Here is a 114,877-nt window from a genome sequence, read left to right on the forward strand (position 1 = left end):
TCATGAGCTTTATACTTACTTCTCTGCAAGTACTTTTGCAACCACAATTGGCCACCAGAATAAACACTCGCAAACATCCACCAATATTTATCTCACTCTTCTGCTGTTATGAGCAGGTGACATATCTCCAAATCTAGGCCCCAACCACCCGTCCCACTCACACTCAGCTGTCTCAAAACAACATAGAAATCCATCTAACCTCATAAATATCACGTGTCTCCCACCCCCCTCCAAGTTACTAAAATTTGCCTTATTGAATGCACGATCTGTTTGTAACAAATTAACATCCATCCATGACCTCTTCATATCGCACAACTTTAATCTGCTGGCTATTACAGAAACATTGCTCACACAATCAGACACTGCCTCCCCTGCAGCACTGTCACACAGTGGTTTCCACTTCACACACATCTAGGCCTAATAATAGTAAAGGTGGTGGGGTTGGAATCTTACTGTCACAATTTTTCACATATACTGTTCTACCTCAGGTTCCATCACTTGCATTCACATCATTTGAAGTTCACTCTATCAGGATTTTCACCCCCTTCTCTCTGCATGTTGCAGCTATCTATCGCCCTCCTGGGTAACCCAAACACCAATTTCTAGAAGATTTTTCTGCCTGGCTCCCACACTTCTTATCCTCTGACATCTCCACCATCATTATGGGTGATTTCAATATAGCTCATGACAGTCCACAATCTGTTCATGCCTCCAAACTCCTCTCTCTAACCTCCTCTCTTGGCCTCACCCAATGGTCCGACTCCTCTACTCACCAGGCGGGCCACTGCCTTGATCTTGTGTTCACCAGGCTATGCTCAGTTTCCGAATTCATTAACACTCCTTTCCCACTCTCTGATCACAACCTGATCACCTTCACAATCTCTTCTATTACTTTAAGTTCTATGACACTAAAACCAGGAAAGCCTCCTCTAACCCGCAGAAATACTAACAATATAAATTTTCAACAACTTTCCACTTCTCTGCAACAACTTCTCTCACCAATCTCTACATTTACCACACCTGACACTGCTGCACCTGCACCAGACCCTAGAGAGTGCCCTTGATGAAGTGGCTCCAGCTACCCATCACTCTTCTCGTAGGCTTAGATGCCAACCATGGCACTCTAAATCAACAAGACACCTACAAAAACTGTCACGTAAAGTAGAACGTCAGTGGCGGAAATCTCAGAATCCAAGTGACTTTCTCACATATAAGACTACCTACCACTCCTATCGTCAGGCCCTGGACACTGCCAAACAAACATATTTCCATTCTCTCATCTCTTATCATGCCACCACCCCAAGCGACTTTTTAATACATTTAAATCACTTCTTTACCCTCCCTCACCTCCCCCACTAGCGACTATCAGTGCACAAGAACTTGCTTCCTACTTCAAGGATAAGATTGATAAAATCCAAGGTGAAATGGTATGCTCTAACTCAGCCATTGACCTGCTCAATTCCCTACCTGAACCCTCTGGCACTTTCTGTTCATTTGTTCCAACAAGTGAAGATGAAGAATCAGCACTCTTTTCATCCTCCTACTCCACTACCTCTCCTCTTGATCCTATACCCTCACAGGTCAGTAAAACTTTGTCTCCTGTGCTTATCCTAACCTTAACTAAAATTTGTAATCTCTCTCTCTCTACTGGTATCTTTCGCTCTCTGTTTAAACATGCAGTGATTACTCCCATTCTAAAAAAACACAACTCTGACCCAAACACACTCTCTAACTACCATCCCATTTCTCAGCTACCAGGTCCCTCCAAGCTACTTGAGAGACTTGCCTACACTTGCCTTGCACACTTTCTTAACTCCCACAACTTATTGGACCCACTTCAGTCAGGCTTTTGTGCCCAACACTCCACAGAGATGGCACTGACCAAAGTATTGAATGATCTGGTCACTGCTAGATCAAAAGGCCATTACACACTACTTATTCTTCTAGATTTCTCTGCTGCTTTTGACACTGTTGACCACTCTCTTCTCATGCAAACACTACAATCCCTAGGTCTTCAGGACACATCCTTTACTTTGTTCTCATCCTACCTATCTAATCGCTCTTTCAGTGTTCACTTCTCTGATTCTACCTCCTCTTCTCTACCTACATCAGTTGGAGTACCGCAAGGCTCAGTCTTAAGTCCTCTGCTGTTCTCAATCTATACCTCCTCTCTTGGTAAACTAATCAGCTCCTTCAGATTTCAGTATCATTTGTACGCTGATAATACTAAAATCTAACTATCCTCCCCAGATTTATCACCATCTGTATTGGCTCGTGTCACTGGATGCCTGTCTGCCATTTCATCTTGGTTGTCCTCTCGCCACCTCAAACTAAACATTTCCAAAACAGAATTAATTATTTTCCCACCAGCCAAGAGTAGTTACCAACCTGATATCTCCATAACTGTTGACAATGCAACTATCCACCCTACCTCACAAGCTCGCTGCCTAGGTGTCACCCTTGATTCTGAATTGTCCTTTGTTCCACACATTCAATCTGTCTCTAAATCATGTTACATGCACCTTAAAAACATATCCAAAATGCGCCCTTATCTTACACAAAACACGCAAAAACTCTAATCCATGCACTCATCATCTCCCGCATTGATTATTGTATTAGTCTCCTTACTGGTCTACATAGGCTTTCACCACTACAATCCATTTTGAATGCAGCTGCGAGGCTAATCTTCCTCGCCAGACATTCTTCGTCTGCTGATCCGCTCTGTCAGTCCCTCCATTGGTTACCGGTATTCTACCGTGTTAAATATAAAATACTTTTACTTACATACAAGGCTATTAACCAAACAGCACCATCATACATCTCCTCACTCATCTCAAAATATCTCCCTACCAGACCGTTCCGCTCTGCACATGATCTGCGTCTCTCATCCACATGTATTACCTGTTCCCACTCAAAATTACAGAACTTTACCCGGGCTTCACCCACTCTGTGGAATGCCCTCCCACGCACAATAAGACTCTCCTCTAGTCTCCAAACTTTTAAACGTTCCCTGAAAACTAATCTCTTCAGACAAGCCTACCAACTTCCAGACCCACCCACATAACCTTAAACGCTTCCCTATCTAGTTAAATTCTCTCTGTACAGTCCACATAACCTCACATTTTGTCTTCCAACATTGCTGGGTGATCATATCATACGACCCATTAAGAACCTAGCAATCTGGGGGACCATTATGTAACAACAGGTAGCATCAATCCTTGTGTATCAATGCCTATTTCCCTATATATTGTAAGCTTGCAAGCAGGGCTCTCCTATCTCTATGTCTGTCTGTCTTTGCCCAGTTTTGTTCTATAACTGTTCTAATTGTAAAGCGCAACGGAATATGCTGCACTATATAAGAAACTGCTAATAAATAAATAATAATTGACACCTGCTGTCCGGATTTGTGGAGAAATAATTCCACATTCAAGAGGTGGTTTTTTGGTATTTTGCCCAGGCATCACAATGGGCTTATTCATCCCACGGACAACAGGTGTCTCCCCCGGCGCCTGATTTAAATAAACCACGTCACCATCAAAATCCTCATCGTCAACTTCCTCCTCAGCGCCAGCAACACCCATATCCTCATCCTGGTGTACTTCAACAGTGACATCTTCAATTTGACTATCAGGAACTGGACTACGGGTGCTCCTTCCAGCACTTGCAGGGGGCGTGCAAATGGTGGAAGGCGCCACCTCTTCCCGTCCAGTGTTGGGAAGGTCAGGCATCGCAACCGACACAATTGGACTCTCCCTGGGGATTTGTGATTTAGAAGAACGCACAGCAGAACGCACAGTTCTTTGCTGTGCTTTTGCAAGCTTAAGTCTTTTCATTTTTCTAGTGGGAGGATGAGTGCTTCCATCCTCATGTGAAGCTGACCCACTAGTTATGAGGAATATAGGAGAGGGCCTCAGTCGTTCCTTGCCACTCCGTGTCACAAATGGCATATTGGCAAGTTTACGCTTCTCCTCAGACGCTTTTAATTTAGATTTTTGGGTCATTTTACTGAACTTTTGTTTTTTTGATTTTACAAGCTCTCTACTATGACATTGGGCATCGGCCTTGGCAAACGATGTTGATGGCATTTCATCGTCTCGGCCATGACTAGTGGCAGCAGCTTCAGCACGAGGTGGAAGTGGATCTTGATCTTTCCCTATTTTACCCTCCACATTTTTGTTCTCCATTTTTTAATGTGTGGAATTATATGCCAGTAATATATCAATAGCAATGGCCTACTGTACCGTACTGCTATATATATCCTCCTACTACTGCGCACAACAACTAAAATGCACCACAGGTATAGATGGATAGTATACTTGACGACACAGAGGTAGGTAGAGCAGTGGACTACTGTACCGTACTGCTATATATTATATACTGGTGGTCAGCAAAATTATGCACTGTCCTCCTACTACTGCGCACAACAACTAAAATGCACCACAGGTATGGATGGATAGTATACTTGATGACACAGAGGTTGGTAGAGCAGTGGACTACTGTACCGTACTGCTATATATTATATACTGGTGGTCAGCAAAATTCTGCACTGTCCTCTTACTACTGCGCACAACAACTAAAATGCACCACAGGTATGGATGGATAGTATACTTGACGACACAGAGGTAGGTAGAGCAGTGGACTACTGTACCATACTGCTATATATTACATACTGGTGGTCAGCAAAATTATGCACTGTCCTCCTACTACTGCGCACAACTAAAATGCACCACAGGTATGGATGGATAGTATACTTGACGACACAGAGGTAGGTAGAGCAGTGGACTACTGTACCGTACTGCTATATATTATATACTGGTGGTCAGCAAAATTATGCACTGTCCTCCTACTACTGCGCACAACAACTAAAATGCACCACAGGTATGGATGGATAGTATACTTGACGACACAGAGGTAGGTAGAGCAGTGGACTACTGTACCGTACTGCTATATATTATATACTGGTGGCCAGCAAAATTATGCACTGTCCTCCTACTACTGTGCACAACAACTAAAATGCACCACAGGTATGGATGGATAGTATACTTGACGACACAAAGGTAGGTAGAGCAGTGGACTACTGTACCGTACTGCTATATATTATATACTGGTGGTCAACAAAATTCTGCACTGTCCTCCTACTACTGCGCACAACAACTAAAATGCACCACAGGTATGGATGGATAGTATACTTGACGACACAGAGGTAGGTAGAGCAGTGGACTACTGTACCGTACTGCTATATATTATATACTGGTGGTCAGCAAAATTATGCACTGTCCTCCTACTACTACGCACAACAACTAAAATGCACCACAGGTATGGATGGTATACTTGACGACACAGAGGTAGGTAGAGCAGTGGACTACTGTACCATACTGCTATATATTATATACTGGTGGTCAGCAAAATTATGCACTGTCCTCCTACTACTGCGCACAACAACTAAAATGCACCACAGGTATGGATGGTATACTTGACGACACAGAGGTAGGTAGAGCAGTGGACTACTGTACCATACTGCTATATATTATATACTGGTGGTCAGCAAAATTATGCACTGTCCTCCTACTACTGCGCACAACAACTAAAATGCACCACAGGTATGAATGAATAGTATACTCGACGACACAGAGGTAGGTAGAGCAGTGGACTACTGTACCGTACTGCTATATATTATATACTGGTGGTCAGCAAAATTATGCACTGTCCTCCTACTACTACGCACAACAACTAAAATGCACCACAGGTATGGATGGATAGTATACTTGACGACACAGAGGTAGGCAGAGCAGTGGACTACTGTACCATACTGCTATATATTATATACTGGTGGTCAGCAAAATTATGCACTGTCCTCCTACTACTGCGCACAACAACTAAAATGCACCACAGGTATGGATGGATAGTTTACTTGACGACACAGAGGTAGGTAGAGCAGTGGACTACTGTACCGTACTGCTATATATTATATACTGGTGGTCAGCAAAATTATGCACTGTCCTCCTACTACTGCGCACAACAACTAAAATGCACCACAGGTATGGATGGATAGTATACTTGATGACACAGAGGAAGGTAGAGCAGTGGACTACTGTACCGTACTGCTATATATTATATACTGGTGGTCAGCAAAATTATGCACTGTCCTCCTACTACTGCGCACAACAACTAAAATGCACCACAGGTATGGATGGATAGTATACTTGATGACACAGAGGTTGGTAGAGCAGTGGACTACTGTACCGTACTGCTATATATTATATACTGGTGGTCAGAAAAATTCTGCACTGTCCTCTTACTACTGCGCACAGCAACTAAAATGCACCACATGTATGGATGGATAGTATACTTGATGACACAGAGGTAGGTAGAGCAGTGGACAACTGTACCGTACTGCTATATATTATATACTGGTGGTCAGCAAAATTATGCACTGTCCTCCTACTACTGTGCACAACAACTAAAATGCACCACATGTATGGATAGATAGTATACTTGACGACACAGAGGTAGGTAGAGCAGTGGACTACTGTACCGTACTGCTATATATTATATACTGGTGGTCAAAATTATGCACTGTCCTCCTACTACTGCGCACAACAACTAAAATGTACCACAGGTATGGATGGATAGTATACTTGACGACACAGAGGTAGGTAGAGCAGTGGACTACTGTACCGTACTGCTATATATTATATACATCTAGTCAGCAAAATTATGCACTGTCCTCCTACTACTGCGCACAACTAAAATGCACCACAGGTATGGATGGATAGTATACTTGACGACACAGAGGTAGGTAGAGCAGTGGACTACTGTACTGTACTGCTATATATTATATACTGGTGCTCAGCAAAATTATGCACTGTCCTCCTACTACTACGCACAACAACTAAAATGCACCACAGGTATGGATGGATAGTATACTTGACGACACAGAGGTAGGTAGAGCAGTGGACTACTGTACCGTACTGCTATATATTATATACTGGTGGTCAGCAAAATTATGCACTGTCCTCCTACTACTGCGCACAACAACTAAAATGCACCACAGGTATGAATGAATAGTATACTCGACGACACAGAGGTAGGTAGAGCAGTGGACTACTGTACCGTACTGCTATATATTATATACTGGTGGTCAGCAAAATTATGCACTGTCCTCCTACTACTACGCACAACAACTAAAATGCACCACAGGTATGGATGGATAGTATACTTGACGACACAGAGGTAGGCAGAGCAGTGGACTACTGTACCATACTGCTATATATTATATACTGGTGGTCAGCAAAATTATGCACTGTCCTCCTACTACTGCGCACAACAACTAAAATGCACCACAGGTATGGATGGATAGTTTACTTGACGACACAGAGGTAGGTAGAGCAGTGGACTACTGTACCGTACTGCTATATATTATATACTGGTGGTCAGCAAAATTATGCACTGTCCTCCTACTACTGCGCACAACAACTAAAATGCACCACAGGTATGGATGGATAGTATACTTGATGACACAGAGGAAGGTAGAGCAGTGGACTACTGTACCGTACTGCTATATATTATATACTGGTGGTCAGCAAAATTATGCACTGTCCTCCTACTACTGCGCACAACAACTAAAATGCACCACAGGTATGGATGGATAGTATACTTGATGACACAGAGGTTGGTAGAGCAGTGGACTACTGTACCGTACTGCTATATATTATATACTGGTGGTCAGAAAAATTCTGCACTGTCCTCTTACTACTGCGCACAGCAACTAAAATGCACCACATGTATGGATGGATAGTATACTTGATGACACAGAGGTAGGTAGAGCAGTGGACAACTGTACCGTACTGCTATATATTATATACTGGTGGTCAGCAAAATTATGCACTGTCCTCCTACTACTGTGCACAACAACTAAAATGCACCACATGTATGGATAGATAGTATACTTGACGACACAGAGGTAGGTAGAGCAGTGGACTACTGTACCGTACTGCTATATATTATATACTGGTGGTCAAAATTATGCACTGTCCTCCTACTACTGCGCACAACAACTAAAATGTACCACAGGTATGGATGGATAGTATACTTGACGACACAGAGGTAGGTAGAGCAGTGGACTACTGTACCGTACTGCTATATATTATATACATCTAGTCAGCAAAATTATGCACTGTCCTCCTACTACTGCGCACAACTAAAATGCACCACAGGTATGGATGGATAGTATACTTGACGACACAGAGGTAGGTAGAGCAGTGGACTACTGTACTGTACTGCTATATATTATATACTGGTGCTCAGCAAAATTATGCACTGTCCTCCTACTACTACGCACAACAACTAAAATGCACCACAGGTATGGATGGATAGTATACTTGACGACACAGAGGTAGGTAGAGCAGTGGACTACTGTACCGTACTGCTATATATTATATACTGGTGGTCAGCAAAATTATGCACTGTCCTCCTACTACTGCGCACAACAACTAAAATGCACCACATGTATGGATGGATAGTATACTTGATGACACAGAGGTAGGTAGAGCAGTGGACAACTGTACCGTACTGCTATATATTATATACTGGTGGTCAGCAAAATTATGCACTGTCCTCCTACTACTGTGCACAACAACTAAAATGCACCACATGTATGGATGGATAGTATACTTGACGACACAGAGGTAGGTAGAGCAGTGGACTACTGTACCGTACTGCTATATATTATATACTGGTGGTCAAAATTATGCACTGTCCTCCTACTACTGCGCACAACAACTGAAATGTACCACAGGTATGGATGGATAGTATACTTGACGACACAGAGGTAGGTAGAGCAGTGGACTACTGTACCGTACTGCTATATATTATATACTTCTAGTCGGCAAAATTATGCACTGTCCTCCTACTACTGCGCACAACAACTAAAATGCACCACAGGTATGGATGGATAGTATACTTGACGACACAGAGGTAGGTAGAGCAGTGGACTACTGTACCGTACTGCTATATATTATATACTGGTGGTCAGCAAAATTATGCACTGTCCTCCTACTACTACGCACAACAACTAAAATGCACCACAGGTATGGATGGATAGTATACTTGACGACACAGAGGTAGGTAGAGCAGTGGACTACTGTACCGTACTGCTATATATTATATACTGGTAGTCAGCAAAATTATGCACTGTCCTCCTACTACTGCGCACAACAACTAAAATGCACCACAGGTATGGATGGATAGTATACTTGACGACACAGAGGTAGGTAGAGCAGTGGACTACTGTACCGTACTGCTATATATTATATACTGGTGGTCAGCAAAATTATGCACTGTCCTCCTACTACTGCGCACAACAACTAAAATGCACCACAGGTACGGATGGATAGTATACTTGATGACACAGAGGTAGGTAGAGCAGTGGACTACTGTACCGTACTGCTATATATTATATACTGGTGGTCAGCAAAATTATGCACTGTCCTCTACTACTGCGCACAACAACTAAAATGCACCACAGGTATGGATGGATAGTATACTTGACGACACAGAGGTAGGTAGAGCAGTGGACTACTGTACCGTACTGCTATATATTATATACTGGTGGTCAGCAAAATTATGCACTGTCCTCCTACTACTGCGCACAACAACTAAAATGCACCACAGGTATGGATGGATAGTATACTTGATGACACAGAGGTTGGTAGAGCAGTGGACTACTGTACCGTACTGCTATATATTATATACTGGTGGTCAGCAAAATTCTGCACTGTCCTCTTACTACTGCGCACAACAACTAAAATGCACCACAGGTATGGATGGATAGTATACTTGATGACACAGAGGTAGGTAGAGCAGTGGACTACTGTACCGTACTGCTATATATTATATACTGGTTGTCAGCAAAATTATGCACTGTCCTCCTACTACTGTGCACAACAACTAAAATGCACCACAGGTATGGATGGATAGTATACTTGACGACACATAGGTTGGTAGAGCAGTGGACTACTGTACCGTACTGCTATATATTATATACTGGTGGTCAGCAAAATTATGCACTGTCCTCCTACTACTGCGCACAACAACTAAAATGTACCACAGGTATGGATGGATAGTATACTTGATGACACAGAGGTAGGTAGAGCAGTGGACTGCTGTACCGTACTGCTATATATTATATACTTCTGGTCAGCAAAATTATGCACTGTCCTCCAACTACTGCGCACAACAACTTAAATGCACCACAGGTATGGATGGATAGTATACTTGATGACACAGAGGTAGGTAGAGCAGTGGACTACTGTACCGTACTGCTATATATTATATACTGGTGGTCAGCAAAATTCTGCTCTGTCCTCCTACTACTGCGCACAACAACTAAAATGCACCACAGGTATGGATGGATAGTATACTTGACGACACAGAGGTAGGTAGAGCAGTGGACTACTGTACCGTACTGCTATATATTATACACTGGTGGTCAGCAAAATTATGCACTGTCCTCCTACTACTGCGCACAACAACTAAAATGCACCACAGGTATGGATGGATAGTATACTTGACGACACAGAGGTAGGTAGAGCAGTGGACTACTGTACCGTACTGCTATATATTATATACTGGTGGTCAGCAAAATTATGCACTGTCCTCCAACTACTGCGCACAACAACTAAAATGAACCACAGGCATGGATGGATAGTATACTTGATGACACAGAGGTTGGTAGAGCAGTGGACTACTGTACCGTACTGCTATATATTATATACTGGTGGTCAGCAAAATTATGCACTGTCCTCCTACTACTGCGCACAACAACTAAAATGCACCACAGGTATGGATGGATAGTATACTTGACGACACAGAGGTAGGTAGAGCAGTGGACTACTGTACCGTACTGCTATATATTATATACTGGTGGTCAGCAAAATTATGCACTGTCCTCCTACTACTGCGCACAACAACTAAAATGCACCACAGGTAAGGATGGATAGTATACTTGACGACACAGAGGTAGGTAGAGCAGTGGACTACTGTACCGTACTGCTATATATTATATACTGGTGGTCAGCAAAATTATGCACTGTCCTCCTACTACTGCGCACAACAACTAAAATGAACCACAGGCATGGATGGATAGTATACTTGATGACACAGAGGAAGGTAGAGCAGTGGACTACTGTACCGTACTGCTATATATTATATACTGGTGGTCAGCAAAATTATGCACTGTCCTCCTACTACTGCGCACAACAACTAAAATGCACCACAGGTATGGATGGATAGTATACTTGATGACACAGAGGTTGGTAGAGCAGTGGACTACTGTACCGTACTGCTATATATTATATACTGGTGGTCAGCAAAATTCTGCACTGTCCTCTTACTACTGCGCACAACAACTAAAATGCACCACAGGTATGGATGGATAGTATACTTGATGACACAGAGGTAGGTAGAGCAGTGGACAACTGTACCGTACTGCTATATATTATATACTGGTGGTCAGCAAAATTATGCACTGTCCTCCTACTACTGTGCACAACAACTAAAATGCACCACAGGTATGGATGGATAGTATACTTGACGACACAGAGGTAGGTAGAGCAGTGGACAACTGTACCGTACTGCTATATATTATATACTGGTGGTCAGCAAAATTATGCACTGTCCTCCTACTGCTGCGCAATACAACTAAAATGCACCACAGGTATGGATGGATAGTATACTTGATGACACAGAGGTTGGTAGAGCAGTGGACTACTGTACCGTACTGCTATATATTATATACTTCTGGTCAGCAAAAATATGCACTGTCCTCCTACTACTGCGCACAACAACTTAAATGCACCACAGGTATGGATGGATAGTATACTTGATGACACAGAGGTAGGTAGAGCAGTGGACTACTGTACCGTACTGCTATATATTATATACTGGTGGTCAGCAAAATTCTGCTCTGTCCTCCTACTACTGCGCACAACAACTAAAATGCACCATAGGTATGGATGGATAGTATACTTGACGACACAGAGGTAGGTAGAGCAGTGGACTACTGTACCGTACTGCTATATATTATACACTGGTGGTCAGCAAAATTATGCACTGTCCTCCTACTACTGCGCACAACAACTAAAATGCACCACAGGTATGGATGGATAGTATACTTGACGACACAGAGGTAGGTAGAGCAGTGGACCACTGTACCGTACTGCTATATATTATATACTGGTGGTCAGCAAAATTATGCACTGTCCTCCTACTACTGCGCACAACAACTAAAATGAACCACAGGTATGGATGGATAGTATACTTGATGACACAGAGGTTGGTAGAGCAGTGGACTACTGTACCGTACTGCTATATATTATATACTGGTGGTCAGCAAAATTATGCACTGTCCTCCTACTACTGCGCACAACTACTAAAATGCACCACAGGTATGGATGGATAGTATACTTGACGACACAGAGGTAGGTAGAGCAGTGGACTACTGTACCGTACTGCTATATATTATATACTGGTGGTCAGCAAAATTATGCACTGTCCTCCTACTACTGCGCACAACAACTAAAATGCACCACAGGTATGGATGGATAGTATACCTGACGACACAGAGGTAGGTAGAGCAGTGGACTACTGTACCGTACTGCTATATATTATATACTTCTAGTCAGCAAAATTATGCACTGTCCTCCTACTACTGCGCACAACAACTAAAATGCACCACAGGTATGGATGGATAGTATACTTGATGACACAGAGGAAGGTAGAGCAGTGGACTACTGTACCGTACTGCTATATATTATATACTGGTGGTCAGCAAAATTATGCACTGTCCTCCTACTACTACGCACAACAACTAAAATGCACCACAGGTATGGATGGATAGTATACTTGATGACACAGAGGTTGGTAGAGCAGTGGACTACTGTACCGTACTGCTATATATTATATACTGGTGGTCAGCAAAATTCTGCACTGTCCTCTTACTACTGCGCACAACAACTTAAATGCACCACAGGTATGGATGGATAGTATACTTGATGACACAGAGGTAGGTAGAGCAGTGGACTACTGTACCGTACTGCTATATATTATATACTGGTGGTCAGCAAAATTCTGCTCTGTCCTCCTACTACTGCGCACAACAACTAAAATGCACCATAGGTATGGATGGATAGTATACTTGACGACACAGAGGTAGGTAGAGCAGTGGACTACTGTACCGTACTGCTATATATTATACACTGGTGGTCAGCAAAATTATGCACTGTCCTCCTACTACTGCGCACAACAACTAAAATGCACCACAGGTATGGATGGATAGTATACTTGACGACACAGAGGTAGGTAGAGCAGTGGACCACTGTACCGTACTGCTATATATTATATACTGGTGGTCAGCAAAATTATGCACTGTCCTCCTACTACTGCGCACAACAACTAAAATGAACCACAGGTATGGATGGATAGTATACTTGATGACACAGAGGTTGGTAGAGCAGTGGACTACTGTACCGTACTGCTATATATTATATACTGGTGGTCAGCAAAATTATGCACTGTCCTCCTACTACTGCGCACAACTACTAAAATGCACCACAGGTATGGATGGATAGTATACTTGACGACACAGAGGTAGGTAGAGCAGTGGACTACTGTACCGTACTGCTATATATTATATACTGGTGGTCAGCAAAATTATGCACTGTCCTCCTACTACTGCGCACAACAACTAAAATGCACCACAGGTATGGATGGATAGTATACCTGACGACACAGAGGTAGGTAGAGCAGTGGACTACTGTACCGTACTGCTATATATTATATACTTCTAGTCAGCAAAATTATGCACTGTCCTCCTACTACTGCGCACAACAACTAAAATGCACCACAGGTATGGATGGATAGTATACTTGATGACACAGAGGAAGGTAGAGCAGTGGACTACTGTACCGTACTGCTATATATTATATACTGGTGGTCAGCAAAATTATGCACTGTCCTCCTACTACTACGCACAACAACTAAAATGCACCACAGGTATGGATGGATAGTATACTTGATGACACAGAGGTTGGTAGAGCAGTGGACTACTGTACCGTACTGCTATATATTATATACTGGTGGTCAGCAAAATTCTGCACTGTCCTCTTACTACTGCGCACAACAACTAAAATGCACCACAGGTATGGATGGATAGTATACTTGATGACACAGAGGTAGGTAGAGCAATGGACAACTGTACCGTACTGCTATATATTATATACTGGTGGTCAGCAAAATTATGCACTGTCCTCCTACTACTGTGCACAACAACTAAAATGCACCACAGGTATGGATGGATAGTATACTTGACGACACAGAGGTAGGTAGAGCAGTGGACTACTGTACCGTACTGCTATATATTATATACTGGTGGTCAGCAAAATTATGCACTGTCCTCCTACTACTGCGCACAACAACTAAAATGTACCACAGGTATGGATGGATAGTATACTTGACGACACAGAGGTAGGTAGAGCAGTGGACTACTGTACCGTACTGCTATATATTATATACTTCTAGTCAGCAAAATTATGCACTGTCCTCCTACTACTGCGCACAACAACTAAAATGCACCACAGGTATGGATGGATAGTATACTTGACGACACAGAGGTAGGCAGAGCAGTGGACTACTGTACCGTACTGCTATATATTATATACTGGTGGTCAGCAAAATTATGCACTGTCCTCCTACTACTACGCACGACAACTAAAATGCACCACAGGTATGGATGGATAGTATACTCGACGACACAGAGGTAGGTAGAGCAGTGGACTACTGTACCGTACTGCTATATATTATATACTGGTGGTCAGAAAAATTATGCACTGTCCTCCTACTAATGCGCACAACAACTAAAATGCACCACAGGTATGGATGGATAGTATACTTGACGACACAGAGGTAGGTAGAGCAGTGGACTACTGTACCGTACTGCTATATATTATATACTGGTGGTCAGCAAAATTATGCACTGTCCTCCTACTACTGCGCACAACAACTAAAATGCACCACAGGTATGGATGGATAGTATACTTGATGACACAGAGGTAGGTAGAGCAGTGGACTACTGTACCGTACTGCTATATATTATATACTGGTGGTCAGAAAAATTATGCACTGTCCTCTACTACTGCGCACAACAACTAAAATGCACCACAGGTATGGATGGATAGTATACTTGACGACACAGAGGTAGGTAGAGCAGTGGACTACTGTACCGTACTGCTATATATTATATACTGGTGGTCAGCAAAATTATGCACTGTCCTCCTACTACTGCGCACAACAACTAAAATGCACCACAGGTATGGATGGATAGTATACTTGATGACACAGAGGTAGGTAGAGCAGTGGACAACTGTACCGTACTGCTATATATTATATACTGGTGGTCAGCAAAATTATGCACTGTCCTACTACTGTGCACAACAACTAAAATGCACCACAGGTATAGATGGATAGTATACTTGACGACACAGAGGTAGGTAGAGCAGTGGACAACTGTACCGTACTGCTATATATTATATACTGGTGGTCAGCAAAATTATGCACTGTCCTCCTACTGCTGCGCACAACAACTAAAATGCACCACAGGTATGGATGGATAGTATACTTGATGACACAGAGGTTGGTAGAGCAGTGGACTACTGTACCGTACTGCTATATATTATATACTTCTGGTCAGCAAAAATATGCACTGTCCTCCTACTACTGCGCACAACAACTTAAATGCACCACAGGTATGGATGGATAGTATACTTGATGACACAGAGGTAGGTAGAGCAGTGGACTACTGTACCGTACTGCTATATATTATATACTGGTGGTCAGCAAAATTCTGCTCTGTCCTCCTACTACTGCGCACAACAACTAAAATGCACCATAGGTATGGATGGATAGTATACTTGACGACACAGAGGTAGGTAGAGCAGTGGACTACTGTACCGTACTGCTATATATTATACACTGGTGGTCAGCAAAATTATGCACTGTCCTCCTACTACTGCGCACAACAACTAAAATGCACCACAGGTATGGATGGATAGTATACTTGACGACACAGAGGTAGGTAGAGCAGTGGACCACTGTACCGTACTGCTATATGTTATATACTGGTGGTCAGCAAAATTATGCACTGTCCTCCTACTACTGCGCACAACAACTAAAATGAACCACAGGTATGGATGAATAGTATACTTGATGACACAGAGGTTGGTAGAGCAGTGGACTACTGTACCGTACTGCTATATATTATATACTGGTCAGCAAAATTATGCACTGTCCTCCTACTACTGCGCACAACAACTAAAATGCACCACAGGTATGGATGGATAGTATACTTGATGACACAGAGGAAGGTAGAGCAGTGGACTACTGTACCGTACTGCTATATATTATATACTGGTGGTCAGCAAAATTATGCACTGTCCTCCTACTACTACGCACAACAACTAAAATGCACCACAGGTATGGATGGATAGTATACTTGATGACACAGAGGTTGGTAGAGCAGTGGACTACTGTACCGTACTGCTATATATTATATACTGGTGGTCAGCAAAATTCTGCACTGTCCTCTTACTACTGCGCACAACAACTAAAATGCACCACAGGTATGGATGGATAGTATACTTGATGACACAGAGGTAGGTAGAGCAGTGGACTACTGTACCGTACTGCTATATATTATATACTGGTGGTCAGCAAAATTATGCACTGTCCTCCAACTACTGTGCACAACAACTAAAATGCACCACAGGTATGGATGGATAGTATACTTGACGACACAAAGGTAGGTAGAGCAGTGGACTACTGTACCGTACTGCTATATATTATATACTGGTGGTCAGCAAAATTATGCACTGTCCTCCTACTACTGCGCACAACAACTAAAATGTACCACAGGTATGGATGGATAGTATACTTGACGACACAGAGGTAGGTAGAGCAGTGGACTACTGTACCGTACTGCTATATATTATATACTTCTAGTCAGCAAAATTATGCACTGTCCTCCTACTACTGCGCACAACAACTAAAATGCACCACAGGTATGGATGGATAGTATACTTGACGACACAGAGGTAGGCAGAGCAGTGTACTACTGTACCGTACTGCTATATATTATATACTGGTGGTCAGCAAAATTATGCACTGTCCTCCTACTACTACGCACGACAACTAAAATGCACCACAGGTATGGATGGATAGTATACTCGACGACACAGAGGTAGGTAGAGCAGTGGACTACTGTACCGTACTGCTATATATTATATACTGGTGGTCAGCAAAATTATGCATTGTCCTCCTACTACTGCGCACAACAACTAAAATGCACCACAGGTATGGATGGATAGTATACTTGACGACACAGAGGTAGGTAGAGCAGTGGACTACTGTACCGTACTGCTATATATTATATACTGGTGGTCAGCAAAATTATGCACTGTCCTCCTACTACTGCGCACAACAACTAAAATGCACCACAGGTATGGATGGATAGTGTACTTGATGACACAGAGGTAGGTAGAGCAGTGGACTACTGTACCGTACTGCTATATATTATATACTGGTGGTCAGCAAAATTATGCACTGTCCTCCTACTACTGTGCACAACAACTAAAATGCACCACAGGTATGGATGGATAGTATACTTGACGACACAAAGGTAGGTAGAGCAGTGGACTACTGTACCGTACTGCTATATATTATATACTGGTGGTCTGCAAAATTATGCACTGTCCTCCTACTACTGCGCACAACAACTAAAATGTACCACAGGTATGGATGGATAGTATACTTGATGACACAGAGGTAGGTAAAGCAGTGGACTACTGTACCGTACTGCTATATATTATATACTGGTGGTCAGCAAAATTCTGCTCTGTCCTCCTACTACTGCGCACAACTAATAAAATGCACCACAGGTATGGATGGATAGTATACTTGACGACACAGAGGTAGGTAGAGCAGTGGACTACTGTACCGTACTGCTATATATTATACACTGGTGGTCAGCAAAATTATGCACTGTCCTCCTACTACTGCGCACAACAACTAAAATGCACCACAGGTATGGATGGATAGTATACTTGACGACACACAGGTAGGTAGAGCAGTGGACCACTGTACTGTACTGCTATATATTATATACTGGTGGTCAGCAAAATTATGCACTGTCCTCCTACTACTGTGCACAACAACTAAAATGAACCACAGGTATGGATGGATAGTATACTTGATGACACAGAGGTTGGTAGAGCAGTGGACTACTGTACCGTACTGCTATATATTATATACTGGTGGTCAGCAAAATTATGCACTGTCCTCCTACTACTGCGCACAACTACTAAAATGCACCACAGGTATGGATAGTATACTTGACGACACAGAGGTAGGTAGAGCAGTGGACTACTGTACCGTACTGCTATATATTATATACTTGTGGTCAGCAAAATTATGCACTGTCCTCCTACTACTGCGCATAACTAAAATGCACCACAGGTATGGATGGATAGTATACTTGACGACACAGAGGTAGGTAGAGCAGTGGACTACTGTACCGTACTGCTATATATTATATACTGGTGGTCAGCAACATTATGCACTGTCCTCCTACTACTGCGCACAACAACTAAAATGCACCACAGGTATGGATGGATAGTATACTTGACGACACAGAGGTAGGTAGAGCAGTGGACTACTGTACCGTACTGCTATATATTACATACTGGTGGCCAGCAAAAGTATGCACTGTCCTCCTACTACTGTGCACAACAACTAAAATGCACCACAGGTATGGATGGATAGTATACTTGATGACACAGAGGTTGGTAGAGCAGTGGACTACTGTACCGTACTGCTATATATTATATACTGGTGGTCAGCAAAATTATGCACTGTCCTCCTACTACTGCGCACAACTACTAAAATGCACCACAGGTATGGATGGATAGTATACTTGACGACACAGAGGTAGGTAGAGCAGTGGACTACTGTACCGTACTGCTATATATTATATACTGGTGGTCTGCAAAATTATGCACTGTCCTCCTACTACTGCGCACAACAACTAAAATGCACCACAGGTATGGATGGATAGTATACTTGATGACACAGAGGTAGGTAGAGCAGTGGACTACTGTACTGTACTGCTATATATTACATACTGGTGGCCAGCAAAAGTATGCACTGTCCTCCTACTACTGTGCACAACAACTAAAATGCACCACAGGTATGGATGGATAGTATACTTGATGACACAGAGGTTGGTAGAGCAGTGGACTACTGTACCGTACTGCTATATATTATATACTGGTGGTCAGCAACATTATGCACTGTCCTCCTACTACTGCGCACAACAACTAAAATGCACCACAGGTATGGATGGATAGTGTACTTGATGACACAGAGGTAGGTAGAGCAGTGGACTACTGTACCGTACTGCTATATATTATATACTGGTGGTCAGCAAAATTATGCACTGTCCTCCTACTACTGCGCACAACAACTAAAATGCACCACAGGTATGGATGGATAGTATACTTGACGACACAGAGGTAGGTAGAGCAGTGGACCACTGTACCGTACTGCTATATGTTATATACTGGTGGTCAGCAAAATTATGCACTGTCCTCCTACTACTGCGCACAACAACTAAAATGAACCACAGGTATGGATGAATAGTATACTTGATGACACAGAGGTTGGTAGAGCAGTGGACTACTGTACCGTACTGCTATATATTATATACTGGTCAGCAAAATTATGCACTGTCCTCCTACTACTGCGCACAACAACTAAAATGCACCACAGGTATGGATGGATAGTATACTTGATGACACAGAGGAAGGTAGAGCAGTGGACTACTGTACCGTACTGCTATATATTATATACTGGTGGTCAGCAAAATTATGCACTGTCCTCCTACTACTACGCACAACAACTAAAATGCACCACAGGTATGGATGGATAGTATACTTGATGACACAGAGGTTGGTAGAGCAGTGGACTACTGTACCGTACTGCTATATATTATATACTGGTGGTCAGCAAAATTCTGCACTGTCCTCTTACTACTGCGTACAACAACTAAAATGCACCACAGGTATGGATGGATAGTATACTTGATGACACAGAGGTAGGTAGAGCAGTGGACTACTGTACCGTACTGCTATATATTATATACTGGTGGTCAGCAAAATTATGCACTGTCCTCCAACTACTGTGCACAACAACTAAAATGCACCACAGGTATGGATGGATAGTATACTTGACGACACAAAGGTAGGTAGAGCAGTGGACTACTGTACCGTACTGCTATATATTATATACTGGTGGTCAGCAAAATTATGCACTGTCCTCCTACTACTGCGCACAACAACTAAAATGTACCACAGGTATGGATGGATAGTATACTTGACGACACAGAGGTAGGTAGAGCAGTGGACTACTGTACCGTACTGCTATATATTATATACTTCTAGTCAGCAAAATTATGCACTGTCCTCCTACTACTGCGCACAACAACTAAAATGCACCACAGGTATGGATGGATAGTATACTTGACGACACAGAGGTAGGCAGAGCAGTGTACTACTGTACCGTACTGCTATATATTATATACTGGTGGTCAGCAAAATTATGCACTGTCCTCCTACTACTACGCACGACAACTAAAATGCACCACAGGTATGGATGGATAGTATACTCGACGACACAGAGGTAGGTAGAGCAGTGGACTACTGTACCGTACTGCTATATATTATATACTGGTGGTCAGCAAAATTATGCATTGTCCTCCTACTACTGCGCACAACAACTAAAATGCACCACAGGTATGGATGGATAGTATACTTGACGACACAGAGGTAGGTAGAGCAGTGGACTACTGTACCGTACTGCTATATATTATATACTGGTGGTCAGCAAAATTATGCACTGTCCTCCTACTACTGCGCACAACAACTAAAATGCACCACAGGTATGGATGGATAGTGTACTTGATGACACAGAGGTAGGTAGAGCAGTGGACTACTGTACCGTACTGCTATATATTATATACTGGTGGTCAGCAAAATTATGCACTGTCCTCCTACTACTGTGCACAACAACTAAAATGCACCACAGGTATGGATGGATAGTATACTTGACGACACAAAGGTAGGTAGAGCAGTGGACTACTGTACCGTACTGCTATATATTATATACTGGTGGTCTGCAAAATTATGCACTGTCCTCCTACTACTGCGCACAACAACTAAAATGTACCACAGGTATGGATGGATAGTATACTTGATGACACAGAGGTAGGTAGAGCAGTGGACTACTGTACCGTACTGCTATATATTATATACTGGTGGTCAGCAAAATTCTGCTCTGTCCTCCTACTACTGCGCACAACTAATAAAATGCACCACAGGTATGGATGGATAGTATACTTGACGACACAGAGGTAGGTAGAGCAGTGGACTACTGTACCGTACTGCTATATATTATACACTGGTGGTCAGCAAAATTATGCACTGTCCTCCTACTACTGCGCACAACAACTAAAATGCACCACAGGTATGGATGGATAGTATACTTGACGACACACAGGTAGGTAGAGCAGTGGACCACTGTACTGTACTGCTATATATTATATACTGGTGGTCAGCAAAATTATGCACTGTCCTCCTACTACTGTGCACAACAACTAAAATGAACCACAGGTATGGATGGATAGTATACTTGATGACACAGAGGTTGGTAGAGCAGTGGACTACTGTACCGTACTGCTATATATTATATACTGGTGGTCAGCAAAATTATGCACTGTCCTCCTACTACTGCGCACAACTACTAAAATGCACCACAGGTATGGATAGTATACTTGACGACACAGAGGTAGGTAGAGCAGTGGACTACTGTACCGTACTGCTATATATTATATACTTGTGGTCAGCAAAATTATGCACTGTCCTCCTACTACTGCGCATAACTAAAATGCACCACAGGTATGGATGGATAGTATACTTGACGACACAGAGGTAGGTAGAGCAGTGGACTACTGTACCGTACTGCTATATATTATATACTGGTGGTCAGCAACATTATGCACTGTCCTCCTACTACTGCGCACAACAACTAAAATGCACCACAGGTATGGATGGATAGTATACTTGACGACACAGAGGTAGGTAGAGCAGTGGACTACTGTACCGTACTGCTATATATTACATACTGGTGGCCAGCAAAAGTATGCACTGTCCTCCTACTACTGTGCACAACAACTAAAATGCACCACAGGTATGGATGGATAGTATACTTGATGACACAGAGGTTGGTAGAGCAGTGGACTACTGTACCGTACTGCTATATATTATATACTGGTGGTCAGCAAAATTATGCACTGTCCTCCTACTACTGCGCACAACTACTAAAATGCACCACAGGTATGGATGGATAGTATACTTGACGACACAGAGGTAGGTAGAGCAGTGGACTACTGTACCGTACTGCTATATATTATATACTGGTGGTCTGCAAAATTATGCACTGTCCTCCTACTACTGCGCACAACAACTAAAATGCACCACAGGTATGGATGGATAGTATACTTGATGACACAGAGGTAGGTAGAGCAGTGGACTACTGTACCGTACTGCTATATATTACATACTGGTGGCCAGCAAAAGTATGCACTGTCCTCCTACTACTGTGCACAACAACTAAAATGCACCACAGGTATGGATGGATAGTATACTTGATGACACAGAGGTTGGTAGAGCAGTGGACTACTGTACCGTACTGCTATATATTATATACTGGTGGTCAGCAACATTATGCACTGTCCTCCTACTACTGCGCACAACAACTAAAATGCACCACAGGTATGGATGGATAGTGTACTTGATGACACAGAGGTAGGTAGAGCAGTGGACTACTGTACCGTACTGCTATATATTATATACTGGTGGTCAGCAAAATTATGCACTGTCCTCCTACTACTGTGCACAACAACTAAAATGCACCACAGGTATGGATGGATAGTATACTTGACGACACAAAGGTAGGTAGAGCAGTGGACTACTGTACCGTACTGCTATATATTATATACTGGTGGTCTGCAAAATTATGCACTGTCCTCATACTACTGCGCACAACAACTAAAATGTACCACAGGTATGGATGGATAGTATACTTGATGACACAGAGGTAGGTAGAGCAGTGGACTACTGTACCGTACTGCTATATATTATATACTGGTGGTCAGCAAAATTCTGCTCTGTCCTCCTACTACTGCGCACAACAACTAAAATGCACCACAGGTATGGATGGATAGTATACTTGACGACACAGAGGTAGGTAGAGCAGTGGACTACTGTACCGTACTGCTATATATTATACACTGGTGGTCAGCAAAATTATGCACTGTCCTCCTACTACTGCGCACAACAACTAAAATGCACCACAGGTATGGATGGATAGTATACTTGACGACACACAGGTAGGTAGAGCAGTGGACCACTGTACCGTACTGCTATATATTATATACTGGTGGTCAGCAAAATTATGCACTGTCCTCCTACTACTGTGCACAACAACTAAAATGAACCACAGGTATGGATGGATAGTATACTTGATGACACAGAGGTTGGTAGAGCAGTGGACTACTGTACCGTACTGCTATATATTATATACTGGTGGTCAGCAAAATTATGCACTGTCCTCCTACTACTGCGCACAACTACTAAAATGCACCACAGGTATGGATGGATAGTATACTTGACGACACAGAGGTAGGTAGAGCAGTGGACTACTGTACCGTACTGCTATATATTATATACTGGTGGTCAGCAAAATTATGCACTGTCCTCCTACTACTGCGCACAACAACTAAAATGCACCACAGGTATGGATGGATAGTATACTTGATGACACAGAGGTAGGTAGAGCAGTGGACAACTGTACCGTACTGCTATATATTATATACTGGTGGTCAGCAAAATTATGCACTGTCCTACTACTGTGCACAACAACTAAAATGCACCACAGGTATGGATGGATAGTATACTTGACGACACAGAGGTAGGTAGAGCAGTGGACAACTGTACCGTACTGCTATATATTATATACTGGTGGTCAGCAAAATTATGCACTGTCCTCCTACTGCTGCGCACAACAACTAAAATGCACCACAGGTATGGATGGATAGTATACTTGATGACACAGAGGTTGGTAGAGCAGTGGACTACTGTACCGTACTGCTATATATTATATACTTCTGGTCAGCAAAAATATGCACTGTCCTCCTACTACTGCGCACAACAACTTAAATGCACCACAGGTATGGATGGATAGTATACTTGATGACACAGAGGTAGGTAGAGCAGTGGACTACTGTACCGTACTGCTATATATTATATACTGGTGGTCAGCAAAATTCTGCTCTGTCCTCCTACTACTGCGCACAACAACTAAAATGCACCATAGGTATGGATGGATAGTATACTTGACGACACAGAGGTAGGTAGAGCAGTGGACTACTGTACCGTACTGCTATATATTATACACTGGTGGTCAGCAAAATTATGCACTGTCCTCCTACTACTGCGCACAACAACTAAAATGCACCACAGGTATGGATGGATAGTATACTTGACGACACAGAGGTAGGTAGAGCAGTGGACCACTGTACCGTACTGCTATATATTATATACTGGTGGTCAGCAAAATTATGCACTGTCCTCCTACTACTGCGCACAACAACTAAAATGAACCACAGGTATGGATGAATAGTATACTTGATGACACAGAGGTTGGTAGAGCAGTGGACTACTGTACCGTACTGCTATATATTATATACTGGTGGTCAGCAAAATTATGCACTGTCCTCCTACTACTGCGCACAACAACTAAAATGCACCACAGGTATGGATGGATAGTATACTTGATGACACAGAGGAAGGTAGAGCAGTGGACTACTGTACCGTACTGCTATATATTATATACTGGTGGTCAGCAAAATTATGCACTGTCCTCCTACTACTACGCACAACAACTAAAATGCACCACAGGTATGGATGGATAGTATACTTGATGACACAGAGGTTGGTAGAGCAGTGGACTACTGTACCGTACTGCTATATATTATATACTGGTGGTCAGCAAAATTCTGCACTGTCCTCTTACTACTGCGCACAACAACTAAAATGCACCACAGGTATGGATGGATAGTATACTTGATGACACAGAGGTAGGTAGAGCAGTGGACTACTGTACCGTACTGCTATATATTATATACTGGTGGTCAGCAAAATTATGCACTGTCCTCCAACTACTGTGCACAACAACTAAAATGCACCACAGGTATGGATGGATAGTATACTTGACGACACAAAGGTAGGTAGAGCAGTGGACTACTGTACCGTACTGCTATATATTATATACTGGTGGTCAGCAAAATTATGCACTGTCCTCCTACTACTGCGCACAACAACTAAAATGTACCACAGGTATGGATGGATAGTATACTTGACGACACAGAGGTAGGTAGAGCAGTGGACTACTGTACCGTACTGCTATATATTATATACTTCTAGTCAGCAAAATTATGCACTGTCCTCCTACTACTGCGCACAACAACTAAAATGCACCACAGGTATGGATGGATAGTATACTTGACGACACAGAGGTAGGCAGAGCAGTGGACTACTGTACCGTACTGCTATATATTATATACTGGTGGTCAGCAAAATTATGCACTGTCCTCCTACTGCTACGCACGACAACTAAAATGCACCACAGGTATGGATGGATAGTATACTCGACGACACAGAGGTAGGTAGAGCAGTGGACTACTGTACCGTACTGCTATATATTATATACTGGTGGTCAGCAAAATTATGCATTGTCCTCCTACTACTGCGCACAACAACTAAAATGCACCACAGGTATGGATGGATAGTATACTTGACGACACAGAGGTAGGTAGAGCAGTGGACTACTGTACCGTACTGCTATATATTATATACTGGTGGTCAGCAAAATTATGCACTGTCCTCCTACTACTGCGCACAACAACTAAAATGCACCACAGGTATGGATGGATAGTGTACTTGATGACACAGAGGTAGGTAGAGCAGTGGACTACTGTACCGTACTGCTATATATTATATACTGGTGGTCAGCAAAATTATGCACTGTCCTCCTACTACTGTGCACAACAACTAAAATGCACCACAGGTATGGATGGATAGTATACTTGACGACACAAAGGTAGGTAGAGCAGTGGACTACTGTACCGTACTGCTATATATTATATACTGGTGGTCTGCAAAATTATGCACTGTCCTCCTACTACTGCGCACAACAACTAAAATGTACCACAGGTATGGATGGATAGTATACTTGATGACACAGAGGTAGGTAGAGCAGTGGACTACTGTACCGTACTGCTATATATTATATACTGGTGGTCAGCAAAATTCTGCTCTGTCCTCCTACTACTGCGCACAACTAATAAAATGCACCACAGGTATGGATGGATAGTATACTTGACGACACAGAGGTAGGTAGAGCAGTGGACTACTGTACCGTACTGCTATATATTATACACTGGTGGTCAGCAAAATTATGCACTGTCCTCCTACTACTGCGCACAACAACTAAAATGCACCACAGGTATGGATGGATAGTATACTTGACGACACACAGGTAGGTAGAGCAGTGGACCACTGTACTGTACTGCTATATATTATATACTGGTGGTCAGCAAAATTATGCACTGTCCTCCTACTACTGTGCACAACAACTTAAATGAACCACAGGTATGGATGGATAGTATACTTGATGACACAGAGGTTGGTAGAGCAGTGGACTACTGTACCGTACTGCTATATATTATATACTGGTGGTCAGCAAAATTATGCACTGTCCTCCTACTACTGCGCACAACTACTAAAATGCACCACAGGTATGGATAGTATACTTGACGACACAGAGGTAGGTAGAGCAGTGGACTACTGTACCGTACTGCTATATATTGTATACTGGTGGTCAGCAAAATTATGCACTGTCCTCCTACTACTGCGCACAACTAAAATGCACCACAGGTATGGATGGATAGTATACTTGACGACACAGAGGTAGGTAGAGCAGTGGACTACTGTACCGTACTGCTATATATTATATACTGGTGGTCAGCAACATTATGCACTGTCCTCCTACTACTGCGCACAACAACTAAAATGCACCACAGGTATGGATGGATAGTATACTTGACGACACAGAGGTAGGTAGAGCAGTGGACTACTGTACCGTACTGCTATATATTACATACTGGTGGCCAGCAAAAGTATGCACTGTCCTCCTACTACTGTGCACAACAACTAAAATGCACCACAGATATGGATGGATAGTATACTTGACGACACAAAGGTAGGTAGAGCAGTGGACTACTGTACCGTACTGCTATATATTATATACTGGTGGTCAGCAAAATTATGCACTGTCCTCCTACTACTGCGCACAACAACTAAAATGCACCACAGGTATGGATGGATAGTATACTTGACGACACAGAGGTAGGTAGAGCAGTGGACTACTGTACCGTACTGCTATATATTATATACTGGTGGTCAGCAAAATTATGCACTGTCCTCCTACTACTGCGCACAACAACTAAAATGCACCACAGGTATGGATGGATAGTGTACTTGATGACACAGAGGTAGGTAGAGCAGTGGACTACTGTACCGTACTGCTATATATTATATACTGGTGGTCAGCAAAATTATGCACTGTCCTCCTACTACTGCGCACAACTACTAAAATGCACCACAGGTATGGATAGTATACTTGACGACACAAAGGTAGGTAGAGCAGTGGACTACTGTACCGTACTGCTATATATTATATACTGGTGGTCAGCAAAATTATGCACTGTCCTCCTACTACTGCGCACAACAACTAAAATGTACCACAGGTATGGATGGATAGTATACTTGACGACACAGAGGTAGGTAGAGCAGTGGACTACTGTACCGTACTGCTATATATTATATACTGGTGGTCAGCAAAATTATGCACTGTCCTCCTACTACTGCGCACAACAACTAAAATGCACCACAGGTATGGATGGATAGTATACTTGATGACACAGAGGTTGGTAGAGCAGTGGACTACTGTACCGTACTGCTATATATTATATACTTCTTGTCAGCAAAATTATGCACTGTCCTCCTACTACTGCGCACAACAACTAAAATGCACCACAGGTATGGATGGATAGTATACTTGATGACACAGAGGTTGGTAGAGCAGTGGACTACTGTACCGTACTGCTATATATTATATACTGGTGGTCAGCAAAATTATGCACTGTCCTCCTACTACTGCGCACAACAACTAAAATGCACCACAGGTATGGATGGATAGTATACTTGATGACACAGAGGTTGGTAGAGCAGTGGACTACTGTACCGTACTGCTATATATTATATACTGGTGGTCAGCAAAATTCTGCACTGTCCTCTTACTACTGCGCACAACAACTAAAATGCACCACAGGTATGGATGGATAGTATACTTGATGACACAGAGGTAGGTAGAGCAGTGGACTACTGTACCGTACTGCTATATATTATATACTGGTGGTCAGCAAAATTATGCACTGTCCTCCAACTACTGTGCACAACAACTAAAATGCACCACAGGTATGGATGGATAGTATACTTGACGACACAAAGGTAGGTAGAGCAGTGGACTACTGTACCGTACTGCTATATATTATATACTGGTGGTCAGCAAAATTATGCACTGTCCTCCTACTACTGCGCACAACAACTAAAATGTACCACAGGTATGGATGGATAGTATACTTGATGACACAGAGGTAGGTAGAGCAGTGGACTACTGTACCGTACTGCTATATATTATATACTTCTGGTCAGCAAAATTATGCACTGTCCTCCTACTACTGCGCACAACAACTAAAATGCACCACAGGTATGGATGGAAAGTATACTTGATGACACAGAGGTAGGTAGAGCAGTGGACTACTGTACCATACTGCTATATATTATATACTGGTGGTCAGCAAAATTCTGCTCTGTCCTCCTACTACTGCGCACAACAACTAAAATGCACCACAGGTATGGATGGATAGTATACTTGACGACACAGAGGTAGGTAGAGCAGTGGACTACTGTACCGTACTGCTATATATTATACACTGGTGGTCAGCAAAATTATGCACTGTCCTCCTACTACTGCGCACAACAACTAAAATGCACCACAGGTATGGATGGATAGTATACTTGACGACACAGAGGTAGGTAGAGCAGTGGACCACTGTACCGTACTGCTATATATTATATACTGGTGGTCAGCAAAATTATGCACTGTCCTCCTACTACTGCGCACGACAACTAAAATGCACCACAGGTATGGATGAATAGTATACTTGACGACACAGAGGTAGTTAGAGCAGTGGACTACTGTACCGTACTGCTATATATTATATACTGGTGGTCAGCAACATTATGCACTGTCCTCCTACTACTGCGCACAACAACTAAAATGCACCACAGGTATGGATGGATAGTATACTTGACGACACAGAGGTAGGTAGAGCAGTGGACTACTGTACCGTACTGCTATATATTATATACTGGTGGTCAGCAAAATTATGCACTGTCCTCCTACTACTGCGCACAACAACTAAAATGCCCCACAGGTATGGATGGATAGTATACTTGACGACACAGAGGTAGGTAGAGCAGTGGACTACTGTACCGTACTGCTATATATTACATACTGGTGGCCAGCAAAAGTATGCACTGTCCTCCTACTACTGTGCACAACAACTAAAATGCACCACAAATATAGATGGATAGTATACTTGACGACACAAAGGTAGGTAGAGCAGTGGACTACTGTACCGTACTGCTATATATTATATACTGGTGGTCAGCAAAATTATGCACTGTCCTCCTACTACTGCCCACAACAACTAAAATGCACCACAGGTATGGATGGATAGTATACTTGACGACACAGAGGTAGGTAGAGCAGTGGACTACTGTACCGTAATGCTATATATTATATACTGGTGGTCAGCAAAATTATGCACTGTCCTCCTACTACTGCGCACGACAACTAAAATGCACCACAGGTATGGATGGATAGTATACTTGACGACACAGAGGTAGTTAGAGCAGTGGACTACTGTACCGTACTGCTATATATTATATACTGGTGGTCAGCAAAATTATGCACTGTCCTCCTACTACTGCGCACAACAACTAAAATGCGCCACAGGTATGGATGGATAGTATACTTGACGACACAGAGGTAGGTAGAGCAGTGGACTACTGTACCGTACTGCTATATATTATATACTGGTGGTCAGCAAAATTATGCACTGTCCTACTACTGCGCACAACAAATAAAATGCACCACAGGTATGGATGGATAGTATACTTGACGACACAGAGGTAGGTAGAGCAGTGGACTACTGTACCATACTTCTATATATTATATACTGGTGGTCAGCAAAATTCTGCACTGTCCTCTTACTACTGCGCACAACAACTAAAATGCACCACAGGTATGGATGGATAGTATACTTGATGACACAGAGGTAGGTAGAGCAGTGGACTACTGTACCGTACTGCTATATATTATATACTGGCGGTCAGCAAAATTCTGCTCTGTCCTCCTACTACTGCGCACAACAACTAAAATGCACCACAGGTATGGATGGATAGTATACTTGACGACACAGAGGTAGGTAGAGCAGTGGACTACTGTACCGTACTGCTATATATTATATACTGGTGGTCAGCAAAATTATGCACTGTCCTCCTACTGCTGCGCACAACAACTAAAATGCACCACAGGTATGGATGGATAGTATACTTGATGACACAGAGGTTGGTAGAGCAGTGGACTACTGTACCGTACTGCTATATATTATATACTGGTGGTCAGCAAAATTATGCATTGTCCTCCTACTACTGCGCACAACAACTAAAATGTACCACAGGTATGGATGGATAGTATACTTGACGACACAGAGGTAGGTAGAGCAGTGGACTACTGTACCGTACTGCTATATATTATATACTGGTGGTCAGCAAAATTATGCACTGTCCTCCTACTACTGCGCACAGCTAAAATGCACCACAGGTATGGATGGATAGTATACTTGACGACACAGAGTTAGGTAGAGCAGTGGACTACTGTACCGTACTGCTATATATTATATACTGGTGGTCAGCAACATTATGCACTGTCCTCCAACTACTGCGCACAACAACTAAAATGCACCACAGGTATGGATGGATAGTATACTTGACGACACAGAGGTAGGTAGAGCAGTGGACTACTGTACCGTACTGCTATATATTACATACTGGTGGCCAGCAAAAGTATGCACTGTCCTCCTACTACTGTGCACAACAACTAAAATGCACCACAGATATGGATGGATAGTATACTTGACGACACAAAGGTAGGTAGAGCAGTAGACTACTGTACCGTACTGCTATATATTATATACTGGTGGTCAGCAAAATTATGCACTGTCCTCCTACTACTGCGCACAACAACTAAAATGCACCACAGGTATGGATGGATAGTATACTTGACGACACAGAGGTAGGTAGAGCAGTGGACTACTGTACCGTACTGCTATATATTATATACTGGTGGTCAGCAAAATTATGCACTGTCCTCCTACTACTGCGCACGACAACTAAAATGCACCACAGGTATGGATGGATAGTATACTTGACGACACAGAGGTAGGTAGAGCAGTGGACTACTGTACCGTACTGCTATATATTATATACTGGTGGTCAGCAAAATTATGCACTGTCCTCCTACTACTGCGCACAACAACTAAAATGCACCACAGGTATGAATGGATAGTATACTTGATGACACAGAGGTAGGTAGAGCAGTGGACTACTGTACCGTACTGCTATATATTATATACTGGTGGTCAGCAAAATTATGCACTGTCCTCCTACTACTGCGCACGACAACTAAAATGCACCACAGGTATGGATGGATAGTATACTTGACGACACAGAGGTAGGTAGAGCAGTGGACTACTGTACCGTACTGCTATATATTATATACTGGTGGTCAGCAAAATTATGCACTGTCCTCCTACTACTGCGCACAACAACTAAAATGCACCACAGGTATGGATGGATAGTATACTTGACGACACAGACGTAGATAGAGCAGTGGACTACTGTACCTTACTGCTATATATTATATACTGGTGGTCAGCAAAATTATGCACTGTCCTCCTACTACTGCGCACAACAACTAAAATGCACCACAGGTATGGATGGATAGTATACTTGACGACACAGAGGTAGGTAGAGCAGTGGACTACTGTACCATACTGCTATATATTATATACTGGTGGTCAGCAAAATTCTGCTCTGTCCTCCTACTACTGCGCACAACAACTAAAATGCACCACAGGTATGGATGGATAGTATACTTGACGACACAGAGGTAGGTAGAGCAGTGGACTACTGTACCGTACTGCTATATATTATACACTGGTGGTTAGCAAAATTATGCACTGTCCTCCTACTACTGCGCACAACAACTAAAATGCACCACAGGTATGGATGGATAGTATACTTGACGACACAGAGGTAGGTAGAGCAGTGGACCACTGTACCGTACTGCTATATATTATATACTGGTGGTCAGCAAAATTATGCACTGTCCTCCTACTACTGCGCACAACAACTAAAATGCACCACAGGTATGGATGGATAGTATACTTGACGACACAGAGGTAGGTAGAGCAGTGAACTACTGTACCGTACTGCTATATATTATATACTGGTGGTCAGCAAAATTATGCACTGTCCTCCTACTACTGCGCACAACAACTAAAATGCACCACAGGTATGGATGGATAGTATACTTGACGACACAGAGGTAGGTAGAGCAGTGAACTACTGTACCGTACTGCTATATATTATATACTGGTGGTCAGCAAAATTATGCACTGTCCTCCTACTACTGCGCACAACTAAAATGCACCACAGGTATGGATGGATAGTATACTTGACGACACAGAGGTAGGTAGAGCAGTGGACTACTGTACCGTAATGCTATATATTATATACTGGTGGTCAGCAAAATTATGCACTGTCCTCCTACTACTGCGCACAACAACTAAAATGCACCACAGGTATGGATGGATAGTATACTTGACGACACAGAGGTAGGTAGAGCAGTGGACTACTGTACCGTACTGCTATATATTATATACTGGTGGTCAGCAAAATTATGCACTGTCCTCCTACTACTGCGCACAACAACTAAAATGCACCACAGGTATGGATGGATAGTATACTTGATGACACAGAGGTTGGTAGAGCAGTGGACTACTGTACCGTACTGCTATATTATATACTGGTGGTCAGCAAAATTCTGCACTGTCCTGTTACTACTGCGCACAACAACTAAAATGCACCACAGGTATGGATGGATAGTATACTTGATGACACAGAGGTAGGTAGAGCAGTGGACTACTGTACCGTACTGCTATATACTATATACTGGTGGTCAGCAAAATGATGCACTGTCCTCCTACTACTGTGCACAACAACTAAAATGCACCAAGGTATGGATGGATAGTATACTTGACGACACAAAGGTAGGTAGAGCAGTGGACTACTGTACCGTACTGCTATATATTATATACTGGTGGTCAGCAAAATTATGCACTGTCCTCCTACTACTGCGCACAACAACTAAAATGTACCACAGGTATGGATGGATAGTATACTTGACGACACAGAGGTAGGTAGAGCAGTGGACTACTGTACCGTACTGCTATATATTATATACTGGTGGTCAGCAAAATTATGCACTGTCCTCCTACTACTGCGCACAACAACTAAAATGCACCACAGGTATGGATGGATAGTATACTTGATGACACAGAGGTTGGTAGAGCAGTGGACTACTGTACCGTACTGCTATATATTATATACTGGCGGTCAGCAAAATTATGCACTGTCCTCCTACTACTGCGCACAACAACTAAAATGCACCACAGGTATGGATGGATAGTATACTTGATGACACAGAGGTTGGTAGAGCAGTGGACTACTGTACCGTACTGCTATATATTATATACTGGTGGTCAGCAAAATTATGCACTGTCCTCCTACTACTGCGCACAACAACTAAAATGCACCACAGGTATGGATGGATAGTATACTTGATGACACAGAGGTTGGTAGAGCAGTGGACTACTGTACCGTACTGCTATATATTATATACTGGTGGTCAGCAAAATTCTGCACTGTCCTCTTACTACTGCGCACAACAACTAAAATGCACCACAGGTATGGATGGATAGTATACTTGATGACACAGAGGTAGGTAGAGCAGTGGACTACTGTACCGTACTGCTATATATTATATACTGGTGGTCAGCAAAATTATGCACTTTCCTCCAACTACTGTGCACAACAACTAAAATGCACCACAGGTATGGATGGATAGTATACTTGACGACACAAAGGTAGGTAGAGCAGTGGACTACTGTACCGTACTGCTATATATTATATACTGGTGGTCAGCAAAATTATGCACTGTCCTCCTACTACTGCGCACAACAACTAAAATGTACCACAGGTATGGATGGATAGTATACTTGATGACACAGAGGTAGGTAGAGCAGTGGACTACTGTACCGTACTGCTATATATTATATACTTCTGGTCAGCAAAATTATGCACTGTCCTCCTACTACTGCGCACAACAACTAAAATGCACCACAGGTATGGATGGATAGTATACTTGATGACACAGAGGTAGGTAGAGCAGTGGACTACTGTACCATACTGCTATATATTATATACTGGTGGTCAGCAAAATTCTGCTCTGTCCTCCTACTACTGCGCACAACAACTAAAATGCACCACAGGTATGGATGGATAGTATACTTGACGACACAGAGGTAGGTAGAGCAGTGGACTACTGTACCGTACTGCTATATATTATACACTGGTGGTCAGCAAAATTATGCACTGTCCTCCTACTACTGCGCACAACAACTAAAATGCACCACAGGTATGGATGGATAGTATACTTGACGACACAGAGGTAGGTAGAGCAGTGGACCACTGTACCGTACTGCTTTATATTATATACTGGTGGTCAGCAAAATTATGCACTGTCCTCCTACTACTGCGCACAACAACTAAAATGAACCACAGGTATGGATGGATAGTATACTTGATGACACAGAGGTTGGTAGAGCAGTGGACTACTGTACCGTACTGCTATATATTATATACTGGTGGTCAGCAAAATTATGCACTGTCCTCCTACTACTGCGCACAACTACTAAAATGCACCACAGGTATGGATGGATAGTATACTTGACGACACAGAGGTAGGTAGAGCAGTGGACTACTGTACCGTACTGCTATATATTATATACTGGTGGTCAGCAAAATTATGCACTGTCCTCCTACTACTGCGCACAACTAAAATGCACCACAGGTATTGATGGATAGTATACTTGACGACACAGAGGTAGGTAGAGCAGTGGACTACTGTACCGTAATGCTATATATTATATACTGGTGGTCAGCAAAATTATGCACTGTCCTCCTACTACTGCGCACGACAACTAAAATGCACCACAGGTATGGATGGATAGTATACTTGACGACACAGAGATAGTTAGAGCAGTGGACTACTGTACCGTACTGCTATATATTATATACTGGTGGTCAGCAACATTATGCACTGTCCTCCTACTACTGCGCACAACAACTAAAATGCACCACAGGTATGGATGGATAGTATACTTGACGACACAGAGGTAGGTAGAGCAGTGGACTACTGTACCGTACTGCTATATATTATATACTGGTGGTCAGCAAAATTATGCACTGTCCTCCTACTACTGCGCACAACAACTAAAATGCCCCACAGGTATGGATGGATAGTATACTTGACGACACAGAGGTAGGTAGAGCAGTGGACTACTGTACCGTACTGCTATATATTACATACTGGTGGCCAGCAAAAGTATGCACTGTCCTCCTACTACTGTGCACAACAACTAAAATGCACCACAAATATAGATGGATAGTATACTTGACGACACAAAGGTAGGTAGAGCAGTGGACTACTGTACCGTACTGCTATATATTATATACTGGTGGTCAGCAAAATTATGCACTGTCCTCCTACTACTGCCCACAACAACTAAAATGCACCACAGGTATGGATGGATAGTATACTTGACGACACAGAGGTAGGTAGAGCAGTGGACTACTGTACCGTAATGCTATATATTATATACTGGTGGTCAGCAAAATTATGCACTGTCCTCCTACTACTGCGCACGACAACTAAAATGCACCACAGGTATGGATGGATAGTATACTTGACGACACAGAGGTAGTTAGAGCAGTGGACTACTGTACCGTACTGCTATATATTATATACTGGTGGTCAGCAAAATTATGCACTGTCCTCCTACTACTGCGCACAACAACTAAAATGCGCCACAGGTATGGATGGATAGTATACTTGACGACACAGAGGTAGGTAGAGCAGTGGACTACTGTACCGTACTGCTATATATTATATACTGGTGGTCAGCAAAATTATGCACTGTCCTACTACTGCGCACAACAAATAAAATGCACCACAGGTATGGATGGATAGTATACTTGACGACACAGAGGTAGGTAGAGCAGTGGACTACTGTACCATACTTCTATATATTATATACTGGTGGTCAGCAAAATTCTGCACTGTCCTCTTACTACTGCGCACAACAACTAAAATGCACCACAGGTATGGATGGATAGTATACTTGATGACACAGAGGTAGGTAGAGCAGTGGACTACTGTACCGTACTGCTATATATTATATACTGGCGGTCAGCAAAATTCTGCTCTGTCCTCCTACTACTGCGCACAACAACTAAAATGCACCACAGGTATGGATGGATAGTATACTTGACGACACAGAGGTAGGTAGAGCAGTGGACTACTGTACCGTACTGCTATATATTATATACTGGTGGTCAGCAAAATTATGCACTGTCCCCCTACTACTGCGCACAACTAAAATGCACCACAGGTATGGATGGATAGTATACTTGACGACACAGAGGTAGGTAGAGCAGTGGACTACTGTACCGTACTGCTATATATTATACACTGGTGGTCAGCAAAATTATGCACTGTCCTCCTACTACTGCGCACAACAACTAAAATGCACCACAGGTATGGATGGATAGTATACTTGACGACACAGAGGTAGGTAGAGCAGTGGACTACTGTACCGTACTGCTATATATTATATACTGGTGGTCAGCAAAATTATGCACTGTCCTCCTACTGCTGCGCACAACAACTAAAATGCACCACAGGTATGGATGGATAGTATACTTGATGACACAGAGGTTGGTAGAGCAGTGGACTACTGTACCGTACTGCTATATATTATATACTGGTGGTCAGCAAAATTATGCATTGTCCTCCTACTACTGCGCACAACAACTAAAATGTACCACAGGTATGGATGGATAGTATACTTGACGACACAGAGGTAGGTAGAGCAGTGGACTACTGTACCGTACTGCTATATATTATATACTGGTGGTCAGCAAAATTATGCACTGTCCTCCTACTACTGCGCACAGCTAAAATGCACCACAGGTATGGATGGATAGTATACTTGACGACACAGAGTTAGGTAGAGCAGTGGACTACTGTACCGTACTGCTATATATTATATACTGGTGGTCAGCAACATTATGCACTGTCCTCCAACTACTGCGCACAACAACTATAATGCACCACAGGTATGGATGGATAGTATACTTGACGACACAGAGGTAGGTAGAGCAGTGGACTACTGTACCGTACTGCTATATATTACATACTGGTGGCCAGCAAAAGTATGCACTGTCCTCCTACTACTGTGCACAACAACTAAAATGCACCACAGATATGGATGGATAGTATACTTGACGACACAAAGGTAGGTAGAGCAGTAGACTACTGTACCGTACTGCTATATATTATATACTGGTGGTCAGCAAAATTATGCACTGTCCTCCTACTACTGCGCACAACAACTAAAATGCACCACAGGTATGGATGGATAGTATACTTGACGACACAGAGGTAGGTAGAGCAGTGGACTACTGTACCGTACTGCTATATATTATATACTGGTGGTCAGCAAAATTATGCACTGTCCTCCTACTACTGCGCACAACAACTAAAATGCACCACAGGTATGGATGGATAGTTTACTTGACGACACAGAGGTAGGTAGAGCAGTGGACTACTGTACCGTACTGCTATATATTATATACTGGTGGTCAGCAAAATTATGCACTGTCCTCCTACTACTGCGCACGACAACTAAAATGCACCACAGGTATGGATGGATAGTATACTTGACGACACAGAGGTAGGTAGAGCAGTGGACTACTGTACCGTACTGCTATATATTATATACTGGTGGTCAGCAAAATTATGCACTGTCCTCCTACTACTGCGCACGACAACTAAAATGCACCACAGGTATGGATGGATAGTATACTTGACGACACAGAGGTAGGTAGAGCAGTGGACTACTGTACCGTACTGCTATATATTATATACTGGTGGTCAGCAAAATTATGCACTGTCCTCCTACTACTGCGCACAACAACTAAAATGCACCACAGGTATGGATGGATAGTATACTTGACGACACAGACGTAGATAGAGCAGTGGACTACTGTACCTTACTGCTATATATTATATACTGGTGGTCAGCAAAATTATGCACTGTCCTCCTACTACTGCTCACAACAACTAAAATGCACCACAGGTATGGATGGATAGTATACTTGACGACACAGAGGTAGGAAGAGCAGTGGACTACTGTACCGTACTGATATAATACTGGTGGTCACTGGTCAGCAAAATTCTGCACTGTCTTCCTACTATATACTACAATGCAGAACAGATATGGAGCGTTTTTCAGGCAGAGAACTTATAATACTGGTGGTCACTGGTCAGCAAAACTCTGCACTGTCCTCCTACTATATAATACTGGTGGTCCCCAGTCCCCACAATGCTGCACACTGAGAACAGATATTTGCAGCACACTGAGCACAGATATGGAGCGTTTTTCAGGCAGAGAACGTAGATATTTTCAGCACACTGAGCACAGATATTTGCAAGTACACTGAGCACAGATATTTGCAGCACACTGAGCACAGATATTTGCAGCACACTGAACACAACTGAGAGAACGCTGCACACATCCTCTCCCTATCATCTCCAATGCACGAGTGAAAATGGCGGCGACGCGCGGCTCCTTATATAGAATACGAATCTTGCGAGAATCCGACAGCGGGATGATGACGTTCGGGCGCGCTCGGGTTAACCGAGCAAGGCGGGAGGATCCGAGTCTGCCTCGGACCCGTGTAAAATGGGTGAAGTTCAGGGGTGTTCGGATCCCGAGGAACCAAACCCGCTCATCTCTAGAATCAACTCACTCAATCAACTTACCATTCCTTCTGTAGACGCTGAAAGTGGGAATCTCAGTCCTTGCAACTTCGTTCGCGCGGATGTACAGCAGGGAAGGACTTTATAGCGGCATTGCATAACATTGCATATGGGTGATTGCCAAAAGACACAACGTGTATGGCTGCACCTAGCTCAGAATCAGGCCCCTTGTGTGTAAACTGCCCATGCTCTTAGCATGGGGCCCCAGGGATCAGCAGACTACAGTTAGTCAACTAGTCACGATGCCCAGATATATCTGCCGTCCTGAGATTTATATTTTTACGTGAGAACAGTGTTGCAGTCACTGAAGAGGAGTGGCTGCAACAATAGTCAATAAAAAATGTTTCTATGTTTGTGTAACACCTCTAACATAAAATGCATGGGTACCGTTAAATGGAAATAAAATCTAACAGTAAAAAAAATGATCAAATTGTAGGTTCTGTAAAGGATAACAATTGAAACATTTAATGTTGCTTAGCATAGGGGAGTATTGATTATAATTAGATACAGTACATTAATGTACTACACTTGTCTATTGTTATGTTCTGTACACACTGCAGTCAGTAAATGCAATGACCTGCAAAGACATGAGGAGATCAGAAATAAGCTAGGATGAGATTTCTATAGGATACATCCCATAAGACCCTCAGAAATAAGAATATTAAATTTATTGGCCAACATGCTTTATCTGTTGTGACAGGGTTGTCCAAATATTTGAAAAGATATGTCTAATGAGATTATCAAAGCACTTATGTTGATACAGTACCTCATATAGCTATACGAGTATATGAGTAATATAAAACACAAAGATTCTTTTGATGACTTCCTCCTTTGATCTTTCTATGGCCTTTAACTCCCACATGTACAGGAATCATCCTTCTGACATACATTTCTCCAGATTCTGAAACATCTTCAGCCACATTAACCCACTTCTCTGCCCACCTACTTCATTCCTCCCTCACAGCCTATGACTTTGCATCTACTTCAAAGGCAAAATTAACAGCAAGGCGCTTGTGTAACAGCGTGCAAGTTGCAAGAACATGATTGTGGCTATTGAGCTCATAGATTTAATGCTCAACAACTGAGAAAGCAAAACCAGGTTGCTTTGCCAGTTCCTGCAGACCCGGCATATCTTCTTCGCCAACCCCCCCCCCCCCCCTCCCCTTCCCCTCCATTTCAACCTAATTTTACTCTACCCTGATATTAATGACAAAGTCTCCACACTCACTTAACAGTATCACCCTACAACTTGCCTATACTCTTTCCACATTAGCCTCTCCACTCTCTCTCCTCCATAGTATGCCTATCTCTAGCTCACCTCTTCAACCAGCCTCCCGACACGGACTCATTCCCATTTCCCTTTAAGCCTGCTCTCTACTCACTAATCCTAAAGAAATAATCTCTTGACCAAACCTACAGTGTCTCTTCACCTACAATACTGTTTCCCTATATGCTGCTGCTTTCCAACTTCTTGAGCAACTTTTGTACAACTGTATGATTTTGCCTCTTCTTACTCCCGTCTACAAACTAGGATTTGGCCTTCTTTACCAAACATTCCACTGAGACTGTTTCCACAAAAGTGATCTTAACCTGCCTACAGCAAAGTATAGGGGCAATTTTCTATATGCTTCCAGTCCTCTTTGCCACTTTTGACTTATTTAATCCCCCCTTTTCCCATGCATGGCCTTTACTCCATTCACCTTCAAAAGACAGATTTATCCTCTTCCCTTCCTAATTATCCAAATTCTTCTTAAGTGTATTGACCTATGTCCTATCCTCCCTTCCAGGCTCACTTTTCTATGACCACAAAACTCTGTTCTCAGCCCTCTGCTGTTATTGTTGTACTATTGTCCAGGTGAACTAGTTCACTCATTCAACTTCCAGTGCCACTTATATGCTGACACAACCCAACTCTGCTTCTACTCACATGAACTTACTATTTTATGTGGCCAAAAGTCTCTGTTATTTCTACATGGATTTCCCAATGCTACCTAGAGCTCATCATCTCCAAAAGCGGGCCTATCCTCTTCTCTCATCCCAGAGTCATTATAACATAACATTTTTCTCATTTTCCCAATTCCACTGCATTATTTTCACTTTTGGCTTTACTTATGGCTTAACTCCTTATATTCAGAGAGGGATGCATCAAGTACCGCAGGTTGCTTACAAAGCATCCTGTCACTCTTCACAATCATAATGGCGATTATTAACGCTGTATGCTTGAAGAAAATCCCAAAGGACAGCTCTTGCGGTAAGATCTGTCCTCTGTGATGATAGGACTTCTGGGTTTATGACCCGGAGTCCTATCTGCGCATGTGTGGATTTAATTGTGCGCCGTAGGAAGGGGGGGTGCTCCGATTGGATCCCTCTCAGTGGGAAAACGTGGTAGAAACCCCTATGCTTCTATAGGGCAATGCAATCTAAAGACCCAAAATCAATCTTATTCCGGGGCTTGTTGTATTTGTGGTAAGCGATCAAACCTCCGAAAAATGCATTTTGAGAGGTTTGGACGCATATTTAGTAGAGATGTGCACTTGAAATTTTTCGGGTTTTGTGTTTTGGTTTTGGGTTCGGTTCCGCGGCCGTGTTTTGGGTTCGACCGCGTTTTGGCAAAACCTCACCGAATTTTTTTTGTCGGATTCGGGTGTGTTTTGGATTCGGGTGTTTTTTTTCAAAAAACACTAAAAAACAGCTTAAATCATAGAATTTGGGGGTCATTTTGATCCCAAAGTATTATTAACCTCAAAAACCATAATTTCCACTCATTTTCAGTCTATTCTGAATACCTCACACCTCACAATATTATTTTTAGTCCTAAAATTTGCACCGAGGTCGCTGGATGACTAAGCTAAGCGACCCTAGTGGCCGACACAAACACCTGGCCCATCTAGGAGTGGCACTGCAGTGTCACGCAGGATGGCCCTTCCAAAAAACACTCCCCAAACAGCACATGACGCAAAGAAGAAAAAAAGAGGCGCAATGAGGTAGCTGTGTGAGTAAGCTAAGCGACCCTAGTGGCCGACACAAACACCTGGCCCATCTAGGAGTGGCACTGCAGTGTCACGCAGGATGGCCCTTCCAAAAAACACTCCCCAAATAGCACATGACGCAAAGAAGAAAAAAAGAGGCGCAATGAGGTAGCTGTGTGAGTAAGATAAGCGACCCTAGTGGCCGACACAAACACCTGGCCCATCTAGGAGTGGCACTGCAGTGTCACGCAGGATGGCCCTTCCAAAAAACACTCCCCAAACAGCACATGACGCAAAGAAGTAAAAAAGAGGCGCAATGAGGTAGCTGTGTGAGTAAGCTAAGCGACCCTAGTGGCCGACACAAACACCTGGCCCATCTAGGAGTGGCACTGCAGTGTCACGCAGGATGGCCCTTCCAAAAAACACTCCCCAAACAGCACATGACGCAAAGAAGAAAAAAAGAGGCGCAATGAGGTAGCTGTGTGAGTAAGATAAGCGACCCTAGTGGCCGACACAAACACCTGGCCCATCTAGGAGTGGCACTGCAGTGTCACGCAGGATGGCCCTTCCAAAAAACACTCCCCAAACAGCACATGACGCAAAGAAGAAAAAAAGAGGCGCAATGAGGTAGCTGTGTGAGTAAGCTAAGCGACCCTAGTGGCCGGCACAAACACCTGGCCCATCTAGGAGTGGCACTGCAGTGTCACGCAGGATGGCCCTTCCAAAAAACACTCCCCAAACAGCACATGACGCAAAGAAGAAAAAAAGAGGTGCAATGAGGTAGCTGTGTGAGTAAGATAAGCGACCCTAGTGGCCGACACAAACACCTGGCCCATCTAGGAGTGGCACTGCAGTGTCACGCAGGATGGCCCTTCCAAAAAACACTCCCCAAACAGCACATGACGCAAAGAAGAAAAAAGAGGCGCAATGAGGTAGCTGTGTGAGTAAGATAAGCGACCCTAGTGGCCGACACAAACACCTGGCCCATCTAGGAGTGGCACTGCAGTGTCACGCAGGATGGCCCTTCCAAAAAACACTCCCCAAACAGCACATGACGCAAATAAAAATGAAAGAAAAAAGAGGTGCAAGATGGAATTGTCCTTGGGCCCTCCCACCCACCCTTATGTTGTATAAACAGGACATGCACACTTTAACCAACCCATCATTTCAGTGACAGGGTCTGCCACACGACTGTGACTGAAATGACGGGTTGGTTTGGACCCCCACCGAAAAAGAAGCAATTAATTTCTCCTTGCACAAACTGGCTCTACAGAGGCAAGATGTCCACCTCATCATCATCCTCCGATATATCACCGTGTACATCCCGCTCCTCACAGATTATCAATTCGTCCCCACTGGAATCCACCATCTCAGCTCCCTGTGTACTTTGTGGAGGCAATTGCTGCTGGTCAATGTCTCCACGGAGGAATTGATTATAATTCATTTTAATGAACATCATCTTCTCCACATTTTCTGGAAGTAACCTCGTACGCCGATTGCTGACAAGGTGAGCGGCGGCACTAAACACTCTTTCGGAGTACACACTTGTGGGAGGGCAACTTAGGTAGAATAAAGCCAGTTTGTGCAAGGGCCTCCAAATTGCCTCTTTTTCCTGCCAGTATAAGTACGGACTGTCTGACGTGCCTACTTGGATGCGGTCACTCATATAATCCTCCACCATTCTTACAATGGGGAGAGAATCATATGCAGTGACAGTAGACGACATGTCCGTAATCGTTGTCAGGTCCTTCAGTCCGGACCAGATGTCAGCATCAGCAGTCGCTCCAGACTGCCCTGCATCACCGCCAGCGGGTGGGCTCGGAATTCTGAGCCTTTTCCTCGCACCCCCAGTTGCGGGAGAATGTGAAGGAGGAGATGTTGACAGGTCGCGTTCCGCGTGACTTGACAATTTTGTCACCAGCAGGTCTTTGAACCCCAGCAGACTTGTGTCTGCCGGAAAGAGAGATCCAAGGTAGGTTTTAAATCTAGGATCGAGCACGGTGGCCAAAATGTAGTGCTCTGATTTCAACAGATTGACCACCCGTGAATCCTTGTTAAGCGAATTAAGGGCTCCATCCACAAGTCCCACATGCCTAGCGGAATCGCTCCCTTTTAGCTCCTTCTTCAATGCCTCCAGCTTCTTCTGCAAAAGCCTGATGAGGGGAATGACCTGACTCAGGCTGGCAGTGTCTGAACTGACTTCACGTGTGGCAAGTTTAAAAGGTTGCAGAACCTTGCACAACGTTGAAATCATTCTCCACTGCGCTTGAGACAGGTACATTCCACCTCCTATATCGTGCTCAATTGTACAGGCTTGAATGGCCTTTTGCTGCTCCTCCAACCTCTGAAGCATATATAGGGTTGAATTCCACCTCGTTACCACTTCTTGCTTCAGATGATGGCAGGGCAGGTTCAGGCGTTTTTGGTGGTGCTCCAGTCTTCTGTACGTGGTGCCTGTACGCCGAAAGTATCCCGCAATTCTTCTGGCCACCGACAGCATCTCTTGCACGCCCCTGTCGTTTTTTAAAAAATTCTGCACCACCAAATTCAAGGTATGTGCAAAACATGGGACGTGCTGGAATTTGCCCATATTTAATGCACACACAATATTGCTGGCGTTGTCCGATGCCACAAATCCACAGGAGAGTGTATTGGGGTAAGCCATTCCGCGATGATCTTCCTCAGTTGCCGTAAGAGGTTTTCAGCTGTGTGCGTATTCTGGAAACCGGTGATACAAAGCGTAGCCTGCCTAGGAAAGAGTTGGCGTTTGCGAGATGCTGCTACTGGTGCCGCCGCTGCTGTTCTTGCGGCGGGAGTCCATACATCTACCCAGTGGGCTGTCACAGTCATATAGTCCTGACCCTGCCCTGCTCCACTTGTCCACATGTCCGTGGTTAAGTGGACATTGGGTACAACTGCATTTTTTAGGACACTGGTGAGTCTTTTTCTGACGTCCGTGTACATTCTCGGTATCGCCTGCCTAGAGAAGTGGAACCTAGATGGTATGTGGTAACGGGGGCACACTACCTCAAGAAATTGTCTAGTTCCCTGTGAACTAACGGCGGATACCGGACGCACGTCTAACACCAACATAGTTGTCAAGGCCTCAGTTATCCGCTTTGCAACAGGATGACTGCTGTGATATTTCATCTTCCTCGCAAAGGACTGTTGGACAGTCAATTGCTTGGTGGAAGTAGTAAAAGTGGGCTTACGACTTCCCCTCTGGGATGACCATCGACTCCCAGCAGCAACAACAGCAGCGCCAGCAGCAGTAGGCGTTACACGCAAGGATGCATCGGAGGAATCCCAGGCAGGAGAGGACTCGTCAGAATTGCCAGTGACATGGCCTGCAGGACTATTGGCATTCCTGGGGAAGGAGGAAATTGACACTGAGGGAGTTGGTGGGGTGGTTTGCGTGAGCTTGGTTACAAGAGGAAGGGATTTACTGGTCAGTGGACTGCTTCCGCTGTCGCCCAAAGTTTTTGAACTTGTCACTGACTTATTATGAATGCGCTGCAGGTGACGTATAAGGGAGGATGTTCCGAGGTGGTTAACGTCCTTACCCCTACTTATTACAGCTTGACAAAGGCAACACACGGCTTGACAAATGTTGTCCGCATTTCTGTTGAAATACTTCCACACCGAAGAGCTGATTTTTTTGGTATTTTCACCAGGCATGTCAACGGCCCTATTCCTCCCACGGACAACAGGTGTCTCCCCGGGTGCCTGACTTAAACAAACCACCTCACCATCAGAATCCTCCTTGTCAATTTCCTCCCCAGCGCCAGCAACACCCATATCCTCCTCATCCTGGTGTACTTCAACACTGACATCTTCAATCTGACTATCAGGAACTGGACTGCGGGTGCTCCTTCCAGCACTTGCAGGGGGCGTGCAAATGGTGGAAGGCGCATGCTCTTCACGTCCAGTGTTGGGAAGGTCAGGCATCGCAACCGACACAATTGGACTCTCCTTGTGGATTTGGAAGAACGCACAGTTCTTTGCGGTGCTTTTGCCAGCTTGAGTCTTTTCATTTTTCTAGCGAGAGGCTGAGTGCTTCCATCCTCATGTGAAGCTGAACCACTAGCCATGAACATAGGCCAGGGCCTCAGCCGTTCCTTGCCACTCCGTGTGGTAAATGGCATATTGGCAAGTTTACGCTTCTCCTCCGACAATTTTATTTTAGATTTTGGAGTCCTTTTTTTACTGATATTTGGTGTTTTGGATTTTACATGCTCTGTACTATGACATTTGGCATCGGCCTTGGCAGACGACGTTGCTGGCATTTCATCGTCTCGGCCATGACTAGTGGCAGCAGCTTCAGCACGAGGTGGAAGTGGATCTTGATCTTTCCCTAATTTTGGAACCTCAACATTTTTGTTCTCCATATTTTAATAGGCACAACTAAAAGGCACCTCAGGTAAACAATGGAGATGGATGGATACTAGTATACTTATGGATGGACCAGCGACTGCCGACACAGAGGTAGCTACAGCCGTGGACTACCGTACTGTGTCTGCTGCTAATATAGACTGGATGATAATGAGATGAAATTAATATATATATATATATATATAATATCACTAGTACTGCAGCCGGACAGGTATATATATTTATTATGTAATGACTGATGACGGACCTGCTGGACACTGTCAGCTCAGCAGCACTGCAGATTGCTACAGTAAGCTACTATAGTAGTATGTATCAAGAAGAAAGAGAAAAAAAAAAACCACAGGTAGGTGGTATACAATTATGGATGGACCAGCGACTGCCGACACAGAGGTAGCTACAGCCGTGGACTACCGTACTGTGTCTGCTGCTAATATAGACTGGATGATAATGAGATGAAATCAATATATATATATATATATAATATCACTAGTACTGCAGCCGGACAGGTATATATATTTATTATGTAATGACTGATGACGGACCTGCTGGACACTGTCAGCTCAGCAGCACCGCAGACTGCTACAGTAAGCTACTATAGTAGTATGTATCAAGAAGAAAGAGAAAAAAAAAACCACGGGTAGGTGGTATACAATTATGGATGGACCAGCGACTGCCGACACAGAGGTAGCTACAGCCGTGGACTACCGTACTGTGTCTGCTGCTAATATAGACTGGATGATAATGAGATGAAATTAATATATATATATATATATATAATATCACTAGTACTGCAGCCGGACAGGTATATATATTTATTATGTAATGACTGATGACGGACCTGCTGGACACTGTCAGCTCAGCAGCACTGCAGATTGCTACAGTAAGCTACTATAGTAGTATGTATCAAGAAGAAAGAGAAAAAAAAAAACCACAGGTAGGTGGTATACAATTATGGATGGACCAGCGACTGCCGACACAGAGGTAGCTACAGCCGTGGACTACCGTACTGTGTCTGCTGCTAATATAGACTGGATGATAATGAGATGAAATCAATATATATATATATATATAATATCACTAGCACTGCAGCCGGACAGGTATATATATTTATTATGTAATGACTGATGACGGACCTGCTGGACACTGTCAGCTCAGCAGCACCGCAGACTGCTACAGTAAGCTACTATAGTAGTATGTATCAAGAAGAAAGAGAAAAAAAAAAACCACGGGTAGGTGGTATACAATTATGGATGGACCAGCGACTGCCGACACAGAGGTAGCTACAGCCGTGGACTACCGTACTGTGTCTGCTGCTAATATAGACTGGATGATAATGAGATGAAATTAATATATATATATATATATATAATATCACTAGTACTGCAGCCGGACAGGTATATATATTTATTATGTAATGACTGATGACGGACCTGCTGGACACTGTCAGCTCAGCAGCACCGCAGACTGCTACAGTAAGCTACTATAGTAGTATGTATCAAGAAGAAAGAGAAAAAAAAAACCACGGGTAGGTGGTATACAATTATGGATGGACCAGCGACTGCCGACACAGAGGTAGCTACAGCCGTGGACTACCGTACTGTGTCTGCTGCTAATATAGACTGGATGATAATGAGATGAAATTAATATATATATATATATATATATAATATCACTAGTACTGCAGCCGGACAGGTATATATATTTATTATGTAATGACTGATGACGGACCTGCTGGACACTGTCAGCTCAGCAGCACCGCAGACTGCTACAGTAAGCTACTATAGTAGTATGTATCAAGAAGAAAGAGAAAAAAAAAAACCACGGGTAGGTGGTATACAATTATGGATGGACCAGCGACTGCCGACACAGAGGTAGCTACAGCCGTGGACTACCGTACTGTGTCTGCTGCTAATATAGACTGGATGATAATGAGATGAAATTAATATATATATATATATATATAATATCACTAGTACTGCAGCCGGACAGGTATATATATTTATTATGTAATGACTGATGACGGACCTGCTGGACACTGTCAGCTCAGCAGCACCGCAGACTGCTACAGTAAGCTACTATAGTAGTATGTATCAAGAAGAAAGAGAAAAAAAAAACCACGGGTAGGTGGTATACAATTATGGATGGACCAGCGACTGCCGACACAGAGGTAGCTACAGCCGTGGACTACCGTACTGTGTCTGTTGCTAATATAGACTGGATGATGAGATGAAATTAATATATATATATATATATATATATATAATATCACTAGTACTGCAGCCGGACAGGTATATATATTTATTATGTAATGACTGATGACGGACCTGCTGGACACTGTCAGCTCAGCAGCACTGCAGACTGCTACAGTAAGCTACTATAGTAGTATGTATCAAGAAGAAAGAGAAAAAAAAAACCACGGGTAGGTGGTATACAATTATGGATGGACCAGCGACTGCCGACACAGAGGTAGCTACAGCCGTGGACTACCGTACTGTGTCTGCTGCTAATATAGACTGGATGATAATGAGATGAAATTAATATATATATATATATATAATATCACTAGTACTGCAGCCGGACAGGTATATATATTTATTATGTAATGACTGATGACGGACCTGCTGGACACTGTCAGCTCAGCAGCACCGCAGACTGCTACAGTAAGCTACTATAGTAGTATGTATCAAGAAGAAAGAGGAAAAAAAAAACCACGGGTAGGCGGTATACAATTATGGATGGACCAGCGACTGCCGACACAGAGGTAGCTACAGCCGTGGACTACCGTACTGTGTCTGCTGCTAATATAGACTGGATGATAATGAGATGAAATTAATATATATATATATATATATATAATATCACTAGTACTGCAGCCGGACAGGTATATATATTTATTATGTAATGACTGATGACGGACCTGCTGGACACTGTCAGCTCAGCAGCACCGCAGACTGCTACAGTAAGCTACTATAGTAGTATGTATCAAGAAGAAAAAAAAAAACACGGGTAGGTGGTATACATATACAATTATATATATATATTATATACAATTATATATATATATATATATATATATTAAACTGGTGGTGATTAATTAAACTGGTGGTCCGACTCTATGGAACTCACTTCCCAGCACAGTGCGAGAGGCCCCAACTATAGAATCCTTCAAAAGTAGACTCAAGACTTTCCTGTTTACTCAAGCATTTCCATAGTGTCTCTTTTAGTATCTTCATGCTTCTGTATTTTATGAAAAATGTACTTCATTATTTTTCTGTACTATATTATGCTGTGTATCTGTTAAGCGCCTTGAGTCCTATTGGAGAAAGAGCGCTATATAAATAAAATTATTATTATTATTATTATCAGCAACTTGCAAGTAGTACTCCTAAGCAGACAATCACAATATATACTGGTGGTCAGTGTGGTCACAATGGCAGTGTGGCACTCTGGCAGCAGAGTGCCAGCAAAAGTGTGCACTGTACGTTAAAATATGTACTCCTGCTCTCAGACTCTAACTGCTCCCCACTGTCTCCCCCACAAGTCAGATATACAGTCACACTATCACTTCAGCAAGTAGTAGTACTCCTCCTAATGCTCCCCAAAATTACTAAAGTAAATAATACTGTGTCTCTCTCTACTCTAGTAGTCTCACTCTCTATAAACGGACAGGATGCCAGCCACGTCCTCTCCCTATCAATCTCAATGCACGTGTGAAAATGGCGGCGACGCGCGGCTCCTTATGTAGAATCCGAGTCTTGCGATAGAATCCGAGCCTCGCGAGAATCCGACAGCGGGATGATGACGTTCGGGCGCGCTCGGGTTAACCGAGCAAGGCGGGAAGATCCGAGTCGCTCGGACCCGTGTAAAAAAAACTGAAGTTCGGGCGGGTTCGGTTTCCGAGGAACCGAACCCGCTCATCTCTAATATTTAGTCTTGGTAGATGCCGCCATCAATCTCCCGTGCCATTTTTCATACTTGCATCATTTTCTGCCTTAAGAGTGGAGAAGTGGACCAGAGCAACCAATACACTTCTACCTATTATTTTATAGACTGTACTTGATAAATGCTACCTCAAAGTTGATCGGATGCTATGGGTAACTTCACTGATCAACTTCTGTACTCTTTTCACTGCTTGATACATCAACCCTCTTATACTCCTTTCTATCCCATGACTTACCACAAATATTCCTCATCTTCAACTTTATATCAGAAATATTTTTATTATCATAATTGTTAAATTCATTTAAACAACAGAGTCCAGCCTGAAGTACAAAAGTATTAAACTATAATATAGGACGCAATATATTAAAAGCTAAAGCATACTCAAGTGTTGAACAAACTTCTGAAATCTCATGTGTGAACATACCCACATGCTTGTTGATCCATAAAGCAGAAAATAAAAGTGCAACAAACTCATTCACGCAACGTAAGAGGCTTATAAAGGATAATGGCAAAGGAAAAAATTTGAAAACTTTTTGCACCAATTGTATCACAGTAAATGATTGAATCATGGCCCTCATTCCGAGTTGATCGGTCGCAAGGCGAATTTAGCAGAGTTACACACGCTAAGCCGCCGCCTACTGGGAGTGAATCTTAGCTTCTTAAAATTGCGACCGATGTATTCGCAATATTGCGATTACTAACTACTTAGCAGTTTCAGAGTAGCTCCAGACTTACTCTGCCTGTGCGATCAGTTCAGTGCTTGTCGTTCCTGGTTGACGTCACAAACACACCCAGCGTTCGGCCAGGCACTCCCACCGTTTCTCCGGCCACTCCTGCGTTTTTTCCGGAAACGGTAGCGTTTTCAGCCACACGCCCCTGAAACGCCGTGTTTCCGCCCAGTAACACCCATTTCCTGTCAATCACATTACGATCGCCGGAGCGAAGAAAAAGCCGTGAGTAAAAATACTTTCTTCATAGTAAAGTTACTTGGCGCAGTCGCAGTGCGAACTTTGCGCATGCGTACTAAGCGGATTTTCACTGCGATGCGATGAAAAAGAACGAGCGAACAACTCGGAATGAGGGCCCATATTTTGTTGATAATTATGGTGCAAATACTTAACCTCACAATTGCTCCTTTTTTCCATAATACAATTTTTTTTTCAGTACAAACTCAAAATCTTTGGTTTGTAGTGGTCAAAGTATAAAAAAAGCAAACATTGGTACTTAAAGTGCAGCAAATAAAAAGTCAATGCAGGTTACTGCATATACGTTTCCAGGTGGATGGGTTTAAGAACAATACATTCTGCCACTGTAGCCAGCTAGTGACCCTCATCATGCATAGAAAATGTCTTTCAAAAGGAACATAGCACAGCTCAGGCTCGCTTGTCTTTTTGGTTATTCTTGGACTTAGCATTCTTCTTGGCCATCCCAGGAGGAGGGTTGGGGTTCTTTGGCATTGTCTTTGGTGGGCCACTGCGACTTGTGCGACTCGCATTCTTCATTCTTTCCTGCGTCGTTTTCACTTGTTGCTCTTGTAAAGTCTGCTCCCATCTCTTAAAAATAATTCAGTTGTAAGTATTACTTTTATTAATAATATATACAGTATATGCATAGCTTTTATCTTTACAGTGATCAATTCCAAAATAAGTACATAGCAGGTTATTTAGTATGGTGCGCAGTGCATGCCTACGGTACGCAGTGCGTGCGTTCACATTCACAGTGTGATCACATCCCTGAGGGATGTGATCACACCATGACTGACAGCGGCGGCTGTCAGGGGAGCGTCGTTTTGCCGTTGCGGAGGAGCGGTCTGGCCAGGGGAGGTCGTCATTAGTTTTTAACTCAGCGATGCGATTGCAATTGTTTTGCGATCGCATCACCGTCCGCTAATTAACATGCTGGACAGCCTTGCCCTGTGCTGGACGGCACCCAGCATGCTACAGAACCAGTTGCAGAGTTTGCTTTTTAGCAGAATCTGCAACTGAAGCTGAATAGGGTCCATAGTATTTTATTCAAGTCTCTCTTTCATTTATGGCTTACTCCATGAAAATGTTGCATCAATTACAAATAAAAAAATAAATACAATGTTGTGACCTTATATTTGATATCAAATAATAATTCCTTTATGGTGTTAAAAATGTAATGGAATGAGCCCTATAAAACCAGAATTATACTGCTTGTAAACAGTTTCTCCTGCATATGAAGAATCGACTCTCGATTATAAAACTATTCAACATGAAGCCAAATAAAGAAATGAAGGAATTCTTGCTAAAACCTCAAGCATTGGTCATGACAAGCTTCACTCTTTGACAAGCCGACTCCTCTATCAATAATATATAATATGATATGCAACATATTCTTACTAGTATTTTTGCTTATATACTTTCTTTACTGATAAGTTACAGAGGCCTCTAGGCCTAAACTGTCTTCCTGCATCTAGCCAGGTATCATAAACAATAGGAAACTTCTATATGCCAAAATTAAATGTAGTGGTACCACACCCTGACTCCATTGTGCTAACCCTGAAGTCAGAGATTTCAGATTGCTAGTTTGAGTAACAATTAGCATTGGAAACTTAATTTCTCTTACGTCCTAGTGGATACTGGGGAACTGTACTTTAGTACCATGGGGTATAGATCGGGTCCACTGGAGCCTGGCACTTTAAAAACCTTAGTGTGTGTATGTGTGTGCTGGCTCCTCCCCTCTATGCCCCTCCTACTAGACTCAGTTTAGAAAATGTGCTGAAGGAGCCGGGTGCATTTCTATGGAGCTCCAGAGAGTTTCCTTTATTTTTTATTAAAGTTTATTATTTTCAGGTAGTACTGCTTCGTGGGAAGAAGAGGGGGGACAGAACCAACCTCCTGAGGGTTAATGGTTCGTAATCCCAGCTGACAGGAAACTGAGCTCCTGAGGTGCTGTTCACACATGGTTAGTGTGTGTGCCCACGCCAGCAGCTAGCCGCCACACTCTAACAGATGGCGAAGATCGATAGGTGCCGTGAGTGTTAACACCGGGGTCCCGGTTAGCAGGTCCCCGGTGTGGTTTTGGCGGCATGTCACACGGCGGTCACGGGCCACAAGCTGTGCTGCCCGCCGCGGACTAGACTGGCTCAGGGCTCATGCCCCACAGTGCTCACTGTCCATTAGGGCTTGTGTGTACTGATATATATATATATATATAAATATATCTACAATACAGAGTTCCTCCACATCCAGTGGAAGAATGATAGCACTCTCCAGACTTGCGTAATTAATATAAACACCAAATGTATTCAAGGAATTGGTTCCATCAAACTTTAAGTCACAAAAAATTGGAAAGGGCTGACCAACGTTTCGGTCCCATGATAGGACCTTTCTCAAGGTAGTTTGCCAGTCAGCATAGTGTCCAGTACAACAGCGGCATTAATAGCAGCACACAATAGGAACCAGAAAATCTGTAAAGAGCCTCCCAGGCCCCCTATATATACCTGAGTGCATTGCAATCAGTAGATGCAGACCGGCCACGACCCGGTGCGTCACTTCCGGTCTAGACCGGAAGTATCGACGCGGCCGGACCCATACCGGTGTAAACACCAAATTATGCATCGTGGGCACATGGGGGAGGATTATTAAAGTCACCATAATCCTACCCGTGTCCCGAAGTGCAAGACGAGGGCAGCATCATAGCTGTGACGACGGCGGCGTGTGTGTTGCTGCGGCAACAACCTGTTGCCGCTACCTCACTTCCGGTCAGGACCAGAAGTTATGCGGTTACCACGGCAACGTTGGTGTTGTAGGCAGAAGCTAAACTAGGAGGCGGCATAGGGAAGGACATACAGTATACTAGCTATAATGTCGCTAGTATACTGGTAGGTATATCGGGAACCTGGGAGTCGCACATAGCAATTCCGGAAGAAAAATAATAATAAGAAACTGTGAGGAAACATATTATATACATATGTACACATACATGTATACAACCATATATATAAAAACGTATGCCAACATATATAAACAAATATAAACAGTGATTAACGCCTGTGGGGTCCCCCAGCAGCAAGGTACTTCTGATAAATCAGCCCCGTGTGACCAGGGGGATACTGTTTGCACATACATATTGAATAAGGTCCTGTCAAAGGCAGAACCGGGCATAAATAGCACATGTCCATCCAAAGATAATACAAAGTGATGATGCTGTGAGTGATGAGCACAAGGTAGCCGGTATGTTGTTCGTATTTGTCATTGCACCTGCATGGCCAGGAGCCCCGGCTGCACAAAATATTGATGGTCGCTAATAGTTAACCCCCCTCTATTTTAGAAATATAGAGAGAGGGTTATTTTCATTCATTCCTTTAGGGGAGATAGTGTCCAGTCGGTGGATCCAGTAGCTCTCCTTCCTTTTCAGGGCTATGGTGCGGTCCCCTCCTCGGGCTAACGGGGGTACCCAATCTATCAGTTTACACCTAAGGTTAGAGACTTGATGTTGATGTAGCAGGAAATGCCTCGGCACCGGTTGTTCTGCTGTCTTAAACTCAATAGCCTGATGGATAGTGGTTCTGTGGTTTGCCATCCTATTGCGAAATCGTCTTGATGTCATTCCGACATAGTACAGTCCGCAAGGGCAAGTGAGAATATAGATGACATGGTCCATAACACAATGTAGTTTATAATTGATCTTAATGGGACGTCCCGAGTGTGGATGGGGAAAGGTTGGGCCAGTGAGCATACTCCGACATGTGGTACAGCCAGTGCATTTGAAGCATCCAGGTTTTTGCTCTTGCAGCCATGTTGTCCTAATGGGTATAGTGGGGCTTACTGTCGGTCTCAGTAACAGTTGTTTGAGATTTGGTGCTTTCCGGTATGCCATCATGGGGGGTCGTGTATTCTTTAACTTGAGTTGGGTGTCGGATGTGATGATAGGCCATCTCCTGCGTAGGGCGCCGCTGATTTTACTGGATTGTGCATCAAAGGTAGTGGTAAATACCATACGGTCAGGGGTGGAAACGGTGTTTGCTGCTGTAGTACTTGATGATTGAAATTTCACTCGTGCCTTGCGTAGACAACGTCGCACACATCCATCAGTGTACCCACGTTCCCGGAATCTCAGCGACATTTCATGTAGTTGTTGTTCCATCACAGTGACATTCGTGTTGTTCCTCATGACCCTCAAGAATTGTGAGATGGGCAAATGTTCTTTGAGTGCAGGCAGATGTTGGCTGGTTGATAGGAGAAGAGTATTCCTGTCAGTGGGTTTCCGGTATAGCGAGGTGCTGATCACCTGATCTTCAATAGTGACCGTGATGTCCAAAAAATTGATCCGATGGTCGTCAATCTGGTGTGTAAACCTCACTGGGCTATCCAGCTCATTTAGCGTGTGTACCATCTGATTAAACATCTCAGTGGTTCCTGTCCACAGGATGAAGATATCGTCAATGAAACGCTTGTACAACAGGATATGGGCTCCGAAGCGTGGCAGAATGTACAAGCGTTTCATTGACGATATCTTCATCCTGTGGACAGGAACCACTGAGATGTTTAATCAGATGGTACACATGCTAAATGAGCTGGATAGCCCAGTGAGGTTTACACACCAGATTGACGACCATCGGATCAATTTTTTGGACATCACGGTCACTATTGAAGATCAGGTGATCAGCACCTCGCTATACCGGAAACCCACTGACAGGAATACTCTTCTCCTATCAACCAGCCAACATCCGCTTGTACTCAAAGAATATCTGCCCATCTCACAATTCTTGAGGGTCATGAGGAACAACACGAATGTCACTGTGATGGAACAACAACTACATGAAATGTCGCTGATATTCCGGGAACGTGGGTACACTGATGGATGTGTGCGACGTTGTCTACGCAAGGCACGAGTGAAATTTTAATCATCAAGTACTACAGCAGCAAACACCGTTTCCACCCCTGACCGTATGGTATTTACCACTACCTTTGATGCACAATCCAGTAAAATCAGCGGCACACTACGCAGGAGATGGCCTATCATCACATCCGACACCCAACTCAAGTTAAAGAATACACGACCCCCCATGATGGCATACCGGAAAGCACCAAATCTCAAACAACTGTTACTGAGACCGACAGTAAGCCCCACTATACCCATTAGGACAACATGGCTGCAAGAACAAAAACCTGGATGCTTCAAATGCACTGGCTGTATCAAATGTCGGAGTATGCTCACTGGCCCAACCTTTCCCCATCCACACTCGGGACGTCCCATTAAGATCAAATATAAACTACATTGTGTTATGGACCATGTCATCTATATTCTCACTTGCCCTTGCGGACTGTACTATGTCGGAATGACATCAAGACGATTTCGCGATAGGATGGCAAACCACAGAACCACTATCCATCAGGCTATTGAGTCTAAGACAGCAGAACAACCGGTGCCGAGGCATTTCCTGCTACATCAACATCAAGTCTCTAACCTTAGGTGTAAACTGATAGATTGGGTACCCCCGTTAGCCCGAGGAGGGGACCGCACCATGGCCCTGAAAAGGAAGGAGAGCTACTGGATCCACCGACTGGACACTATCTCCCCTAAAGGAATGAATGAAAATAACCCTCTCTCTATATTTCTAAAATAGAGGGGGGTTAACTATTAGCGACCGTCAATATTTTGTGCAGCCGGGGCTCCTGGCCATCCAGGTGCAATGACAAATACGAACAGCATACCGGCTACCTTGTGCTTATCACTCACAGAATCATCACTTTGTATTATCTTTGGATGGACATGTGCTATTTATGCCCGGTTCTGCCTTTGACAGGACCTTATTCAATATGTATGTGCAAACAGTATCCCCCTGGTCACATGGGGCTGATTTATCAGAAGTACCTTGCTGCTGGGGGACCCCACAGGCGTTAATCACTGTTTATATTTGTTTATATATGTTGGCATACGTTTTTATATATATGGTTGTATACATGTATGTGTACATATGTATATAATATGTTTCCTCACAGTTTCTTATTATTATTTTTCTTCCGGAATTGCTATGTGCGACTCCCAGGTTCCCGATATACCTACCAGTATACTAGCGACATTATAGCTAGTATACTGTATGTCCTTCCCTATGCCACCTCCTAGTTTAGCTTCTGCCTACAACACCAACGTTGCCGTGGTAACCGCATAACTTACGGTCCTGACCGGAAGTGAGGTAGCGGCAACAGGTTGTTGCCGCAGCAACACACACGCCGCCGTCGTCACAGCTATGATGCTGCCCTCGTCTTGCACTTCGGGACACGGGTAGGATTATGGTGACTTTAATAATCCTTCCCCATGTGCCCACGATGCATAATTTGGTGTTTACACCGGTATGGGTCCGGCCGCGACGATACTTCCGGTCTAGACCGGAAGTGACGCACCGGGCCGCGGCCGGTCTGCATCTACTGATTGCAATGCACTCAGGTATATATAGGGGGCCTGGGAGGCTCTTTACAGATTTTCTGGTTCCTATTGTGTGCTGCTATTAATGCCGCTGTTGTACTGGACACTATGCTGACTGGCAAACTACCTTGAGAAAGGTCCTATCATGTGACCGAAACGTTGGTGAGCCCTTTCCAATTTTTTGTGACTTAAAGTTTGATGGAACCAATTCCTTGAATAAATTTGGTGTTTATATTAATTACGCAAGTCTGGAGAGTGCTATCATTCTTCCACTGGATGTGGAGGAACTCTGTATTGCACTATAAGTCTGACTCTTGATTGGGCCAGGCTTTGATTGGCACCCCAGCCGCTATCTGTGTTGGGTGAGAGTGTGGGACTTCCCTTGTATATATATATATTTATGTTTGTTAACATGACCAGTATAAAACTGAAGGGACTGCGCGCCATTGCAAGGGGCGGGGCTTACCAAAACGGGACCAGAGGTGGGAGGCGCCATTTCCTGCTGCTGCGGATCATCAAGGCTGCATGCACACAGCTCCTCCAGGGACCCACGCTGTTACAGACTCTGTACTGGTACCAGGGGGTAATAGCAGGGTGGGAGCACACCAGCGGTATAGCCACTGCACTTCTATCAGGTTATACACATAAATCTCACACTGCGCTGCTGTGTTCTGTGTGCTGGTCTCTGTTCCTCAGTGTCACTCCAGGGGCTCTTTAGGGTCTGTGTAGAGGTGTTTTTCAGTGAGCGGTGCTGTATTACAGTTGTGTAAAGATGTCTGTTGACATGGTTATGTGTGCTCCTTGTAACTCTACCCCATCTTCAGGAGGGTCTCTCATGTGTGAACAGTGCTCCTTATCTTCTCAGGGACACAATTCACAGCCACCTGACTGGCTAGATAGTCTTAAAAGCATGATTCAGAATGTAAAATCAGAATTAGCTGCAGCAAAGAAGGAGAGACAGGTGTTAAAACAGTCTATTGATTGTACGGCAAAAGCATCAGATACCAGAAAGGCTTCTCAGCCCCCTCTGTTGGTTTCCCATAAACGCTCACTGCCACAGGTGCTCCAGTCTGATTCTGATCAGCCTGATGTGGATGATGATGATATGTATGAGGACAGCTCTCTGTCCCCCAGGGTGGAGGTCCTCATTTATGCTGTAAGAGAGGTTCTTCACATACTGGGTCAGGAGGCAGAACCAGATGAGGAGTTGTACTTTAATGTTAGACCGAAGACCTCAGTCACTTTTCTTGTGTCTAAAGAATTAAACTTCCTGGCCAGGAAGGCATGGTTAAACCCTGATAAGAAATGTAAAACTCCTCAGAGGTTTTTAGCTACTTTTCCCCTCCCAGCTGAGGACAGGAAGGTATGGTAACCCTTCCCCCCCCCCCCCCCCCCGTCAGTTGATACGTCTGTATCCAGACTGTCTAAGAAATTGGTACTGCCGGTGCCAGGGGCTATATCCCTAAAAGAGCTGGCTGACCGTAAAATTGAGACCACTCTCAAGGCAATACATATGGCAGCAGGCGTAGCACAGCGCCCCACAATTGTTTGTGGGTGGTTTTCCAGGGCGGTAGTCAAGTGGTCTGATAATATTATTGATGGTTTAGACTCTCTGCCCCAGGAGAAGGTCATTACTCTGCTGCAACATATACAGGATGCTGCAAATTTTATGAGCGAGGCTATAAAAGAATTGTGTAAGATAAATGGCCGCATTACTGCTATGGCTTTTTCGGCACGCAGGTTACGTCAATGGTCAGTGGACGCTGATTACAAAAAGGGTGTAGAAAATCTTCCCTTTACAGGTGATGCCTTGTTTGGAGACTAATTAAATAAATGGATTTCCCAGGCAACCTTGGGTAAGACTACCTATCTGCCGTCGGCTGCCTGATGGGAGTAGACATAGTCCCCTACTTGGACAATCTCCTGATAAGGCTATGTCCAGGGAGCATCTGCTGCACAGCATCGATCTGACGACTCTCCTACTTATGGATTATGGGTGGATCCTGAATTTTCAGATATTTCATCTGGAACCGACCCAACGTCTTCAGTTCCTGGGAATGATACTGGATACAGTGTCTCAAAAGGTGTTTCTTCCAATAGACAAGGCCTTGGCTATCCAGGCTATGGTCTGCACGGTGCTCCTTCCTCACAAGGTGTCCATTCATCTTTGCATATGCTTGCTGGGCATTTTCTGACACTGAGGAAGCCGCTGACACCAGTCCAGAGGTGGGGAAACGCATTTGTTACAGGACAGGACAATATTCCTAATCAAAGCAGCATTCTCCTATTTGGTTTTAAATATTTCTGAACTGGCCGGTCAATTACTACACTGCCATACCCCAGCGCTAAGGGGAGAGAAACAGGAGCTAATTCACCAGTGTGTGATCCTGGTTAAAAGCTGCTCGTGATTACAGCAACGGGGAAAGGTATCAAATTGGGTGCATATGGTGTACCCTAAGTGCTTGCTAGATTTTATTTGAAATGCTGCTTTTTATGTGTGCACACAAATTAATTACTAACTGCTTTGAATAGTGCTAATAATTCAGAGAAAGCTGCATGCTAAACTAACTGTGTTATACTAACCCATTACTAACATGGATTTAAAGATGGAATCATTCCAAGTGAAAGCCCCATTGTGAATGTATTTATTTTTGAAAGTGTATGATACTGTCTGGTATCGATTTATTGTTTACAGTTTAACTAATACTGTATAAAATTTTGATCAAAGTGAGAATAGCAGTCTCATTTTTGTATGTTTATTTTTCTGTTTGAGGTAATTAGGATCAATTCCTTGAGATTAGCTGCTCCTACTTTGATTAATGACGGCACCAAGTGTATACTTGTAGTAAAGCTTGCTTGGCAGGATTGTTGCTGCTTACGAGGCAATCCAATACGGCAGATTTCATGCCCGGCCATTTCAGCTGGATCTGCTGGACAAGTGGTCTGGGTTTCACCTTCACATGCATCAGGAAGTGACCTTATCTCCGAAAGCCTCTATTATGATGGCTTCAAGTTCCTCACCTGATAGAAGGCTGAAATTTCAATATCCACTCGTGGATTCTACTAACGACGGATGCCAGGTACATAAACCATCAGGGAGGAACAAGAAGCAAAGCGGTGATTAGAGAAGTGTCAAAGATACTCCTCTGGGCGGAGGCCAACGCAAGGGCCATCTCAGCCGTATTCATTCCAGGAGTGGACAACTGAGTGGCAGACTTCCTCAGCAGGCATGACCTCCATCTGGGGGAATGGGGCCTACATCCCCAGGTGTTTCAACAGTTAATTCACCGGTGGGGCTGTCCGCAGATAGATTTGATGGATTCTCGTCTCAACACGAAGCTATGCCGTTAATGTTCCAGAATGAGGGATCCACAGGCTGTAGCAGTGGACACGCTGACAACACCTTGGACGTACCAGTTTGTGTATCTGTTCCCTCCTCTACTGCTAATCCCAAGGGTTCTAAAAAGACTAAGAAGGGAAAGTGTTCAAGTAATTCTAATTGCCCCAGATTGGCCTCTTCGAGTATGGTACTCGGACCTCCTATCCATGGCTCTGGAGGATCCCTGGCCTCTGCCACTCCAAAACGATCTTCTTCAGCAAGATCCGTTCGTCTATCCAGACTTAGAGTTGAGAGGGAAATTCTAGCTAGAAAGGGTCTTCCCTCCCGGGTTATTTCCACCATGGTCCAGGCCAGGAAGATGGTTACGTCAAAACATTATCATCGTATCTGGAAAAAGTATGTTTCCCGGTGTGAAAGTAGAAAGGTTTCTCCCGTGGAATTTAGAATTGGTCGCTTTCTACTTTTCCTGCAAGCGGGAGTGGATATGGGCCTATGTTTAGGCTCCATCAAAGTGCAGATATCGGCTCTGTCTATTTTCTTCCAGAGACAACTTGCAATGTTGCCAGAAGTACAAACTAACTTAAAAGGAGTTCTTCATATGCAGCCGCCCTTCGTACCTCCCACGGCTCCGTGGGCTCTAAATGTGGTTTTGTCCTTTCTTCAATTGGACTGGTTTGAGCCCTTACGTAGAGTGGAATAGAAATTTCTTACATGGAAGACTGTGATTTTACTAGCATTGGCGTCTGCCAGATGTGTCTCTGAATTGGGGGCCTTATCCTGTAAGAGCCCTTATTTGATTTTTCATGAAGACAGGGCGGAACTCAGGACCCATCCTCAATTTTTGCCAAAAGATGTGTCAGCTTTTCATGTGAATCAACCCATTGTGGTTCCGGTGTTGTCTGACGCTTCCGTTGGTCCGGAGTCCTTGGATGTGGTGAGAGCTCTGAAGGTTTATGTCAAACGGACTGCTCGTCATCAGAAATTTGATTTGCTGTTTGTCCTTTATGATGCCACCAAGATTGGTTGTCCGACTTCTAAGCAATGAATTGCTCGTTGGCTCAGGTTGACCATTCAGCAAGCCTATACTTCGGTGGCTCTGCCTTTGCCGACGTCTATTCATGCCCACTCGACGAGATCTGTGGGCTGCCCAGGGTGTCTCGGCCTTACAATTGTGCCGAGCTGCTACTTGGTCTGGTTCGAACACTTTTGTTAAGTTCTATTAGATCGACACCTTGGCCAAGGATGACCTTCAGTTTGGTCAGGTGGTTTTACAGGGGTCTCAGCACTCTCTCACCCATTTGTGAGCTTTGGGACTTCCCCATGTCACTAAAGGACAGTTCCCCAGTATCCACTAGGACGTAAGAGAAAATAGGAATTTAATACATACCGGTATTTCCTTTTCTCGTAGTCCGTAGTGGATACTGGATGCCTGCCTCAGTGCTTCGATTCCTGCTTACCATAGTGTTTGGTTGGTCCGCCGTTGCGGTCCCCTAATATTGTTGGGATAGCTTGGTGTTGCTATCCTCTGTTATGGTTAGCGACCTTCCTTTTCAGTTATGGTTGTGTGTTGGCTTAGTGCCTCACCGCTGTTGTACATGTTTTCTTCTCTCATGGTATGTCCATCTCCTCGGGCACAGTTTCCTAGACTGAGTCTGGTAGGACGGGCATAGAGGGGAGGAGCCAGCACACACTAAAGGTTTTTAAAGTGCCAGGCTCCAGTGGACCCAATCTATACCCCATGGTACTAAAGTACAGTTCCCCAGTATCCACTATGGACTACGAGAAAAGGAATTACCGGTAGGTTTTAAATTCCTATTTTCTTTCATACTTAGGGCCTGATTCAGAAGTGGATTCAGATATGGCGGTTGCACATCTGTGACTATAAAGGTGCAAGGACTGCGACGGCCACTGTCAGCATCTATACGCGCTGTAATACCACCTGGTGTGTCTTTAGATGGCACAATCGTTCACACCATCGAAACTTGCACCAGCCTTATGTAGGTATAGATTTACCGCCTGAGAATGGCCCAGTGCCAGATCCAGGGGTTAATGTGTGCTGGGCTGGTGATGGAGGCTACTGACGCTGGTCAGCAGCAGTCCCTGCTCTCTCCCTGCTCTGATGTGCCACACACCCACACTCTGCTGATAGAGCCAACCCAACAGCTGTAAGCAGGAGGGAAGTGTTATGAGAGAACAGACGCCCTGATTGCCCACATGGACCTGCCTCTGCTACGGCCTCCAAAGTGAACGATTAAGCACCTGAGTAAGCAGACACTTCAGTAACATGCCCATAAGACAGAAAGTCTTCATGTGTCTCTTTAGTTACCACCCTGAAACGCTCAGACATCTCCAGTACTGTGTGTCTTGATCACAACAACGGCTCTGTATGTACACTCTGTGTAAGACATGCGCTGTACTCATTTTTTAGGGATTTTTGCATTTGCGCAGTAACAAAGCATCGTTCTTCTCGGTTCCGGTATGAATGGTCGACACATGGAAATGATCGACACATGAAAGGTCGACACATGAAAAGGTCGACATGAGTTTTTTAACTTTTTTTGGTGTCGTTTTTTGCGTAAAGTGACTGGGAACCCCAATTAGTGCAATATAGGACTCTAGGAAGATCCATCAAGAGAAATTGGAAAGGACTTAAAAAGGACCTGGTTTTAGTCAAAATTATACAGGATCGTCCAATTTTTATATATAAAAAAGCCCCTAACTTAAGGAACAAATAAGTGAGAAGCTATCTCCCTACAATAAAAAGGGAGGGGAGAATTGCCACTAGGGGATTCCACCGTTGTGGAATACTGTATGTATAGGCTGTCGAGAAATAAAAAGTGATGGCTCTAAGAAGTTAGAAAAAGTGCAGATTAATAATAAGATCTTAATTTTAAAAGATTTTATTACATGTAATATGAATAATGTTATTTATTTTATAGAATGCACTTGTCACCTTTTCTATATAGGTCGTACTTCCAGACCTTTAAAAGTATGTATTAGCGAACATTGCAGGAACATTAAGAAGGGACTAGAAACACATGCCCTATCCAATCATTTAAAAAAATAACACAATTGCTCCACAAGGGGCATTATAAGGTTTGCAGGAATTAAACTTGTTAGATGTAATCAGCGTCAGAGAGATATTGCATCATTGTTGGCGAAGTGTGAGATGCAGTGTATGTATGATTTCAATACACTGCACCCACATGGGATTAATAATGATTTTGAGCTGAAATGTTTTTTATGATTTTATTGGTGATGCTTGATTGTTTCCTATGGGGCTCACATCTTTTTATTTTTATCTATATTGTTTTTAATAGAATTGTATATATCCTTTTCTAAAACCTATTTTTCTATTGTAGATATCCCGTTAATTTTAATATGTTTCATTGTTTACAAATTGCCATGGCACTTAAAAGAATGTGTTATTAGGAATGTTACTTGCCCTTCTGCAAAGGGTCATGAGGTTCGGAAGTGACGCTACGGGGGAATATGGAAGCATGCTTTCACTTCCATGAGGAGTCGTTGTATCAGGAAGTGACGTGGTGGGACTATTTAGAGCATGCATTCCTAGATACCGCGCACTCCCGGACAGGAGGAATATAATGGGTACACAGCCGGAAGTGATGTTACGGAGTGCAGGTCAATCAAAGCGGCTGGAGCAACCGTTTCCATTACTACAGTATACAACAGCCCCGGGAGCTATAGGGAGATTGGAGAGCGGAGTTATCTTATTAGTGAATGCAGCTGTGTAGAGGACATTATGATTGGACAAGAGGGGTTTTTAAACCGATACAGGGAAAGGGGAATAATACATTGCCTTGAAAAAGACCCACAGCTTAGGGTCGAAACGCATTGGCTGCCGTAAGAAAGAGACCCTGCCATTCCTGTTTAGACTGGGGACTGGAACGTGTGCCAATGGGAAATCCCAGATCACCCACCCGGGCGGGGACTTCTGGTGACTATAAAAATGTGGTTGAGAACTGTTTTTTCACCAGTTCTCAGCCTTTCTGGTAATTGTTCAACCTTTCTCATACTCACAGGAACTAAGGGGATCTTTTATTGTATTGCTATACTAATACTGTTCTGCACAGTGTATAATTTATGTCTTTGATATGTTACATGTGATTAAATTGATTTTACTACACATAAGAATTTGCTTTTTCCCCATGTGCTGTTAACTACAACTTAAGGATCTCACAATATGAGGATGACATTATCCAATCCAAGGGATGTATATTCATTTCTCTAAGGGCCATATGTAATTGCGGTCGAATTGCCGCAAATGTCGAAAAAAGGGGGCATTTCCGACAGTAAAAATTGATTCGACAATGCAATACAGTACTGTTTGACAAAAAAACGGCCGTTTCAGATTCGACTTTTTGCAATTCGACATTTGTCAAATTCGACATGTCTGCAATGGTAAAAATGTGGCTTTTCGACAAAAGTATATTCAATTGAAGAATGTCGATTCGACAACAGGCTTTTCGACAGTCATTTCGTTAATTTCAGTCCACCTCATTTTGCTGGCGAGATCTAATAAAAATTTTTAAAGACATGTTTTTTTGTGTGTGTTTTTTATTGCTAATAGCATATCTATTTATATTAGAAGGGATTATCTACTTGGTTTGTCTATTTAGGAGCCACAAGTATTATTTAATATATTTTTTTAAAGAATATTTTTTTTTCTGACTAAAATAATAAGATTTTACTCACCGGTAAATCTATTTCTTGTAGTCCGTAGTGGATGCTGGGAACTCCGTAAGGACCATGGGGAATAGATGGGCTCTGCAGGAGACTGGGCACTCTAAGAAAGAATTAGATCTACTGGTGTGCACTGGCTCCTCCCTTTATGCCCCTCCTCCAGACCTCAGTTAGGGAAACTGTGCCCAGAAGAGCTGACACAATAAGGAAAGGATTTGGAATCCAGGGTAAGACTCATACCAGTCACACCAATCACACCGTACAACTCGTGATACTATACCCAGTTAACAGTATGAATAACAACTGAGCCTCAGGAACAGATGGCTCATAACAATAACCCTTTAGTTAGGCAATAACTATATACAAGTATTGCAGACAATCCGCACTTGGGATGGGCGCCCAGCATCCACTACGGACTACGAGAAATAGATTTACCGGTGAGTAAAATCTTATTTTCTCTGACGTCCTAGTGGATGCTGGGAACTCCGTAAGGACCATGGGGATTATACCAAAGCTCCCAAACGGGCGGGAGAGTGCGGATGACTCTGCAGCACCGAATGAGCAAACGCAAGGTCCTCCTCAGCCAGGGTATCAAACTTGTAGAACTTTGCAAACGTGTTTGATCCCGACCAGGTAGCAGCTCGGCAAAGTTGTAAAGCCGAGACCCCTCGGGCAGCCGCCCAAGAAGAGCCCACCTTCCTCGTGGAATGGGCTTTGACTGATTTAGGATGCGGCAGTCCAGCCGCAGAATGTGCAAGTTGAATCGTGGAGCAGATCCAGTGAGCAATAGTCTGCTTAGAAGCAGGAGCACCCAACTTGTTGGGTGCATGCAGGATAAACAGCGAGTCAGTCTTTCTGACTCTAGCCGTCCTGGAAACATAGATTTTCAGGGCCCGGACTACGTCCAGCAACTTGGAAGCCTCCAAGTCCTGAGTAGCCGCCGGCACCACAATAGGTTGGTTCAAGTGAAACGCTGATACCACCTTAGGGAGGAATTGGGGACGCATCCTCAATTCTGCTCTGTCCATATGGAAGATCAGATAGGGGCTTTTACAGGACAAAGCCGCCAATTCTGACACTCGCCTAGCCGAAGCCAAGGCCAAAAGCATGACCACTTTCCACGTGAGATATTTTAATTCCACGGTCTGAAGTGGCTCAAAACAATGTGATTTTAGGAAATCCAACACCACGTTGAGATCCCAAGGTGCCACTGGGGGCAAAAAAGGGGGCTGAATATGCAGCACTCCCTTAACAAACGTCTGAACTTCAGACAGTGAAGCCAGTTCTTTTTGAAAGAAAATAGACAGGGACGAAATCTGGACTTTAATGGATCCCAATTTTAGGCCCATAGTCACTCCTGACTGTAGGAAGTGCAGAAATCGACCCAGCTGAAATTCTTCTGTGGGGGCCTTCATAGCCTCACACCAAGCAACATATTTTCGCCATATGCGGTGATAATGCTTTGCTGTCACCTCTTTCCTAGCCTTTATCAGCGTAGGAATGACTTCAACCGGAATGCCCTTTTCCCTCAGGATCCGGCGTTCAACCGCCATGCCGTCAAATGCAGCCGCGGTAAGTCTTGGAACAGACAGGGCACCTGCTGTAGCAGGTCCTGTCTGAGAGGCAGAGGCCAAGGGTCCTCTGCGATCATTTCTTGTAGTTCCGGGTACCAAGTCCTTCTTGGCCAATCCGGAACGATGAGTATAGTTCTTACTCCTCTTTTTCTTATTATCCTCAGCACCTTTGGTATGAGAGGAAGAGGAGGGAACACATAAACCGACTGGTACACCCACGGTGTCACTAGAGCATCCACAGCTATCGCCTGAGGGTCTCTTGACCTGACGCAATATCTTTTTAGCTTTTTGTTTAGGCGGGACGCCATCATGTCCACCTGTGGCCGTTCCCAACGGTTTACAATCAGTTGGAAGACTTCTGAATGAAGTCCCCACTCTCCCGGGTGGAGGTCGTGCCTGCTGAGGAAGTCTGCTTCCCAGTTGTCCACACCCGGAATGAACACTGCTGACAGTGCTATCACGTGATTTTCCGCCCATCGGAGAATCCTTGTGGCTTCTGCCATCGCCATCCTGCTTCTTGTGCCGCCCTGTCGGTTTACATGGGCGACCGCCGTGATGTTGTCTGACTGAATCAGCACCGGCTGGTTTTGAAGCAGGGGTCTTGCCTGACTTAGGGCATTGTAAATGGCCCTTAGTTCCAGAATATTTATGTGTAGGGAAGCCTCCTGACTCGACCATTGTCCTTGGAAGTTTTTTCCCTGCGTGACTGCCCCCCAACCTCGGAGGCTTGCATCCGTGGTCACCAGGACCCAGTCCTGTATGCCGAATCTGCGGCCCTCGAGAAGATGAGCACTCTGCAGCCACCACAGCAGAGACACCCTGGCCCTCGGGGACAGGGTGATCAGCCGATGCATCTGAAGATGCGATCCGGACCACTTGTCTAACAGATCCCACTGAAAGATCCTTGCATGGAACCTGCCGAATGGAATTGCCTCGTAAGAAGCTACCATCTTTCCCAGGACTCGCGTGCAGTGATGCACCGACACCTGTTTTGGTTTCAGGAGGTCTCTGACCAGAGATGACAACTCCTTGGCCTTCTCCTCCGGGAGAAACACCTTCTTTTGTTCTGTGTCCAGAATCATACCCAGGAACAGCAGACGCGTCGTAGGAACCAGCTGCGACTTTGGAATATTCAGAATCCAGCCGTGCTGTTGTAGCACTTCCTGAGATAGTGCTACTCCGACCAACAACTGCTCCCTGGACCTCGCCTTTATAAGGAGATCGTCCAAGTATGGGATAATGAGAACTCCCTTCTTTCGAAGGAGTATCATCATTTCGGCCATTACCTTGGTAAATACCCTCGGTGCCGTGGACAGACCAAACGGCAACGTCTGGAATTGGTAATGGTACCACAAACCGGAGGTACACCTGGTGAGGTGGGTAAATGGGGACATGCAGGTACGCATCCTTGATGTCCAGTGATACCATGTAATCCCCTTCCTCCAGGCTTGCAATAACCGCCCTGAGCGATTCCATTTTGAACTTGAACCTTCTTATGTAAGTGTTCAAGGATTTTAAATTTAGAATGGGTCTCACCGAACCGTCTGGTTTCGGTACCACAAACATTGTGGAATAGTAACCCCGTCCCTGTTGAAGGAGGGGAACTTTTATTATCACCTGCTGGAGGAACAGCTTGTGAATTGCCGCCAGCACCACCTCCCTGTCCGGGGGGAGTAGCTGGCAAGGCTGATTTGAGGTAACGGCGAGGGGGAGACGTCTCGAATTCCAGCTTGTATCCCTGAGATACCACTTGTAGAACCCAGGGATCCACCTGTGAGCGAACCCACCGGTCGCTGAAGTTCCGGAGACGGGCCCCCACCGCACCTGGCTCCACCAGTGGAGTCCCAGCGTCATGCGGTGGATTTAGTGGAAGCAGGGGAGGATTTCTGTTCTTGGGAACTGGCTGTATGGTGCAGCTTTTTCCCTCTACCCCTGCCTCTGGGCAGAAAGGACGCGCCTTTAACCCGCTTGCCTTTCTGGGGCCGAAAGGACTGTACCTGATAATACGGTGCTTTCTTTGGCTGTGAGGGAACCTGGGGTAAAATGTCGACTTCCCAGCTGTCGCTGTGGAAACGAGGTCCGAGAGACCATCCCCAAACAATTCCTCACCCTTGTAAGGCAAAACCTCCATGTGCCTTTTAGAATCCGCATCACCTGTCCACTGCCGAGTCCATAATACTCTCCTGGCAGAAATGGACATTGCATTGGACATTGCATTTATTCTAGATGCCAGCCGGCAAATATCCCTCTGTGCATCTCTCATGTATAAGACTACGTCTTTAATATGCTCTATGGTTAGCAATATAGTGTCCCTGTCAAGGGAATCAATATTATCAGACAGGGAATCAGACCACGCTGCTGCAGCACTGCACATCCATGCTGAAGCAATAGCAGGTCTCAGTATAGTACCTGAGTGTGTATACACAGACTTCAGGATAGCCTCCTGCTTTCTATCCGCAGGCTCCTTTAAGGCGGCCGTATCCTGAGACGGTAGTGCCACCTTTTTTGATAAGCGTGTGAGCGCTTTATCCACCCTCGGGGATGTCTCCCAACGTACCCTGTCCTCTGGCGGGAAAGGGTACGCCATTAGTAACTTTTTAGAAATCACAAATTTTTTATCGGGGAAGCCCACGCTTCTTCACACACTTCATTTAACTCATCTGAAGGGGGAAAAACTACTGGTTGCTTTTTCTCCCCAAACATAATACCCTTTTTAGTGGTACCTGGGTTAATGTCAGAAATGTGCAACACATTTTTCATTGCCGTAATCATGCAAAGGATAGCCTTAGTGGAATGTACATTAGTCTCGTCGTCGTCGACACTGGAGTCAGACTCCGTGTCAACATCTGTGTCTGCCATCTGAGGTAGCGGGCGTTTTTGAGCCCCTGATGGCCTTTGAGACGCCTGGGCAGGCACTGGCTGAGCCGGCTGTCCCACAGCTGTTATGTCATCAAACCTTTTATGTAAGGAGTTGACACTGTCGGTTAAAACCTTCCACATATCCATCCACTCTGGTGTCGACCCCGCAGGGGGTGACCACATTTATCGGCACCTGCTCCGCCTCCACATAAGCCTCCTCATCAAACATGTCGACACAGCCGTACCGACACACCGCACACACACAGGGAATGCTCTGACTGAGGACAGGACCCCACAAAGTCCTTTGGGGAGACAGAGAGAGAGTATGCCAGCACACACCACAGCGCTATATAACACAGGGATTTACACTACACAAAGTGATTTTCCATATAGCAGCTATAATACACAGTATTGCGCCTAAATTTAGTGCCCCCCCTCTTTTTTTACCCTATTGAGCCTGGAAACTGCAGGGGAGAGCCTGGGGAGCTGTCTTCCAGCGGAACTGTGAAGAGAAAATGGCGCCAGTGTGCTGAGGGAGATAGCCCCGCCCCTTTCACGGCGGACTTCTCCCGCTCTTTTATTAATATTATGGCAGGGGATTTTTACACATATATAGTTCATTAGACTATATTATGTGTTTTTTGCCATTTTTAAGGTAATCTAATTGCAGCCCAGGGCACCCCCCCCCAGCGCCCTGGACCCATCAGTGACCGGAGTATGTGGTGTGCATGGGGAGCAATGGCGCACAGCTGTAGTGCTGTGCGCTACCTTAATGAAGACCGGAGTCTTCAGCCGCCGATTTTCTCCTCGGAATCTTCCGTCTTCTGGCTCTGCAAGGGGGACGGCGGCGCGGCTCCGGGACCGGACGACCGAGGCTGGGCCTGTGTTCGATCCCTCTGGAGCTAATGGTGTCCAGTAGCCTAGAAGCCCAAGCTAGCTGCAAGCAGGTAGGTTCGCTTCTCTCCCCTAAGTCCCTCGTAGCAGTGAGTCTGTTGCCAGCAGATCTCACTGAAAATAAAAAACCTAACAAATACTTTCTTTACTAAGAGCTCAGGAGAGCCCCTAGTGTGCATCCAGCTCGGCCGGGCACAGAAATCTAACTGAGGTCTGGAGGAGGGTCATAGTGGGAGGAGCCAGTGCACACCAGATAGTACCTAATCTTTCTTTTAGAGTGCCCAGTCTCCTGCGGAGCCCGTCTATTCCCCATGGTCCTTACGGAGTTCCCAGCATCCACTAGGACGTCAGAGAAAATATGGAGAGATCAGAGCATGTTTTTCAGTGGGAAGGGGTGGGAATGGGTTAAAAATCCTGAAAAAAAATGCGTGGGGCCCCCCCCCTCCTAAGCATAACCAGCCTCGGGCTCTTCGAGCCGTACCTGGTTGTAAAAATATGGGGGGGAAATGACAGGGGATCCCCCGTATTTTAACAACCAGCACCGGGCTCTGCGTCCGGTCCTGGTGCAAAAAATATGGGGGACAAAAGACGTAGGGGTCCCCCGTATTTTTCACACCAGCACCGGGCTCCACTAGCTGGAGAGATAATGCCACAGCCGGGGGACACTTTTATACCGGTCCCTGCGGCCGTGGCATTAAATCCCCAACTAGTCACACCTGGCCGGGGTACCCTGGAGGAGTAGGGACCCCTTAAATCAAGGGGTCCCCCCTCCAGCCACCCAAGGGCCAGGGGTGAAGCCCGAGGCTGTCCTCAGGCTTCCGAGGAGGCTATCAGTCTCCCATCCAAGGGCGGCGGATGGGAGGCTGATAGCCAAGTGTCAAAATAAACAATATTGTTTTTTGTAGCAGAACTACAAGTCCCAGCAAGCCTCCCCCGCAAGTTGGTACTTGGAGAACCAGAAGTACCAGCATGCGGGGGGAAACGGGCCCGCTGGTACCTGTAGTTCTATTACAAAAAAATACCCAAATAAAAACAGTACACACACACCGTGACAGTAAAACTTTATTACATACATGCACACCGACACACACATACTTACCTATGTTGACACGAAGTGTCGGTCCTCTTCACCAGTAGAATCCACGGGGTACCTGTAAATAAAATTATACTCAAAAAAATCCTGTGTAGATCTGTCCTCTTCTGCTTGTAATCCACGTACTTGGCAAAATAATAAAACGCAAAACCCGATCCACGCCGTGGCACTCTCCTGATTGGCTGTGCGCGTCTGAGCTGTCAGGCGGCGCATAGCACATAGGCGCTCCATTATATTCAATGGTGGGAATGGTTGACCGCGAGTAACCTCAACCGCTGACGCAAAGTTCCCACCATTGGATACAATGGAGCGCCTATGTGCTACATTGTATCTCGAGTGCGCCGCCTGACAGCTCAGACGCGCACAGCCAATCAGGAGAGTGCCATGACGTGGCGCTCCCTGATTGGCTGAAGGTACCCTCTTTGACAGCAGTCACGGGGGGTCCCGTCAGTCGGGGAAAGGGGTCCCATGTGTAAACATTGGGCCCCTTTCAGTGCGTGGATCGGGTTTTGCATTTTATTATTTTGCGAAGTACGTGGATTACAAGCAGAAGAGGACAGATCTACACAGGATTTTTGTGAGTATAATTTTATTTATAGGTAACCCGTGGATTCTACTGGTGAAAAGGACCGACACTTCGTGTCAACATAGGTAAGTATGTGTGTGTCGGTGTGCATGTATGTAATAAAGTTATACTTTCACGGTGTGTGTGTACTGTTTTTATTTGGGTATTTTTTTGCAGTAGAACTACAGGTACCAGCGGGCCCATTTCCCCCCCGCATGCTGGTATTTGTGGTTCTCCACGTACCAGCTTGTGGGGGAGGCTTGCTGGGACTTGTAGTTCTGCTACAAAAAACAATATTCTTTATTTTGTCACTTGGCTATCAGCCTCCCATCCGCCGCCTTTGGATGGGGGGGACAGCCTCGGGCTTCACCCCTGGCCCTTGGGTGACTGGAGGGGGGGGACCCCTTGATTTAAGGGGTCCCTACCCCTCCAGGGTACCCCGGCCAGGGGTGACTAGTTGGGGATTTAATGCCACGGCCGCAGGGACCGGTATAAAAGTGTCCCCCGGCTGTGGCATTATCTCTCCAGCTAGTGGAGGCCGGTGCTGGTGTGAAAAATACGGGGGACCCCTACGTCTTTTGTCCCCCATATTTTTTGCACCAGGACTGGACGCAGAGCCCGATGCTGGTTGTTAAAATACGGGGGATCCCCTGTCATTTTTTCCCCCATATTTTTACAACCAGGACCGGCTCAAAGAACCCGAGGCTGGTTATGCTTAGGAGGGGGGACCCCACGCATTATTTTTCAGGGTTTTTTAAACACTTTTGTGCCGTCCATGAAGTCGAATCCAGGGCGCACTCTATCGTCAATTGGTCCGTTTTTCGACAGCGGGACTGTCGAATCCGTTTTTTATTGAATATGTCGAATTCGGGTCCCGGCGGGAGGGTTGTCTGACTGTCGAATTGTGTCGAATTTAAAAATGGTCGAATTCCAGCCGGAATTCGACCGCAATTGCATATACTCCTAAATCCTTTATCTGTGGCGCCTAGTGGAACTTTTATCTGTCACTATTTCCTGTTTGTTCTAAGGTGTTTTTGGGGAGACACTTTTTTCTGATATTTGATCTGTAGGCTGCCTGGATTGCGCAGTTTTTATGTCACCAATATTTCTTATTTCAATTCAGATGGTAGTACCTGTATAATATATAGTGGAATGGAAGAATGGTGTTAAAGAGATGCATCAAATGCAAGTGCCCCTCCATTAGAGCAGTGTCTGACCCATGGTCTTACACATACAAAATGGGGATTGGAATACAAAGCAAGGCCAGGATCAAAAGGTCAGCAGGGTCGAAAGGTCAACATGGAATAGGTAGACAGTAGAAAAGGTCGACATGGAAATGGTCGACATCATTCATTTGTTGTTTTTTTGGGTGTTTTGTCACTTTTTTCTGCCACAAAAAAAAAGCACCATTAGTGAACCGCATCTCCTCGCTTTGTTCGCAATGCTTCGGACAAGGTGACTCACTCCGCTACCGCTGCACTCAGCACAGGTTACTACTATTCCCAATCATAGCCCACGTGAATGATAAAGTACTGTATAAAAAAGTGTAAAAAAAATAACAAAAAACTTGTGTCAACCATTGTTATGCTGACCTTTTGAATCTGTTGACCTTTTGTACTATTTAACTTTTACATGTCGACCTTTTGACCCCGTCGACCTAATGCATGTGAACCATTAGTGGTCGACCTATTGACTATAGACATTGTTAGAGTAGATCTATAGACCGAATACCGATATAAATATATTACACACAGTGCTTTATAAAAAGAGTCAATAAGACTTTATGGGAGGGATTCAATTCTTTTCACCCCTTTCCACACACGTTCTGTTTCTGCCCTCATGGACGTTGTATCATTTCTTCAGCCGGAGTAGCGAGGCACCCAACCCTTTACACGGCTAAAACTGATTACTATGGGCGCAATATGCGCGATAACGGAGATCATTTTAGAAAGGAAATTGGGTGTGATATATCATTTGAATCTCACCCTATGATTTAGTTTTGTAAATACTACATTTCATTATTGATGTGACTACACACAAATGTTAAAGTATATATATATATATATATATATATATATATATACTTCTGTTATGTTACTGTTGAATTTGCTTTGTTCATGTTATGTTTGTTTCATTTGTTATAATAAATTTAAAAGAATATTCTAATTGTCTTTGGAGATTTTTTAGAGCATCACGCAGCCTATTCTACTATTGCATGTGGAGTTTGCACTTCCTCTTTAATGCTTTAATTAGCACCATAGGAGGCAATCAGTTTGTAAGTCTCTCAAATCTGGCTCAAGTATGTTCAGAATGTATTTACTGTACACCTTAAAATGCAAAAAGAAAATATGTCCCTACAGTGTCCCTACAGGTATAAAGGTCTCAGTTACAATAAAATATGTTCAGAAAAATAGGATTTATGTCTTACCTTGTTAAATCCTTTTCTTTGAGTCCATAGGGGGCACCGGACCAAAGGCTTAATGCTGGGTATAGGCTGTCTGAGAGCAGACAGGCACCAAAAGGGTTGCTTTTAAGTACCCAGCAGGCCTTGCCTCCCTATACCTCGCCCCCGCCGACAGGCCCGACAGTTTATTATAGCAAACCAGAAGCAGGAGTGGCAGAAAGAGGAAGGAAGAACACCTCACACAGAAGGACACTGCGATGAAGGATAGCACACAAACTACACAAGAACCCAATCCTGAAGGATAGGTGCGAAAGGGAGGGCGTCCGGTGCCCCCTATGGACTCAAAGAAAAGGATTTAACAATGTAAGACAAAAATCCGATTTTCTTTTTTGTCCACTAGGGGGCACCGGAACACAGGCTTAACCCTGGGACATCCTACAGTTGTCCCCACCCGGGCGGGAATGCTCCTGGACTGCATTCAGGACCCTTCGCCCCTAAGGCTGCGTCATATGACGCAAAGGTGTCGAACGCTTAAAATTTGATGAAAGTCTGGACAGAGGACCACATGGCAGCCTTACATAGCTGTTCAGCTGAGGCCCCATGCGAAGCTGCCCAGGAGGCACCCACAGCCCTTGTGGAATGAGCCTTGACCCCTGGAGGGGTAGGAAGGTTCGCCATGTAATAGATATGGTGAATAGTCAACCGCAGCCATCTGGCTAAGGTTTGTTTGGACGCTGGAGAACATCTTCTGCGAGCGTCCAACAAGATGAACAAGGAGTCCGAACGTCTGAGATCCTTGGTTTTGTCCACGTAGAGAAGAACTGCTCTATCGGGGTGACCGCCAGGATAAAGCACTGAGATTTGATAACCTGCGAGCTGAAGATACAGCCAATAGAAACAAGGTCTTCCAAGTGATCCACTTAAGGTCCGCTGTTTCCAGAGATTCGAAAGGAGGCTTCTGTAGAGACTTAAGGACCAGTGACAGATCCCAAGGGGCCACTGGAGCCACAAACGGTAGTTGAACGTATAGCACGCCTTAGAGGAATGTCTTGACATCCGGCCTTAGTGCCAGTTGTTGCTGGAACAGCACTGACAGTGCTGAAACCTGAACTTTTGGTGACAATAACCTGAGGCCTAAGTCCAGGCCAAATTGAAGAAACGACAACAAGCGAGTTGAAAGAGCGCGGATTAAAACCACGACTGGCACACCAAGAGAAATATATTTTTCCAAATCCGATGGTAGATCCTAGACGATGACGGTTTCCAGGCATTAATCATAGTCTTGATGACCCGCTTGGAAAATTCTTTAGTCTTTAGGACGGATGTCTCAATAGCCAGGCCGTCAAAGTGAGGCGTTGAGGATCGGGGTGTACACAGGGACATTGAGACAGACGGTCCGGGCGTAGAGGGAGGCGCCACAGTCTGTCTATGGACAGACTTAGCAGGTACGCTTACCATGGGCGACGTGGCCAGTCTGGAACTACCAGCATCATCTTGCTGCCTTCCAGTTTGAATTTCCTGAGTAGTCTGAGAATCATGGAGATTGGTGGAAAGACGTATATCAGGTGAAACGAACAATGAGCCGTGAGGGCGTCTACTAGACATGTCTGTGGATCTCTTGTCCGAGAGCTGAACTTGCTTATTTGGTTGTTGTGTTGGGATGCCATGAGGTCTATGTCCGTCATCCCCCACTTGGACACCAATTGTTCGAACACCTCTGGGTGTAGCATCCACTCCCCGGAGTGCACGTTAAATCCGCTTCCCAGTTGAGTACTCCTGGGATGAAGATTGCTGACAGAGCTGGAAGGTTTTGTTCTGCCCATTCAAATATCCTGGATACCTCTCGCATGGCTCCTCGACTGCGAGTGCCCCCTTGTCGATTGATGTAAGCTACTGCTGTCATGTTGTCCGACTGGACTTTGACTGGGTGACCCCTGAGCAGAGATCGTGCTGAGCGTAGTGTGTTGAGGATTGCCCTCAAATCCAGTACATTGAACGTGTGGGACTCCGAAACCGCTCGCCAGCCTCGAAGACTTGCATCTGTGGTGACCACTGTCCAGTGCTGAAGCCAAAAGGGGCGACCCTTGTCTAGGTTGTCCCAAAAGAGTTACCATATTAAGGACAGTCAAACCTCTGGAGAGAGTGTTATGATCTGTGATCAGATGTGGAGATGAGAACTGTTCCACTTGTGAAGAACTTCCAATTGTAGAGGACGAGAATGGAATTGCGCATACTCCACCATATCGAATGTTGCCACCATCGAGCCCAGTTCTCTCATGCAAGCATGGACTGAAACCGTGCGCTGATGGAGGAGTGTCTGAATTCTGGATTGAATGACCATGAGTTTTTCCAGTGGCAGAAATACTCGCTGTTCTGTGGAATTTGAGAGCGCCCCTAAGTGAAGGATTGTCCGAGAAGGCGTCAACAATGATTTTTTTCTAATTTATCCTCCAGCCATGAGTTTGTAACATCTCTATTGTTGACTGAATGTGAAGTGTAAGAGTCTGTTGCGATTGTCCTAGGAGTAGGAGATCGTCCAGGTAGGTCAGGATTCGGATTCCGCTGCGTCTGAGACGTGCTGCGATGACTGCCATAACTGTCATGAAGACTCTTGTAGCCATAGATAGACCAAATGGTGAGGCTCTGAATTGGAAATGTTTGTCCTGGACCGCAAACCTGAGAAACTTTTGATGACTTGGACGAATTGATATATATAAATATGCATCTTGTATGTCCAGGGATGCCATATAGTTTCCTGGTTTCAGCACCATGATGATCGTTCAGAGGGATTCCATGCGGAACTTGGGGACTTACAGGTAGAGGTTCAACTTCTTGAGGTTGAGAATAGGGTGGTAGGAACCGTCCGGTTTCGGGACCAGAAAGAGCGACGTGTAAAACCCCGTCCTCTCTAGTCCCGGGGTACCGGAACAATGACGTTGGAGTCGAGTAGAGAGCCGACTGATTTGTGTAGAGCCTCTGCCTCTCCGAGATCCCTCGGCATCTCCGTGGTGAAGAACCTGTGCGGGGGACGGTGCCAAAATGTCAAGGTGTATACTTGTGTCACGACTTCCCTGACCCAGGCGTCCGTCGTGATGTCCCACCACTTTGGAGCAAAAGACAGATGTTGGCCCCCCCACTCTGGGATCCCCCAGAGCAGGGCCCGCCCCATCACGCTGCAGGTTTGTCAGCTTGCTTGGTGGCTGGGCATCTCGTAGTCCAAGGTTGTTTTGAGCGAGGCTAGGTGGTCTTTGCTTGGGCCTGGTAACGGGAGGAGGCATGGCCCTTAGCTCGTCCCTGGACACGAAAGGCATGAAAGGTAGTTTTATGCTTGGGGGCTGCTGCTGATGGGAGAAAAGCTGTTTTAGCAGTAGCCAGCTGAGTGACAATATCGTTCAGTTCTTTCCCAAATAGGGTATCTGGTGCATATGGAAGAGCTTCTCCAAGAACGCAACCATAAGGATCGACTTGCTGCCACTGTAGAAGCAGAAACTTTAAATGTAAGCACGACCGTGTCTAGGGCTGCTTCCGACAGATATGCGGTTGCTCTTTGAATATGAGCTACCAGTGTCAGTAGTTGTTTCCTACTAACTGAGGAGGATAGGCCCTGTTGAAGCTGGTCAGCCCAACAGGAAACTGCTTTGGTTACCCATGCCGAAGCTAATGCCGTTCTGGTTATAGCTCCCGCATGGGAATATGCTGTCTTAAGAAAGGTATCTAATTTGTGATCCGTGGAATCTTTAAGAGATGAAGTATCCGGGATTGGGAGAACGGAGGAACGCTCTATGCGTGCTACATGCGCATCCACTGGTGGGGGAGTTTCCCACTTGGACCTCTCTTTAGCCGGGAATGGATAGAATGATTGATACCTTTTAGAGAGCTGAAACCATTTATCCGGATTAGCCCATGCTGCCTCCAGTAAATCTTCCAACTGTGCAGAGGGAGGAAACTGTGCTGAATCCTTTTTAGGCTTCTTAAAAACTGGAGTCTTAGAGGCTGGAGCAGGATCTATTTGCTCAATATCCAGTACCAGTCTCCCTTGTTTGACTAGGGCCTCTACTTCTGCTATAGAAAGAGAATCCTCTAGACCTGAAGCTGCGTCCGGATCAGATTCCCCTGACCTACTTTCTTGGTCAAAATTTGGGGTGTCTGAATCCGAACCCCCTTCTGAGTGTGGGGTAGAAGTTCCGCTAGAAGTGTGCATCAGCCTGGGACGCTTGCCTTATATCTACAAATTGTTGCATGGAAGCAGAGACCTGAGATAATCCCTGGACTGATTGTTCTAGAGTGTCAACCTATGGGGGATCCACCTGTGGGGGTGGATATATACATGACTGACCTTGTACCAAAGTTGACGTCGGTGCCATTTGCGGAGCCACCTACTGCATATTCAAACGGTTCACTAGTTGCGTCATAACCTGTGTCAGTGTGGTTGCCCACGCTGGATCCTGAGGAACCGGTGAAGGTGGGAGATCCTGTTGCGGTGGTACGACCACGCAGTCTCTGCATCTGCCAGTGTCCTGTGGATCCTGAGGAGGCAGAATAGCATAACATGCAGCACAAGTGGGAGGCTCAGGTGTGACCACCTTTTTGCCCCTGGATGTCATTGCACAATATACTGTAAAACAGCACTGTACATTTCCAAAGTGCCACTTAATTAGCAGCGGCCTGTCCCTGAGGAACCTATGCTGAATTAAGTCCTGGTATAAGAATCGTACAATCAAGTTTCACACAGTGTTAAAACACTCACACACACAGTTACTCAGCCACTTAAATGCAACATAACAAGAGGGGCCAAGCTACTCAACTGTCCTGTGATATCAGCAGGAAGGAGAAAATGACTGAACCCGGCTGCAGAAGCGGGGCACAGGGGAGACAGTGGCAAGACTCTCCTCTCTCATCAACGCCCAGCCAGTTTGTGCTCTAAAATGGCTGCCAAGCACCACCTACCCTGCTGGCTGATGCCCTGTTTGTATAGTGGAAAACAGGTGCAGCGCACTGGGCCTCCACTCATCTGCCCCCCCCCCCCACTGGCTCCCTTCAGCGGGAGGGGAACGCCGCATGTCGGAACCCGCTGCAGCTGTAAGGAAGGCTAATGCGCATGTTGGTAGCCTCCCCCAGTGGAAGACCCCGGCTCCATTATCGACGTTGCCACCGCGGAGTCCGGGTGCTGGAGCAGGCATGCTGGGCTCTGGTCGCTACACTGCACTGCTGAAGAAAAATTCTTACAGACAAAGTAACCATGGCTGTTTTAACAGCCATCTCTAAAAAACGGTGCTGCTCCTGAAGCACCAAAAGAAAAACCGGCGGGCTTGTCGGCGGGGGCGGGGTATAGGGAAGCAGGGCCTGCTGGGTACTTAAAAGTAACCCTTCTGGTGCCTGTCTGCTCCCAGCCAGCCTATACCCAGCGTTAAGCCTTTGGTCCAGTGCCCCCTAGTGGACGAAAAAGAAATCCTCTTGAACAATAAGGGTTTAAAACAATATAACAGATAAAGTCATAGGCGTTTCTATAATGGGTGCAGTGTGTGCAGAGCACACGGGCCCCTAGGTCTGGGGGGGCCCACACCATACACACTCCACCCATAAAATATACTTACCCCTCCGGAGTCCCGTGGCGGTCAAAAATCACTTGGAAAATGGCCACCGCGGTCATTTCCGAGTGATTTGCGCATGCGCACTGCAGGTGTTCCTGGGAACAAAGGGTGGGCGTCATGTTCCCGGAAACCTGAGCATGCGCAGTAGGCTCTGGCTTTAAGCCACAGTCTATTAACTGCTTGAGGGGGCCCGCGACGTGGCTGCATGCACGTCCCCTCCTCTCTTAAAACACCCTTGGATAAAGTAATGTAAATGAAAGGCACTGCAAAACTGTGCCCAGTGCCGGCCCCCTCGCACACCTCTAGATTTTGATTGGATGACTATTACTTATAGCAGTCACTATGATAATGAAGTAACAGATGTATATCACCTGAAAAATGGCCGGCATAATCATCACAGACTATAAACATATTCAGTACCTTGAATCTTTTGTTTAATTGGTCTTTCCATTTTTCAACCAAACAGCCATCAAGAAGCATCATCCTAGGAGTCAAAAATACTTTTGTAAAACACTTTACAGACAAATTAAATACTGACATTTTTATTACGTTTTTATTATTTTAATTATACCTCTACAAGATCCAAAGGATGCAACAGGGAGATGTCATTTGTACAGATCCTGAAAAAATGATAGTGTCCACCCAGGAGCAGGTGTGCCACAACTTTACTACTGCTAGAAAAACATCAAGAAACCTAATAAAAAACCTTTGCCATCTCATACATGAAGGTGTATCAGATTATAATAACTGATTTAGCATTACAAATCTTTGTAAACTGCTGAAAAAAATCAAAAACTTTTGGTAAATGGATACAGAAGTTATGTGTCATGTATGTTTCTTGACAATCAAACTAAGGGGTCTGGTATTATGAAGCCCCTAAAAGCCCTTTCTCTGGCAAAAAAAAAAAGTTTCTCCAGCGTTAAATATTTTTGGTGAAAGAAGCTTGTTAAGTAGGCCCGAAAAATATTGCAGTGTGCAGCAATAAAAAAATATTTGTTATTGGCCATATATCGATAAATAGCCCCTTAACTTTTATAGAACATATCTTTTTTTTTTGTGCATATAGAACATTTCTTTTTTGTGTGCATACAATTACAGATCAAGTGCACACACAGCTTCCCATTATCAATCTGAGTTTACACCACCAGTGCACTGAAAAAGTTCCCCTCCACTATTTGCATAATAAGGATGCCTCCAAATTTGCACTGTTTTTGGTTTTCCAGATGTTACCACATTATCTATATATCTCTATCACTGTTGAGAACTCAACAATCAACCCTACGCTGCCTAGATGCAGAGCCGGCCATAGGCATAGGCAAACTAGGCAATTGCCTAGGGCATTTGATATGCCTAGGGGCATCAGCAGCTTCTGCTGATTAAAATGATATGCAGCATGCCTATATTCTGTGTGTAGCATTTCATATGCAGATACAGCCACAGTCTCACACAGTATATAGGCATGCAGCATATCATTTTAATCAGTAGAAGCTGTTTGTGCATCCTAGCCACATAACGATGCAAATAAGATGCATTTTCATAAAAAAAGGTGCCTGACGTTAGCATTGAGGCAAGATGTATGAGGACACATCTGTATCCAAGCAGAGGCAGAGGTCACAGTGTTAGTGGCAGTGTGAGTGCTGTGTGCATGTGAGTGGGTTGGTTGTGCAGTAGTGTTCAGAATATGTGTAAGGAGCGTTATGTGTGTAAAGTAAAAATGCATTAATAATGTGCAACGTATGTGTAAGGGGCACTATGTGTGTCATTATATGTATAAGGGCATTAATAATCTGCGGCATATGTGTAACAGGGTACTACTGTATGTGTGTCATTGTGTGTATAGGGACACTAATAATGTGCAGCAAATGTGTAGGGGGCGCAATGTGTTTCATTATGTGTATAAGGGCATTAATAATGTGCGGCATATGTGTAAGGGACATTATGTGTAAAAGGGCATTAGTAAAGGTTGTCATAATGTGTAAGGCACATTATGTTTATAAGGACATTAATAATGTGTTGCATATGTGTAAGGGGCATTATGGTGTGGAATTATGTGTATAAATGCATTACTAATGTGTGGCATTATGTGCTCTACTATGTGGCATTGCACTACTGTGAATAAGGAGCAATTCAATGTGATGTATTGTGAATAAGGGGCTCTACTGTGAGGAGTAACATTTATAAGGTAAAGTAATACTACTGTGTGATGTAACGTGAATTATGGACACTATCGCATGATCAAATGTGAATAAAGTTGCACTACTGTGTGGCGTAATTTGAATTTGGGTTACTATTGTGTGGCCATGCCCCTTGCCAGCAAAAACACACCCCTTTTTGGGCTGTGCGCCAAATGTGTGAACTGTTCCTATTTAAGATATAGGGGGTTCAAACACCAAAATAAGGACTGCTATGGGTGAGGGGTGACAGTGCTGGGAAAGAGGTGCAAGCTCAGAGGCGGAACTAGCGGTGGTACTAGGGGGCACCAGCCAAAATCTTGCCTAGGGCATCATATTGGTTAGGGCCGGCTCTGCCTAGATGTCATACTTGACTCAGAACTGTCCTTTGCTCCACACATTCAATCTGTCTCAAAATCATGTTACATATCTAAAATACGACCATACCTTACACAAGATACTGCAAAAACTCTAATCCATGCTCTCATTATCTCCCGCATTGATTATTGCAATAGTCTTCTTACTGGTCTTACCAAAAAGAGTAGAAACAACAACAAAGAAACACCCAGCGCTTATTAGTAGCTATATACCTGCTGCTTTTCAGTGGGTATACTCCACCCAAAAACAGAAAAAAACAAAACCTAATATTGAAAAGCGCTGGTATAGAGCAACACAACAATGTATTATTTTGAAATATTTTACATTTATTCAAACAATCATAAAATAATATATATAAAATGACAATTCACTGGCCAGTGATAGCTAAATAAAATTACAACATATATCTTCCCATCAATATTTATGTTTCAATATGTTACTGAATCCATATAATGTAACAATAAAAGTTATTTTGTATCAAGCAACTGTTTCAGTATTCCATCATAATCAAATTCCAGACAGCTTATTTATGATTGAGCAGTGGTTAAAATCAATGCAGTTTATAGTACTTGCAGTGACTCATAAATGTTTATCCTTTGTGTATTTATTAATAGGGTTGATGTTATTTAGCCTCTATTTGAAGCTTCTCCAATGTCCTGTAGCTGTAAATGATTATCATGTGGAGTGGTTTATATTCGGATTCCCAGTTGGCAGGGCCGGCTCGAGGCATGTTCGACTCGAGCGGCCGCGCAGGGCGCCACCCTTAAAGGGCGCCGCGCGCTGGCGCCGCCATGTCGGAGCCTGGAGCCGGCCCTGATCTCCCCTGCTGTCCTCCCGGCTTCCGCTGTGTGCGCCGCCGCTGTGTGCGCTGTGCGGCGCCGGCGTCTGATGTCAGACACCGGCGCCGCACAGCGCGCACAGACAGCAGCGCGCACAGACAGCAGCGCGCACAGACAGCAGCGCGCACAGCAGCACTCCCCCTCCCGTCGGCACAGCAGGTACTGGGGGCATATGTGGCACTGTGGGGGGCATTTATCTGGCACTGTGGGGGCATATCTGCGCTGTGGGGGCATTTCTGTATCTGGCACTGTGGGGGCATTTCTGTATCTGGCACTGTGGGGGTATATCTGCACTGTGGGGGCACTTATTTATCTGGCACTGTGGGGGGGCATTTATTTATCTGGCACTGTGGGGGGCATTTATTTATCTGGCACTGTGGGGGCATATCTGGGACTGGGGGCATTTAATGTATCTGGCACTGTGGGGGCATATCTGGCACTGGGGGCATTAAGGTATCTCTCACTGTGGGGGCATATCTGGCACTGGGGGCATTAAGGTATCTGGCACTGTGGGGGCATATCTGGCACTGTGGGGGAATATCTGGCACTGGGGGGGCATATCTGGCACTGGGGGCATTAATGTATCTGACACTGTGGGGGGCAATAATGTATCTGGCACTGTGTGGGCACTTATGCATCTGGCACTGGGGGCATTTATGCATCTGGCAATGTGTGGGCATTTATGTATCTGGCACTGGGGGCATTTATGTATCTGGCCCTGTGGGGGCATATCTGGCACTGTGGGGGGCATTTTTATATCTGGCACTGTGGGGGCATTTTTATATCTGCCACTGTGGGGACATATCTGGCACTGTGTGGGCATTTTTATATCTGGCACTGTGGGGGCACTTATGTATCTTGCACTGTGTGGGCACTTATGTATCTGGCACTGTGGGGGCATTTATGTATCTGGCACTGTGGGGGGCATATCTGCACTGTGGGGGCATTTATGTATCTGGCACTTTGGGGGCATTTATGTATCTAAACTGTGGGTGCATATCTGGCACTGTGTGGCCATTTATGTAGCTGGCACTGCTGGGGGGCATGTCACGTGTAGCTGGCACTGCTGGGGGGGCATGTCACGTGTAGCTGGCACTGCTGGGGGGCATGTCACGTGTAGCTGGCACTGCTGGGGAGCATGTCACGTGTAGCTGGCACTGCTGGGGAGCATGTCACGTGTAGCTGGCACTGCTGGGGGGCATGTCACGTGTAGCTGGCACTGCTGGGGGGCATGTCATGTAGTGTTCCCGCTAGGCGTCTGTGGCTAGGCAATGTGTCTCAGTGCTCTCCCTGGTGCAATGTGTCTCAGTGGTGTGCCTGGCGCAAAGTGTATAGGAGGTTCTACCTGGTGCAGTGTGTATTAGCTGCACAACTGTGTGGTGTAATGCAAATTGCCACTATTATGTGGCCACGTACCTTCCCCACGAAGTAACTCCCCTTAATTTTTGCTGCGCGCCTTCGGCGCGCACTGTCCATGCTTTCACATATAGGTATGGGAACAACAAGCAGTATGTACATCATTTTGCCCTCCTAACTTAAAAATGTGCCCTCCCTGTGATCAGCACCATGCCCTAAAAAGTGAACACTATCATGTGTAGCTGGCACTGCTGCGGGGCATGTCATGTGTAGCTGGCACTGCTGCGGGGCATGTCATGTGTAGCTGGCACTGCTGCGGGGCATGTCATGTGTAGCTGGCACTGCTGGGGGGCATGTCATGTGTAGCTGGCACTGCACATTATGTGTATCTGGCACTATACTGGAGACATTGTGTGTAAGGAACACTACTGTGGCTATGTGTAAGGCTGCTAATTGTGTGAAAATATATTTATAGTTTGATGATATGAAGTTATGAGGCCACGCCCACTTTTCAAGAGGCCACACCCACTTTTCCGGGATCGCGTGCGCCGCGCGCATGGGGGGGGGTGGCGCTTTTACATTTTCTCGCTCAGGGTGCTAGTAGGCCTGGAGCCGGCCCTGCCAGTTGGTATACTGAGGTGCTTTCCTCTGTCTATCCAAGGATGTCTGCCAACCCTCAGTTAGAGATATCCATAATGACCTCCGGTTCCTCAATATGCATCAGGCACCCTAGTGCTTCTAGTGAGGGTTCAGAGGAGCGTTCTCTCTGTCCGTGTCTCCCCACTCGTAGCGGGCTCTGTCACGGTGGCTCACCTCCTTCCTCTCCCCGTGTGGAGGACCCGCCCTGTTGAGCACTTGATGTATGGCAAAAGGTCCCCACTTGCAGCGTGTGTGGAAGGCACCTGCCGCTCTGTGCAGAATCACGCCTTTAGAGCAATCACTGACCGGCTTCCAAAAGTGCAGTGTGTTGATGACGCGTTTCGTCGCCTACACCATCGGCGGCTTCCTCATATCAATACCCTATGTGATCCTTTCCTCTATTTATTCACCCAAAGCTCCAAACACAATTTTTGATCAAAATACATTTCCATCAGAAGAAGGAGGGGCCACACACATGGATACCAGGAAAACCAGAGGGGTTTCATGTCTGCAGCAAAACTAAGTGCAATACATGCCTTCATGCAGTCAGGAAATCTACTGAATTTAGGTCTTTTACCACTGGAGAAATTATCAGAATAAATAATTTTCTTAATTGTAGGTCCATGTTTGTCATGTATATGATAGAGTGTGGCTGGGGTAAATAGTACATTGGAAGGACAACGTAAATGCTGGACACACGTTTTATGGAGCATTTTCGTAATATCAGTAGGGGTATCAGGACTCATCTGCTCTCAAGCCATTTTTCATTATGTCAACAGCCCAATAGTACTAAGAATCTTACAGTCAAAGCAATAGAACAAATTAGTAGTACTAATAGGGGAGGAGATAGGTTTAATAGGTTATGTAAGAGGGAGGCGTTTTGGATTTACCGTTTAAATACTATGGTTCCCCATGGTCTTAATGACGCGGTAGAATTAAATCAAATATAGAGCGTAAAATCCTGATGCCCACACTGATGTTGTTAACATAATTGATTCTTGTGATGTAAGTTGAATAGATACAGTAACCTTTTTTGTGGTTTCGTGCAATCTATTATTGTCAGTGGTGGTGTAGATCCCCACTGTTTTTAAATGAAATGTATCTATGTCCTATTAGAATCTAGTTTGATTTGATGAATCTAGTCGTTTGTTGCCAATTATAATTGGGAATGACTTGGTACCTATAAGATTATGTAATATATTAATGATACATTATTAGAACCTTAGGAGAGTTGGCTAAAAGAGGCAAAATATGGGGTCATTCTGACCTGATCGTAGCTGTGCTAAATTTAGCACAGCTACGATCACTTACACTGACATGCGGGGGGACGCCCAGCACAGGGCTAGTCCGCCCTGCATGTCAGGCCGGCCGGCCTCCCCCCCGCACAAGTACAAAAGCATCGTACAGCGGCGATGCTTTTGTACTTGAAAAGTAACTCCCAGCCAGAGCAGCTCCTGAGGCTGGCTGGGAGTTACTCGTCGCTGCCCAGGTCGCAGCGGCTGTGTGTGACGTCACGCAGCCGCTGCGTCCCGCTCCCCGCACGGTCCAGCCACGCCTGCGTTGGCCGGACCGCGCCCATAAAATGACAGCCAAACGCCGCCATGCCTCCCCCTCCCGCCCAGCGACCACCTCTGCCTGTCAATCAGGCAGAGGCGATCGCTAGGCAATGACAGCCATCGGCTATCTCGTTTGCGCCGGTGCACTGTGGCACCGGCGCATGCCCACTTTGGACCTGGTCGCTGCACTTCGTTGAACGGCAGCGAGTGATCAGGTCAGAATGACCTCCTTTATCCTCTACAGATATCCATTCCTTTTTATCCTTATTAGCTGCTGTTTTTTTACTAATATTGCAGCTTTGGAATATAAATGTAATTGGTTTAAATTTTATTTATTAAGTGTTTTATGTATGGTTATTATAAGCAAAGGTTATTATGAGTGTTTTTTAAAATACCCAGGAAAAAGCTGAAAGTATTTAATTAAGCAACACAGGTGTTTGGAGCTTTGGGAGAATAAACAGAGGGAAGGAGCACATAGGGTATTGATCTGAGTAAGTTGCCGATGGTGTAGGCGACAAAACGCGTCATCAACACACTGCAAAGCACAGAGCGGCAGGTGCCTGCCACACACGCTGCAAGTGGGGACCTTTTGCCATACATCAAGCGCTCAACGGAGTGGGTCCTCCACACGGGGAGAGGAAGGAGGTGAGCCACCGTGACAGAGCCCGCTACGAGTGGGGACACACGGACAGAGAGAACGCTCATCCGAGCCCTCACTAGAAGCACTAGGGTGCCTGATGCATATTGAGGAACCGGAGGTCATTACGGATATCTCTGAGGGTTGGCGGACATCCTTGGATAGACAGAGGAAAGCACATCAGTATACCAACTGGGAATCCGGATATAAACCACTCCACATGATAATCATTTACAGCTACACGACATTGGATCAGCTTCAAATAGAGGGTAAATAACATCAACCCTATTAATAAATACACAAAGGATAAACATTTATGAGCCACTGCAAGTACTAAAAACTGCATTGATTTTAACCACTGCTCATTCATAAATGAGCTGTCTGGAATTTGATTATGATGGAATACTGCTTGATACAAAATAACTTTTATTGTTACATTATAAGTATTCAGTAACATACTGAATCATAAATATTGATGGGAAGATATATGTTGTAATTTTATTTAGCTATCACTGGCCGGTGAATTGTCATTTTATATATATTATTTTATGATTGTTTGAATACATTTAAAATAATTCAAAATAATACATTGTTGTGTTGCTCTATACCAGCGCTTTTCAATATTAGGTTTTGGTTTTACCAAAAAGAGACTCTCACCACTACAATCCATTCTGAATGTAGCTGCGAGGCTAATCTTCCATGCTTGACGTTCATTGTCTGCAGATCCGCTCTGTCAGTCCCTCCATTGGTTACTTGTATTCTACCGTATTCAATTTAAAATACTTTTACTCACACATAAGGCCATTAACCATACTACACCAATGTACATCTCTTCGCTCATCTCCCCTTTTCACAAGATCTACGTCTCTCATCCACAGTCATTAGTTGCTCTCATGCACGATTGCAGGACTTTCTTCGGGGTGCACCCACTCTGTGGAATGCCCTACCTTGTACAATAAGACTCTCCCTTAGTCTCCAAACCTTCAAACGTTCTCTGAAAACTCACCTCTTCAGGCTAGCTTATCACATTCCAGAACCGCTCACTCAACCTTCATAAGCTTTCCTATCCGATTATATCCCCACTGTACAGTCCGCACATATCCTCCACATATTTTCTCTTTCTTTCCTTTCCCTTCTTTCTGACCATGGTTCATCACTGCTGTGATGTGATATCATGCAACCCACCTAGAACCTTTGCAATCCAGTGGACAAATATGCAATAGATAGTGCCTTTCCTTGTGCATCAATGCCTATTTCCCTATAGATTGTAAGCTTGTGAGCAGGGCCTTCCTACCTCTATGACTGTTTATTATCCAGTTTTGTTTTATCATTGTGTCCAATTGTAAAGTACAACGAAATTTGCTGAGCTATAAAAGAAACTGTTAATAAATAAATAAATAAATATTATGTTTGCATTACTTCTGTATCCACTCAATATCCATCTAAATTCTATCTAAATGCATATCAATATAGCCCTTATATACAGTTTCTACACATAGCGACCTATTCTTTAACCTCAAAGGGCTCTAATTTCCTCTTTTTTTAAGTAATGGGTCCAGTCATCATTAGTGGCCATATGTGGTTGCTGCACAACTTTAACAAACTTTGATTTTGCTTGTAGGAACTGATGCCATCGTCAGATGGACTTAATTCCCTGAATCCGGCTCCTTCCTATTGGAAAAAAATCCAGAGTGCAAAAAGGGATCCATCTAGTGATCCTCTCTGTGAACTCAGGTCACCAATGCGCATATACACTGCCCGGTACTGCCCGGTAGTGTAAACTCTCACAGCTTGAAGTTAGCTGTGAAAGTGTAGGTGATAGAGATCATGGGATCGCCGCTTTTTGGAGCAGCTGTAATGCAATCGGAGTAATGCTGAATTGCTCTGGTATTTTAATATTCGCTGCCACAACTCACAGTAAGTTGGATACTTAATTACTTGTTATGAATATGCCTCATAAACACCAAGGAGCAAAAAAATGTAGGAGCCATGATTTCACAACCATTTAAACACATCTTTTGAAGATAGCTGGGCTTGCCTGTAACATGATCCCAATGAGCAGTAGACATTTGAGATTATATAAACTGACATTATGTACCTTGAACGCCACTGGTAACACATGATAAGCACATCTTGGTTGGGAAGTAAATGGGGACACTGGCAAGATGAATTGGTAATTAGAGGAACTTGGGATCTGTGGATCATTGATGAAGACTTCAGTGTCTCTCTGACTTGAACTACTGTGGTTATTTCGTTACAGTTGCTTCTGGTGACGCTTTTAACTTTTGCATGGATTACTGGAAAGTAGACAATAAAAATGACATGTAAAATAACTGTAAGTAATATCCGTATAAGTATTGTGCACTGATTTGTAAACTTGTATAGTATAAGAAACAATGCAGCCACCACTGTAAATCATTACAGGTGTTAGAAATCAATTCGGATTTTAGTGATCAGAAGTACTTCTCATTGACTTTTAAGCCATATAATGTATAGTAGGGATTACATATTTTCTCACATATCCTTTAAAAAAAATAAAACCTACAACCATTTTTTAGAATCAAATATACCCACTTCCCACTGAGCGAAAAAAAACAGGGATATTGCCTGGGCGACTTGGTTCTGGCTCAGTGTGAAAGGGTCTACTTAGCACTCTGCTGATGCTGGGTAGGTGAGTCAGAGAAATTCAACATGTTGGATTTCCCTAACTCGCCAATTCCAACCAAAAAATTATCAGGGTCGGCGAGTTGGGGAATTTTAACATTTGGAATTTCTCTGATTCCTTGGCAGATCACTGACCAGCAAATCATACTGCCAATCGGATCAGAAGAACGGAAATAGGGGATGTAGATGCATGGCTTGCATTAGTCACATTTCTTGTCTGCCCCCAACTCAGAATACAGCAGGTAGCAAAACACTAATTTTTTTATACGGACACATTTTATGTTTGTGTTTAACTTTGAATGAAGTCCGAGTCAATGCTGGATACAAAATCTGTCCTTGCTGAACCAATATTTATATTCAAGATACAAGACATAACCAGTTGTAAACAACTTAAACAGTAAATCAATAACCGCAGATGTGACACAAAGGCCTATCACTGTTCCTTAGGGTGGTTGTCTATGATCCACTTTAAATTTTGTGTAAAACTAAATAATTAACTTATTACATTTTACTGCACAAGTATCTACCTTTCTAAAAGATCTATTTCAAAAACATAATTTTAAATTGAGTAATTTCTATAAGGTTTTGCTCAATAACGTAATATACTTAACTTGTAGCCAACAATGAAGTAATAAATGGGATTAATATAATTTTAATTCTAAACAGAACCAAGGATTCCTGCGCAGTTGCTCATCCAATCAGCAGCCTGCTTCTAGGAACCCTCCGCCAGAAATGGCTGCTGTGCTTGACATTCAGCGTGGCTGCGCATGCGCAGAAATCCCGGAACCACACTCGGCACATCGCAGGGACAGCATACTTCGGAGTCCCTGTCCCCGCCTGTGCCAAGTGATACATTCACCCGATGTGATCACATTCTGCAATGCGATCTTAAGCGCTAATACGATCAATGATAATTAGGCCCCTGCAGTATATTATAAAATAATTACAGAAAATTTCATGACACAAATAAAAACATACAAAAAAATCCAAAAATAATCTTACTAATATGGCTAATGAAGGATTAAATTGAAAAGTAAAGGCAAAACAAATGTTTACAGTACAAATATATTTATAGTCAAAACAAATATTTGTCTAATGAACTCTTCAAAATCAGAACAGCTCCCTGACCGCTGACATGGGAACATCTACTGCATTGGAAAGGAAGTTCAGATGCATTAACAAGCTGTCTCACTATTGTTACATACAGTAACTGTTGTACAGTGTCGGACTGGGGCATGAAGGGCCCACCGGGGGAATGCAGTGGTAGGGGGCCATGTTTAGGGGTGTGGCCACTCTCCAGAGGGGGGGTGTCCAGCCTCCACAGAGGCTTGGCTAACCATTAGAGAGTGCGTAGTCTGGGCCCCTTGATATATTTATATAGTAAATACTGCTAGTGCATGCATGATAATGTACCAGATTATAACAGCAATGCACTGTAGAAAATACATCATAGTCCTGTGCAGTATAAGGTAACACATGTAATGTATAATTCAAGTGCACAGTCTGGAACCTTGATCCCTAGAGGGGAAGGTGGGACCCCCAGGCAGTGGGGCCCACTGGTGGTTTCCCCTGTACCGCTGTGGGCCAGTCCAACACTGCTGTTGTCAGTGGCGGAACTAGCAAGCGGTGGGCCCAGGTGCGACAAAATGCTTTGGGCGCCCCCCCCTCCATCCCATCCAAGTCCACCCCCTCACCCCTGGAGAGGATCTGGTGAGGGGGACCTGCTCAGGGCCAGAGAAATGGATACCTAGCAACAGTGCCGTAACTAGACATTTTAGCACTGTGTGCAAGAAACGGCATCGGAGCCCCACCCCTGCATGCAAAACAGGGGCAGTGCGCGCCGTAGGCGCGCGCAAAAATACATAGTGGCGTGGCTTCGCGGGGAAGGGGTGTGGCCACAAAATAATACCAATTCCTAAAACATTGCACAGTAGTCTCCATTCTTCAAATTACGCCGCACAGTAGCACCACTACACCAGGTAGAGACCCTTTTACACCTTACAGCGAACAGATTCCTCTTTTTACACATTACGGCAGACAGCGTCCCCTTTTTACACATTACGGCAGACAGCGTCCCCCTTTTTATACATAACGGCAGACAGCGTCCCCTTTTTACACATAACGGCAGACAGCGTGCCCTTGTTACACATAGCGGCAGACAGCGTGCACTTTTTACACATTGCGGCAGACAGCGTACACTTTTTACACATAACGGCAGACAGCGTGCCCTTGTTAAACATAGCGGCAGACAGCGTACACTTTTTACACATAACGGCAGACAGCGTCCCCCTTTTTACACATTACGGCAGACAGCGTCCCCTTTTTACACATTACGGCAGACAGCGTACACTTTTTACACATAACGGCAAACAACGTACACTTTTTACACATAGCGGCAGACAGCGTGCCCTTGTTACACATTACGGCAGACAGCGTGCCCTTGTTACACATTACGGCAGACAGCGTGCCCTTGTTACACATTACGGCAGACAGCGTGCCCTTGTTACACATTACGGCAGACAGCGTGCCCTTGTTACACATTACGGCAGGCAGATTCCCCCTTTTTACACGTTGCGGCAGGCAGTCCCCCGTTTTTACACATTGCGGCAGGCAGATTCTCCCTTTTTACACATAGCGGCAGGCAGATTCCCCATTTTTACACATTGCGGCAGGCAGATTCCCCATTTTTACACATTGCGGCAGGCAGTCCCCCCTTTTTACACATTGCGGCAGGCAGTCCCCCATTTTTACACGTTGCGGCAGGCAGTCCCCCGTTTTTACACATTGCGGCAGGCAGATTCCCCATTTTTACACATTACGGCAGGCAGATTCTCCCTTTTTACACATAGCGGCAGGCAGATTCCCCATTTTTACACATTGCGGCAGGCAGATTCCCCATTTTTACACATTGCGGCAGGCAGTCCCCCCTTTTTACACATTGCGGCAGGCAGTCCCCCATTTTTACACATAGCGGCAGGCAGTCCACCCTTTTTACACATTGCGGTAGGCAGTCCCCCATTTTTACACATAGCGGCAGGCAGTCCCAACAAATAAAGAAAGAGACAGAAAGAAATAAAGAAAGAAAGAAAGAAAGAAAGAAAGAAAGAAAGAAAGAAAGAAAGAAAGAAAGAAAGAAAGTAGAATCATACTTACCCTCTCCGCTGGCTCAGGCTCCTCGTGCAGCTTGACGATTCCCGGGCAGTAGACGAGGTGGAGGAGGGAGCCACAGCAGCGCTGTGTTATTGGTGGAGGTGCTGCTGCTGCTGCCCCCCTGCTTCACTATAGGCTGTTCTCGGAAGACAGCCTATAGTGAAGCAGAGGGGCAGCAGCAGCAGCGCCTCCACCAGTAACAAAGCGCTGCTGCGGCTCCCTCCTTCACCTCCGTCCTCCTCCTTCCCCCGTCCTGCTCTTCTCCTCTGTTTGCGGCTGTGCGCTGCGGGCAGCGGTTGACCGCAGCGCACAGCGGCATGTAATGAGTCAGTTTGACTCATTACATGCTTTGGCCCCTGGACAGAGGCGGGCCCCAGTGCAACGCACTGCTTGCCCTGCCGGTAGTTCCGCCTCTGGCTGTTGTATGCTTCTTTGCAAGAAGTTTTACTTTTGATTATAGACAAATGGATATATTGGACAACGCAAGTAATTTGTACAACTTACGGAATCAAGTATGACTTTTACTCATTCCCTCGTAAAATAAAGAGGCGTGTTTTTCGTAAATTCAAAATCACAATAAGGTGGATTAAATTGGTCGTTATTCAAACTCTCTAATAATGCTACAAAGCAATTTCTCGATGTTAGCGTCCCTTCATGCTTTCATGTACACTTCCCATAAAGATCAGTCGACACTATTTCACATTATTCAATTAACCGTGGGTTCCCATAGCAGCCTCATGCAATGTATGCATTTATGGGTTTGGCAGTACATTGCATATAACCAGGGGCAGATTTAGGGGTCATGGCTGTCCCCTCTGCCTAATTTTACTAGAACATTTTGGTCTGACAGTACTAAAACAAGCATCCAAGTACCGCCCCCAAACAAGTGCTGCCCCTAGGCACGTGCCACATGTGCCTAATGGGAAATTCACCACTGCTAATAGCTAGATTTTAGTACCATATTATCCTACAGAAGTACATTACACAATACTCCTATGGGACTTTACACCTAATTTAATCTTCCCCAATGTTCAAGTTGCAGTCACCAAAAAAAACAAAACAGATGGAAATCACAAGCTTTCAATCTGACTCTCCTGCAATGCTATTTCAGTGGATTAAACAGTAAGACTGATTATGAAAATGTAACATGGAAAGATCTTCAGCACCTGCATGCATGGCTGTCGGGCTGACCGGCTGTTTACCTGCTTTCACACTGCAAACAATGCTTCATCAGACTAAAATAGGCCTGGACAACACGTAGCAATCCAATAGGCCTGAATCACAAGAAGTCCCAGCATGCTCTGTCAGATGATAACTGGCAGGGTATGCTGTGACTTGTAGTTTCACAACGACGATGATAGGAATACATACAATATACCGGCTGTCAGGATGCGGGCTCCCAGTATCCTGACAGCGGCATCCCTGCAGAGGGCAGCGAGCGCAGAGAGTACCTTCGCGGGCTAGCTGTGCTTGCCACGCATCGGGCCTGATGGCGAGCCACCACTCGTGTAGGAGGACGGGACTGCGGCCGGGATTCCGACTGCTGGCATTTAGCCGCCTGTCTCAGGGTGGTCATTCCGAGTTGTTCGCTCATTATTATTTTTTTGCAACGGAGCGATTAGTCGCTAATGCGCATGCGCAATGTCCGCAGTGCGACTGCGCCAAGTAAATTTGCTATTAAGTTAGGTATTTTACTCATTACAAGGTTTTTTCTTCATTCTGGTGATCGCGTAGTGTGATTGACAGGAAGTGGGTGTTTCTGGGCGGAAACTGGCCGTTTTATGGGTGTGTTTGAAAAAACGCTGCCGTTTCTGGGAAAAACGCGGGAGTGGCTGGAGAAACGGGGTAGTGTCTGGGTGAACGCTGGGTGTGTTTGTGATGTCAAACCAGGAACGAAACTGACTGAACTGATCGCAGTGGCAGAGTAAGTCTGGAGCTACTCAGAAACTGCTAAGAAGTGTCTATTCGCAATTCTGCTAATCTTTCGTTCGCAAATCTACTATGCTAAGATTCACTCCCAGTAGGCGGCGGCTTAGCGTGTGCAAAGCTGCTAAAAGCAGCTTGCGAGCGAACAACTCGGAATGAGGGCCCAAGTCCGGTGTCGAGATACTGAACGCAGGGATTCTGTCAGGCAGTATATTAACTGCATACCAGATGATATTTATCAGGATTTATACCCAATATAACAAACGTCATCGCTTTCCTGAAATACTCTATTATCCTATTTTTTGTCTCTGCATGTAACTGTATTCATATCAAATGGTTCTGTAAGTCACTTACCATAGCTGTAATTTTTTGCCAGGTACATTGTTAGGGTAGGTTTAATTGTTGTGCATTTGCAACGATCTGTAAAGATAAAAGACACGTCCTTACAGTAGCAAAATGAAACATCCATGAGTTAAATGCTACTTAAGAAATGAAAAAAATAATGTATTTTTCACAGCTAGACGAGAGTGACTTTTAAATGATGAAATAAGTTGTCCGGTTTATACTAGGCACATCTGACAGGCCTGCATGTGGTACAAATTAGGATAAATAATACTGTATCAGTTATCACAAGAAAATACAGACTTTACCCATGTTTAAACTTTTGCAGTGATTCATTCTTGGTCTTTCTGGGACTATGACATCTTGTGTAAACTCCATCCACTTTATATCTAAAAAGAACAAGCCATCATTTGCCAATGAAAATAACTGCACCATGCCAAACACACCAGGAGTAACATGAGTCTTTAAATACACCTCTTGAACCGGACAAGATGATTTCTCCACATCTGCAATATAAATACTTTTAGTAGTCTTAAATAAATCTTTCTTAGGAACTTGTGTTTTTCATGGCTGTATTACATTATTGTTTTAATAACACATTTTTTTAATTTCAATAAAGTTGCATAACTATATAAAGGAAACCATTACACGAGTGTTCCAATTGTAGGTGTCCAAACTAAACAAAAATAAAACCAAAAAAAACTTGATGGTCCAAACAATTTCCTTTTTAGCTGGTCCAGTTATTTAAACAGGTGCTAAAGTCATTTCCTCTCATTAGCACACACAGGAATATATGTTTCTTAGCATGCAGAACTGAAAGTGAGATACAAAGTAACTGTCGTTTATTTTTCATTCATCTTATCTTAAAAAAAAAAATGTTGTATAGTCCACAAAAACTATTATTACTTCTATGTTACTTATCACAAATGCATTAAATATTAGTAAAAGTATTAGCTGGAACATTTGGTTTTTAAATAGTGAAATCAGTTACAGTCCCAATGATAGAATATTTACAGTACCTTCAGGGATATCAGTAACTATGGCTTCAGGAGCAATGCACACTCCACGGTCATAGACTGGAAGGTCATCACATGCCAGGTTGTCTGGCCAGCTGTGGTTGTATCTCTTCATGATGGGCTCACATCCATCCTTAGCTCTTTGGCATACTGACTTACAAGGTTTAATTGGGTCATGAAGGAACTCCAGGGTGCAAATAGGTGCATACATGGCACACAGAAAGAAGCTCAGCACAGGGCTGCACTTGATGTCCACCAGCTCCTGGTATTGTTCTATGGCCAGAATAGCGTTCTCCTGAGTGCTGTGGTGCAGGTGGTTTGGCATCCTGGTGATATTCCAAGGCATGTCTCTGCACAGGGGGATTCTGACGGTCTCACAGGGGGCAGAGTGGGTTCCCATCGCCAATGCACAAAGGACAGCTACAACCAGCAGCATCTCTGCAGTGGATCTTCTGTGCTTCTAATGATTACTAGCTCAGGTTGAGGTCTGGCCAGGTTAGTTATAGGAGATAATTCTTAGCTTGATGAGAACATGGAAATAGCGATGCCAGGCAGTCCTTAGTAGATTACAGGCTGAGAAACCTTTTCCCTCCAGCTTCCCAGGCTCCACTGCAGATAAGCGTGGACATTGTACAGCCACCTTTATAGCAGTGCCACCAGTGACGTGCAGCACTTCTACTTCTTAGATGACTGCATAATTCCGTTTTCCCTTTGTCAGACACAATTACATCATCCCTATCCTTTACTCCCAGGGCGATATCACAACATTCACTTTGTTGTCAAAGATAAATTGGAGCCTCCTCCTAACTTTCTATCGTTCGTGGTGCAGCAATAACAGAGGTGCCTCTGCCACCTGCCCCAGCTCTGCAGATCTTACACCAGCTGGGGAGAAGTTTAGGAGAAGAAAGTGATGCTATAATAGCAGAGCATATAATATCAGCTCGCAGCGCTCTCTCCTCCCTCTCCTCGCTTATAGCGGGCCGGGCAGCATGTGCTGCTGTGTAATGTCTCTCGTTCTTCATACCCCGCTCTACCACAAGAGGGACGTGCAGCCGCTGCTGATATACTGTACACATTATAGATGGCAAGCTCATCTGCTGCTCTACGCTATGAGCATATACTGTACCGATTTTTGTCATTTCAAGGACATTCAGACAGGTTGTAAATTAGCAATTCTGCTGTCTTAATGGACCTCTTATAAAACTTAATATTAAATATAAATATAAAGCTTAATATATATTATATTAAAGCTTAATATAAAGCTTAATATTAAAATGATGCTGCTATGTAATAAGAACTGTGTTATATATATATATATATATATATATATATATACATATCTATATATATATATATATACATATATATATACAGTGGTTGAAGTGGGGCGGTATACGGCGGTATGGTATACTGCCACTTCCACTGACCTGGAAATGCGGAACTGAAAGTGCAGTAGGAGGCAAGGGAAGTGGCCATCCTGCTGCACATGTTGCTCCCCGTCCCTGTGCGGCGGCCGGTGGCTGTGTAGAGCGCTGTACTAGCTAACAGCCACCCACGCCAGCCGCCCACCGCACGCTGCTCACCGCCGCCAGCCACCAGCTGCCCGCCACTCACTGCCGCCAGCCGCCAGCAGCCCACCGCACACTGCCACCAGCCGCCCGCCGCTCACCGCCGCCAGCAGCCCACCGCTCACCGCTGCCAGCCACCAGCAACAAATGAGGTAATGTTCCCCTGCAGTCACCTCTCTCCCTGTCGTTACGGTCCCTGTCCCTACTGTCGCTCTCTCTCTCCCTGCTGTCACTGTCATCACTCTCTCTCCCTGTCGACACTCTCCCTGTCGTTACTCTCTCTCCCTGTCGTCACTGTCGTCACTCTCTCTGCCTGTCATCACTCTCTCTCCCTGTCATCACTGTCGTCACTCTCTCTCCCTGTCATCACTCTCTCTCCCTGTCGTCACTGTCATTATTCTCTCTCCCTGTCGTCACGCTCTCTCCCTGTCATCAGTCTCTCCCTGTTGTCACTCTCTCTCCCTGTCGTCACTCTCTCTCCCTGTCGTCACTGTCGTCACTCTCTCTCCCTGTCGCCACTCTCTCTCCCTGTCACCACTCTCTCTCCCTGTCATCACTGTTGTCACTCTCTCTCTCCCTGTCGTCACTCTCTCTCTCCCTGTCATCACTCTCTCTCTCCCTGTCGTCACTCTCTCTCTCTCCCTGTCGTCACTCTGGCTGTCCCTGCTGTCACAATTTCAGCTCATTCAGTGTGCTACAATGTGAATTTCGGCTCATTCAATGTGCTATAATGTGAATTTTGGCTCCTTCAGTGTGCTATAATGTGAATTTTGGCTCCTTCAGTGTGCTACAATGTGAATTTTAGCTCTTTCAGTGTGCTACAAAGTGAATTTCGGTTCATTCAGTGTGCTACAATGTGAATTTCGGCTCCTTCAATGTGCTACAATGTGAATTTCGGCTCATTCAGTGTGCTACAATGTGAATTTCGGCTCGTACCGTGTGCTACAATGTGAATTTCAGCTCGTACCGTGTGCTATAAGGTGAAAGGGGCACCAGTACTAGATGGTATAAGGGGTTCTACTACACTGGACACGCCCCCTTTTGGGTGGCCACGTCCCTTTTTGGGCGACCTTCGGCACGCGCATAATTACGTCCTTGACATTTGCATACCCCCACTTCAAAATTTCCACTTCGACCACTGTATATATATATATATACATATATATATATATATATATAGATATACATATATATGTATACATATATATATATAGATATATAGATATATATACATACATATGTATATATATATAGATATATATATATATATATATACACACACACACACACACACACACACACACACACACACACACACACACAATGGTGGCCAAAATTGCGGAAACTTTTTGAAATTTTAATGTTTTTCAACTTTGAATGCTTATAAAAACGGTTTCACTTCACGCAGCGCAATGATTCATACATCGAATGAAAGAAAATTTAATGCTGAATTCAACACAATATACAGAGGTCAAATATTTGCATTACAAGGGAAGTTATGCTACTTTCAGTCAGACAAAGAAGCACAGATGCGTGAGATTCAAGAAGCAGATTGTACTAACAGCTACTACCAGCCAATCGGAATCGTCGTTCTGACAACCAATCAGCTGTCGTTTATGAGCAGGTGCAAGGTCATGTTCAAAGGTGGGAAAGGTCAGTTTGGCTGTTTCATTTTGCAGAATAAAGTTGGTTACTGAAGTGTAATTACGGTTGGGTGTTTGTGTGTATTGTTTAGTGCTATTGATGGTGTAAAAATAAATACAACAATGTTGTCCAGGCAAAGTGGTGACTGCCCACCCAGGAAGAGATCCAGGATTGTGGTGTTACGTGAAAATGGTCTTTTTCGTATGCAGCAATTGTGAGAGAAGTTGGTGGGAATGTGACAACATCAGGAGTACGAAAGTTTTGTTTACGCTATCAGGAAACACAACCTGTACAAAACAAAGAAGGAAAAGGCCAGAAAAAGTGCACAACAGATGTTGAAGATAGGAGAATAAAACAGATGGACGTCATCTGCGGCCATTAGCAGTGAACTGAGTGCAACTGGTGTTTTTGTCAGTACAAGAACAATACGGAGAAGACTAACGGAGGTTGACCTAAAAGGCAGGATTCCCTGAAAAAAACATTTCTGAATAAAAAGCAGCGGCAGAAACGAATACAGTGGGCAAAAGAACACATTGCATGGACAGAAGGTCAGTGGAAGTGATATGGAGAGACAAAACTAAGATATCGATATTTGGTAGTGATGGGAGAAAATATGTGAGATGTTGCATCGGGGAAGAGGTAGATCCAGATTGCATTCAAGCGACAACAAAGAATCCTAGAAGTGTTATGATCTGGGCATGTATGACAGCAGATTCTGTAGGCCGCCTTCATATCATAGATGGCACACTGAACAGCAGAAAGTACACTGATACCATCCTACAATGAAAACTTCTACCTTCTATCAGGGATCTTTTTCCAGATAATGCCCCATTTTTTTTCCAGCAGGATTCAGCACGGATATGCAAACAGCGGTTCATGGAGAATGACATACAGGTGCTGGGATGGCCAGGAAACAGCCCAGACCTGAACCCCATAGAACATTTGTGGTTCCGTTTGTAGAAAATGGTACATCTGAGGCGTCCATCCAATAAAAAATAATTAATTGAGGCTATAATTGTCTCATGGCACCACATAATAAAGAAGGAAGAGCTCCAAACATTGGTTGGCTCAATGCCACGTCGCTGTGCTGCTGTCTTAAAAAATAAAGGGCACCCAACAAAATACTAATAGGACAGTGACATCATAAGTACACAGGGATTTTCACCCTAAGTGTTGTTTTCACTGCATAACTTCCCTTGTAATGCAAATATTTGACCTCCTTTCATTCGATATATGTAATCATTGCACTGCATGAAGTGTAACAGTTTTTATAAGCATTCAAAGTTGAAAAAGTTGAAAATCATTAAAATTGAAAAAAGTTTCCGCAGTTCTGGACACCACTGTGTATATATATATATATATATATATATATATATATATACATACATACATATATATATATATATATATATATATATATAAACAGAAAGTTCAGCACTCACCATAGCAAGCTCACTTATCCTCACAACATCAATAAATAAATGATGGGGGTTTAGTTAGTGAATTGGCCAATGCACGGAAGCCTGCATACATTTATTGATGTTGTGAGGATAAGTGAGCTTGATATGGTGAGTGCTGAACTTTCTGTTTGTATATATTTGGGTTGGTGGCCATGGGCTGCATGCACCCCACCCTATGAGTGGTGAGTGCAGATATTGCACCCCGCTTCTGGGGTGGCGAGTGCTGTTGTTTTCTAGATTTGTTTGTATATTACGGGGTTAATCTTTGGTTAACTCTTATTAACCGTGGTCACAGGCCTTTTCATGCACCCCTGTGTAATCTCACTTGTTCTAAACCTGTGTCAGCTGCTCCTTAGTAATTTATCAGCCAGTGTCAGGTGACTAGTGTACCTTTAAAAGCCATAAGATGCATGGCAGATACACATTAAACCTAGTGGGCATGTGTGCAGTATATTATGTGTGATACAGTTGCCAGGTTTTAATTTTTGAGACTTTGTGATAGTGTAGGACCTGCATGAGGGTGGGGTACCTTGGCGAGCGGTATGCAGGCTTCCGTGCATTGGCCAATTCACTAACTAAACCCCCATCATTTATTTATTGATGTTGTGAGGATAAGTGAGCTTGCTATGGTGAGTGCTGAACTTTCTGTTTGTATATATTTGGGTTGGTGGCCATGGGCTGCATGCACCCCACCCTATGAGTGGTGAGTGCAGATATTGCACCCCGCTTCTGGGGTGGCGAGTGCTGTGGTTTTCTAGATTTGTTTGTATATATATATATATTTTTTTTTTCATATATTAATCGGGACATCACTTAGGGCCCCATTAATCAACGATGCATTACTCCTTTAGCACTCACTCAAGGGCTTATGTTCTACTTTCAGTATTCATCAAATAGCAGTAAACTATTGGTGGGTACACACGGAACGATTAGAGCCACAATGTGGGCGTTCCCGATCATTTGGAATGACACATTGTGTACATCGTTCCGTGTGTATGCGCGATGGCGATGCGCACACTCGCAGGTCTCTAACGATAGCCCCAGATCTTTTGAACATGCAAGAAGATTTGGGGCTGTTGTTAACAATGCCATGCTGCCGAATGCAGCATGGCCCCCCGCTGGCCTTAGTCGCTACTGGCATCAGCAAATGTGTATGCATATGCCAATGCCGGATCCACGCCGGGCACAATGTATCGTTCAGTGACACATCGTGCCGTGTGTACGGACCTTTAGTTTACCACTGCTTGTCCCTGTATTGCTTTCACTATCTATAGATGGCAAGAGTGATACTGTCCGCATTGCCAGCAATGGGGATCCATCTCATGCACAGGGCTATTTTTAGACAATTTGGCTCCCAGTGCGAACAGTAATATGCCGCCCTCATAGATATAAAAAAAAAATTGCACGTGTGTGCCCCTGGCAAGGGGGTGTGGCCTCGCTAAAATGGGTGTGGTCTCACGAGCAAAGACTATTTTACACCTAGTTTTTGACCCCGAACCAACAGACCACAGCCACCACAGGAAAGGAAAGAATTCCACCATATTAAGCCCCACCATGTTATGCCCCCTGCACCATATTATGCCACACACCGCAATGCCCGTGATACATTATAGTAAGGTTTCTAATTACTTTTAAATTACCTGCTCACTGCCAGGGGTGTAATGCTCTGGGTGTCATGCTCGTTGCCAGGGGTTTCATGCTCTGGGTGTCATGCTTGTTGCCAGGGGTTTCATACTCTGGGTGTTATGCTCATTGCCAGTAGTGTAATGCTCATTACCAGGGATTTCATGCTCTAGGTGTCATGCTCGTTGCCAGTGGTGTAATGCTCATTACCAGGGGTTTCATGCTCTGGGTGTCATGCTCATTGCCAGGGGTTTCATGCTCTAGGCTTCATGCTTGTTACCAATGGTTTCATGCTCTGAGTGTCATGCTTGTTGCCAGGGGTTTTATGCTCTGGGTCTCATGCTCATTGCCAGGGGTTTCATGGACTGGGTGTTATGCTCATTGCCAGGGGTTTTATGCTCTGGGTCTCAGTCTCGTTGCCAGGGGTTTCATGCTCTGGATGTTATGCTCATAGCCAGGGGTGTAATGCCTTTGTCAGGGATTTCATGCTCTAGGTGTCATGCTCGTTGCCAGTGGTGTAATGCTCATTACCAGGGGTTTCATGCTCTGGGTGTCATGCTCGTTGCCAGGGGTTTCATGCTCTTGGTGTCCTGCTTGTTGCCAGGGGTTTCATGCTCTCGGTCTCATGCTCGTTGCCAGGGATTTCATGCTCTAGGCTTCATGCTTGTTACCAATGGTTTCATGCTCTGAGTGTCATGCTTGTTGCCAGTGGTTTTATGCTCTGGGTGTCATGCTCGTTGCCAGGGGTTTCATGCTCTAGGCTGCATGCTTGTTACCAATGGTTTCATGCTCTGAGTGTCATGCTTGTTGCCAGGGGTTTTATGCTCTGGGTCTCATGCTCGTTGCCAGGGGTTTCATGCTCTAGGCTCCATGCTTGTTACCAATGGTTTCATACTCTGAGTGTCATGCTTGTTGCCAGGGGTTTTATGCTCTGGGTGTCATGCTCGTTGCCAGGGGCTTCATGCTCTGGGTGTCCTGCTTGTTGCGAGGGGTTTTATGCTCTGGGTCTCATGCTCGTTGCCAGGGGTTTCATGCTCTGGGTGTTATGCTCATTGCCAGGGGTGTAATGCCTTTGTCAGGGATTTCATGCACTAGGTGTCATGCTCGTTGCCAGTGGTGTAATGCTCATTACCAGGGGTTTCATGCTCTGGGAGTTATGCTCATTGACAGGGGTTTTATGCTCTGAGTCTCATGCTCGTTGCCAGGGATTTCATGCTCTAGGTGTCATGCTCGTTGCCAGTGGTGTAATGCTCATTACCAGGGGTTTCATGCTCTGGGTGTCATGCTCGTTGCCAGTGGTGTAATGCTCATTACCAGGGGTTTCATGCTCTGGGAGTAATGCTCATTGACAGGGGTTTTTAAGCTCTTGGTGTCATGCTCGTTGGCAGGGGTGTAATGTTCGTTGTCTGGGGTTTCATGCTCTGGATGTCATGCTCATTGCCAGGGATGTTTAATGCTCGGTGCCAGGAGTTTCATGCTCTGGGTCTCATGCTCATTGCCAGGGGTGTGTAAAGCTCGTTGCCAGGGGTGTAATGTTCATTGGCGCCAGCCGCCAGTGTCTCCCTGCTATTACCGGCTCCCCCTCCTTCCACCCATAAAACTTCACTCACTGGATGGAGCTTTGTGAAATTACGAGTGGAATAATATGGGTGGGAGGACAGGGAGACAGTAATAACAGCCAGCAGGTGTCGCGGTGGGAACCCCGTGCTGTCGTACGGCTCGCCCACCGGTAGGAACGGCACTGGTCATGCAGATACGCAGACTGGAGACAGCGCTGGACCTTGTCAGAGAGTTAAGTAATGCTGAATAACAGCTGCATATCTGTTTGTATCACAGAGCTACTAAACAAAACATGTCGCTGGTGTTATTCATACTTCTCGTTGATAAAAGGGGCCCAAAGTGTGGGGACACCCATTGCGGATGAGCACATTCTGCATTAAAAAGGGGCATGGCCTCACGGTGTGTACCCCTGTTTTCATCACTCCGGAGGTACTTAGATGCTGGGCTGCCCCCAGAGATATCTGTTATTGCTCATTGGAACTAGATTTAATAAAGACAGTAGTGACAGCTAATATTGTGATGTATATTTTATAGTCTACACATTGATCACAAATTTTCTTTGTAAACAGTATTTAAAGTTTTTCCTTCAGGTATTAACACAAATCCGGCATTGGACGCTACCGCTGGCTTCCCTGACCCGGCAATATGCCGTGCGGGTTGCCATAGCGGCGGGGGGCGGAGGGGGTGCTGGGAGATGAGCTCATCTCCGCGCCACCTCTCCCAGTTGTAGTGAATGGGTCCCGGGTCACATCAACCCGGGAGCCCATTTACGCTGCCATTGACCAGGTATTCACCCGGGAATAACACTGCTTTATTCCCGGGTTGAATTGCCAGGTCAGGTGACCCGGGATTTCAGCTATGCCGGGTCGATAACGGGTTATTTGTGCGGTGTGAAAGGGGTTTAGTTAGCTTAGAATTTTACAATAAAATAACTCCTCACTTCTGTAAACTTCACTGCAGGATCCTTTTGCGGCTGAAAAGGAGGTGTGGACTGTGGGAAAGGGGGCATGGCTTCACGGGAATGCCACTATCATGAGCCATGTCCCCGTTTTCCATCACTATGGGGGCATGACCCAGTCCCTCTGTCTCCTGTGAATCTGGGACGTGCGGTGAGCTAAATGGCTCAGGAGGCACTGGCTAAACCCAGAGCCAGATTTCCATGCAATATATGAGCCAAAGGGTACATCTGGGCATTATACACAGGTGCTGCTGTATAAACTCCTGGAAATTTGGTGAGTTTTGATCAGAGATGTGCTGAAAAGATAGGCAGGTGAGGCACTACCCCACCTGCCATAGACTTTTTACTCCAGAGTTTGGCCTATAAAAATTATTATAATAATGCAAAGAAGATATTTCAAAAAATCATTAGTATTTGTCATATACTTTATTCAATCAAAATAAACGTAAGTATGACAGGAATGGCTCTGCCTCACCTGCCTTACTCCACCGCATGTCACTGCTGTGAATAGACGCTGTGCACATGCACACAGTGTCTATACACCACTGCTCTGCTAAGAAGGGCAGTGAGTGACATGAGCCTCCCAACTACCCCGCCCTTCCCCCCCCCACCACGGGACACTGCAGCCCATGGGTGGGACAGCAGGACAGTCACATAAAACGGGACTGTCTCGTGAAAATCGGGACAGTTGGGAAGTATTCAATAACAAATATTTTTTGTGGGAAAGCCGCATATTTACAGTATCTAGGGGGTAACTGCAGCAGATTTTTGAAGATATCTGCAATAGTCCCCAATTTTTGGTCACAATAGCAGCCCTATAGGTTCCTATGCGGACTACTATTTCTGAAATTTACCTGGTTCCAGAATGCGAAGCATCTGTAGGATTCCTTCCTGGTCTTGGCCTACTGAAACAAGAAAGAAGTGATCTCATCAGTGATCACTTTACCTTTAAACATTACATAATGTGTTTGCAGATGAATGCAGGCAATCTTTAATTTCTTACAAACAACAAGAAGAAATTATAATTATTGGGTCTAAATCTATATACAGATTGAGTCTCCCATATCAGAAATTATTGGGACTAGAAGCATATTGTATTACAGATTTTTCCGTATGTTGGAATATATTCCTACCATAATGAGATATCTTTGGGATGAGGATTTGGGAAAATTTTTGTTTTATGGAGCTCTTTAGTTTTTGGAACTCTGGATATGGCTGACTCAACCTGAAATTACTAAGAGAGAGAATGGGAAAGACTTTAGGAGATCTAGTGCCTGCTATGTGCTAGTCACACACTCTGAATGGGTTGGGGCTGATATGCCGGCGTTCAGGATTCTGGTGGTCAGAATAATGACCGCAACGTCCCGATGGTTAGAATCCCAAGAGGGGTTAGGTAAGTATGTTAACCCTCCCCCCCAACCCTTTTTTCTTGCAGCCTAAACCTAACCCACCTCCCACCCTCCCCTTGGCAGCCTAAACCAAACCCTCCCCGGTGGTACCTAAACCTAACCCCCCCTTCCAGCAGCCTAAACCTAACCCTGCCCACCTTACAACCAAATCTTACCCTCCCCGAGAGTGCCTAAACCTAACCTCCCCTCCCCACAGCCTAAACCTAACCCACCCTGTCCGTAGCCTAACCCTCTCCCCACAGCCTAAACCTAATTCCCCGCCACCCCAAGAGGTTACTTCTCGCCTGGCACACAGATGATCGGGATCCCGGCAGTCGGTATTCAGACGCCAGGATTATAATCCTATTCGAGATGCTGGCGCCAGCATTCCGAGCAGTTTCGGGATTCGACTGCTGGGATTCCAACCGCTGGGATCCTGACCGGATTCCCTCTGAATGACTTTTCTACATTAAAACAATTGGAAATCCATATATAAATCCTGTGTCGCACTTTACATTTCTACTACCGTACATCTAAATTTGTCTGGTGACTCTGTAAGAACATAATCAGAAGCATTTGCAGTGCAACTTAGATGCATATGCAGACAAAAACATCACCCACTGCATCCAACATTGCCGCTGTGTTGCGAATTATATATGCACACACCAGAGTTATATAGGCACACACCAGTGAATGACACATGCATGAACAGCCCAGCTACTTAACCAGTAGTGTTGGTTTATTGAAGTATAACTGGCAAGGCCGTAACTAGGTGTGGGCGGATGGTGCTTTGCACACAGAGCATTTGCGCTGTGGGTGCACCATCCGAATCCATCTTAAGTGTCCACCGGCGCTGCCAGCTGTAATTTATAATAGTAGTGTTGCGCCCGGCTCCTTCCCTGTCGGGCGCACTGCTGCTAATATACATTACAGCTGACAGTGCTGGCCAGTCGGGTCTGTCTCTCTGCAATGCATTCTGCTCCCCTCCGTTCCTGCTGTGTCTGTAAAGGGACTTCCGCGTACTGGAGTCGGCTGCTGCTGGAGCTAAGACTGAGCAGTGAAGTGAGACACGCGTAGCTGCTAGGGAGGAGGGGGAGACAGTATGTGACCACAGAGGTGGGGGAAAGGTGAGCACAAATCTTCTGTATGTTTTCACCTTCTTCTCCTCACCCTGACCTCTGTTTCTTTCTATGTGACGGTCTCTTCCCTGCTCCATCTCCTGCTGCTACAGTTGAAGCTGCGCTCATCTGAGGCCGCTCCATAGCAAACGAGCACTCCCGGTGTGACTAGGCGATCCGTCCACTTAGTCACGCTGGGAGTGCACAGAGACGTGCCCATTCAGTGCGTCTCTGTCCGGGTGCGTGAATGGTGTGCGTCTCCATCGGAGACTGAGACGCCGAGTCCTAGGCGCGCCTAGAAGGGCGTGTCTAGGCACAGACGGAGCCAAGACTAGCGTGGCTTCATCTGTATGTTATTAGAGAGGAGCACAATGTACATGGAGGAATGTGTTTGGTTCGTTCTGACATTGGTACATAAATTATATTGGGAAATACTTCTGTTATTATCAGGAGGTGATTTGTATTTTTCTAAAGAAATGACTTACAGGTATTTTTACCTCCAGCATTATACTGTTTATTTTTCTGCATTCCCTTGGTAGTGACTGCATAGGGGAGATCAGGGTCATAACTAGGTGTGGGCGCACATCTACCCTCCGTACTGTGTAAATGGGGACTCTACCTGCCGTACTATGTAAATGGGGACTCTACCTGCTGTACTGTGTAAATGGGGACTCTATCTGCTGTAATGTGTAAAAGGGAGCTCTACCTGCCGCAATATGTAAATGGGGAATCTACCTGCCATACTGTGTAAAAGGGGACTCTCCCTGCTGTAATGTGTAAAAGGAGATCTACTTGGCATAATGTGTGACAGAGGCTCTACCTGGTGTAAATATGTGGGGGTGCCGATGCTATTTCTTGCACACAGAGCTAAAATGCCACCCACATAAACAGCTGTATTCACTGTTTATGTGAGTGGCAGATGATAGGTCAATAGTCAGTAGGTCAACAGTCAATAGGTAGACACCACATGGCCGACAGTCAATAGGTTGACAGGTACAAAAGGTCGACAGGTTCAAAAGGTTGCCATGACAATGGTCAACCACACATATAGTCAAACTTTTACTTAATTTACTAACCATGTCACCATCTATTACCTTTAGTAACCTTATGGCAAGTGAAGCGAGCTATCTTGTCAGATGAGTGGTTAGCGAAACGAGCCCACATGGGTTATTATTATCCTTTATTTGTATAGCGCCACAAGGGATCCACAGCACCCAGTCACAGAGTACATAAAGAAATGACAAGACAGTTCAAGACAATAAAGGACAAGTACAGGGTATATGAACATACAGTAGCATCAGCAGACAACACTGAAATAAGTATTAAGGTGACAGAAAACCAAGGGATTTGGTGCCGTCAAAGGGAGTATGGAGTAGAAGATGAGGAAAGGGACACGAGTGAAGAGGGTCCTGGTCATGAGAGCTTACATTCTAAAGGGGAGGGTTAGACATACAGTATATAGGTGACACAAATGGAGTAGACAGTGAGAGTGGAACAGAGGGTTAGGATGAGAGAGGGCTGGGTTTGATGAAGACGTGAGTCCATGTTTCTATTAATTTGGGTCATATATGGTTAAACATAGAAAATTACACCCAAAAAGAAAAAAAACTTGTGTTGACCATTTTCATATCGACCCTTATATCCTGTCGACCTTTTGTACTGTCTACCTTTTTCATGACGACCTGTTGACCTAAGCAAACCCATGAGAGTACACGTTTCTACTAACTTGGGTCATATATGGTTAAACATACATAATGACACCCAAAAATTCCAAATACTTTTTTGTATCGACCATATTCATGTTGACCTTTTACCATGTCGGCCTTCTGTACCTGTCGGCTATATGGTGTCAACCTATTGATTGTTGACCTACTGACTGTCGATCTGTTAATCCACACTGGTGATGGATCGAAGCTTTGAGTGAAGTGAGGTTCTATACAGCTCACCAGCTGGTGAGTATATGCTGGTAAGGGGAAGCAGTGCAGGGTTGCTGCAACAGTTCCATGCAGATAATTCTGGAGCTAAGTGTAAGACTTGTGTCTCTATTATGTCTTTTCTCTGACAGTCTTACACTGTACTAGTTAGAATCTACAAGATAACTGCAGTCACATGCTGCAGCAACACATCAGATTGGAGGATAGACCTCCCTGGGTCCCAGTGCCCAGCATGTTTGACAGTGCAGGAGAGCACTGCTTTCTAACACGCTTCATTTCTAATGTTCCATTTTTATTTCTGACTTGTATTTACTTACTCAGAAAAAAAATAAAATGTATGTGCAAACAAATACTGATAATCAAATCAATTTATGATAAACTCTACCATTTTCATGGAGTATACATAAGGTACTTATGTTTCAATTGTAAAGTGCAACGGAATATGCTGCGCTATATAAGAAACTATTAATAATAAATAATACTTACTGTAGTACATGTTTGGCCTAAAATGCTTGCCCATCTACTATGTCAAGGTAAACTTCATCAGATGGGTCCATAAAATCCCTAATACTAACACATCAGTGGCATAACCACAATTGGGACCCAAGCTGCTTTGAGGGCCTGCTGCTCCCCTTCACCCCACTAAGAAAGGCTGCTGCTGATAGCACAAACCCCTCCCCACATTCCCCCCGAGGTTTTAGCCTCATGGAGGATATAGCAGGGGGGGCCTACCTGGCCGACTCCGAGTGTCGCAAATTGTGGTTATTTAGGGGGCAGGGCCTAGTGCCGGGAAGTGCCGCCCCATCAGAGGCCTGTGCTGGAGTCAGGTAGTGTTCGCTCCTACTCCCTCTTTCCCCGTTCTCTCTCCCTGACACTTTCTCTCTCTTAATTCTCTCACTTTTTCTCTCTCCCTGACACTCTCTCTGTCTCCCTGACAACACTGTCTCTCTCTGTCTCCCTCTCCCTAACAATGTCTCTCGATATCTCTCTCCCTAAAACTGTCTCTCTCTCTCCCTAACAATCTCTCCCTCAGGGCCGTTTCTAGCCAATTTGGCTCTCAGTGCGAGATTTAAAAATGCGACCCCCCCCCCCATATTCACATAAGAAAAAATGCCCCCCCCCCCATAGATATAAAGAGGAAAACCATGCGTGCGCCGAAGGTGCGCGCGCTCCCGGCAAGGGGGCGTGGCCTCATTAAAATGGGCATGGCTTTATGATGGGCGTGGCCTCATCTGATCTCATCATCACGGCCACCACAGGATTAAAAAAAAAAAAGGCCTCATTTTACACATTACAGCAGGCACGCGACCCCATTTTACACAGCACGGCAGGCAAGTGTCCCCATTTTACACATTGCGGCAGGAAAGTGTCCCCATTTTACACATTGTGGCAGGAAAGTGTCCCCATTTTACACATTGTGGCAGGCAAGTGTCCCCATTTTACACATTGTGGCAGGCACGTGCCCCCATTTTACACAGTACGGCAGGCAAGTGTCCCCATTTTACACATTGCGGCAGGCACGTGCCCCCATTTTACACATTGCGGCAGGAAAGTGTCCCATTTTACACATTGCGGCAGGAAAGTGTCCCATTTTACACATTGCGGCAGGAAAGTGTCCCCATTTTGCACATTGCGGCAGGAAAGTGCCCCCATTTTACACATTGCGGCAGGAAAGTGTCCCCATTTTACACATTGCGGCAGGAAAGTGTCCCCATTTTACACATCACGGCAAGCAAGAGTCCCCAATTTACACATTCCGGCAGACTGCGTCCCCATTTTACATATTACGGCAGGCAAGTGTCCCCATTTTACACATTCCGAAGACAGGTGTCCCCAATTTACACAGTACGGCAGGTGGTGGTGGTGAGGGGAGAGGGAGGGGGGGAGGGAGACAGAGCGAGAGAGAGGGAGAGGGGCTGACTTACATTTGAAGCGGTTCTTCCCGCTCTTCAGCCGCCTCTCCCTCGTCTGCGCGGCGCCGGCCGGCTTGGCTCCCCCTTCTCCCTCCTCCCAAGCGCCCAGCTCGGGGGGCGGGGTTTCGCGGAATGACGCGATTGCGTTGTGACATCACGACGCAAACGCGTCATTCCGCGAAACCCCGCCCCCGAGCTGGGCACTCGGGAGGAGAGGGGAGGGGGGATTTAGTGCTGAAGAAGTGCCGCGCCGGGCGCCCCGTGTGGTTGCACGGCTCGCCCGCCACAAGAAACGGCACTGCTCTCTCTCTCTGACACTATATCTCTTCCTCTCTCTCCCTGACATTCTCTCTCTCTCCCTGACACTGTCTCTCTCACTATCTCTCTCTCTCAGGGACGTGCAGTGCCTCCCCTGTCATAATGATTAAAATAATACAAAGAAGATACAGTATTTATAACACAGATTCTGTGTCATAGCTATCTTCTTTGAATTATTCCAAACATTTCCCCCCTTGAAAATGCCTGCAGCGGGAGAGGCGCCTCATCGTAATTTTTTAAATTAAAGATAGCTGCCGCAAGCCAATCACTGCTTGCCGCGTCATCTCCCCGCCCCCTCAACTGGCTTATACTGTATAAGCCAGCAGCGAGGTAGCTCATGTCAGGCCGCCGCCCCCAGGTGAGGATGCAGTATAATAAACTATTAAGCCATCAGGTGTTTTGTTTTTATTTGAATATTTTCTTTACAGGCAGACTACAGGTGACAGCGGGCCCTTATTGTCCGGGCATGCTGGCACTTGTGGTTCTCCAAGTGCCAGCATGCTGGGGCAGGCTTGCTGGGACCTGTAGGCAGCCTGTAAAGAACAATATTGTCATACTATGATCCCCACACCCACCACCACCAGATGTGGGGCATAGCACTGGGCTTTCAGCCCAGTGGTGGTTGTTGCTCAGGAAAGGGGGGGATTCCATTTTAATTTTTAGGGTCCACCACTTTCTGAGGAGTTCCAGCCCTGGGCTGACTGGTTTGGTGGGTGTTTAATGTTATGACAGGGGGACCCCATACTGAATGTCTCCCCTGCTATAGCATTATTCCCCTTGGCTGGTTCAGCCTGGTGTTGGTTTTGCTTAAATAAGGTGAACCCTATGCTTTTTTTGTTATTTGGGGGTGGGGCCTCACCAGTCACTGACCTCACCACACGTCACTGCTCTCTCACTGACACTGTCTGTCCCTCACTCCCTGACACTGTGGGTGGGATGTAATGGGGTCTGAGTTTGCCCGACATGTGGGATGCTGACGGACTCGGACGTTTTTTTAAAGGGGCAGTCATTTACAAGGCATAACCTGCCTTGTAAAGAATTGCCCATTTAAAAAAAAAAAAACATCCAAGTTCAGCCGGCATCATGCATGTCAGGTGAACTCGGACTCCATTACATCCCAAGTATCCCTCTCCCTGACACTGTGTCTCTCTCTCCCTGACACTGTCTCCCTCCCTCTCTCTCTCCCCTGACATTGTCTCTCTCTTCCTAACACTGTCTCTCTCTCCCTGACACACACACTCTCTCTCTCACTGATACGATCTCACCCTCTCTCTCCCAGAAACTGTCTTTCTCTCTCCTTCTCTCTCCCTGACACTGTCTCTCCCTAACACTCTCTCTCTCTCTCTGTCTCTCTCTCC

At 44.8% G+C, this 114,877-nt stretch overlaps 1 protein-coding gene across 1 annotated transcript; it reads right to left on the reverse strand.

Annotated features, from left to right (window-relative positions):
* Positions 1 to 51,911: 51,911 nt before the first annotated feature.
* On the reverse strand, positions 51,912 to 99,010 carry SFRP4 (secreted frizzled related protein 4). The gene is made up of 6 exons (XM_063924889.1): positions 98,039 to 99,010; positions 97,328 to 97,408; positions 97,032 to 97,097; positions 91,036 to 91,234; positions 81,782 to 81,845; positions 51,912 to 52,495 (listed from the first exon to the last, which is right to left on the reverse strand). The coding sequence occupies exons 1-6, from the start codon at positions 98,469 to 98,471 to the stop codon at positions 52,316 to 52,318; spliced, it is 1,023 nt and encodes a 340-aa protein (XP_063780959.1). The 5' UTR covers positions 98,472 to 99,010; the 3' UTR covers positions 51,912 to 52,315.
* Positions 99,011 to 114,877: the final 15,867 nt, after the last annotated feature.

The sequence above is a fragment of the Pseudophryne corroboree genome, chromosome 5 (genome assembly GCF_028390025.1).
Source record: "Pseudophryne corroboree isolate aPseCor3 chromosome 5, aPseCor3.hap2, whole genome shotgun sequence".
NCBI classification, from domain to species: Eukaryota; Metazoa; Chordata; class Amphibia; order Anura; family Myobatrachidae; genus Pseudophryne; species Pseudophryne corroboree.

What these genes read in the sequence shown, in the direction of transcription:
- SFRP4 (XM_063924889.1), bottom strand. Translation starts at nt 98,471, where the DNA reads ATGCTGCTGGTTGTAGCTGTCCTTTGTGCATTGGCGATGGGAACCCAC. An exon ending in GGCAAAAAATTACAGCTATG is followed by an intron (nt 91,235 to 97,031) that starts GTAAGTGACTTA and finishes TCTACTTTCCAG; the next exon opens with TAATCCATGCAAAAGTTAAA. An exon ending in TGTTACCAGTGGCGTTCAAG is followed by an intron (nt 81,846 to 91,035) that starts GTACATAATGTC and finishes TTTGACTCCTAG; the next exon opens with GATGATGCTTCTTGATGGCT.